Genomic DNA, 121,896 nt, shown 5'->3' with positions numbered 1-121,896 from the left:
TGCCATGGTACCACTCTCCAAGTGCCTCGTTCAGTAAGTCAGACTATAAATCATCCATTTACAGCCTTCTCTTAAACAGTTACAGACATATATGACACACTGTCAGGTCCGCTAAAATAAAAGAAGCATAAATAGTAAAACTTTTAAGAGGTTGCTGATATGAAAAAACACCTCTTTACATTTCAATAGAAAGTTTTAGGATTTAGCCTAATGTGAAAAATATGGGTTAGGGTTATGCAGAGTGCATCTCTGTGCAATCATGCTTTAGAGTCTACATACACGTCCATTAACAGGGTTGTACACCTAATATTTGACTACAGGAGTAAAGTGTTCTGTTGTTCTTATATACATTATCTTCTATTGCAGTAGACGGTAGAGTTGAAACAATAAAGTGGGCCTTTGCTGTGTTTGCCATGGTGGCACTGTCTGATTGCCTCGTTCAGTAAGTCAGCCAAACTATATTTCATTCATTTCATTCTTCTTTTTATTTATTTTTTACTTTTACTATTTGAAATAAAAATAGTAATAGATCGACATGGCCATCTATCATATGCAATATAAGATACGTATAGTATAAAATATTTATATATGCAGTTCTAAGAGGGTGTTGGTATAAAAAAACATCTGTTCACAGCTCAATAAAGTTTTCTAAATGTATCCTAATGGGCAAAATGTAATTTGCTCCCTTTGATGACTCCTAGGATCCCTCTGGAAAAGGGTAAGAGGGCCAGGGTGGTCTTGGAGGAACAGGGTCTATGGGAGGAGTATAGGCAAAAATACCCATACAATGCCATGGCCAAGTTTGATAGGAGCTTTGCTGTGGGCCCTGAATCCATGACCAATGATGCTTGTGTGAGTAACATCATCTAAACGTTGAACATGCATATCAACATACAGAGAACATGACAAACGTCTTGAGAGTATACCTTCATGTCTCCTCTTCTTCTCCAGTTGTCTTACTATGGAGTCATCTCAATTGGAACTCCACCTCAGTCCTTTAAAGTCATCTTTGACCCTGGCTCATCTAACCTGTGGGTTCCCTCCATCTACTGCAACAGTGCAGCCTGCAGTATGTAAATCTATGATTACATAATGCATTTCCACACAAAGTCAGAGAGTGATTCTGAAAACCTTTATAATGACAAAAAAAAAATATAAGGGTCAAGGGTCCAGTTTACAGTTCCCAAGACTGAGTTACCAAGGTCCCACCCTGGAGTCTGGCCCAGGTTAGGGCCGTAGGGGTTCGGTGACGATGACTGGCACTTCCAATAAACTAACTAGTGGTACATGTTATTTCTCTGGTGGGGAAGGAGCCTGATCTGGTGTGCAAGATTGAGACATTTCTAATAGACACACAATGTAGGTGAACTGTTTCAAGTATCTTCTACAAAGAGGAGACTCTGGTTAAGACCCAGGAGCTGCTGGAGAGATTATAATTCTTGGCTGGCTTGGAGTTGAAGAGGTAGCCAGAGTGGGGAGAGTCTGTGCTTCTCTGCTCAAACTGCTGCCCCCGTTATCAGAACTCAGATTATGGATGGATGGTTTTTATATTTAGGATTTGGTAGTTAGGTAATAGAACTGAGGTACAGCATTTTGCCATAAACTGTGTTTTCTTTTTGACCCTGGTAGGAGCAGCACATACAGACAGTATGGCAGACCTCTCAGTATGACGTATGGCACTGGCAGCATGACTGGCTTCTTGGGATATGACACTGTGACGGTGAGAATTTTAAAACAAGCAAAAACAACCCCAAAACATCAGTCTGTTTAACAGTAAATGTAAAGATGAAAAAACGCCATGATAATCCCTACAAAATAAAAACTATGTTAGCCTGAAAGTATTGCTCCAAAATATTTTTATAAACCAGGGAAAAGAACTTTCACTTGTTTAATAGTAATTGTAAAGGTATTACAGTGCTTTCACAGTAAAAACTGCGATTGCCTCAAAAAGTATTTATGAATGTGAAATCTGAACATATAAAACACAAATGAAGGGGTTTTTCACATGTGATTCTTTAAATAACATTTGGAGTGGTTTTGGTTTTAAATGGAGATCAATAGAATGGTATGAAAAAGAACTTTTCAAAAAACCATCACCATTGGTTTCAAACTGTACTGGCTTCATCTTTGGTTGGCAGGTTGCTGGTCTGACTGTGACAAATCAGATCTTTAGTTTGAGCCAAACTGAGGCCCCTTTCATGCAGTACATGCAGGCTGATGGTATCCTTGGTCTGGCCTACCCAAGTCTGCCTCTGGTGCGTCACCTGTGTTTGATAACATGAATGCAGGCTTGACTGACCAGAACCTCTTCTCCCTGTATCTGAGCTCATAAGTATTATGCGGGATTCTACCTGACTCTGGAAATTATCTATAGATGCCTCATATATTAATTTGTACTCAATTCCACCTGGATTCCTCTCTCCAAAGAACTGTACTGTTAGATCACAGTTGACAGGTAAAACCAAAAGTTACAGCCCTATATTTGTTTCAGAATCATGATAGAGCTATATTGCCAAAGAAGTTTCTTTCCTAATGCATACTGTGTTGTCCATTACAGTGTTTCTGGTAATGGTCAGGCTGTGGCTTGTAATGGTGGTTGTGAGGCTATTGTGGACACTGGAACCTCTCTGATTGTTGGACCTTAAAGTGACATTGACAACATCAATGCTTGGCTGGGAGCAAGAAGTCAGAATGGAGAGGTCAGTGCTAAAAAACAAAAAATATGGAGAAATATGTTGAGTGAAGTACCACTTGGTCTGGTGAAACTGATACTCTTCAAAATTTACATATTTTACAGGCAGCTTATTTTAACTTTCCTTTTCCATCAGTACATGGTCAGCTGCAACAACATTGACCAAATGCCTGATGTGACCTTTAACATCAATGGACAGCAGTTCACTCTCCCAGCCTCTGCCTACATCAGTCAGATAAGAATTCCTTTCCTTATTTACAGTGGGGCAAAAAAGTATTTAGTCAGCCACCGATTGTGCAAGTTCCCCCACTTAAAATGATGACAGAGGTCAGTAATTTGCACCAGAGGTACACTTCAACTGTGAGAGACAGAATGTGAAAAAAAAATCCATGAATTCACATGGTAGGATTTGTAAAGAATTTATTCGTAAATCAGAGTGGAAAATAAGTATTTGGTCACCTCAAACAAGGAAAATCTCTGGCTCTCACAGACCTGTAACGTCTTCTGTAAGAAGCTTTTCTGTCCCCCACTCGTTACCTGTATGAATGGCACCTGTTTGAACTCATCATCTGTATAAAAGACACCTGTCCACAGCCTCAAACAGTCAGACTCCAAACTCCGCCATGGCCAAGACCAAAGAGCTTTCGAAGGACACCAGGAAAAGTATTGTAGACCTGCACCAGACTGGGAAGAGTGAATCTACAATAGGCAAGCAGCTTGGTGTGAAAAAATCAACTGTGGGAGCAATCATCAGAAAATGGAAGACATACAAGACCACTGATAATCTCCCTCGATCTGGGGCTCCACGCAAGATCTCATCCCGTGGGGTCAAAATGATCATGAGAACGGTGAGCAAAGATCCCAGAACCACACGGGGGGACCTGGTGAATGACCTGCAGAGAGCTGGGACCAAAGTAACAAAGGTCACCATCAGTAACACACTACAACGGCAGGGAATCAAATCCCACAGTGCCAGACGTGTTCCGCTGCTGAAGCCAGTGCATGTCCAGGCCCGTCTGAATGGGGCCATGTATCGTGAGATTTTGAGCCAAAACCTCCTTCCATCAGTGAGAACTTTGAAGATGAAACGAGGCTGGGTCTTCCAACATGACAATGATCCAAAACACACCGCCCGGGCAACAAAGGAGTGGCTCCGTAAGAAGCATTTGAAAGTCCTGGAGTGGCCTAGCCAGTCTCCAGACCTCAACCCCATAGAAAATCTGTGGCGGGAGTTGAAAGTCCGTGTTGCTCGGCGACAGCCCCAAAAAATCACTGCTCTCGAGAAGATCTGCATGGAGGAATGGGCCAAAATACCAGCTACTGTGTGTGCAAACCTGGTAAAGACCTATAGTAAACGTTTGACCTCTGTTATTGCCAACAAAGGTTATGTTACAAAGTATTGAGTTGTATTTTTGTTATTGACCAAATACTTATTTTCCACCCTGATTTACGAATAAATTCTTTACAAATCCTACCATGTGGATTCATGGATTTTTTTTTCACATTCTGTCTCTCACAGTTGAAGTGTACCTCTGGTGCAAATTACTGACCTCTGTCATCATTTTAGGTGGGGGAACTTGCACAATCGGTGGCTGACTAAATACTTTTTTGCCCCACTGTATGTTTTATAACTTCTCTACATATTCCCTAAATTGTATTTATTTTTTTTCTGTTACATCTCCTCCTTAGTCCCAGAGCTATGGCTGCCTCACTGGCTTCAGTGGTCAAGGTAGCAACCTGTGGATCCTGGGCAATGTCTTCCTCGGACAGTACTATTCCATCTTCAACAGAGGCCAGAAAACGGTGGGTTTGGCCAAGGCTAGATAATCAACCTGAAGTCAAGTCCTTCAACATACATCTTTGTGTTATAGTCAGCTTTGTAACATCAAAAGTCTAATAAATAAATCAAGTTTTTAAAAAGTTAAAACAATTTTGTCTTTGTTTTTTTTGTATTTGTTTGTTTTTTCCTTATTCATGAAGAACAAAGCATTTCAAATCTCCCATTTGTAGGCTGATAACATCTAATTTGATATGATAATTAAATAAAAACACACAGTTCAACAACTCTACAATACAAAACTTACATATCACAGAATAACACTGTCTTAACCAGACTGCCCCATAAACAGTGTGCATAGGCCTCCAGTGTATCTCTCCAACATCAAGCAACACAGCTGAAGTTATGAGACAGCAAATACTTTGTGTCACGTGTGTCAGTGGGATACATGTGAATGTATTAAAAATGATACTCCAGTAGTACAAGTCAAGGAGAGTATTAAAGTTGGCAAACTTTGTCCACTTCAGCAAACAATCTGTTTGTACTGGAGTTAGAATGTGATTTGTTACCTTTAATAACATTTTTTCATTTGTAAAATAATTACATTAATTTTCATCTTTTAAAATGAGAGAAAACATGCAATATAAGACCCTCTTGGCAGTTTTAGTGTTAAATGCTTTGAAGTCTATGGTGTTATTTTTGTGCCTCTATTCTGAGCGCATGTTAAAAAAAAATGCGAGCACAATTTTTGCATTTTGATGAGAAAATTATTTTGAGTGAAGAGAATTTTAATTTGAGCGAACAAAATTCATTCTTATGTGCAAGACATATATTTCAGTGTTTGCTATTATTCATATGCACACATAATTACAGCCCCTCTCGCTCATTTGTTCGCATTTGCTCTTCCTCAGATCTCTGCTCTGTGTGCTGACAGACAGCTGCGGACCTGCTCTCAGTGTATCGTTCGCGCTCACAACATCTCTGCTTCATGCACACTCAACTCTCTGTACACCGTTATAAGTGTGCCACAAAACCAACCAATCACATACTTGGATGCAAAAATTCTGATTGGATGGTTTGGTTTAAACTAGATTAAAACCAACAATAGTCTTAAAAAATGTTATATTTTAAAATAAAATAACTAAACATACTAACCAAAAATAGATTTAGCTGCATTCTGGGCCCTAGCACTATTTATATATTTATAAAGAATTACAAACAATAATTATATGATGCTTAAAGCAGGTTTATTAATTAATATCCAATTTATTTCCAATTTGCATCGAATTTATCAGTGTGAACATGGTGGTGTGAGTCTGACTGAAGGACTAATGTGATGGTAAGGTGTCTGCTGCTCCGCTTTGAATATTAGTAAGAACTTGACATAGAGATTACTAAAAGGATGTTAAGAAAAATTGTGCCCAAGTTCAAGACCATATTCATTGTTGTTTGTTGTTGTTGTTATTTTTTGGGGGGGGCTTTCTAATTGTTTTTCACAAGAATTGTTAGTTCCCATAGAGGTTTTTTTTTTTTTTTTGGGGGGGGGGGGGGGGGGGGGGGAGTGAAAATTAGCAGGTTAATTAATCTTTGGAGTGTAATTTGCTGTTAGTTGCCTTTTCCAACCCCTATTTGTGTGTTTTTCACTTTTATCTGGGGTAAAAGAAACTGTGCTTGAGATTGATTTTTGTGGTCTTTCTCTTTTCCAGCTTGAAGGCTGCTGAAAGACCACAAAGTTTTTCCCCCTGTGCTACTCATGTCAGTGCAGGGGGAACTCGCAGAGAGGCCAGGGATCCTGGAGAACCTCTGAGGGTGTTATGTGCTGGTTTGCATCCAAGGCCAACATCTGTTTAACTAGGCTGACAAATAAATGTTGAACATTTTCAGTAGTTGTTCGAGGTTATCAGTACACTTACGTTTTATATATCGAGTATTCTGGGATTGTAATCTTGTCTCGTATTGAAATTGTTTTTCACTCTTAAATGTCCAGTGCTGTTCGTTGTAGTTGTCTTCTATGAAATAGTCATCAGTGCACAAGCCGGAGTCCAGAACATAATCTGGTGGCTGACCCTGATGTCTATGATAAATTTCAAAACATCATAATCCATATCCCCAGGGCAGAGTGGCACCTCTATAGAAAGCTCCACAGCTACCAGCCCCAGAGACCACATGTCAATTGCTTCATCATATGGAATACCAAGCATAAACTCAGGTGCACCATAACCAGCCATCCCCACACAGTCACCAACTGAGTGGTATAATTACATAAGAATAATTATAATAATTTTCATATACTTATTCTGTAAGTTTTTTATGATGCATTGAAATGCATGAAACCTACAGTTTATATATAGAACTTGAGGTTTTAGTCATTAAAATCATATGGATGTATTAAATTAGATACATACAGTTAAATAAACAATAAACTATGAGCTATGTAGTAAAAGCAAGTTCTTAATTTAGAAAATGGTTATAAATTAAGAAGGTGATAATAGTTAAACCATTAAAAACTTAAATCTAAGTGAATGCTCATATTGTTTGCTGATATCATCTGGCTAGTTTCTTTCTCAGTTACATGTCAGGCCCAGTGGACTAAATCATAAAGGCAAGGATGCAGAAAGTGTGTCCCGGTAGAAACACAAAGAGGTAAGATAAACAGGATTGTTGATAAAAACAAATTCTAATGTAAAATGTCACAAAATAGCTATGAATATCAAACTTAACATAATTAATTAAGGATCTATTATTTTGTGGGGATTTTGGTGCTGGTAATGTTGATTTGATAGGTAGGGATGAAGAAAAAAATGACCAAAAACGGATCAATAACAGAGACAAAAATATCCTGCCCTATATGGACAAGGACTTCATGGTCAGTGCTTCTTTTTCATGCCAGTGAGTGTTTTGTTGTTGTTTGGATTGGGTGTGGCTCAGTCAAATGATGTCAGGTCAGGCTGTTAATTAGTCATAATTAATCTCGTATTACTGCAGGATGTATGATTGTAGGTTTTATTGTTTACTATGTAATGTAATCAATAAAATGTTCAATAAACCATGAGCTGTGTCAATTCAAGACATAAAAAACCCATTATTAATTATAAAAGCTAATAACAGTAGATAAAGTAGATAGATTCTTAACGTTTGCTGCCACCTACTGGTCATTTTTAAATTTCACTCTCAGTTACAAGTCAGGCCCAGTGGGGTAAAGGCAAGCAGACAAACAATGTGGAAAGTGTGTTGTTGTACAAACAGTAGTAGCCAACTTTTTCACACTTGTAGCTTTTGTAGTATTGCAGTAGTTCATTTCATCCAGTACAGTGCAGCACGTGTTTAAGGTATCACATTTATTGCATCTGTTATTAGGCATTTACTGAGTGTTTAGGTTGTACAAACCAAAATCAAAGCCAAAATCTTTGGTAAATAGCAAACTTTAGTCTAACACTGGGCATCTTTTTTTCTTCAGTGGTGTGATGTACAAATTCGCATTATTTATTTATTCAATCAAGTTAGATTTGAATCTGACCAAACAGACCACTGCATTTGGCAACAAGTGTGCTTGTGGCTCAATATGTGCACTGTTATATATGATATACACAGCTACATGCTGTTCTGGGTCAGTTGGCTCTCTGAAATTATTTGTATACCTTCTCTGGTACCAAACTGCCCCACTGAAATCTTAAAATGTCACACACATGAAACCATGGATGAAACCATAAAATTCTCCCTGCTGCTTCTATTCTTGAGAATTGGTTGAATCCAAAACTGCTTTCTTCTTTTATTTACTTAACAGATAATAGTCACGTATAAAATATGTATATAAATAAAATAAATCTTAGCCTACAACACAGTAATCAATATTAAGGTAACACTGCCAAAGTTATGAAACAACAACTGACTAACTAATCAGTGGCAGCCAGCACTGGGACACTGCATAGAAGATGCTTGGCTGAATTAAATTAATCCCAACACTCAGAAGTCCACACAAAAGGGTTGTCAGGGCTTGAAAATCAGTCAAAAGCACAACCACATTCACAAAGTCCTTGCAGAAATAGTATCCAGACATGCCTAGAAACTAGCAGAGTTAACATCATGTGTTGGGCACAGAAAAGTCCAGAATGGCCTGAACCTTGGCCAGCAAGGCACACACATGCCCATGCCCTCATTGTTTCCCTAAATAGGTGACAACACCCTTGCCAAACTCACATTTAACATGCACTTTCACATCTATCAAAAAATTCCTGCAAAATCTGTGTAATCTCACCATGCTGAAGAATAAGTCACAGTGTCACAGTTAAGTACATTGATCAGGCAAACCGTTTTGACGACCTGCTTAATATTTTTCTTTGTCCCTCTTTTGCTACCAAAACAGCCCTGACCTGACCAGTGGTAATATTGTTATGCCTAGGCACTAGACAGTGCAGTATTGATTAGCCTTTGGATAGTGACTCTTAAAGGCTTTACAGTATACTGTAGTAGGTGATCAGGCGTCACAAAGAAAGATATTTCAGATGTATAATGGGAAATGAGGCACCTGCCTGTATCCTTTCAGGAGGTCCAGTTTTGTTTGGCCAACCCTACTACAGGGAGTGCAGAATTATTAGGCAAGTTGTATTTTTGAGGAATAATGTTATTATTGAACAACAACCATGTTCTCAATGAACCCCAAAAAACTCATTAATATCAAAGCTGAATGTTTTTGGAAGTAGTTTTTAGTTTGTTTTTAGTTTGAGCTATTTTAGGGGGATATCTGTGTGTGCAGGTGACTATTACTGTGCATAATTATTAGGCAACTCAACAAAAAACAAATATATACCCATTTCAATTATTGATTTTTACCAGTGAAACCAATATAACATCTCCACATTTACAAATATACATTTCTGACATTCAAAAACAAAACAAAAACAAATCAGCGACCAATATAGCCACCTTTCTTTGCAAGGACACTCAAAAGCCTGCCATCCATGGATTCTGTCAGTGTTTTGATCTGTTCACCATCAACGTTGCGTGCAGCAGCAACCACAGCCTCCCAGACACTGTTCAGAGAGGCGTACTGTTTTCCCTCCTTGTAAATCTCACATTTGATGATGGACCACAGGTTCTCAATGGGGTTCAGATCAGGTGAACAAGGAGGCCATGTCATTAGTTTTTCTTCTTTTATACCCTTTCTTGCCAGCCACGCTGTGGAGTACTTGGACGTGTGTGATGGAGCATTGTCCTGCATGAAAATCATGTTTTTCTTGAAGGATGCAGACTTCTTCCTGTACCACTGCTTGAAGAAGGTGTCTTCCAGAAACTGGCAGTAGGACTGGGAGTTGAGCTTGACTCCATCCTCCACCCGAAAAGGCCCCACAAGCTCATCTTTGATGATACCAGCCCAAACCAGTACTCCACCTCCACCTTGCTGGCGTCTGAGTCGGACTGGAGCTCTCTGCCCTTTACCAATCCAGCCACGGGCCCATCCATCTGGCCCATCAAGACTCACTCTCATTTCATCAGTCCATAAAACCTTAGAAAAACCAGTCTTGAGATATTTCTTGGCCCAGTCTTGACGTTTCAGCTTGTGTGTCTTGTTCAGTGGTGGTCGTCTTTCAGCCTTTCTTACCTTGGCCATGTCTCTGAGTATTGCACACCTTGTGCTTTTGGGCACTCCAGTGATGTTGCAGCTCTGAAATATGGCCAAACTGGTGGCAAGTGGCATCTTGGCAGCTGCACGCTTGACTTTTCTCAGTTCATGGGCAGTTATTTTGCGCTTTGGTTTTTCCACACGCTTCTTGCGACCCTGTTGACTATTTTGAATGAAACGCTTGATTGTTCGATGATCACGCTTCAGAAGCTTTGCAATTTTGAGACTGCTGCATCCCTCTGCAAGATATCTCACTATTTTTGACTTTTCTGAGCCTGTCAAGTCCTTCTTTTGACCCATTTTGCCAAAGGAAAGGACGTTGCCTAATAATTATGCACACCTGATATAGGGTGTTTATGTCATTAGACCACACCCCTTCTCATTACAGAGTTGCACATCACCTAATATGCTTAATTGGTAGTAGGCTTTCGAGCCTATACAGCTTGGAGTAAGACAACATGCATGAAGAGGATGATGTGGACAAAATACTCATTTGCCTAATAATTCTGCACTCCCTGTATATCCAGTTATCCATGTGAGAGTGGAAAGGAGTCAGGTTTAGTGATGGCGCTACAGATGAGACTTCAAATATCTTGATTGGCTGGCTTATCTAAATAAGACAAATGAGCCTTGGGTTCTTCCAGAATTTGGGAATCTTTTAAAGTGTGAAGGGGAAATCAGTGCAACACATTTAAAATTAGGTAACACACCTGAAATTGTGAAACAGGCCAATGTGTCAATGAGATACGTGTGAATGCCAAAAAATACAAAAAGCACAAACTAATGAGAGTCATAAGGTCAGCAAACCTCGTCCACCGTAGGGTAGACTCCTGGTCAAACCACATGTCTTAAGACTGTAGCAGCATTCTCCAGGTATAAATTTCACAACAGCCCACAAGGAGTTAACTCTATTTGTCATGTATTTTGTTTAAATATAAGTCATTAGGCAGTTTAATATGTTCTATGTGTTCCTGGAGCAGCTCCATTTGGTTCTCTGTTAGTGAACTGGGGTAGTTCCAGTTTGACGTGGAAAGCAGGAATAAAGCCACTGACCTCCCAGTGAATTTGGGACATTTCAATCTTCTGGACATTAATTTACAAAAGACAGCATATAATAACATAATATAACATTTTAATATATCTGGGTCCTCGAGGGCCGGAGTCCTGCAGGTTTTAGATGTGTCCTTGATCTAACATAGATGGCTAAATTACCTCCTCAACATGTCTTGAAGTTCTCCAGAGGCCTGGTAATGAACTCATCATTCGATTCAGGTGTGTTGACACAGGGTGATATCTAAAACCTGCAGGACACCGGCCCTCGAGGCCTGGAGTTGCCCACCCCTGGTCTAACACCCAACTGATAAAGACTAGGATCAAGCTTGAAGTGATCCAAAAGCCTACCAGCAAGTATCTGTCCAACTTAGCAAATCTGATTTACTGTCAGAATTTGTTCTGTTGTTACTGTGTCCTGGTTAACTTGCAGACAAGGAGCAAGAACATATAATGACAGCCATAAAAGCACATGGCGCTGTTGAGATATAAGAAGTCATGCTCCTCCAGTGAATCGAAAACATAGAAAAAACACACATCCAGAGTTCATGCCAGAGCCTCAATCCTGTGAATTTTTTTTTTATTTTTTTACATCTACCCATTTTCTGTGCTCTTTTTTATGCGTATTGAAATGTGAGGCAGTGTTTGACCATGAATATTTCAAAAACCATTAAACATAAAAGCCCGGACAAAATGAAAAATATCTGTAAATAGTGTACAATGAATAGAACAAAACTGTGGAATTTCCAAATATACTCTAATTATAACTGAGAAAATAATTTAGTTTAATATGTCATTAATATGTTGTATTTTTAATTTTCAAGACCTACTTGACCTATAAGTTTGAGACCTACTTACCCGAAGAACTCTACCAAAGACTTTTTTAGACTTAACTTACAAAACAGTTAATAAAAAAGAAAAAATTGATCATTTCATGTGAGTTATCTTGCAAGGCTGAGCTGTATCTGTAGCCTAATATACAATGATTAACATTAAGCAAAACAGCTGAAGTTATGAAACAGCAATGGGATGGCATAGGATATTTGTGAATGCTAACAAACATGATCTACAAGCAGCACAAGTTAAGGGCAGTCACAAGGTCACCAAATTGTGTCCACTGTAGGCTTGACTACTGGTCAGACCAGATGATTCAAGACTGTAGCAGAGGACAATCTGTGTGTCCCCAAATCAAGAAGGATGTGAATTATTACTAAGGAGTTCATGTTGTCGTTTGCAAAAGAATAAAATTAATTTCCTATTTTAAAACATCAGATTTACACAATAGGAATGTATTTTTGAGTCAGATATGCACCATAAGTAGAAAACAGCACATATGTGGAGGGTAAGACTAACCATTTTCTGTAACGATGTGCTGTGATGTATGGTTTGGAAACAGTGACGCTAACAAAAAAGACAGCAGGCAAAACTAGAGCTGGCAGAATTATAGATGTTAAGTTTTATTGGCACTGACCGTGAGAGAAAGTATTAGAGGTTAGTATAACAGAGGGACAGCTCGGGTTGAGCAGTTTGGAGGCAAAGTTAGAGAGGCAAAGCTGAGGTGGTTTGATGCAGAGCAGCGGAAGTGGATATATTGGATGTTGGATATGTTGAACATGTAGTTTGCAGGCAGGAGGAACAAAAGGAGACCACAGAGAAGATTCGTGCATGTAGTGAAAGAGGACATGTGGATGGTTAGTGTGACAGAATAGGATGATATGGATAGTGTTTAAACAGAGGCCAATGGCGACCCCTAAAGGGAGCAGCCAAAAGAACAATAAGATTGTTATTTTTTCTTTACTTTTTATTTTCCTTCATGGATGAAATGACCATCATTTTTATTTTATCTCACCTGAAAGGGATTTAATGTTCCAGCCCTTTACCCCTTTGCCCCATTAAACTCAAATGCAGTGGATGGTGTTCACAAGATAGTTTAACATGAGCACACTGTTTAGTATAGCACAGTTTTCCACCAGGCTGTATTTATATATAGCAGTGGATCTCAAACTGTGACAAGTTGCACATCAACATGTATTGCATTTTTAGTCAATGGACTCTTGTATTCAAGGATTGACTCTAGTATTCAATACACTGCAGGGAAGCAATTTTCTAAACTCTGGTTTTCTTTAAACGGTTGTGTAGAAATGTGGGAAGGCTTTAGTCATGGGTCACATTGCTTTCATGGGTCGCATCTTTTGCTGCTTATCTTCAACAGGAAGATTCTCACAAAGTCACGAGCTATGGAGATGAATGTGGAATGTGATGGAAACTTTAACAGATAGGAAGAAATGCAACGGTATTTATGTAACAGAGTAACTGCAAGTGGATGAAATTGTTGTAAAGGAAACAGTCAATTCTTAGACTTCCTGCTTTTATTGATATTACTATTTCAATTTAACACACAGGAGAGTGATGTCATATGTCATGAAGTGACATAATATGTGAGTCTATCAAAAAAAAAGTAGTTCAAAAACACTCTATGGATACATACTTCATACTCAAATCCAAAGCCAGAACTGGATCTCATAACTGGGATACAGAAGGAGAATACAGTGGCTTGCAAAAGTATTTGGCCCCCTTGAACTTTTCCACATTTTGTCACATTACAGCCACAAACATGAATCAACTTTATTGGAATTCCACGTGAAAGACCAACACAAAGTGGTGCACACGTGAGAAGTGGAACGAAAATCATACATGATTCAAACATTTTTTACAAATAAATAACTGCAAAGTGGGGTGTGCGTAATTATTCAGCCCCCTTTGGTCTGAGTGCAGTCAGTTGCCCATAGACATTGCCTGATGAGTGCTAATGACTAAATAGAGTGCACCTGTGTGTAATCTAATGTCAGTACAAATACAGCTGCTCTGTGACGGCCTCAGAGGTTGTTTAAGAGAATATTGGGAGCAACAACATCATGAAGTCCAAAGAACACACCAGACAGGTCAGGGATAAAGCTATTGAGAAATTTAAAGCAGGCTTAGGCTACAAAAAGATTTCCCAAGCCTTGAACATCCCACGGAGCACTGTCCAAGCCATCATTCAGAAATGGAAGGAGTATGGCACAACTGTAAACCTACAAGGCCGTCCACCTAAACTCACAGGCCGAACAAGGAGAGCGCTGATCAGAAATGCAGCCAAGAGGCCCATGGTGACTCTGGATGAGCTGCAGAGATCTACAGCTCAGGTGGGGGAATCTGTCCATAGGACAACTATTAGTCGTGCACTGCACAAAGTTGGCCTTTATGCAAGAGTGGCAAGAAGAAAGCCATTGTTAACAGATAACCAGAAGAAGTCCCGTTTGCAGTTTGCCACAAGCCATGTGGGGGACGCAGCAAACATGTGGAAGATGGTGCTCTGGTCAGATGAGACCAAAATGGAACTTTTTGGCCAAAATGCAAAACACTGTGTGGCGGAAAACTAACACTGCACATCACTCTGAACACACCGTCCCCACTGTCAGATATGGTGGTGGCAGCATCATGCTCTGGGGCTGCTTCTCTTCAGCAGGGACAGGGAAGCTGGTCAGAGTTGATGGGAAGATGGATGGAGCCAAATACAGGGCAGTCTTGGAAGAAAACCTCTTGGAGTCTGCAAAAGACTTGAGACTGGGGCGGAGGTTCACCTTCCAGCAGGACAACGACCCTAAACATAAAGCCAGGGCAACAATGGAATGGTTTAAAACAAAACATATCCATGTGTTAGAATGGCCCAGTCAAAGTCCAGATCTAAATCCAATCGAGAATCTGTGGCAAGATCTGAACACTGCTGTTCACAAACGCTGTCCATCTAATCTGACTGAGCTGGAGCTGTTTTGCAAAGAAGAATGGGCAAAGATTTCAGTCTCTAGATGTGCAAAGCTGGTAGCGACAGACCCTAAAAGACTGGCAGCTGTAATTGCAGCAAAAGGTGGTTCTACAGTATTGACTCAGGGGGCTGAATAATTACGCACACCCCACTTTTTAGTTTAAGTGTAAAAAATGTTTGGAATCATGTGTGATTTCGTTCCACTTCTCACGTGTACACCACTTTGTGTTGGTCTTTCACGTGGAATTCCAATAAAATTGATTCATGTTTGTGGCTGTAATGTGACAAAATGTGGGAAAGTTCAAGGGGGTAGAATACTTTTGCAAACCACTGTACACATTTTCTACTAATGTGAGGACTCAAAGTGCTTTCCTTACTACAAGCCTCACTCACACACATCTATACAAGTAATTTTTTTTTTAAATGTCTAAGCACTTTAAACACAACACTCACACACCCACACTCCAGTGGATCCATCTGGATAAATTCAGGGTTCAGCTTCTTGCCCAAGAACACTTTGACATGCAGGTTACTGTGTATGCAACCACTGACCGCGGTGCTGTTTTCACATGTCTGTAGGAACAAATTTGTTTTTGTTTATTCTTATTGTATTTGTCGAAAGAGAACGAAACTCACAAACATGATCTGTGTGCCTGATTTAGGATCTAGGATGAAGTCATCCGTGGTGTAACTAAGGTGTTTAATGTTTTGGGGGCACATAATTATATAAAAACACTAATTATGGATTTAAGAATGGGCTCATGGTTATATAAAAATCTATTAAGAGTCAAATTCAGTGTAGATCATAATTTATTGTTGACGACCGCTTCAGATTGTTTTGGGCTTCTGCAGAGCGGCATTCAAGAGACCGTTTATGAACCACTGATTTATGGCTTTTTGTCCACTCCAGTCAGAGAGTTAAAAGTGTGTTGAAAGCATTTGTGATCTCATTGTATTTTCTAATGAATAATGATGGCATAAGGAGATTTTACCAGATTCCTCTTTCAGATTGCTTCACAACAAAACTTGAAAGACAGCTGACGTTATCCCCCTCAAAGCATATAAATGAGGTGCTCCTGGGGAGCAATAACTAATCTTCAGTTGGTTGACTGTGTCAGTTCATGTACACTCTCAAATCTAAAGTGATAAAGATTTAAGCTACAAGTGGAGCATTACTTTGGCAGGGTAAGTGCTATTCCCAAACACTTTTGACTTTTATGCCTGAGCTTAATTTGTTCATTTTTGCTTAATGTCACTGAATTTATAAGAGACTAAAAATGTTTTTTATAGATCTATGCAGAAAAAGGCAAAGGGAAAATAAATGCTTCAATGGCGGATTGTCACAAAGGCCATCTTCCTCTGTTTAAACTAGCCATGCTGAGTAAATAATAACAGTGCAGTTGTTTCCAACTGGTATTGTAATTGTGTGAAAAACATGTGTCTCCAAAACAAAATTTTGGGGGTGAATGATATCAACTCATAAATGATGACCTTCTTTAATGAATATGAATGTCATACTATCAGCTCTGGGAGACATATTAGGGAGTAAAATGCTAATAATAGCATGCAAAGGCATTAATTTCACCCTCCGATCACTCAGCAATTACCCATTAGGAGTAAACTTAGACTGGGGCAGCTTGCTTACCAAGCTTACCTTACCATATTGACAGCATCACACATTTGCTGCACGTTTCAGCTACCATGATGTAAATATCTTACTCCACCACAACCCAAAGACCCAAATGCTCTTTCAGCATTCACATTATTGGTATGCAGAGCTTTGCAATAATTTATGTGTGATCAGTGTGATCACAGTTTCTAAGTAAAAGTACACAGAAAAAAAAACAGAAAACAAAGTAAATATTTTTAATCAATTACATGTGGATGTTGCAAATGGTAGTGTTTAGGCTAAGGCTTCGGTGCTACAGGTGGCAACATGTGGACCCTGAGTGATGTCTTCCTCAAACAGTATTATTCAATCTACAAAAGAGGCCAGAATATGTTGGGTCTGGCCAAGGCTAGATAATCAACCTGAAGTCAAGTCCTTGAAAAGCCTATAAATTTTTGTGTTATAGTCGGCTTTGCAACATCAAAAGTCTAATAAAAAAAAGTTAAATAAATATTTTGTTTCTGTTTTGTGGTCATTGTTCATATAGAACAAAGCATTTCAAATCTGTCTTTTATAGGCTGCTAACACCTCATCTAAAATGCTTCCCAAATAGTAACCCCTCTATGCAAAACTTACATTTAACAGAATAACTTTATCTTAACTTGATTACTCCATAAACAGTGTTTATAGGGCTCCGGTGTATCTCTCCTCCAACCTGTTTCCTTTACAATAAATCTGTAGCCTACAACACAATACATTACACAAAACAGTAACTACTTTGCCCATATGTACCAATCTGATAGCTGTGGATGCTAAAAACATGATCTACCGGTAGCACAAGTTAAGGTGAGTCATGTCAACAGTAGGCTAGACTACTCGTAAAACCAGATGGCTTAAGAATGTCGCAGAGAACAATCTGTGTACAGACAAGAGAAAATATGTGATTTATTACGCATGAGTTCACTTTGTAATTTACAAGAGTGGAAATTAATGTTTGAATACATTTTAAGAATGGCCTCCTCCTCAGTGGTTTAACCCTGTTGACAGCTAGTTTCTCTTTTTAAGAACAGAGGTGGCCATCAGTGAGCAACGGTACGGCTTCATGCCTAGAATGAGCACTACAGATGTGATGTTAGCTTTGAGAGTGTTGATGGAGAAGTATAGAGAAGGTCAGGAGGAGTTGCACTAAGTCTTTTGTTATTCAGGGAAAGCATATGATAGGGTGTCAACGGCAAAACTGTGGTATTGCACGAGAAAGTCAGGAGTGGCAGAGAAGCACTATATGTGAGGGTGGCATAAGACTTTCAGTGTTAACAAGACAGTGATCTCGGTCAGAGAGAGATGGATTTAAGGCGGTGTGGGACAACATCAGGGATCTGCTCTGAGCCTTTACAGTAGCAACAGGTTGACTGATGAAATCAGGCAGAAGTCTCTGTAAACTATACTGTTTGCAGACGGCATTATGAAGATCATAATGCTGAGCCTGGAGAGATGGAGGCATGCTCTGGTGAGAAGAGGAATGAAAGTCAATAGAAGCAAGACAGAACATGTGTGTGAATGAGAGGGAGGCAGAAGCTTCAAGGAGTAGCTCTCTGAAGCTAAAGAAAAAACAGTGCTACTTCTCCAAGAAATAGTTTAGGTAAGACTAGGTTTTCTCTCTAATATAGTTTTTCTTAGCAGTGTTCAGCAAATATTTAGACATATATAGATCAAATTAATGGCAATAACAGGCCATTTGCCTGCCTGTCTAGCTAAAATAATTCAGATATTCTCATAAAGATCAATAAACAGCCTGCTGAGACAACAAGTGCCAAGCAGCCCTACTGAAATAATTTGCCTACATGATTTCAAAAAATAGAAAAGGATTATTACATTTAATAATGTGTGAATGCTGTTTCAATATTTTTGTCCTTGCTGTAGTCTAGCTAAACAAAAATCTCTCCGATTTGGACATAACATTGGGCGGCATTTGTCAAACTGACAGGAAAACCAAAGGAGACAGAGTACTGATTTGTATTAAAGATTCTTTTCAGGCTTCCTTCGTCACTTCAGCATGTCTATCAAAAAAATTTAAATATTGTTACTGATGTCTGTCCTGCAGGTAATGATCTCTTTTCTGAACAGTTTGTAATGGTACTCTTGATAAATATGCACCCTGCAAACCTTTTTAGTACAAAAAAGTGTTTCAGCCCTTGGTTTTTTTCTCAATAATTTCCAGAGATCTTATTGCTAGAGACATCGGTTAAACTTATCAACGAACTCATCAAACAAGTGCCTTAGTTTACTTTTTTGAGTGCAGACTGAAATCCACTACTGAAGTCTGCACTAATATCAGAATTAAAAGTGTAGTGAAAGCCTTTGTTTTTTTCCTAGTGAATACTGAGGGTATGAGGAAGCTTCATTGGGGCGTTATATCTTGTTGATCAAACATTCCTTGTTTTGATTGCATCCTTGCAAAACCGGTAAGACAGCTGACGTTTTAACTCTTACAACATAACAATGAAGTCCTTCTGAGGAGCAGTGACAAAGCTAAGCCTCTGATTGTCTGACTGTGTCAGTTTGTGTACACTGTCAAATCTGAAGGAATAACGAAGTAAACTACAGCTGGTGCATGACTTTGGCAGGGTAAGTGTTAATTCTTAAAACTTGTGACCTTTATGTTTGTGCTTAATGTGTTCACTGTTGCCTAGAACCACTGAATTTCTAAGAGACTCTCCCGTAAGTTTAAAAATGTTTTGTGTAGATGTCTGCAAAGAAAGGGAATATAAAGATCGCGAACTACACTGACTGGATGTCACAACTACCATCTGAACTTTGGACAATTCCTCTCTTCAAACTAGCCATACCAGGTAAATGTATACAGTGCAACTGTGTCCAACATCAAACACAGCATGTACAGTGTGTCAAATCGGACCATTTTGTTAACAGAAATACTTTTCTGCAATCTACACTGCAGATTTTTTTGGGGCACCTCCAATAGCATTTAGTGGTAGCATTTATTCAGTCAGAATTCAAACAAACAAAATGAATGAAAAAGGTTGTGGTTTCTGCTGCATTTGTTAATTAATTTGTTAATTATTTGCAAGAAATACAGTAGTTGTACTTGGCTAGTGCGGAGACTGTACCCAAATGGCAGTGTTGTGGAAATGACAGTCTTCACTAGTGGGGATAGTTACAAAGCTTTCTTCGTTATGAATTAGCGTTACATGTTTCTATTGAACATTTGAAGATAAAAAAAAAACAGAAACTCTTGTAGAGGACATAAAGTCAGAGATAGAAACGACAAGGAGCAGGTGCATCTAGTACAGGTAGAGCTGCCGCAAAACCCCACAGAGCTCAGCAGCCAGCGCAACAAATTTTGGATCCTTGGCTTTTAGTTAGCAGCTAGCATTAGCAGCACATGCATCCAATGTGAAAGGACCTTTAATTAACCTTTAACCTTTAAAGTAATAATGGTATTTCTAACCACTGATATACCACAACTTTATCCTTTCAACAGCTACTGAAATTTAGGGGACCTAGTTTCTATCGGATATTTATATAGAGATCTTCCAGCTTCAAACTGTATTACCCTTCAAGGACCTGCAGTTCAAAAAAGCGCCCCTCCACAGCCAAACCCATCTGTTCTCTGATTGGATTGTTAAATTTGTGATTGACATGACAATGACCAATCAGATGAAAGGAAGAAAACTAGGGTCAAAATTTGTACTAGTAACTTGAAACTTGAGTGCAGAGTTTCACTTGTATGTTTTGGCTAAGTCCACACACAAATGTTTTTATGCACACACAAATTCTTTTTACACATACAAATCCTGATTTACAAGTACAAAATATTTATGACCATAATTTGTGCCCATACACATTACATTTAAAAGAGGACTATAGAGCTACATGAGAAAAAAAATCCCATAAATACACCATAAAAAAACAACTCCCAAATCTGTACAGCATTTTAAAACAACATTGGTAAGGCATTTGTGTGTTTCATTCGTAGGAAGCCATGACTCTGTGAGTTATGATTTGGATGCCAGCTCTGCTATTATAGAGCCTGACAATCTAAAACGATTCAGCTGGATTTATTGCTTACGCAGAATAGTACGAACATGGGGAATGACCCAGGTAAGGGGAGTTTCTGACCTGCCGCTATCAAATTTATAGGTGAACGTAACAAACAGAGAATGGAATGTTTGACTGATGTTGGTTTTTATCACAGGAATACAACATCACAATGCAACTGGAAGCAGGAGTTCGCTACTTTGACTTGAGGATCGCTCGCAAACGTAATGACCACCATCCCACTAGGCTTTACTTTTACCATGGGCTGTACACAAGCACTGATGTTGAGGTAATAATAAGCATATTATGTAAAAGTACAAGACTATATATACAAAAGTACAAGACTAAAATATCAAATTTTTTGATATAAAAATAACTGAACTTTTAGCAGATTTTTTTTAACTTAAGAAGACCTTTACTAAGCTTTAGGCAAGACCTGTTTTAAAACTAGTTCAAGTTTTAAAATATGACCAAAGGTAAATAAACACAGGTGTTACTGATTTCCTTTATGAAGTGTCTGTTCTATTTTGGTAATTAGCCTTAGTTAATGTGATTTATAACACATGTGCTCACTTACTGTGTCATGAAGGAACCCTATAAAGAAGATTTCTTTTATCTAATGCCAGCTAATTTTCCCATTGAGTTCAGACTGTTCTCGGGGAAATACATGCCTGGACAGTGGCCCATCCTAAAGAAGTCATCATCCTGGCTTTTTCAAACTTCAATGGTTTTGAGAAAAACATTAAAGATAAACTTCACAACCATCTTATCGGCTTCATTAAGACCATGTTTGGAAGCACACTCATCCCCCCGGTAGTGTACAGTTTTTCTTCTTTTTTAAAAAATGTATTCATTTATTCTTAGATCAGTAGGTCAAATAAGTCTCATTGTTGAAGTACTTACTGTAACCTTTGCTTATAGTTTCAAAATAAGATATTCATTATCTTACAACAGGGCATCCCCACACTGCAGAACTGCTGGGACCAAGGCAAAAATGTCATAGTTTCATATGACTATCCAGCAAACTACCATCCTGAAATGTGGAAAAAAATAACTTATTACTACGCCAATAGCATGGACCGTGCACAAGTTAAATCAAAAATATCTGAAGCCTTGGGAAAGGAAAAGACTTCCAATTGTGAGTTTTCTCAACTATGCCATGTTATAAGTTATAGACAGCAAGACATTCATCTTTGGTGATCAAAAAACAATATTACTTGGGATGTAAATATCCAAAATAACATCTATTCAGAGAGAAAAAAGTTTTAAACAGCCAGGTTATACACAATATAATTTGAGATAATTACTAAGCTTCAACTTGTTCCCCACAGATTTCTTTGTATGTGGTTTGAACATGACTCTTCCAGCAGATCATAGGATACTCATCTACATCCTTCGTCTCTGCGACAGTTTCCCCAACGTTATTAGGAGGGGTCTGCCTAAGCTCCTGAAATGGCTGAAGCAGCAATCAGGTGTGAACATCGTTGCCTCAGACTTGGCAACTCGCAAGGACTTTGTGTCAACAGTTGTTGAGCTCAATTCTGCACTAATGAAACCATAACTGAAAAAGTATTGTGTTTCTTTAGTTTGAATATGACGGTGTGTGTGTGTTTTATTCTTTAAACCATAGATAACTCATCGGTTCATTGAAAAGATATAAATATTGTACAGTTACTAGAGGCTTAAATATTTTGCTTGTACATAAGTATTGTATTGCTTTTTTAAATAAACAATAAATTGTTTTTAAATTTTTATTTAATGTGTCAAATACAAAAACAAACACATTTTGTGTTGTATAAATTCAAGACTAATAACAATTAATAAAATAAAAAATGTGTAGAAAAATAAGCATATGAACAGGGTGTAATATTAAATTATAAGCCACATGCACAAGGAGGTAGGAAAAAAGTGCAGATATATATTTTATCTCACATATCCAATGCAATGCGAAGATGGTTTATAATATATTAGAATTTGTGTTTTATTTCCTTTAGGTAATGTAAAGATTTTATATTTAATTTAAATTAGTTTACGAAAATAACAAACTTGGGAGAAGACGTTACTGCACAGTTTGTCATTTTTATTTTGTATCACCAAAACAAATACATTATCTCCTGTGATCCCCACTCCTGCTTTGTTGTCGCGCCTCCATCTGTCAAGTGAGGGTATTGCAAAAAAAAGTGTTTAACTCATGCCTGGAAGTTTTGACTGCTGTCTCTTCACAAACTAGCTAACGTTAGCTTGCTAAAGTGACGCACTTGGTGGATTAGGATGTTAAGACTAGCATGGCGTCGGTCGGCGTCCAAACATAGCCGCGCGGGACCTACATGCGTGTTAACTGCAGCTTATTCGGGAGCGTATAGTCCACAGCAGAAATCACAGGGTGACTTAAGGTGTTTCAGACAAATTCCCCACCCACCAAGCGACAGGTCACCGCTCCTCCATCCCCGGGCGGCCTGCTACCTCAGGTAACGCTGCCTCAGCTAATGTGTAGCTAATGCTAGCTGTACGTAAACACTGCTTTGACATTTTACAGCAAGCATAGCGGGCTTAGCATAAAAGTCACGACCTGTTGTATTATGATACGGTTGTTGCTTGTGGCACAATAGCACTAACGAGTGTCGAACCACACCATACTCCCATATAAAATCATTCATATTAATATGTCCCTAAGGCTAACTCGTGGCCAGAGACATTCCCCCGTAGGGGCAAACATTTGATTAAAATCATAATGCCACGCATTTCAATTCGGTGTAAGTACAAAGGCTGACAATATGTTTTGGTTTCTATTAACTGGTTAGCTTTTCTTGCTGGTTTCTTGGTAACTCATCGACCACCCTCCGCTAACGATGAAAATTCTAGCATTGTGCTTCTAAGTTACACGTGAAAAATCACGCACATATGTGCAGCTTTTCCACCCGAATTCAACAAAAATGACTCATAAAGTGAAAGCTGTTTGTTGACGTTTTCCGGGGTATGAACTTTTATTTTTTAGCTAAGTCATAATAAATTGGAGAATATTCAAATGGAATTCGCCACGGCTGCCAGTCTGGACTAACAGCTGCTTGACAGCTACTGCAGCTTTAATGAGCTGCTGAACAAGCTTGTACAGCCCCAGAAACGCTCAAGAATTGTAATTAGAAAAAATTAACCTATCAATATTAGTATATTATTTTATATATTCTTTTGTCGATATACTACACAGGGTATTGACAGTGTTTCTGTAAGGAACGGGTATGTATAGAGAAATTTGAACTGAATGTTGTAGCTGTATTTTTATCGTATTACTCAAGGGTAACACAATGACATCCTGGGGCTGGCTTAACATTGTGTAAGGTATTTAGTCACTGTATTTGGGCCCACACCGAGGCAGCAACATCAAGATTGCTCTGTTTTGCTAATAAGAATCAGGATCCACATTCATAAGCATCTTGTGTGTCCAGTCCATCTGTCTTCATGAGTATGGCGTCAGGGAGTGAAGGGCCATCATCCACTTCTCACAAACACTCCAACAGGTTAGCTAAGGAGAGGTCACCATACCTGCTACAACATGCGCACAACCCTGTCGACTGGTGAGTGCTTTTTAAACTTCAGATGGACATACTTTCTGAAAGCACGGCCAAATGCCACGTTTTGTTTTTCTTTTTTCCTTTTTTGGTCAGGTATCCATGGGGGAAGGATGCTTTTGACAAAGCAAAGAATGAAGACAAACCCATCTTTTTATCCGGTAAGAGTTAAAAAAAAATCTCCGAGACATAGATTACAGATATCTGGATCACTACATTAAGAATTTTCTTTTGCTTGACCTCCAGTGGGCTATTCCACATGCCATTGGTGCCATGTTATGGAGAGGGAGTCCTTCGAGGACGAGGAAATTGGCAAAATCCTTAGTGAAAACTTCATCTGCATCAAGCTAGACAGAGAAGAGAGGCCTGATGTGGATAAGGTCTACATGACCTTTGTGCAGGTTTGTATACATTTACATTTTCACATGAAAATCTCTTTCAGCTTCACTCTGCTAGTGCCCCTTTATAATTTTTGCCTGGGAATTATTTCCAGGCAACAAGTGGAGGTGGTGGTTGGCCTATGAGTGTGTGGTTGACTCCTGAACTTCGACCTTTCATTGGAGGCACCTACTTCCCTCCCAGAGACCGTGGAGGTAGACCTGGGTTCAAGACGGTCCTCACCAGAATCATAGATCAGGTAGTAAAACTTCAAGAATTAGGGAACATTATTATATCAGATTTCATGCATTGTTAGTGGGGATGAAAAAAAGTCGTTAAAGAGATTTAAATTATATTTTTGTTTGTTCTCTTTACCCTCCTGTGCTGTCTCTGTGGAAGTGTATGAATGACATAAAGTATGACTTGTGTTCTAAAGTGGCAGAATAATCGTCCTGCTTTGGAGTCCAGTGGGGAGAGGATCATTGAGGCCCTGAAAAAAGGCACAACCATCACTGCAAACGCAGGCCAAAGTCCTCCACTGGCTCCAGACGTGGCTAATCGCTGCTTCCAGCAGCTCGCCCATTCCTATGAGGAAGAGTATGGAGGCTTTAGAGACGCTCCAAAGTTCCCCTCACCAGGTCGACATGAGCCCAAGTGGTCAGCTCTGTAGCTTTAAGGCCTGTAGAAAATTCTTTATTTGACTACCTGACAGCAAGTCTTTTCCTGTTTCTCTCTCTTGCCTATGCATCTGTAGTGAATCTGATGTTCCTCATGTCCTATTGGACTGTGAATCGCTCCACATCGGAAGGGGTCGAGGCTCTCCAGATGGCCTTGCACACGCTTCGCATGATGGCACTGGGAGGCATCCATGACCACATTGCACAGGTATAAACAAACCAAACTAGTGTTGTAATTCAGGGTTTTTCTTTCTTGTTGTTGTTGGTTTTTTTTGTAACAGGATTATGAATGGCAAAGTATTGTAAAAAAATTGATATATGAATAAATATTAAACACAGAAAAACAAAATTCAAACCACCAGGTTGAGTGGTAAAGATTCATGAAAAATAGGGAGTAAATTAACTGTCAGAAAAATTTATAAATTAACCCTAAATTCTGGCTGACAGGGCAGATGCTTTTAGTTCAGCTGATGCTCAGCTGATACAGTTTGTGACACTGGCAGCTGTCATGTAGCTTGTCCCCACCATTTCTGCTGACTCTGCATGCTGCTTTGCAACCCAACTCTACCCTGGCTCAACCTTTTTCTAGCATAATTAATGCCACATCCAATGTCCTTGAGGCCTGCTCTGTTCTGTGAGGTCTGCAGCATAACATACTATATACAAGTATCCATAACATAAAATATTAGAAGCCTCTCATGAAAAACATCCACAGGTCTCTTTCAATCCATTCCATTTTATGATCATTTTAAATTCACTAGTAGAAACTGGCATGTTTAAGTTTAGGTGTGTTTTAATAAAACGCTGTTTTTCCCACATCTGTCAGAACTCATCAAAAAAGCAAAGTCTTAAAAGGGCATTTGTGCTCGAACAGACAAGGATACCAAGACAACCTGGAAGTTTACCTAGAAAACCAAAATATGTTAGTGCTATTTTGTGCATGTGGTCAGTGATGCCCAACCCATCAAATCATACAGAATGCAGTGGCGAGTCATAGAGATGCATGACAGACTGAATCAAAACTGTAGAGGAAAGCTCTTACAAAGGGCATTTTGTACGGTTAGGACATTTTATTCATCAAGTAACAAGAAAATTAAATAAAAAGTTGTCAGAATGTTGTCAGAAGTGGTGCTTCTCTAATGTGCAAGCCTGGTTTGTTCATGTCAGACACAAAAACACACAGATGTACTCTTGGTCTCTTTAATATAATCGTGTTTTTAGTTCAAGTCAGATATACTTATGTTGTAGTACTGATACTTTCAACTAATTTTAGTGAGTAAAATTAAGCAGCCTCCCTCTTTATGTCTCTTTATCTCAGGGTTTTCATCGTTACTCCACAGACTCCTCCTGGCATGTTCCTCACTTTGAGAAGATGTTGTACGACCAGGCTCAGCTGGCTGTTGCCTACATAACAGCTTCCCAGGTGTGTGCAATTGTCTCTGTGTGGCTGTTTGTGTATCTGACAGTGTAATTAGCTCTGATCTTTCTCTCTTGTCTGCATAATTAATGTTACCCCCCAACCTAAAATCTCCAGCATAAGAGATGGCAAACATTTACTTTGTTTCAGAGTCAAATCAAACACTCACAGTGACAACACATGTGCTGTTATTGTGAGGCTTATTGTTTGGGCAATGGCCTACCAGAACATATTCTGTAATTTTACACATTTATTTCTTACAGTTTGAGCCCAAAGAGTTGTGATAACAGATTTCTTTCATCATCATTTATTTATTTATCTAGCACTTTAAAAACACACCTGGTAGACCAAAGTGCTGTACAATACTAATATGCACATAGTAATAAAACCAGACATAGCAAAAAAAAAAAAAAAAAAATTAATTAATGCGGCAAATGCGCCATCTCTCACTTTATGACATCTGGGATAGGGTCAGGCGCCCTGTGACCCAGAATTGAATAAGAAATGGATGAATTTCTTAAACTACGCAGTAATTTTGATGATCACTATCAAGGGCAGCAGTGATTAAACATCTAGTCATCTCAAGTGGTTTCACACATCGCTAATATAGTACAGTAAAAAAAGTATTGTAGATGTAATGCTGGAATTTTTTTTGCTTCCTCAAAGTCTGTATCAACATAGGTCCTAAAAATCCAGGAGTGGTCAGACTGTACTTTGTAACTTTCATTTTATTTATTTAGCCCTCAGTCAAAATGACTGTACTCTACTGTTTTTAGTACATCACTTCAAACACTTGACAGTGTTTTTCACTGCAGTGGGCAGCACTGAGTTATGATGCAGCAAACAACTTAAGAATCTGAATGCCATAGTTTTCAGTTTTCCCGTGAGTGCTTGCTGGGCTGGCCTGCTTTTAAGTCAGAGACTGAAAAACAAACCCTAATTAGGACACAAACATACAAACTCAAACAAATAGAACTCTCATTGCATACTGCACAGACCACTCCACGTGACAGTACCTGTGAGGTCATGTTAAGGTTAAATCATGTTGTTTTGGGAGGTGACTTGTGTGCGTTTCTGTTTTTCCAGGTTTCAGGTGAGCAGTTTTTTGCAGAAGTGGCTAAGGATGTACTGCTTTACGTCTCCAGAGACCTGAGCGACAAGGTGAGTCTGCCATTTCTGTGTGCACAACTGCTGTGTTGTTTTTGTGGTAATGGGAACTTCACCGTCATTGTGATGGTTTTGTAAATCAGCAAATAAAGAAACTATTTCACAAGAAATAGTTTCTTTTGGCTGCTTCTTTGGCATGAAGGGTCATCACAGCAGGTAACTTTAAAGGTTTAGTTTGGCAGAGCTTTTATACCGGATGTCCTTCCTGATATAACCCCAAAGAGGATTTATGTTTCCAGCTGAGCAAATGTGTAAACCCCTACACTGTGGAGCTAAGGGAGATATTTATGACACTAACCATGTTTATCTTTCTACAGTCCCAAAAAACTTTTTGGGGATTTTCTTACCTGCATGATTGAGCATGTGTCAAGACATCTTTCACAGACTTGGAGAATCAATGCACAGGCATATTAAAGCCAACACTGTATTAAGTTCCTTTCTATGGATTCTTTTTGTTCATGCATCCTCAAGGTCACGAGGTGGGACCCCGTTGATGAATAGCCTCTTAAACTCTTGCTTCTCGTCTAAGGGTCAAGCCTTTTTTCCCCCCCTTTTGTTAAATGAGGCGACAGAAGTGAATTGGGCACACAATTAAAACCAGACTTGTTGCAATAATAATATTCCCTAAGATTTATTATGCAATTACAGGCTAATGAATTGGTGCTGCAAAGATCATTTTCTACAGACTTCATGCTGCTTTTTTGTAATACAGTGGGTGGGATCTTCCCACAGTGAGGGAGACTCCGTGATTGTCCTCAGGCTAAATTACTGGAGTACTTTTTTACTTCAGCTGGTTCCCTGTGAGCTGTGTGGGTCCCAGTGATCTTCAGTCTCTGTATTTCCTTTTTAACTACCTGAAGCTTGATTTATCTTGCATCATAGGGGTTGAAATTAATTGAGAGTCATTATGTGTTTTTTACAGTAGATCTATTAAAACCCTGTTAAACTTTGTGGTTGGCAAATCTCTGTGTTTCCCAACCACATTAATAGGCCAGTTATGATCTTAAAAAAGTGCAGTAGCAGTGCAGTGTTTAAGTCTTCATTTTAGGAAAAGGATGCTAAACCGTCCTGCTTTTCCTCCAACCAACTGCCGCGGTTTTAGGTTTTCATGTGTTTTTACTTTCCGAAGCTTTCCGAATTAATGCGTTTGTGAAATTTCAGTGTCTAAAATAATTTTTTCATGTTCTCAGATAGTTGTTTTTCATCATCATGTCACAGCAACAGAAAGAGTGTCGTGAATACTGTTGCATGTTTCTCAACTGATCTACAACAGTGCATTTTGTCTCTCATCCTTAAAAAGCACCTCTCCCTCCTCCTGCCCTCTCTGTGTGTTTGTGCGTTCTCTGAAACAGTCTGGGGGCTTCTACAGTGCAGAGGATGCAGACTCTGTCCCGGCTTCGGGGGGACCAGAAAAGCGAGAGGGGGCTTTCTGCGTGTGGACAGCCTCTGAAGTTCGGGAGCTCTTACCAGACGTGGTGGAGGGCACCGCTGGTAATGCTACGCTGGCTGACATCTTTATGCATCACTATGGGGTCAAAGAGCAAGGCAATGTTGCTCCAGAACAGGTACTTTTGTTCTAGTTGTGTTGGTCTTGCTCAATGAATGAAAGTGAATATGCACAGAATGATAATGGTTTATTATACTTCAGTCACAGAAGACTTTAAGGTGACTTGATAGTGTCAGTAACCATTAACATGAAAAATGCTGCAGTCAGTGTGGATCAGTATGTGTGAACACCCTCTTATTCCCTGTACTGTGTGTTGCCAGGACCCCCACGGGGAGCTGCAGGGCCAGAATGTGCTGATCGTGCGTTATTCAGTCGAGTTAACAGCTGCTCGCTTTGGCATCACTGTCGAGAAAGTCAATGAGCTCCTGGCCTCTGCCAGAGCCAAAATGGCCGTAGTGAGAAAGAGTTGGCCACGCCCTCATCTGGACACCAAGATGTTGGCCTCCTGGAATGGTAAAGTTTACACTACAGCACTGAAATGGTCACTTCCAGTCATTCAAATGGCTCTTAGGCTCAGCATCATTGATTTTTCTGTTTAATAGATGAGTAATCGTAATGAGTGACAGCAGTAATAGGGCTTGATGATATGAACAAAAACATTTGAGGGTGAATGGTGCAGCTTTATATATATTAAGGCCACTGAGTGTTAAAAATTTATGCAAATTTATAGGGAACAAAAGACCACTAAAAACACACGTTCACTTTAGTCAAGGAACTATATCGCTTTACTTTTCAGGTTTAGGTAGGGAAGAAATTCACATTTTCCATTTTCTGGAATCAATAACTCATGAGGAGCGTTTTTAGAACTCCAACAGCACCTTTTTCAATCATTTTATTCAGGACGTCAACAGACCACAAGTTCTTTTTTATTAAAACGAGGCAGACCTGGAGCAATAATACACATTAATAAGTCATATGTAGCTGACTGTGAGAGGAATGTGCTGCGACCGTCTACAGAGTGCAACACTCAGCTGTGTTAGCTTTGCACTCATACAGTGAAGTGTCACTGAAATCACTTTATCCTTTTTGGGCACACTACAAGTCTTTGTTTGTGAAAACCTGTTCCTGTTTTCTTTTTTTTTTAATCAATTCAATTATATTTATATAGAATAGAATAGCCCTTTATTGTTAATGTACACATACAACGAAATTGTGGGTGCTCCACACCAACTGTGCTGGAGCAAAATCTAAACTGTACACAGCAGGAATAAATAGCAAACAGGAGAAATATATACAATCAAGAGGGATTTATACAAAACAAGAGAAAGGCACACAATAGAGAACAAAATAGTTGCAAAGTGCTTGGATGTAGAGCAAAGAAAAGACTGCATGTGAGAATGGCCCAGGGGAAGAAGCTGTTTGTAAGTCTGGAGGTGCGGGAGGGCAGCGGGGCAGGAAATTGGTGGTCGGGGTGCACCTGTGATAGATCTGGTTTTCCTGAGATGGGAGGAGCTGGTGATGGGCTCAAAGGGTGGCAGAGGGCAGCCAGTGATTTTTTTGAGGTGGTGTTAATTACCCTCTGTACAGCCTTCCTGATCTCTTTTGTGGCCCCTGGGTACTAAACAGCCAGGCAGCAGGAGAGCATGCTCTCCACTAAGGAGCAGTATATAGCTGTCAACTCAAAACAGTCCCCTGAAGGATCTTTATATTGTAAAGTAAAGAAGCTACGAATAATAGAGAATAAAGCAAGAATCAGACGACCCTCTGCGAACAAGCACTTTGGCGACAGTGGGAAGGAAAAACTCAATTTTAACCAGAAGAAACCTCTGGCAAAACCAGGGTCAGTGAAGGGCAGCCATCTGCTGTGACTGGCTGGGAGTAGGGGAGGAAGATGGGACAAAAGACAGACTGAAAGTGAGCCACAGATTAGTAATAACTAATGATTAAATGCAGAGCATTATTGGAGCACTATGAGCTCTGTAAGATAAGATGAGAAATAATTAGAAATTCATTTAGTAACTTCCTGTTCTCATAAATTTGCCTAAATATGGTCATTTTTTGGACGATAGAAAATTTACTCCCTTCTCAGCCCCCCTCTTTAGTCCTTTAATCTTTTTTTTTTTTGTACCTTAAATGGACCAAACACTCCTAGAGTGGTGATACCCAATACATATGTCTGCATTTTGTACAAAACCAAATTTGAGATATCAGAAGTAATTTTGCCTGTTTAGCTGGGGATAGATAATTTTATCTGAAGTAAGGCTGGCTGAGGTTGTGATCCACGGTCAGTTTGTTTTCTTCAGTAGATGCCAGTGACAGAAACTCAAACAGACAGCACACAGCACAGAAACTATAGCCATGTACTGCTGAGGACACAGTCAGCGCCAACATGGATTTCAGCCACAAAAAGGGATCAATATCTGTTTAAGTGTACTTTATGTTTAGGACATTTCCAGGCTTTTACCTGAAGAGAAGGCGGTGCACTCAGTCAGACTCCATTGACAAAACCAGTAATTTTACCTCCCAAAACAGCAGTAAACACAGTTGTTTGTGTGCTCCTACCTTGATTGGTCAGTTAGTGTTGTGTGACTGGTGAGTTAGGGGCCTTTCATCTGAATTTCATCTGTCCCACAGAGTAACTGCCAACCTACACTTTCTTTCTTAACACAAATCAACAAATGTCATCTGTTGTTACATACAAAGTTTAGCCATTAATTTAATATAAAGCTTCAAACTTAGAGTTACTATTTATTGTTGGACCTGCACTGTGTCTCCCTCCATGCTGCAGGAGAAAGTTGGACAGCGACCTTTAGGTAACAGTGCTAGAGTGCACCACTGGAAAAGCTGTGACTTTAAACATCAAACTATGTCACTATGAAGGACATGCACAAAAAACAATGTCAGTGACGTAGTAGTTCAAGCGTTTCACGATCGGTCACAGTTCTGAGCTTATTGCCTCAAAATGACAAAAGTGATGTTGACCTTTGGGCACAGTTTGGGTTAAGACCAATAAGTTGATCACTGTGTGTAAGTCTGATTAAATTCTGACCATTAACACAGGAGGAGTCGCGGGTCTTGTAAATTGTGCACGGCTGTGGCATGAGCTCATCGATCCTTTGGCTGGATTAGCTAAGTATCGATAGACAGCTCAGCCTCGTAATCAGAGGCAGTGATCTGTCTGATCAGGGATTCAGGTTGCAGACATGATCAAAAGTGTAACACAGCGTGCCAGAAAGGAGAAGTTTTTCTGTGGGATGTTCCACAATGTGACCATTAATTCCACAACGGAAACAGACACCTTACATTATATTAGTTGATAGATTATGAGCACTTCTTCTTTTCTCAACAAGACAGTTTGATTCTGATTATGTCAAGTTAGCACAAGCAATTTTATCAGACTGTCATATATTTACAGTAAATACCGCTCATATTCACGAGCACGCCGTTTTTCTGCAGTGTCAAAGTGTGCGTAGATTATTACAGACACTTGTCATTTGGGATTAATGTGATGTCTCCTTAGCACTGTTTGTCCTGCACATTGTCTCAGATTCGATTAATTACAAGAGAGCACACATACACAAGTGCACCCACGAATTTGGCTCCCGGGGCTGACGTCTCAGACAGTGTGTGTTAGTGAGGTAATGAAGCTCGGCGATCCTGAGAACTTTCCAATTAGACGCAAGACTCTCTGTCTCCTCTCTAATGAAGAAACCTTGCCATTAATCACCTGTCCTCTGCTGCAAAACTTTGAAGGCGAGGCTGTGCACTCACTAGGCTTTGATTTACTACATAAAAGACGGGTGGAGGGAAAGCGGGAGGAAGGATGGATGCAGATAGGGACAAGAGGAGGAACAGGGGGACTTCAAAGGAGAGAGGGGGGGATAACTAAATTGGAAGTGTGGCAGGGGCTACATGTTGATACCTAAGCAGTGAGTATGTCATTTTATTACTTGGTGACCTCAATACACTCACCCTCAACGACATCACCGTTACTTTCTCCCTGTTAGGCCTGATGCTGTCGGCCTACGCTCGCGTCGGAGCTGTGCTGGGAGACAAGGACTTGGTGGAGAGAGCAGTGAAGGCTGGGGGTTTCCTAAAGGAGCACCTGTGGGACGCTAAGCAGCAGACCATCCTTCGATCTTGTTACCGTGGAGACCAGATGGAGGTGCAACAGATGTAAGCGAGAGAAAGTTTTGATGGCTCAGTTTTTAAAAGCTTTAATTCAGCGATCATAGTCAGAATGAGAATCTGATGACAGCTGGTTGCTTGATGCTTTTGTTCACATACATGTCAGACTAGACCCACACAGTCCTGCAGTTTTTGAATATTTAACTGTGACTGAAAGCTGTCAGAGGATGTTTGTCCTAACCTTGATTTGGATTTTTGAGAGTCTCAGAATTTTATTCCTGATTCGATGCATCTGTAGTACAAAATTCTCTCAGAGACACTGCATGTGTGCTTTTTTCCTGAAGTTTAGCGAGCCTCACGGGTAGGGCATAGAGTCATTGCAGGTGAGGCGGGAAGGTTATGGAGTGAAACCAAAATGAAATGAATATGATTTATGGAAAGTAAAGGTTTGCTGAACCCACTGCACTAAACAAGTTGTGCTAAATTGAGTCCTCCTCGGCCGAGAGAGTTGTTGAATGTTTTAGTTCTTATGAGAAAGCAGAAGACCACAAAGGAAATACTCCTGTATTTGTCTGAGTTTCCTTCGCTTTCTTGAAGTGTTTGCTAGATTTATAAGGTCTGATCCAGTATTTGGGCCCACAAAAATGAAAAGCCTTAGCTGATTTTGGGTTTGGTTGATTTCTCCTTTAACATATTCCTGTTGTTGTGCCTCTAGACTGTTTTGAGCATTTTGCTATTTTTAGGTTTTAGTGGACACTTGTGCCTTCATCTACTGGATCTTCTCCAGCGGTGATCCTTCAACTTGATTTTCATTTTTGGGTGGCAGACAGAGTTCCCAAGGTGGCCGAGTTGTAATCAACGCGTTGCCAGAAAAAGTTTGAGTTTGCTGGAACACATCAGAGTTCTGGTTGTTTCCGCTGGAAGTTCTCTCAGGGGCCTTTAGACGTCACATCATAACGTCAGGTTTCTAATCTCTCACTCTGTGGTCTAGAATCTCAGTCTTTCTACCTTCAGGCTGATGACTGTGTGGTCTTTGAAGACTGTCCTGTTAGAACTGGAGACCCAGGCCTAATTGCAAGGGATGATCCTCCACACCAGGATTTTTCCAGATGTTGATGATTGAGATGATATGAGGTTATAATCTTGAGCTTCTCAATGCCAAATGACAGACAGCTTTGTCCCTTTTGTACTGTGTGACATTGTTAAATAGGATGTGGAAAATGGTTTTTTTTCCACTTTGTAGTAGAGGAGCGGTACGCAGTAGTTCTGTACTGAGATGGCTGTTTATATGCAAACAGGAAACGGTTATATCTGGATAAATCAGGTTACTCTGAGAAATCAGAGAACATGTTCACATGCATTCTAGTAACCTGGTTATAGCAAAGCCACATTTACATGCTGCAGGTCAGTAATTAGTTTTTCTCTTTTAGTTTCTATCATTTTGTCTATCTGAGACAAGACTGGCCCTGTGTTAACTGGGTTAAAGACGCCTGTTGAATGACTCGTGATGAGTTTTTTTCAGCCTACATAGCAACAGTACAAAATCTGTTTTGTCTTAGAATGACTGTTTTCTTTTACGGGGTGCCGTGTTTGATTTTTAACCTTTTACAGTTAAGCCTAACATGAAGTGGAAGATGGCACAGAGTTAAGCTAATACTGTTAAGCTTAAGCTCTGGTTTTTGTGTTGAAATGGCCAAGACGACCAAATACAAACAGAATTTCTCATCAGTGTGACAAACACAGCGGAACAAACAGAGTCTCTTGTTGATTCTACACCATCACTCCAGGTGTCCCCGTTCTGTTGGCTAGCCCTATGTCCTAGTTACTACGAATGAGTGAGTATGCAGTATGGCCGAATCAGCAGAAAAATATGCCAGGAAGCCCACATCACAGCATGAAATGCATGCAATTTTAAACACACATATAAACAGATAGACACCACGAGCCTCTGTCTTCCACAGCCTGTCTCTCATTCATAATGTTCCAATTCAAGATGGGGTCGGCACTGAGAGTGCTTACCAAAGCCCTTTTCTCAGGGCTGGTTTACTTTCTGTACATTGGTAAATCACTCTGTCACACCAGGCCAGGCACATATGGGCCGTGCGCTAATTTACCAGGAGGAATAGTAGGTGCTCGGGCTAACTGGGTTAATAGGCCGTGGTAATGTTGAGGAGCTGATCATGAAGAGTATCACCAAGGTCTTTAGGAACCAAAGGAAGGCATGACAATGGATCCAGTATAGCCATGGCAAGTGGGTCACTGGTGATGTTGACTCATTACTCAGGCTGCTGCTGTAGCCTCTTCAGCACTACACTTAGCAGAGATAACTTCTCAATTAGTTGTTTTTTTAAGATTTCTTTTTTGGCATTGTAGAATTATTAGACTGCAGTCTACTCTGTACTATCCAAAGTAGGACGAAAGGGTGGGGCCAGATGAAATTGTGTGGGGAGAAATGGAGCTCAGACCCTTGTTGGGGCATATGTATTGCCTGGTCAACCAGCTGACCTATAGTGGAGCCCCCTAATTTATTTTATTTTGTTTTAGTTTAATGTTAGCCTTGCATCAGGCTCGCGACCTGTCCAGGGTGTACTCTGCCCGTCGCACTATGGTAGCTGGGATAGGCTCCAAGCCCCACCCCCCCAATGCCCACCAATTTGATTTGATTTTTAATGATGTTAGTTTTAAGGATGGTTTGTTTTCATTCAATGACTGTTGCAGTTTAAATTAAATGTTATTTTCTTGTGCTAAAATGAATCTGGCTTTTTAAGCATGAGCCTGTCATTACTGTGTGGGTCTGTTTGCTTGTTTTTCCAAAGATCACAATAATATGTAGTAATGCAAATTCAAACTTTTTGAGCCAATAATCAAATGTGATTTTGACTGCACTCTAATAGTGTCATAAGCAGTTATTCTTTTTCCACCTCACTGCCGTTCAATTACAGTTTTATACACAATCCCACACACGCTGATGGGCTGGCGCATAAAGAGCAATTAGATGAGGGCATTCAAATTAATTTCAAGGGTCTGCAGAGTATCATAGGCTTCTGTTAGGGTTAGCTACATTGTTTTATTAATGACTCAGAATGCGCACCTGCGGACCACTTATGTGCACCCCTGGTTATTTAGCTCGTCATATTGCAGCCACAGAAATTCTTTTGTCCATGAAACCATAAAGCTGCACTTTCTTTTTGCCTTATAGTCTCATTTGTCATAACTTCTCCGTTTTGTGGTAAGCTTTTCTTTGGCTGTCACTTCTTCACCCCGACCTGTCTTATTTGGCTCAGCAGAACTGAAATATAAATCCTGCTACTTTTACACACGCACTCACATAATTTCAGCGATTCTCTGCGCGATCAACCTCTCACATGTTTAAGCTTGCTGCGGGAGATTTCACTTGTCATGTTTGCATAGTAAGCTAACGATTAATAAGACGATGTCAGAGGAATTGGTGCACAAATTATCATCACTCACAGATCAGTGCTGTCATTGCAAAGTGAAAGCAAAAAAACAAGCGCAAATTCAAACGCGATTTCAATATGTCACATATTGACAGTGGCTCACCGATGCCAATGACATAATTACCCAGCTACATTTCTGAAAGAATGCAAAAGCATTGACATATATTTTTCCTACAATAGCCCGACGGGCAGGGCAGAGAGATTTTTGTAGCCCGACTGGAAAGATCGCTAGCTCTGGGACGTCGGGCTAGCGATTTTGCAAGCCCTGTATCTGATTGAGGAATCACTCATCTTTGGAAAAGAGAGTTTATTACAGAGAAATGTCTCTTTCCAAAATAAAAGCTATACTATCCGCTTCTTCTGGGCTATATTCTCAGCAGCATAAGGAGAATCACGTGCTAACGGCTGTCTAAATGACTCGGCTAAAGTTAGTAGCATGCTTGTTGTTTTTGTCTTTGCACTAGGATGATGTCGGCGTAAATGTGCAGTCATATTCGTTGTGTTCCCACTAGTGCTTTCAGGTTAATCTCGTTGAAATGACCTTAACGCCACAACATGGCAAATCTCCGTTAACGAGCTACCGCCGATCGCCCCGTGCATGGGGCTAGACGGCCAACACGTTAACGAGCTAACTGCGCTAACACACTAGTTAATTAAGCATTGCATGGCACATCCAACATACTGTTTTACTTTAGTCCATGACTCGCTTACCTTCAGGGTCATACGTCACATGAAAACCAAAATAATTCCAAACGCCAGATCTGAATGAGGGTGGGGGAGGTCCATCTTGCAAGGAGAGCTTAACTTCTGTCTTGCTAGCTTGCCCTGCGCTCTTCCTCCTGACTATGCTGTCTGTGTTGAGCGCTCAGTGGATCTGCGCTCGACAGTGCAGCCTAGGCGGAGTAGTCGAACGCAGATTCACTGAGCGCTCCACACAGACAGCATCGTCAGAAGGAAAGTTGATAAAATAAATTACAAATGTTGTATTGTTCGATACATATGCGTACCGAACCGAAAGCACTGTATCGAACGGTTCAATATCGATACGAATATCGTTGCACCCCTACTGTATATATATCTGCTTTATAAGCTCAGTACTGTGCAAAAGTATTAAGCCAGTGTAAAATTTCTTTATATTTTGTAAGGAAAGTGGGAAATGAATGCAGCGATTTACTGAAACGTGCAAGCATAAATGGAAGTACAGAATATGAGGCAAAAAACGAGTTTTCACAGTTCTGTCAAGCAATAACTGGAATGACCAGATTTATTCTTCAGCACAGCTTGAATTCTTATGGTCAAGATTTCTTATAATTTCTTTATCAATCTCAAGGAATATTTGTCTGGGCATCTTAAAGGACTTGTAACAGGGTTCGTACGGGTGCTTGAAATACTTGAAAATGCTTGAATTTTAATGTTGTCTTTTCAAGGTTTGAAAAGTGCTTGAATTTTTAGATGTGGCGCTTAAAATTGCTTGAAAGTGTAACTGTATTTCATTCACCACAAATAACTATCTGATTGAATAGTTTTCTTATCAGATAGAGAAATAATATGAGTCGCAAAATGTAAAAGAAAAATTTCCCCGCCTGGGCTGCCTTGCGTCTGTTTCAACGTGTGACCCCGCCCTTCCCTCGGACAGTCAGGGATGAGTGCGCTAACATACCTGTAGGTTGCTGTTTTAACGAGTGTTTGATGGAAAACGACAATGGCGGAGTTTGCGCTCTCCAGTCGCGTGATAGGTGAGTCCTAGTAAATAATTTTCCAGTACGTGTACCCCATATGGAAAAGATATATAGATACAAACTTTATAAGATTTATGTCTTGTGTGAAACTTGTATGAAAAGTATACAAGAGTGAAAACAGGTATAAGATCCCTTAAAAATTATATAAATGAAACTTGTATGTTTTGGATACTTACTTACATCAAGTTGCTGGAAGGAATTATTTATGTTTCAAACTCAAAAAACAACGGCCTCCTTGTTGACAAAAAAAGAAATCACATTCCTTTAATTATATAGAAAATATAAGAAAAATCATTTATTTGCTATGTGTAAACATAGATCAGGGCCTCCTCCTGGTGGGACATGCCTGGAAAACCTCACCCAGGAGGCGCTCAGGAGGCATCCTTGTCAGATGCCCGAACCACCTCAGCTGGCTCCTTCCAATGTGGAGGAGCAGCAGCTGTACTCTGAGCCCCTCGCGGATGGCTGAACTTCTCACCCTATCTCTAAGGGAGAGGCCAGCCACCCTTCGGAGGAAGCTCATTTCTGCCGCTTGTATCCGCGATCTCGTTCTTTCGGTCACTACCCACAGCTCGTGGCCATAGTTGAGGGTAGGGACGTAGCTTGACCAGCTGCATCACTGCGGCCGCAGCACCAATCCATCTGTCGATCTCCGGCTCCCTTCTCCCATCACTCGCGAACAAGACCCCGAGAACCTTGAACTCTTCCACTTGGGGCAGGAACTCATCCCCGACCCGGAGTGGGCACTCCACCCTTTTCCGGCTGAGAACCATGGCCTCAGATTTTACATAATAATCTATATGATAATTGTAAGTTTACAGGGACTGAAACGAGTGAATAAAGTGGCCAAAGCCACTTCAGAAAGCCTCAGAACTTTTGCTTAAGGCCAATTTAAAAATAACAAGAAATTCTGGCTCCATGGAAACAAAAGAAAAGAGGGGGTGGGTCAGGACATTTGCAGAGTCCTATACTGAGTTGAGTTGGCTAGAACAAGTGCTTTTGCTCTGTGTATGAGTTGGCTCATGAATCAACCTTTTTTCTGGGGAAGAAAAGCTGCTCTCTGACTCCTCACCTCTCCATGACCTTAAAGTCATGCACTTTATCTTCTCCAAGTGCACCTCCTGTTTTTAGCCTCTTGACTGCCAGCCATCAGCCTCTCATGTCACAGCACTGTCTGGCCTCCTGTCACTGTCTGTCCCCATGCACTCACTCAGACGGGGTGCCGTCATAAGAATTGGAGGGGAAAAGTAGCACGGGGTGGAATAACCCTCGAATTTAGAAGCTGATTTGCAGCGACTCAGTAGCAACATTGTGAAGGACAAGTCTTGAACAATAAATCAGAATCAATTTCACTGACAGAGAATGATTTGTAAAATTGGGAGAAATTGGTAGGACAAAAGAACTCGTCTGAATGAAGTGGAGGAGGAAAAAGAGTTACTTCAAACGTCAGACATCTTATGTATGCAGTTGTGTGCCTATGCGAATGTTTTTGCCTTTACTATAGAAACACAGATGAATAATTACACATTGAGAAAAATGCTTCAGGAAGTGATTATACTCAGCTAACTATGTGTATTATAATGTAGTCGTGGATTGTCCCAAGTATCTCCTTCAGGCTCTTTGAAATGCCTTTGTAAGGCAGTCCCTCCACATTTCTTTAGCATCTGGCTGTTTGTCTTCCTCAGGCAGTATAAAAAAGTAAAGCATGGAATGGAGAAAAAAACAAAGCAAAACTAGTTCACTAAAAGTAACTCATGTCAACGCATCGATCAATAAATTCTTAATGAAAATTGTCCTGATTCCCACTCTCCTCTCCTGCTCCTCTGATTTTCACTTTCTCCCTCTGCGCTCTGCAGATCTCCGTCTATCTCTGGCTTCCTGGATGACTATGCCTTCATCATATGTGGTTTGCTGGACCTGTACGAGGCCACGCTACAAACAGAGTGGCTGCAGTGGGCTGAGGAGCTGCAGCTGAGGCAGGACGTGTTGTTCTGGGATGATCAGGGCGGAGGCTACTTCTGCAGTGATCCCACTGACAGCACAGTACTGCTGCAGCTGAAAGAGGGTGAGGGATGGATGCATTAGCTGCTTTTTTTTTTTTTTTTTTACCATAGGAACATTTGAAGATGCTCAATGCACTTAACTTCAATAAGAACTACAATATCTTACCCCCAGCAAAGTCCCTGCTCAGGGGGGTTGGCACATTCTGGAAGTTTAGGGATGTGTGAGTGGTGACTGCTTTTTGTTAGGATAACTTACTTTTTATAAAGATAACATTTAAATCTGGCCCAAGCACAGCTTTTGATTGCTCTGTTTGAGCAAGACAAGAGAGGCTTACACAGCTGGAACGTCTGGTTTGCCATGTTTTTAGAAAGTCTTGTCAGAATAGCTGTTTCTACATCAGTGAACTAATTTGCCTAATCTCTGAGGTTCTTCAGACTGAAGTGGAATCACATATGAACAACAGTGTAAAGGAACCTTTTCTTTCTTTGAGGTTTCAGGGACAGAATAGGTACCTGGAGTGGAAATGTAGGTGCTGATAGATTGGTAGATCATCTCAGTATGGGTGTTGAGGCAAACATGATTTCTTTCTTATAAAATGAAAATAAACTACTTAGATATCTGAAATCTCTGTTATCTTACCTGTGTCTACAATATTAGTAGTGAATTTAAATACATAACTCTGGAAGACATTACCATCATGTCAGAGCATGATGGTAATGTCGCCTGTGGCAATTAGGAATCCGCAAGGAGTGTGATTTTACAGTGTCATAGAGCGGACAATTTGAGTGATTGTACTCTGAGCTATAGTGATTCATACGTCTTTTGTTTCTAAAATATGAAAGCCAACAAAAACATCACAGTTTGTATTTAGCATTTTTTGTGACTCATACTGAATAACTAACTTCTTCTGTTTAAAAACTTGCTAGTGTTTTTGAATGTTGTATTTTAACCCTCTAGAAATCTAACTGCTCTGTAAAGTTTCAACATACACTACATATAAGAGATATAATGTAGCTACCTTAATGATCTCACACACACACACACACACACACACACACACACACACACACACACACACACCGACCGATCTATAACCACTATATGAACCCTATAGTCAGCTCCTCTGACTTTAAGTCCTATAGATAATATACAGTTTATACAAAGAGGCAAATTAGCCATGGAGTCAAAAGTGTGTTAAATGGAAGTCTGTGGTCTTGAATAGCTTTAAGTGGGTCTTCAAGGAACAACAGTTTTGATATTAGACCTGAAGATTTGCCCAGATTAGTAACTGAAAGGAGCACGAGTGCTCGAATGCAGTGATTGTGTTGTTAGATGAGCACAGAGGTGATCAGGAAAAGTCTTTAACGTCCATTCTCCTGGGCTCACAAATGTCTGTAGAAAACTTAGGGTAATTTTGTTAAGCAGTCATGTAATGTTTTTTTTTTAAGCTTCCAGCTGCTCCTGTCAAGCAGTAGAAAAATAAGTCAAGTGATTAACAAACTGAGAAGGGTTCAAGCTTTGGATACACATGGAGTCAAATGTGACATCAGAAAATGATGCCAGTCGACTAAGCAACAGGCCGAAAGTGCTACAGGCATGTACACACATCTGCTGTAATATTGGAAGTTCTGTTGAGCTGTTAGAACATAAATAACAAACTGGTGCTGCTACTGTGGGGCATGTGGCAAGTGTGTTTAAAGATGCAGGTTGGATTGACAAACAGGTGAAAGATTAATAGCACTACTGCAGAATACCGCTGCGGCTCAGGCAAAGTGTGAGGATGTAGCTCAGAGAGATGAATAAATACTAAGTTTGAGATGTGTCTGCAGAATTGGAAATTGGCAGAAGTTGACCACACTGAGTTAAACAGAGGAGGCATGAATGGATGCTGAGTTACTGGATGAGCGTAATCATTAATTGCTCATCTATTCATGTACCGTCCATCTCTTTCTCGCCTATGTATATCTTCCACCTTATTGATCGATTTGGATCTTAACACGATGGAAGCCTCGTCTGTAATATCTCTGTCAGTCTCCCTCTATTGCTACACTTTAAATGTTAGTGAAAAGGCAAGAAGGCACAGATTGGTGGATAGACTGATGAATAGCTGGAGGATAAAAGAGGGGAGCAGAGGAGTATTGACCTCCTCCTATCTACCTTCAGCACTGTAAAAGCCTCACTCATTCAAGCTGAACCTCTTCAACTTGAAAGCACTCAAAGACTGATGCTCTGATTCTTCGGCTACTTTGATCACCAGGCCTGTCAAATATGTCTTCTTTCTGTCTCTCAGTCCATCTGCTCCTGACAGGCTGGAACAGGACGACAATCTGCAGTGGGAGTCTCAAACCCACCTTCTGCTTCTGCCTGCTCTCATCTTGCTTACATCTTCATTCTTTTCCAATTATTACATGTTCTTCCTTGCTGCCCTCGTACTTACCTTTTAGCCTTGTAGGGTTTGTTTCTTTTCCTTCCTCAGTATGGGCCTTTTCATGTTGATTACAAATATAAGCACAATTGGGCCGCAAATAGTTTTCCTTACAAACAGTACTAGAGTGTTGTTTTGTTTCAGGCTATTCGATAAATAAAAATCTGTTTTCTGCTTGAGGAAATGAAACCCAACCCAGAAACAATCCTACTGATTTCCCAGTGACTGAAGTCTTGTCTTTGACCTGGTCCTGTGCCTCAGCTTTACAATGATTTTGAACCTGGTAAATGACAAAACAAGTGGCATTGCATTAGACTAGCATCAGCATGGTGCAGGAAACCTTTGAGGACAATATTTTCAGCAATATCTAACATAATATAAGTGATTGATGGAGCTGTGATGAGATGTGGGACATTTGGGCCAGGCCCCTAGTGGACAAGCTGTGTAAGGCCAGTATTTATGTGTTTGTTCGTTATTTATCACAAATGCACTGAAAATATCTGATCTAATCTAAAATTGGCATATAACTGTAGAGAATAAATTGAATGATTAAAAAGGTTAGAAATAGATTGAACAAGGTACACGAATGGCCACTAAAAATGAAAAATGTTGTCTAACCTTGTTTTCCACTAAGAACTTAAACCTTTCCTGCAGTGGAAAGTTTGGAGTTTTGTAGAAATAATTCCTTTAGATGCCTAAAGTTTTGCTAATTAAAATCTTCTTATGTAAAAGGTAGTGATGAAACAGTGTATTACTATAGAAGTAGAAGAAGTAGCACTGTGCAGACAGACTGACAGCCTGCTGTTTCAGAGATTCAATCCTGAATTGGGTGAATTTCTCCAACTTTTCCAGCTGGATAGTCACGTTCGGGGCACAGTCACTTTGACTGATAGGTGTCCCAAGACAGACAGTTATAGTGTCTACTGACCCCCCTTAGTGTGTGTGCTGTTGGAGAATTTTTAAATGAATTATGTAACTACTATTATGGGTTGCTGGCCATCCCAGAAGTTTGTGCTTAGTTTTGGTGATTAAAATTAGGGCTGAACGATTATGGAAAATAATCTAATTGCGATTTTTTGCCCCAATATTGCGATTGCAATGCGATATGCGATTATTTTTTAAGGTCTTTGTCTTCTGTATTATTAAACAAAGACAAGCAATACATCATATAGTATGGCCAATACTATATTACATTAATTTTAAACTGTTCTTTCCTGGAAGACAGACCTCTGTTATGATGACATGAGGTGATGCATGAATTGATGACTGACATTTTTATTTAACTTCTTCAATCACAACAGTATATTTGAACATACACAATAGTTTATTTTTAGCTTACAAACATCTGAGCATAAAGTGCTGACAAGGAACCCTGGTGTAAACATTAAAATGAAAGTCAGTACAATGTGCAGATTGCAGAAATATACATAAAAAAAATCAGTGGCTTTACCACACTCAGTTTTTCGACATCTGTGAACTACTAGACAGTCATTCAATTAAAAAATAATATTAAATAAATAAAACTAATAAATAAAAAATACACACATCTTACTGATCTCTGCAGTCAGTAACATTACACATAAGGTGCAAACATAATAACAATTGTGTAAACACACACACAAACACGCCTTTAAATTAAAACTGGCTGAACATCTTGATTATCTGCAGTAAGTAACAGCAACACAGCACAAACTAAAGTGCACAATGAGTATGGCTCAGTTAGCCATAATCATCCTAGCTCACAGGTTTTTTGCTAGGAAGACTAGCATATCTACTTTTGCTGGCTTTAAGGATGAGCGAGTGCAGGTCACTATATTCCCTCCAGTGCTGAACAGACGCTCTGAGGGGGCACTTGTGGCTGGCACACACAGATATTTGCGGGCCATCTTGCACAGTCGTGGAAAGTGAATGTTGTGCACCTTCCACCAGGCTAAGGGATCATCCTCTCCGTCAATGACAGGGGTCAACAGGTAACTATTCAACTCTGCCTCCACGACATCTTCAAGTGGCAGAGGCAAAGCTGAAGAGGCCGCACTGGTTTTAAAAAGACTACCAATAGTCTTCTTTGCCTTTCCCCCAGAGGCCTGTGCACTTGGAGAATTTTGAGCAGTTTCAGTGCGAGACCTCTTCTCCTGCCAGATGGGAAGAGAGACATTAGTTTTGCAGTTAGCTTATTTTTAAATATTATGTGTTTGTGGAAATATAATTTTCAAGGATTTACCTGATTATGTGTACGTCTAGCCGATTCCACCATTTCTGTCTTCAGTCGGGCCTTAATGGCAGGAAGGTTGTCTGCGCTGATGTATTGCGTTTTGAACCTAGGGTCCATGAACGACGCAACATCCAAAAGCTCCTGGGTGTTGAGGTCACTATACTTGTCGTTGAGGTATGCCAGGACCTTGGTTTTAATTGATCTAGTCAGATCAGTGTCCGCAGCATCTTCAGCCAAGACTGATGTTGCCAGAAGATGGAGAACTGGCTTGAGGTAGGAGATGCTCACATACTCTTCTCCAGAAAGAGCATCAGTAAATTCGGAGAGAGGATGCAGTGCCTTATGAATGGACTCCAACACTTCAGCATCCTGCCAGGTTGGGATGAGGGAGCGTGCATGTCGGTCACCTGTCAATACCTGCGATATGGCTTTCATCTGTTCCAGCACTCTGGCAATCATTTTCTCTTTGGACCCCCATCTTGTAGGGCACTCAGTAATGAGAGAGTGCTCAGGAAGCTTAAGCTCCTTCTGTGCCTCAGTGAGAGCTGCCTTTTTCTTCCAACTGTGCGAGAAGTGCCCCACCAACTTCTTGCACAGCCCAATTGCTCTTGATACTCTACCATCTTTGATTGCATTTTCTGGAGGGAAAAAAAAATAAAGTAAAAAGTAAAATTAGTGTTAGACATACAATTGCAGTTATGATGCAAGGTTTCACCATTTCTCTCTCTCTCTCTCAAATTCAAAGTTGCTTTATTAGCATGACTATGGGAACAGTGTTGCCAAAGCTACTGTTACATACATCATGACATACAAGAACATAAGACCATAAGACAAAAACAAAAAAGAAAATACATAAGAAGAGGTGGGTACATCAGGGTGGGGTTGACATAACATATCTAGAATTAACAGTAGTAAAGAACAAGATAAATAATAGTGTGGTGTGTTTGTAGGAGAGAGTGATACACAGGCTCGCACATACATGCATGCACACGCACACACTCTCTCTCTCTCTCTCTCTCTCTCACGGCAGTAACTTACCAATAGCAAGATGTAATCTGTGTCCGAAACACTGGAGCCTGGTCCATTCGTTCAGCTGTGCTGCTTTCACCATATTTGACGCGTTGTCCGTCGTTATGCAGACAAGGTTGTCTTCAGGGAGATCCCAACACGCAAGCCCCTCTCTCAGGCCAGCAGCAATGTTTTCCCCTGTGTGGTCTTCGGGGAAGTAGGCCGTTTGTAGGCTGCGAGCTTCGAGGTGGAGGTCTTCGGTAATGTAATGCACCGTCAGACTTTGATAGGGCTCTGCTGTACGGCTTGACCACATGTCTGTTGTCGCCGCAAAAAACTCAACAGCCTTTAACTCCGCTGCGACCCTCCGCCTACATTGCATATGTAGCTCGGGTATTGCAGTCTGACTGAAATACGTGCGGGAGGGCATTCTGTACCTCTTATCCAGTGTAGTTACCAAATTATTGAACCCAGGCTTGGTCACCGTATTGACGGGCATCATGTCTTTCGCGATGCAGTGGGTTACTGCTTTGGTGATTTCCACGTGCCGTTTTGAAGTGCGTTCATATGGCGTAACACCATCAAACAGTTCGGTCAGTGATCCTTGCCGAGTAACGTTACTAGGTTTATTCTGCACACTACTAGATTTTTTAGCCATACATCTACCATACTCTGTTTTGTGCCGAGTCTTAAGGTGCTGGTACAAATTCGTAGTGTTTCCGCGAGATGTAGAAACTCTTACAAGACAGGTTTTACACAGTACCTGACTCTGTGCGACATCATCTGTTTTAAACCCAAAATATTCCCACACGGCTGATGTTCCATTCCTCTTTGGTACTAGCATCCCCGCAGGCTCTGGTTCTGTTGAACCTGAGGCCATTGTGTAGGCTACAGCTTTGCTTGCTAGTTCACTCTCGGTAGACTGTTTCAAAACTTTGCTCCCCGTGTCACGTGACCAGAGTGCAGCCTCTGTGGTTAGACAATCTCGTTTGATCATATCACATGTTTTACTCGCGCATGTCACGTAAACGGAGTATAATCGCAGCATATAATCGCAGCCTTTGCGGTTAGAAAATTGCACTTGATCATGTCGCGATATTATCGCAAATGCGATATATCGTTCAGCCCTAATTAAAATATTAGTGCCTTCTTAGCTGTTACTTAGAGTGCGGGAAAATATTATTTGGTCACTTGCTGAATTTGTAAGTTTGCTCATTTACTAAGAAATGAACAGTCTCTATTTTTTATGATGGTTTCATTTTAATTAAGTGAGACGGAATATTAACCAAAAGTTCAGAAAAAACACATTACATAAAAGTTATAAATAGATTTGCGTCTCATTAAGTGAAAGTGAAGTACTTGATTCCCTACAGCCCAGCCAGAATTCTGGTTCCCACTGATTGGTTGTGTGCCACGTTACAAACAATCAGTCAATTACAGATACTCCTGATCTCAATGTGTTATGTGTGTAAAGCACACCTGTCCACAGAATTAGTTTCTTCCATTCCAGTCTGTCCGCCATGGTCGGCAAGACCAAATCTTAACTTTCCCATTGAACAGCTAAATAATTCAGAGAAGGCTTGGAGTAAGTGCTGCGGTCAGATGAAACTCACTCACATCAACCTAACCTGCCATGTTTGGAAGAACAGATATGTTCTTTGGGTCACACTCAACATATCTGTTCTTCCAAACAAGGCTAGCCAGTCTCCAGACCTCAGTCCTGTAAACGTCTGTGGAAGGAGCTCAAGCTTCAGGTAGCTAAGCAGGTAGCTAATCTGTTAGCCAAGAAAGCTAAAAGATTTAAAGAGTTTCTGTAAAGAGACTCGCTGCGCCGTTAAATATAAACAAATGTCCAAGAAACCCATCCGCATATATACATATTCTGTACAGTGTCTGAAAATATAATGGTCTATACCAGGGGTCTGCAACCTTTAACACCCAAAGAGCCACTTGGACCCGGTTTCCACGCAAAAGAAACACTGGGAGCCGCAAATACTTTTTGACATCTAAAATGAAGATAACACTGCATATATTATTTTGTTTTGTTTTTTACCTTTATGCTTCAACTAAGGTGTGTTGCTTATGAAATCCATGAAGTGCTACAGAGAAAATTACATTTTATTTATGTAATTAACACATTTTGAACTCTTAAAGAAATATAACAAAAGGAAAGACACCCAGCTGAACTAAAATGATCCAGCAAACAAAAACTGTTGTGAGGCCCCCTTATATCGCCTTTGGGCTTTTGGAGCCTTGACCTGACTTTGAAAAAACAATTGGAAAAAAAGCACTATGCTGCTAAAAGATGAAAAATAGATATTTGCAAAATTCTGCCTAAATATGTATTTTACCAGGTTGATGTGTGTGGCGGGGCATCGTCTGCAATGCCGCTGCAGGGGAGGCGGACGCACCTGAGCGGCACGCACAATCTCGCCTCGCCGCCTTAACGTCTGTGCTCTTGGCTGTTGTGTTGGTGTGTGTCGGGCTGTGAGCTGAAAAGCTACAGCCGGCTGTATGCGTACAGCAACCGTGTGTGAAAAGTGGTCAATAAAGAGATGCTGAAAAGCACGTTCATGGAAACATCGTCGGGTCTGCGTGGTATGTTTACAATGGGACTTCCGCTCCTGAACCTCCGCGCACAGCGTCTGAAAATCGGGGCTTTACTTAAGTCACTTTCATCTTTACGCAGGACTGTAAGCTGTCATCTGTGAGGCGTGAGCGGTGTTTGTTTTTAACATAGTTCACGGTGGAGAACAGCTGCTGACATAATGTGGATCTGAAGATCCATAATTGGCCTACCTGGGGTTGAAAGTCTCGATAAATGCACGGCGCTTCGGCGGGTATACCGGCTTCCGCGAGTGTGACGCTTATTTTGAGCGATGAAAAAATAATAAAATATAATTTTATTTTATATTTCAATATCACAATAATCTTCCAATTTAGAACTACAAGTTAAAAAAATAACTAATCACAAATAAAACACACTTCAGCTAAATGCTTCTAATTTATTTTCCCAGACCACGCGGAGCCGCAGTACAAGGACTAAAGAGCCGCATGCGGCTCTGGAGCCGCAGGTTGCCGATCCCTGGTCTATACTTTTTGCTTAGCTCGTAAAAAACAAAAAAACTTTTCCTCAAGAACTTCTTTAATGTTGCAAATCTGTAGAAAAAGGAGATTTTTTTTTGTACCAAAGGACTGGGGATATAAAAATAAATGGTCCTGGCCTGGATGTGCACTCCAGCCTTTCTTCAGTTGCCAATCCACTTCTGTAACTGATGGCTGGTGGCATGTCAGAGAAACTGACACTTTGTCTACGTGCTGACATGCACCTTTGATCTGCCAGGCTGTAGATTCCAATTTGGATGTAGTTGCCTATTTGTTTTTGCTCCCAAGCTGCTCTGTCTGACAGGGACCATCTATTTCAACAGCTTCCTACTCCCACTTGTATTTTTATTCATAACTCTTTTGTCATCTCGACTCAGTTAATTTTTTTTCTCCTTACTAATACAGTCAGTAGGCTCGTCTTTCTCCCTTCCAAATGGATCTCACGTTACATCTTTTCTTTTCCTCCATGACAGGATTCATCATTTTTCAGTTGGAAATGCAGATCTTTTGGTGATTGTTATTTTTATTATGAAATGTGGGACAGATCAGAGATGATGGCAGCCTGAGCTTGTGTGTTTTGGAGCGCTTGTCCCTGCGCGCCGTCACACCTGCATCTGTGTGTGTTTATCGAAGCTGACACGTGAGAGCTCTCTCATCTGAGAGGATTGACGGAGCCATTATGGTGGCGGCGCTGTGTGGGGTTGAAGCCCATTAGTGACGCTACACCCGCTGCAGTGTGGACGCCGGTCCCAGCAGCGTGGCCTGTCACCGCAAGACGGATTACCCCACTATGCCGGCATTCTACATCCCCTCGCCTCAGCCTCCCTTGTGTGTATTTGTTTTTGAAGACTAAGGTTGCAATTATGCACAATATCCGTCTTTGTTTTGTAGTTGAAAATCAGTTGTTTGTGAAAACACTTTTTGTCTCTCGTGGTCACAGTGCATTGTCAGATGTATTCCCATTTAAAAAGACAGAAAAATGAGGATACATCAACTTGAGACTGCTTCAGCTGTTTTTGTAGACTTTAAAAAACTGATAAAAGTCTTAAGTAGTGCTTTACTGCAGTGAGTGTGTGTTTCTGTGCTGACAGCAAGTTTTCTATGTGTGTGTCTGTTTGGAAGCAGTACTGTCACGCCTTCATCTGCCCTCCTTCCATGGGGATCCTTAAGAGATGAGATGTGAAATGTTGAAAGCAAACAGACTCTCAGGTTAAACCTCTGTGTGTGTTTACAGTGTGTGTGTGTGCTGAAACTTCCTTGCTGTGGAGTCCAGAAACATGCAAATCAAAGTATTTCTGCATTTCAGTCACGCATGGATGATGGTAATTCGTGCTCATTATAAAACATATTGAATATGCAGTGTACAGGACAGCTGTGTGGCTGTGTAGGGCCATTTTGCTGTAAATACTTAGAAGTCAGAACTCTACAACTCTACATTTCCAGGTTTTGCTCAAAATGTGCAGTTTAACTTAAAGAGTAAATTGTGTTGGACAATAAAAAGCACACTCACACACATTCAGAAACACAGAACTCAGGCCTGAGAAGCAATCATGTAGCAAGGGCAGAGGTTATGGGAACATCACCTTCCAGGTTCTCATTAGACACTGATATGAATGATAAGGACCAGTCACTGAACAGAGCCATTCATAGGGTTATCTGTTGTGTCCATCACATCACACAGAAAGGCATTGCATCCACATTTGGATTACAAGCATGGCATCATTCTGGATTTAAAAGCGAAACTTTTAATGTTTGTTCATGTTTAGACAAATCACATTAGTTAAAAATAACGTACAACGCATTGCTATGCCATAGAGTTTATAAAACACTGAGCATAATCTGAGTCTGAAAAATTAAGCATGAAATTTCCTAAACCTGCATTCATTTTTTATTATTTTTTTAAAATGATTTTTTTCATTAAAAATAAAATTGAAAAATAAAAAAGAAGCTTTTGTTGATTGATGTTGGCATTTTAAACAAACAAACAAAAAAAAGAGGACAATTTGCTGAACTTAGTGGGCAATACCTGTGTTTCCACAACTGAATGTTCAAACATTCAGTTTCAGTCGGTCACCGACAGCAAAAGACTTCAATGCAGTCACTGGGCAAAAATTGAAGCCAACTTTAGTGAAGAATATCTAAAAGACAAAATAATGCTTAAGTTGATTATTGTTTTTTGTGCACCTTCCCAGGACCTTGTTTCAGATAACAATAAATGAGTTGTGTTGTGAGTGAGTCTGTTTTGTATCAAGTCCTAATCCCCGTCTTATGGCTCAGTCACACTAGAGTAAAAATAGGATGGCAACATCTCTGTAACTAGGAATAATCACTGGTCGCCTGGTAATTGCATTGAAGTTTTTTGCTATCGGTGAACAATTTGCAAGTAGTTGCTGTGAGTATTTTTATTGCACGTTGCCTGGTGAAAAGCAGCCTGTCTCCAAACAACTGAAGTGTATCTTCAGAGGAGTCGTTCAAAGCCAGTGAGTTTGCAAATTCTTTGCACAATTGTGCAATAAATATGCTCATGCTGAAATCTCTGACCACGGTTTTAGTGTGACTATAACTTTATACTCGGTTTCATTTAAATAACTCCTCTGTTTTCTTGATTCAGAGTATATTCAAGGTCTTAGACTGTAACTGTTGAGCATCTTTTGTTTGTCTTTGCGTCTCAGATCAGGATGGAGCTGAGCCCAGTGCTAACTCAGTCTCAGCGTTCAACCTCCTTCGTCTGTCCCACTACACTGGAAGACAGGAGTGGCTCCAGAAGTCCCAGCAGCTACTGACGGCATTCTCTGACCGTCTGACCACTGTTCCCATAGCCTTGCCTGAAATGGTGCGAGCTCTTATGGCCCAGCACTACACACTTAAACAGGTGAGTTTGAAACTAACACACATGATCATGAAGGGGAACAAGTTCAGGCACCAGAAGGATTTATGTTGTCCTGTGAGTTCACCGGTTATTAAAGTCTTTTGAGTTTTGCATGTAGGAATCAGGGCTACTGGTGGGTTTTAGTTACTATGACAACCAGATAATACTTTACAATTGGTATTGGTAGGATAGTCAAAGTAGTCTTGATTTAATATTACGCATTTAAAGTGCCACTGTTGATTGGTGTTAGCCAAAGACAGTTGTCCTAAAAGCCAGGTTGGCTTGGAGAGCAGGTGTTTGCCAGGCTGCCAGCCCAAATTGATTTTTGCATCCACCCACTAAAGGCAAAGGTTTCTGCTTGAATGATGTATTGTGCAAACACAGTTTGTCATGCAATTTGCATTTAGCGGTAAACAAAAACTGAAGAAAATGATGTGGCATAGCAGAAACAAAAGCTGAACAAGAAGCTGGTGAAACAGATTTAACTGATTCTCTTGTATACTCAGTAACCATGCAGTAAAGTGAACGTGAATCAGTATGAAACTATTCCACTACATCTCTCCACAGCACTGCAAATAAAGTTTTATTGATTGATGATGTTTGCATATTTGGGTAATAAAGTTCTCTCTTTAGTTGGTCAAACTACAGATGCCATGAAGCAACCAGAGCCTAAAGTCATGTCTGTTTGTTAACTTTTTTTATAATAACAAATATTGCAAAAAGTGAAAGACAGAGATAACGTATACTATTCCTCACAGCAAGCAGCCCTACTGTACTGTACTTTACTGTATTGTGTTTCAGCCATTCCTAAACTTCCACGGCACAGTTTGAAATGGGACACACAAAACTTTTAGTCACTCTGATCGTCTCACAAATGAAAAATGAAACGTTTCCTGTGCGTGTTTTGTCATTCATTTGTTTTAATCTTAGTTTTTCTTTCCAAATTAAGTTTCCTGGTTACTATGAAATGTGAGATGAGTTCAAGATCAGGAAATGGTCTGAAAACCTGAATAATAATAATAATAATAATAAAAAATAAGTTATTTTGAAACCCCTTAAACCCTCAGAAGTTCTTTAGAATCCCAAAACTTTTAAAATAAAAATGTGTTGATTTTGAAACCAATCCTAAAGGATTTTATCCTGTAGGGTTAAATAATAAGTGCATCTAATTTTATAAAGTTATCAAACAGGATTAAGTTGTATAAAAGTCTAAAAGGTGTGACTTTTAAAACGATGCTTTTCTGTGCACTTGAAATGTAATTTGTTTGTAAGAATCAAATATTTTTTTTTAGGTATTTATTGTAAATTATGCTGCGCGGCCCACCTGGATCAGTTTGTGACCCACATTTACGTTATCACTGTTAAACATCTTTTACTGAACAAAAAAAAAAAAAAAGTTACGATTTTTGTTCCCTGAAATCAAAACGATTTTTCATTTAATGAAAAAAGATAGCAGGGAGCTTTTTAGTTCAGTCAAGTCCATTTTGTTTTTATATCACATTTGTGTCTGCTTTTAAAGTAATAAGTAACATTGTGTTCAGAAGTTGTTTTTGTATTGTAAATCAGTTTTTGATTGATCTCAGCTCCTGGCAACTAATTTCTTAGTCGACTAAATGAGGGGCTGCACAGGAGTGTGCGTGTGGTGTAGGGCTGCAACTATTCCTCAGCATAATCGACGACATCGCCTGCGCAGAAATTTATTGTCGACGCATCAGACGCTAGTACCACGTAAATGTGTTTTTGTAACTGACCGCAAAACAAGGAGGACGGAAGAAAATGGAAATGAGAGATTAAGATAAACATTAAATGTAGATTGTGCAAAGTGGAGCTTTCCTCCCACAACAGCACTACCGCAGTGCGTGATTATTTAAAGCGCCCGCACCCTGGAGCTGTGACGCCAGGTCTGAATGGGTCCGTTTTAGAAAGTTAAAGAAAAAGGCAAATTAGATCACTACATGAATAATCTTTAGTTACAGCCCTGCTGTGGTGGGTGAAACCTTTCTCCCTCCTTTGTCCGATCAGACTATCAAACCAGCTTGACTAGCAGTGACTTAAATAAAGGATCAAGCCTAGATTTACAGATTTATGGGGGTTTCTACAGCGATCTTGGGGCTGCAGCTCCATCTGGTGGCTCATGGATGCATAACCTTTACGACACAATAAATTGCTGGCATCGATTGAAATGTTAACAATTAGATTAAATGAGCAGAATGTCTGGTACCAACCAGCAGCGACAGTTAGTCATCTAGTCAAGTAGTCACGCACATCCTTAAGCTGAGGAAGTGTTCTAAATCAAATGAAGGATGAAAAATCTTTCACTTTATATATAATGAAACTGGAATGTATGAAAGTTTTGCAGTAATTAAAAAAATAAGAATTTTTTTAAACAATGTTGTATTTCTTTAGCTTCATTGGTAAACCTCGATCCCAGTAATAATCATGAGTTAGACTGTGAACAAAGTGGCTGTGTGTGTAATTTACTGACTAATGAAAGTGGAGTTAGAGCCAAGTAGCCTTCAATATCCTCACCATTCACAATATTTATGTCCTGTGCTGTTTCTCCTCCCGCTGCTACTTTTTCATTATTAACTTGGAAGCTCAGCGCCCATCATATAAACCCTGTTTGGATAAACATTTGTTTACAAGAGTCCTCCTTAAGCAAGCAGCTAATTTGTTGATACATATTTTTCACCCCATTTCATGGCCCGTAGGTCATCTGAGGACAGCACCTCTCTAAGCTCCCTGCACATCTAATCCCTGGACACACAGACTCTTAATCATTTTCCCCTGTTTTTAAACAGGACTTGTGCATTTAAGGGATTATTTCAGCTGTTCAGTTATGTAACTGCTTTGAAATATTAACACCCTCAGTTTAGCCTGAAACCACCAAAACTAGCAGGCACAGCAGGAGTTAGCCCAAAGTTTCTGTAACACTCAAAGAAAATTTTAAGTTTGAAAGCGTGTGAGAGAAGGGAATAACAGGAGCCTAAAACAGGATTAGTTAGGGGTTTGTCTGTCATAGATGACAGGGTGACAGGTCAGGGTAACAGCGCGAGGGTAACAAACTGAGAAGTAAAGCAGGGGAAGGCAATCCCAGAGAAAACACCTGCCTCCCTTGTTAGTGCTACAAATACAGTACTGACCTATATCACTTCCTCTCCATCTCCTCGTCCCACGTGTCACCTTTCCCCCCCATTGCTTTGGTCTTATTATACTTCTTTCCTCTTTCTTCCTTCTTCTTTCATCCACATAATCTTTTTTTCCTCACCCTCCCTCTTCTATTTTTTTTTATTTATCTTTTTTAGATTGTGATCTGTGGCCAGAGGGATGCTCCAGATACCACAAGTCTCCTAGCAGCAGTCAAGTCCCTCTTCCTCCCGTATAAGGTAAGCTTTCAACATCATGTTTGATTGAAAGTGATGCATCATTTCGACAAACTGAGAAAAACATATCACCAATCGCTAAAGCAAAGATCAGCTTTCAGCTTTGTAGACGCATGCTGATTTACTCCAGCGTCAGTGTCTTTAAGGAGGCAGCAGATTTGCACTAACCTTCTAAACGTGCACACACACTGACACACAGAAGCAGAGTGAGCCCAACGTAGAACAGCGCCTGTGGCGTTGGCTGATTTAAGTGTGGTTTTTTAAAGGTCAGCCTGAGCTTCTCTCTTTTCCACTCCTCAGTGTAATAACTTCCCAGCTATCTCTTTGGGGGCATTAGTTGACCTTAAAGCCCGTTGCTGACATTGAAAGGCCCAGTAGGTCTAAATCTTAACTCTGCAGTCGGTGAAGGCCTTACTTGTCTTCCTGCTAGCCCTGATGGAGGCTGGTAGTTAAGAACTGGACAGCTGTCAGTCTGAGTCAGTCTTAAATTCACTGTGGCTAGCCAACATTTTTCAGTGCTTTCAGACAAAAAATGTTTCTCTGTGTTTCACACTAAATATAATAAATGTTAAAAAAACAACAACAGCATAAATTGTATATAATGGCAGGTTACCCGTGGTGAAAATCCAGTGTGGGAGTGCCTTTAACCTGCTTTCTTTGTAAACTGAACATGTTAGAGTAAAACCTAAAAGATTGTCAAACAAGCACCAGAGGTTTCCAATTTGTGAGCGTTAAAAAAATGTCTTTTTTAGAAAATTTTGACACAAAAGGAAACAAAGCTAGAAGATGAGCCAGTAACAGAATGTAGATAAAAGAGACCTTTTACTTACTGTAACTTGTTTATCAAAAAATACATAAAAAATCTCAGGTGAAAATACTAGTTTCTAGTATTCTGTGTCATTCTGTGGGGGGGGGGGGGGGGGGGTGTAATGAAATTGAAAATTTCATGTGACTATTTGCCTTTACGTCTGATGTGGTCAGATCTGAGTTGACTTAAAAAGGCCATGCTTTCACACATGCCTGTGATTTGGTGCCAGCCTCTATCTCAGAACATCTTGACAGCATGGAAGAAAAATTTCTGCGTGGCTTTGACTTTGAGAGGGTGAGGTCGGAGACAGTCACTGTCTGTTATGGATGTTAAGGTCCAGAGTGCATCCACAGGAAAGCTCCTTGGTGTTGTAGCTTTCTGCTGCTTTTGTCACTTTGTGGGTTGAATCAGCGGTCTCCAACCTTTTTTGCACCACGGACCGGTTTATGCCCGACAATATTTTCACGGACCGGCCTTTAAGGTGTCGCGGATAAATACAACAAAATAAAACTAGTACCGGTACCGAAAAAAAGAAGATTTATTCATAACACACGTGAAAAGACCAAGGAAAACAGAGTTAACGATAAAAACGATAAAATAACGCTGAAAACCGATAAAAACCCTGAAAACCATACATTTCACACCTGAGCCTCAACTCTCGTGGCCTGGGACCAAACGACCGGTACCGGTCCGAGGCCCGGGGTTTGGGGACCGCTGGGTTAAATTGTAAAAAGAATCTTTACAAGCTTGTTGAGTAAGTGAAACTCAACAAAGAAAGGGCTCCAGCACAGATTCACAGCTCTCACTATAACACTGCTCTTTAAATTCACTTATTTGCCCAGCTTGCAACCAGAATTAGACTACTAAATTAAAGCAGTGATTGTCCACTCCATCTCTCGCCCTGTCTTTTCTCACACACACACACACACACACACACACACACACTCCACACTGCCCTACTGAAATATAGATGAGTTGTGCAGTATCAGGCAGTGGCTGCAGTAACATCAAGCCATTCCAGATCCCCGCAGAGAGACACAGATCAGGACCGAGCTGGATGGAGCCATTATCAGGATGGATGTATTATTAAGGCTGATGTACACTGTGTACTGTCACATGCTCAGCCATGTTATATTCAGGGTAATGACAGTGATTTCTCTGATGGGGTACTGTCTCAGTCAGGAGAAATGGTCACATCAATAATAAAGACAGGTTTATTTTCAAGTTAGGTTCATTTAAATGAGAAAGTTGGTCATGAAAAATTTAGTTTTTATTGCTCATTGATTTTACGCTGCAGCCCCTCAGAATGGTAACCACGTCATGTCAGTGCAGCTGTGATCGGCCCATTCGGTGGTGTCATTTCCTCCTGTGCAATTCCAGCTTCTCTTTCTGTCACCATTTTTTACCCCTTAGCCACGTAAGGCTGATGGGGTATCATGGTCACCCCACCGGGTGGGTGGATAAATGCTGGCAGCAGCAGTGACTATGTAGGCTAAATTGTAGCCTCGTATTGTAATCGCGCATGAGGAGGCCATCTCACAGACGAGCCCTTGTGTAGTGACGTATGAGAAATTTGTCCCTGTTTGTTTGTTTTTCTTGTGTAAAATGACTCAGCTGTCACTCCTGTGCTCTTCAGCACACTTCAAGTTTTTCATTGACAAAAATGCCCGGTGGGGAAAAAGTTAAGGAGATGAGATAATCGAGAAGCTCCGCAAATGCACTGTCAAATTACACTGTGATTCAAAAATCAATCCAACACTCGGAAATGTCCTCCTCTTGTTTTCTTTCATTTCATGATGACTATGATGGATCAGTGTAGCTGCTACATACACACACAAATAAACTTCAGCGTGCACAGAAAACACACAGACTTTATACAGAGAGGTGAACCAGGAGCCTTCTTGTTGTGAGGCAGTAAGTGATCAGCACTACACCACTTAGAGTAAAAGAATAAAATGTTCTTTGGACTGAAACCAGTAATATGGTTAAAAAGAATACAGAAAAGAAGTAACAACAACAACAATCTTTATTTATAGAGCACATTTAAAAGCCTTGGGCATACCAAAGTGCTTTACATAAAACAATAAAAGGTTCAAACATTGATAACGGATAAAAAAAATAAAAAATAAGGAGTTATGTTCATAGATAAAAGCTACCAATAAGAATGACTACAGCACATGGGTAATAGCAAGATAAAAGCTGTACCACCATAATAAAAGACACCAATAGAAAGATAGGAGGGAATTAATACAAGAGGTCAATAGGTCACAGCAACCAAACAAACCAGCAATTAAAAGGTGGAGAAGGCAAGTTTAAAAAGATATGTTTTAAGCTGTGATTTAAAAGAATGAATAGAATCAGATGCCCGGACCAGTAGAAACATTATAGTCGAGGAAATTTTATGTATTTATTTTTTATCTCGAAGACATGGAATAGAAAAAAAGAGGCTTCACTGGTATCTTGTTAGATACTGAATGTAAAGATGGAACAGTTTACAGTATAACTGTGCATTTGTGCTTTTAGAAGCAAAGAAACAAAGACTCCTGGAGTCTGTTTGAGTGACACGTCAGATACAGATTTTGTTCTAATGAGCCTTCAGAGTGAGATGAAGGGGGAGGCTGAGAGGGAGTAAATGAGGCAGAGGACAGAGTGTGTGTGCACATAGTATCTGTGTGTGTCCAGATATAGTGGCAAGAGCCAACTTTAGTGGCAGTAGAAGCTGTCTCAGCCAGGATGAGATTTGATGGTCCTGCACAACAATAAACATGCACATAAACCTATTTTTGGAGATGAGACATCACACTTTGAGAGGAATGGCATCACTGCCTACAGCAGATGTAAAATACACTCACGGACTTTCTGATACAGTTTGTTCACAAGCAACACTTGGAGCACATAAACACATTCTGGGAGATACACAGTTTCACATGCAAATATAAGATAAATAAGTGAGGACAAAAGTTCACATGTACGTGATGTGATTACAAACTAGAGGAAGGGAAAAGGAAGAAATTAAGAAAAAATAAAACTGTGCTCAAGCAGTTCGCCTGTTAATTGATTATCAAGAAATTTAATCAGCAATTTAATCAGCAGCATAAACAGAGAAGCCCACACCTCTCCCTCTCCCCAGCCACCTCCTCCAGCTTGTCCGGGGTAACACCAAGGCGTTCCCAGGCCAACCGAGAGATATAATCTCTCCAGCTTGTCCTGGGTCTGCCCTGGGGCTTCCTCCTGGCTGGGACATGCCCAGAACACCTCACCCAGGAGGCGCCCAGGAGGCCGCCTTATGAGATGACTGAACCACCTCAACTGGCTCCTTCCAATGTGGAGGAGCAGCAGCTCTACTCTGAGTCCCTCCTGGATGGCTGAACTTCTCACCCTATCTCTAAGGCAGAGGCCAGCCACCCTTCGGAGGAAGCTCATTTCCGCCGCTTGTATCCGCGATCTTGTTCATTTGGTCACTACCCACAGGTTGTGACCATAGTTGAGGGTCGGGGTGTAGAACTACTGGTAAATTGAGGGCTTCGCTTTATACTCAGCTCTCTCTTCAACATGATGGACCATCAATCTCCCGCTCCCTTCTCCCGTCACTCATGAACAAGACCCCGAGATACTTAAACTCCTCCACTTGGGGCAGGAACTCGTCCCTGACCCGGACTGGACACTCCACCCATTTTCCGGCTGAGGACCATGCCCCCAGATTTGGAGGTGCTGATTCTCATTCCCACCACTTCACTCTCGGCTGCAAACTGTTCCAGTTTAATGGTTCAGTGTTTAGAATAATGCTTATTTTATAGTGAACCTTTGTGAAGCCCTTCACTGCTGTTAGAAACCAGCTTTTTTTAGCGCCTTTCCACTTACTTTTAACATAGCTTTCCTTCTGATTGGTTACATTTTTTAAACAGAGGGATTGAGCAGCAGATGGGTGTGGATTTAGTGCTGACGTACTAAATAACTCTGAACGTAAAGCCTTAGTTTTGGCTTTACAGGGGTTACTTTATCATATGCTTAAATATGGCTTGAAACTTTAGCCATGTCTAATTTGAGCATCCAATTTAACAATCCAATCCAATTTTATTTTTTTTAAAAAGTTGACAAAAGTAGTGTTGTGTCGGTCACGAACGAAATGGCTCTTAGTAATAAAAGCATGTATAACTTTCCAAAAGTTAATAATAAATAAGAAGTGCTTGACCTTAGAAGCCTTAGTTGGTAAAAACCTAATTGAACAAATGAATTAAGAATTGTTTGTTCAGTCTTTAAGTTACAGCCCATTTTCACACCAAGCTTATTTATAATGGAAACTAAAAACGCTACGTCCAGATCAACAGAATCAACCTTTGGAGACATTGGACACAGGTCCAGTTTTGGATCATCGCTGGAACTAATTGGTTTTTATTATTGTAATTCATACTTCTCATTAAAGTAAAAAAAAAAAAATTAAGGTCATTCAGACTTTAATGTCACTTGACAAAATATGTAATACTTTTAGGAGCAGGTAGATTTGGAAATCATCAGCACAGAATTGATACCTGGCAAAGTAATAGAATAGAACCCTGTGAAACTGGTTAGATCTAAAGCCTTAAAATAATGCTGTCCACAGAGTCATTAGCTAATAAAAGATCATTTAAAAACTCTTAAGAGAAATGATTCTGTTCTGTGAAATGTTTTAAAACCTATGAAATAATAAAAACCTCGACACTTTCTTGGTACACATTCTTTGATCTGTTCCTTTAAAGTAATTCATTTCTGGTAGCAAGAACAAGGAAAAGTAGAAAACATGATCTAAAACAGATAATGTACAAGATGACACGTAAAAACACCAAATGAACTGGAAGGGAATGGGTATAATGCAAGTAAGGGGTAAAGTGCATGATGGAGTCAGCTGGGTGGGTTATATAAGCATCAGGAGTGGGAAGAGATTGAGGGTTGGTAAATGAGATAAAGGGAAGAAGTCGAAGGAAGAGTAAGAGGACTGTGCTCCACGTTACATTAGGTAGCTATGAGCAGAGAACATGTCTAATTTAAATCCAATTACTCCTTGCCTGTTTTCCTGGTTTTAGACCGCCACAAACTAATTGTGGTGAATGAGGTGCTCAGAACTCAACTCATGCTAATCTAGAGCATGCACGCACACACACACGCACATTTTTATTTCTTCACACTTCATTTAAAATACTTACTATTTTAATTCACCGCAAGAGTCTGCACTTCTCAATTCACTCCAGCACTCGGAGCTGCTTCTTCACTTTTTGCTTGTTGGAATCAATTATAGGCCTCCGTTAAACCGAAACATCGCTCTTGATTGTAATTGCTGCAATAAATTGTGGTTAATTTTTCTATTACACAGAAACATAGCTTGATTAGAGTCGGGTTAGGGTTTGTTGATTGTGTAAGTACAGGAATTGTATTATGGGATTTGCAATACAAATAGAGATGCAGTCTTTTTTAGCAATTGGGCCTAAGGATAGGGATAGACACTACAGTGTTACAGTGGTGTTTTGTGACATGAATCTTAGTCTTACATTGGTAGGACTAGAAACAGTTTTTCTAGTGTGCCTCCTCTACTTAGGACATGAGGTCTATCTTGTGGAAAATATGTTAACAGTGTGAAAAACACAGGTATAAATGATAAATTGATGGTGGCTAAATTTTCTTCTTCAAAGCCACGTTGGCACTGAAAACACCAACGTGTGGAATTTCTTTGCTCTAAAAGTGTGCAGTCAGAATGTGTTCTCAAAATAAGGCTAATATTCTAACAACACTTGCAAAGTTGTTGTATCATCTTCATGTTAGTGACCTCTGTGAGTCACTGATTCGAAAGCATTACATCCATATTTGCACTCCAATAATGTTCAACCTGTACTGAGTAATTCGCTTCCTTTTTCTTTTACCATGTCTGCATTTGGGCACATTTGTGAGTCAGAATGGTTTAGCGTCTTTTGCAAATCTCCACATAGTAATGCTTACCGAGACTTTTTGTGGTTTATGACAAAGAGATGACATTATCAAAATGATAACATGTTTTACCCAAGAGGCAACGTGTGTGCAAGTGCCAAAAACTGCCACTTGAGCACCTTCAGGATTAAAAAAACATGTTTCAACCTGGTACCAAAAGGTTGTTTTTGTTGATAGTTTCTCCCTTCATAACAACTCTATGACTACTGAGTTATTTATTTATTTGTTTAATTCATTTTTTAAACAAATCCACCTGGGTGCTGGAGTTAGACACATAGCTGTGTTTATGGCAGATGTCCTAACAGAGGCAGCTGAAACTAGAAGGTCTTCGCTAGGGTCCATTCACTGCTTTGAGTCATTAAACTAAATTTCTTCACTGTGTTTGTGGCTGATTAAACAGGAGTTAACGTTTATTAGGGCTGATGCAGAGATGAGAATTGTCAAAACAAAGTCCAAAAACACCCACGAGATCGTACAGTTCAAACATACTTGGGGAATTTAACAGACCCAGGGACAAAGGAGAAAAGAGGACTATTTATACACTTGGGGCAAACTAGACATAGGTGTAGAGTAGATGATCAAGGCAATGAGACAGGATGGGGGTTCAAGGTCAAAAAGCCATTATCAACCTGATGAATGTCTCTCTTTAAAATTTTAAGGTTTTATTGCTATAGAGAAAAATGTTTGGTAAGTAAGGTAAGTAAATGCAATTTAGTTCTCTAGGAACATTACTTTTGAAAGAGGGTTGGAATTGTTGAAAGAAAGCTTCATTTTGAACTGTGTGCTGGTTAATCTTGGTGGTTAAAAAAGAAAAATCAAGATTTCTCCATTGGTCTGTCTGATCAGCATTTTTAGAATACATTTCTAGAAAATGGAATACATTCAACACTAAACATGAAGATTTACATTCATCAAGCTGTGATCTCAAGGCTGCTTAGTAATGTGAGCAACAAAGCATGTTGGCAGTGGCATTGATAGTGGTTCAAATTATGAATTTCTGTCAGCCCAAGATTTACACATGATCTTTTATGAGTTGAATAATGCTTTACAAGAACTGTAATTCCCATTGTGAGTTCCCACTGAGCCCGACTGTGTCTTGTCAGCTCTGCTTATTCATCAGCCTTCCCCCCAGAAAACTAGCCAAGTAACTTTGTGTAACTCTATTATAAGCAAACTGTCACAGAGAGCAATAGAGTTGCTGTTCCTCTCTCGAGTGTATTTAAGTAAAAACTTCAGCAATATGTGTCCCATAATCTGGAAAGTGTTTGTGGCACGTCTTATGGAGGACTGTAAAATGTGAGCGTTAGAAAATATGCTTAGGACAGAGAGATTTTTTATGGTTTAAGAAATACCATGTAAGAATTATTAAATGGAATTAAATGTAGATGGATATATTTCGCATTCCCTGTGCCTTTCGAAAGACGAGAGTGAGGCAGAGAGAATAGGACAAATCGTAGAGTAGAAGGATGGACCGTGGCCTATTAAGAGGAGAGTCCTTTTGAAAATGTCTGCGAACAACTGGGAATCCCTAACAAGACCTTAGAGACATGGGGGAACAGTTAGCAGGGTGATATGGAGTGTGAGTAGAGAAAGGGAAAGGAGGGGATGGGTGGAGATAAGAGACAGTATCTACTAGCCAACTTGCAATGGTAACACGACTGTAAAAAAGAGGATTAGAGTTAGGCATGCCCAGGGTCCTCAGTGATCTTTAAGCTCCGTTGTTTCACTCTGTGTCCTGTTGTGTCTCTTTGTTTCGCTGAGCCTCGGTCACTCATGAAAGCTCCTTAAAAGATTGCATATGTCCGCTAAGAATTGTTTCTTCTGTTCTGTTAAACAGACTCATACTTGTAGCAACTTTCTGCTCACTTTGACCACTCAAAGTGCTTTCTACCACAAGCCACTTAAAAACACACAATTTCAGTGCTTTTATTTATTCCTAAGCACTTTTTAGCCAACATTTATAGTCTAATGGATGCGTCAGAGGCAACTTGGGCATCTTCAGCGTCTTCGACATGTAAAGCCAGGAATCAATCCACCTCCTGATTGTTCGGCAACTCTCTCTACCACCTGAGCCGCCAATACCTTGATGACCTGTTAAGCCCAGTAACCATCCAGAGTAGAAAACAGTCTGACTGACAGGTCTGGGAAAGGCCCCAGATGGTTCATGTAGAGGAAAAGTGCATTTCATGCTTACTTTAATGCATTCAGGTAGCCACTTATCCTCTTTTTCCTGCTTTGTCTCTGCTATTTTGCAAATGAACATCCTTTAGATATTCAGTTTCACATTACATTCACCTCCTTCCATTCTTCTAATATTTGTTAATCTAAAGCATTACACATTCATCCATTAAGTGAATGTTACTTTTTTTTTTTCTTTTCATCTTCATAAAGCAACAGTGAAGCTGCATGTACACTCATGATTCAGCAGAGTTGACAGCTTTAGTGGCATGTGTGCGATATAATCCTCTGCCCGTGGTATCTTGAGTGCTGTAGCCATGCTTGATGCTTCGTGCTTGTCCATATCTCAGCTCAGTAAATATCCTTATGCTGTGTGTGGATACACATTTACACATACATAAATACAGGCATTTTGCAACTGTATATCCCTTTGGGTCATTCTTTCCCTCTCTATAAGCTGTGAAATTCTTTCTCATGTAATCACAGGTGTAGCAAGATGAAAAAAAAATTTTGTTTGATCGTTCTTATGCTTGTAAAAAGATTTTTCCCACAGTTGTGGACAGAAGTTTGCATATATATATTTAATACTTTCTTTGAACTTTTTTTTTCTTTCCAAAGAATTACCTTTAAAAAAAAAACAAGTATTGTGTTCACAAGTTTGAATTTATTAAGAATTTCCTCTAATGCACACAAGGTCAAAACTATACTTACATGTTCAAATATATACATGCAATTTCACTCATATTTGGTTAAATCTCCCTTAGCAAGTTTTACTTTGACACTTGATACCCATCAGTGTATCTTTCCTGTATTTAAATAAAACTCAAGATTTGCTTTTGTCTTGGAAAACTCGCAGCATAAATTTAACTTCTGAGATTTTTTTTGAGTAAATGATTCCTCTACACAGCATGCTACGACAAAATGTAATAATTTTAGTTAAAGTTTCCAAACCTGGAACTAGGTAGACTGCAATACAGTTGCAGACTAAAGCTGACAAACACATCTTGTTTGGTGTTACTTACACTCTCCTTTTGTAGTCTAGGTTAGTTTAAATCAATCAAAAATAATGTTTTGAAATGTTGTGCTGAAAATGCTACAACTTTGTGTGTCCCATGCCTCCATATTGGTGACCCTACCTTGAACACGCATCGAACCATGGAGTTCGCCCTGGACGGCCAGCTACTGCCGGCCCTCTAGCTCCTGCTGTGGCTATGTTTGCTGTGGCTACGTTTGCCGTGGCGCTCCAGTTGCTGGACTTCTGGCTCCACGACCCCTCGTCATGGTTTGTCCGCGTGGAGGCTCAGTTTGCTCTCCCCGGCATCTCGGCTGACGACACGAAATTTCATCATGTGGTGGCATCGTTCAACCTGCTAGCCACCCGCCGTGCGATGGCCCTCCTCCGGGACCCGCCCGTGCAAGGGAAATATGTCGCCCTTAAGGACCTACTCCCGCGGCGATACACCCTCTCCGGTGCGGAGCAAGCCAAGAAACTTCTTTCCCTCTCCAGGCTGGGCAGAGGCACGGCTCTTGAACTCACGGAAAACATGTTGTCCTTGCTCGGTTCGGACGACGGAGGATTCCTTTTCGTCCATCTCTTTACCAGACAACTGCCTGTCACTGTGAGAACTGGCCTCGCCAGCTCCCCGTTTCTAGCGGCGCAGGAGTACCGCTCCCTGGCTGAAGAGGCAGATCGCATCCTGCTGGTTTCCCACACATTTGGAGTGCATGCCTCGGCCGTGGATCTGCCGGCGACACCCCCAACAGCCTTCTCCAGAGCGGACAAGCTGGCACTAACGGCAGGAACCGCTACACACCGCGGGAAAGATTTTTGTTTCTACCATCAGCGTTTTGGCGCCAGAGCGCGTTGCTGCCTGCCGCAGTCGCTGACGATATGGAAAGGCTGCTCTTCATTGAAGACTCACGCTCCGGGCGCTGTTTTCTGCTGGACTCTGGCTCCCAGAAGAGCCTCATCACGCCCACCGCCGCGGACCGCTTAGCAGCAGGCCACGGACTGCAGCTGATTGCGGCTAACGGTTCTCCTATTGCAACTTATAAAGAAAGACGAGCCTCATGCTGGAAGACACGCCGGTGTGGGATGGCGGTCCGCGTTTGCTTTGCGACGTGTCTATGGGTCGCCCGTGCCCCGTCGTTCCCCTTTCGTGGCACCGTCGTGTTTTCGACTCCATCCATGCTCTCTCTCACCCGGGCTTACAGGCTTCGGTCAAGCTGGTAAGCGACAAGTTTGTTTGGCCGGGCCTGCGGAAAGCGGTAAAGAATTGGGCTGCTGCGTGTGTTCTGTGCTAACGCTCGAAGGTCCACAGGCACACTCAGGTGCCCCTCGGACCATGTGCACGACAATTTGGTCGGACCACTCCCACAGTCACAGGGTTTCACACACCTTTTGACTGTGGTGGATCGCACCACCAGGTGGCCAGGGGTGGTTCCCCTGGCTTTCACGACAGCAGAGGTGGTGGCCAGGGGGTTTCTTTTGGATTTTGGGGGCCGGCAGGAGGTAGTTTCAGTGGACCAACTTAAGCCTGCACACATTCTGCAGGATGCGCCTGTGGTGCCAGTCCTCCGCCGCAGCCGCCCACCTGCTGCCGGAATGTTGGACTCTGACCCTCCCTCTGTGATCTCACCGTGCCCGTCGGCGCTTGTCCGGCAAGCGGAGGGTTCGGCCTGTCCTGCCCGGCCTGGTGAGCCCACAGCCAGTTCTCGGACTCCGCGTTTCAGTCGTTCTGGACATTTGATTAAGCCCCGGGTCCTGGACTAGTGGACTGTTTGTTTGGGTGTTCGGGGGGCTGGGCATGTGTGGCAACCCACTAGAGGGCTCTACTCACACCCAAGCTTGGCGGTGGTGGATTTAAGTAATAATACATTTTTACATTTTTAAAAAAAACTCAAAAGCCAGTTTAAAAAACTTAATATCACATTTTTACAGTGTATTTCTATTGTGATATCATTTTTATTTTAATTATTTAAAAAATACATAATCTGTGGTAGCATGTATAGATATGAAAAAGTAGCATTTCAGCACAACATTTCCAAACATGAAAACTCAATCTTTCATGTAAACTTTTGAAAGGAACAGTAGAAAACTGCTTTAACGAAAGTTTGTGTGCCCATAAATAGTTGGAAGCACTCTAAGCTGAGCCAACATCTCCCTGGCAGTCAAAGGAAGGAAAGCAGTTCTGAGCATTTTGTTCATTGACAGTGCCAAGAATCAATTTGCATTTAGTGGAGAACTGTGTTGAAGAAAATCCTGCATCAACATTACTCCGAACTGCATGCAAATTCTCTACAAGCAGTTCAGTCTTAGTCTGTCTCTTTCAGATAATTTATTTTCAAAGCAACAATTTGGATTTTGTTCCTGTTGGCTGCCTGTGTCTCCTTCCTGTACTGGTGTACTTCTTCATCTGCCTCAGCCAGTATCATGTAATTTTCACTTGGATCTCTTATCTGAAACTGATGAATGGTATCTAGTATCTGGACCTTGTAACATTCTATCGAGGAGGCAAGGCAAGTTTATTTCTTTAGCACATTTTAACAGCAAGGCTATTCAAAGTGCTTTACATAAAATTTCAAAAGACATCAAAGGTAATTTACAAAAGCAGCGTAAGAGGATATAAAAGAGCATTTAGACTAGGGATGTCAAACTCATTTTCCATTGAAGGCCACTTTGATCGCCGAGTGAAACATACATTGTGTAAAGACATTTAACTACACATTTAACTACACATTTAATTCCTGAGACATCTTACTATAAAATAAAGAAGTTCAATTTCAGTTTTTCTACACGATAAATATCTAAAAATACAGAAAAGATTCTGGCAGCTCACTGCCCAGACTGTCCCATATTTATAGAACTTACAGCTTATTGATTGATGAAAGTTTTCTTGTTTTAATTGAAACTTCTATGGTAGAAAGTAAAAAAACAGGAACTTTTCTGTCATTTAATTGTTTATCTGTTACTTAACTACTTTGGTGTAGTAAGAATGGCTATAGAGAAGATTTTTATCAGTTGTATAACTTCTAAAACTTTCTGCCCTCTTCATATTTTCCTTGCTTGCTGTCCTTGTCCTTGCTGGGCTGATTGTGGACCCTGGGCCTTATGTTTGACACACTTGATTAGACATTAAAATAGCTATATAAAATTAAAACAGTCATTTTTTGTGAAGTTGCAAGAAGAATGAAGTAGTTATTAGTACTAAAGTTAGAAATTAGTAGTTATTTTCTTTAACCCTCTAGGGTCGACGGATGCACGAGTGCGTCAAAATCACATGACCAATTTAAGACAACAAGATGCAACGATGCACAGCCTCCATTTCAACTTGTCAAAAGTGTGGACTGCAAACTATATACCAGTTTTTGAATTGTGTTGATAGGCCATGTAAAACGAGAGTTATGATAAAAGAAAAATACACGCTATCTTTGTGTCTGAATAAAATGGTATAAACAGTGTTTTCTAAGGACAGCGCTAGCAACCACTCTCCCCTTTGGAGCAAAAATTTTTTTTTTAAAGAAAAACACCCCTTTCCTATTGGTGTTAAAGTGTACCATGTCAACGAATCACAAAATTATATGTGGCATTTGGTTGTTTAGGAAGAGGGGGTAAGTTTTAGGAATGACACCAGATATGAGGTATGAGGGCTGTGCTGAAGAGAATGATACCAAACAAAGCAAGATGAACAGTTTTTAAAGGTGAAATATAGAAGTAAAATCAAAAGTAGTCAAAAACGGCCAATTATACCCTGGACCCCAGAGGGTTAATAACGCTTGAATAATTCAGTTCTGCTCACATTTTTTACAGCAGTATGAAGCTAAAATCTCAGTATACAAAGATATCCTGTAAACAGAATGGTGTTGTTGGAAAGGCTAAGAAAAATAATTGAAAACTCACTTTGTTCATTTTGTGCTGAAATTAAAAGACATACAAATATGTTCTAGCTGATCAGTCTTTCACACACAGAGCTAGTATCCATACACGTGCTGAAATTCACACAATTTCCCATAGTGAATTAGAAAGAAGCAAAATTTTAGACCTTATTTCCAATTCTGGCCCACTGTACGACTGAGAGCTAATGAAACACCTCAGATGGAGTCCAGCAGTCTTTCATCTCACACATCCAGTTAGTGGCTAGTGGTTTTCAGGGGCACAGATGTACTGTTCATCTGCCTTCCAGTGACCCTGAGTGTAAAGCCACCTGAAACAAGAGCCAAGCTCTCTGTCAAGGATTAAATTAGTTACATCTGACAAGAATCTAGATTTCTTTTGGTTCAAAAAAAAGTTCATCTCTATTATTTTTTCTGCTTTTGCAAAAGCAAAACAGAATGTAAATCTTTTCTTATGAGTCGATATTGAGTATTGACAAAGGCCGATTATGATAATATAATATTTTTATTATAATTATTATTATATAATAATAATTTGCAGACATCTGTAGTATTCTGATTGATAATAATAATAATAATGGATTGGATTTATATAGCGCTTTTCAAGGCACCCAAAGCGCTTTACAATACCACTATTCAACAACCACATATTGTTGATGTAAGTTGATACAGATTTGAGCAGGTAAAATTCACCACAATATGCTTTGTTTAATCTATAAATATAATAATTTACAGTATATTAGAATAACCTTCAGTACACTTTTGATCAGGATATGTTTTTCAGTGCACACATAAACAAATATGTTGGACTGATTATCTCTATGCTGGACTATTGATGTTTGTTATTATCAGGTTTTATCGATCTTATAATTCCCTAAAAAGCCCCCAGCTTTGAGAGGATGAGAGTTCATTTTGCTTGTTTCTGTTTTCTCCCATATTAGTTTCTTGTCATTGGCTCCCAGTTAAATCCAGAATTGAATTCAAAATCCTTCTCGTCACATACAACATCTTGAATAATCAGGTCCTGTCATACATGCACATGATCCTAACAGAGCACTCTGGTTCCCAGAGTTTCTAAAAGTAGAGCCTTCAGCTGTCAGCTCCTCTCCCATGGAACCAGCTCCCAGTGTGACACCCTCTCTATTTTCAAGATTAGGTTTTTTTGATAGAGCTTGTAGTTGGGGCTAGATCAGATGTCCCTGAACCATCTTCTAGCTATGCTGCTTCATGCTCAGAATGCTGAAGGACTTAATAGGATACACTGTGCACTTCTTCTCCGCTCACCTTTTTTACTCTTCACATATTTTTACGCCACTGCAGCATTAATTGTAGTCTCCTCTCTCCCTCACCCTGCTTTGTCCCGTCTCCCTATGTTGTGGTTTCATTTGTCTTCTCTTTTTCGTATCGTTTTCCTCTTACCCCCCTGCTTTTCCTTCAGTGGACTTGTAGCCTCTCTCATTCACCACCACCCACATTGCTCCACCTCAGTCTGCAGCCCTCCTCGGCTCTGCTCCTCAGGCCTGAAATCAGTTCAGCTGATCTGCTGTGTATTTCACTTTTTTTTGCTCTGATTACTACTTTGGACTCTCTGCTCTGACAGTAGAAATCTGCCCAATTCTCTACACTTCCAGCCCCGGGTCAGCACCGTAGTAACCATTCATCTTTTATCTAACTACAGTGCCCTGTGTATTCATCTATCAATCACATCTAGCTGTTTCTTGCTCATGTGTCAACAATGCAGGTGTGCTGTAAATGTAAAGTGCAGCATTTTTACAGTGATTTCTGTTGGGGGTCAAATTCTCTTGGCGGCTTTAAGTAGAGGTGTTTGTAATAATTTGTCATTTTAGCCAGCACTAAAACACTGGATAAGTAATGAAGTATGAGATGATGAGTTTTATACACAGCTACATAAATGACCCTCTTGGTGGTTCTAATATTAACCAAACTAAAGCTAACCGTTGCCGTTTCAAACGTGTAGCACCAGGATGATTCTCCACCCGTGTTGTGGAGCCGTGCTTAACATTCTTCTTTAAATGTGAAGTAGGACACTTATGCATTTTGTGATGTCTTTGATATAATGTTCCCCGTTACATTAGTAAGGGAGGACCTTTGATTGGGCCTTTCCATACAACCAGATCTGCTCCACTGTTCCTCCAGAAAGATCACCCAATCGCTGAAATGTTACTGGAGTAATGAACGACATTCTTCCAAAAAGGTAAAGGTGATTCCTCAGAACATCTTTGTATGGATTTACAGTCATCCTTCCTTCTAAGGAGACAGACCCCCACCCCAGCATAACAGAGCCAGCAGATCCTCTCCATACAGGGGTCAAGGGTTCAAGTCTTTTTCCTTCATTAGTCACCCGCCTGTATATCTGGGATATTTCAGACTACTGGCCTCGTCCTTGTATCACTCATATGTCAGATTTTATCGCTTTAGCATTTCTAACTTGGCGTGACTTTTACGACATTAAAAAATGAGAATCTTCTTTCATCTTAAACACAACAGAAGCTGATGAAGTGTGCCGTAGGTGTCAGGGCCTGATTGAAGAGAGAGGCTGTTAATTCTGCTCAGATCCCAAGGCATTCTCACATCTTGCTGCAGACACAGTTTGATTTAGTGAAGAGGGTCCTGTAGAGACTGTCAGCAGCTGAAAACTGATGCCCAGCTTGACAAAAGACAGAACACACTGCCAGAACAGGCTCGCCCACTCATTCTAACTCGGGTCAGACGGCAAGTGTGTGTGTGTGTGTGTGTGTGTGTGTGTGCGTGCGCGTGCGCGCAGGCTTATTTTGTAGTTTTTTTCCTTATGTCTGTATTCGTAGCTCTTGTGTCAAGTAATGTGCATAATTTTGGACATTAGCTTGATTCTACATTTTCGTGTCAGTCTTTTTAATTCTCTGGATTTAAAAAAAACAAACTGGGAGAACATTTTAATCCATAGGAAAGCCTCAGATCCTCGTCAGAGCCCTTGTGTGTCATAACTGTTTTTGGAAGGATAAGGAAAGCTTCCAGATTCTTGCTTTTAATGTGGTGTAGGTGATCATATTTGGAGTCTGAGTTTAAACTGAATATTAAGCCTTGCATTAAAATGTGCACTTAGTTGAAGTGTGTTAACTGTTCTGGATATTATATAGTTAAGTGTAGAAAAAGGCAGATTTTGATCTCTGTGAAGAGTTTTAGCTCAATCCTGCTTAATGCTCCCAAATCAGCCGAATCCGTTCCCGTTTCTCTGACCTTCTCCTTCCTCTCAAATGTCTCCTGTCCAGTTTTCTTTCTGGCACACTCACCTCCTCTCATCCTTCTCTCTTGTTGAAAAGATAAATAAATGAACCCAAGGGTAAAGTTAAAGTCACTGGATGACTGGTGATATGAGCAGCACACTGTCACAGAATGTACGTAAAAGCGTGAATTTGTCTGTTTCTGTCCTGGGGCAGAAGTCCAGATGTCAGGTTGCAGTGATGACTGAGCAGCACACAGTGAGCATGCATGCATGTGTGTGTGTGCGTGTGTGCGTGCAAGTTGGACAAAACAAAAGTGAGAGGGATGGGGGAAGTAATTCTCTTCACGCTTGACTGCGTGTAGAACTGTGATTGCTCTTCCTCAGGTGTGACAGCGGCTCCTGAAAGCACGCATTCGATGCGATCATTGTGTGAGTTTAGCCCCCAAGTTGTGCGGATGCTAAGTATGATAAAATGATTTCCGAAGCTGCGTGTGTGTTTGCGAGTTGCTGTCAGCACAGGTACGGCATGTTCTTTTTAAATGTCTGAGCTCTTCTGCTTTGGCAGAATGAGAGATGTAGAGTGGGAGGGAGCTGTCAGTGTAGGGACATTTAACGGGTGGGAGGTGTGTGTGTGTGTGTATTTGTTTCAGGGTTGCCCAGTATGAGGGGATTAACCCTGTGGGAGTTTGCACTCTCATGTGTAGCCAACTGTGCTGTCTGCTACAGCTTCACACACACACACACACACACACACACACACACACACAGACTTTGCGTTCAGTCCGTCACATCCACAAGCCTTCGTGTGTACATTCACACGTAATCTGGATCTGTCTGTCTCTGTTTCTTTGTTTCAGCTTCACACACACACACACACACACACACACACACGCACAGGTCGTTTCCAGCACCGAGGGGTCTGTGCAGATCGTGTTGTTGTGACACAGACAGACTACTGAGCGACCTTTAAGTTGAGGCCACGTGGCTGGATGTGGTCTGAACCCAGGGAGGGACGGCATGAAGCCAAAAGAAGAATCAAGTCAGGGTGGAAAAGGTTCAGTTTGGCAGGGAAATCCTCCTCTGGTCGCTATGACAACGGTCACACCAATATGAACACACTCCATCATGCTTCTTCCCAGTCTTCCCCTGATTTAATGCCCAAAAATGTTTGTAGACAGCTCTCTCCGGTGCTCGGTGTGATGTTTCCACAGTTTTCTGTTTTTTAGTGCCAAAATTATTTATCATCTGAGCTTCTTCAAACACGTAAGCCTGCATGAATTTTGAGAAGATAAGATGTGGGCAGCATCCTTTCATGCTCCCCTTAAGGAAGAATTTTCTTTACCACACAGCATATTTAGTAATAGACACAGAAGTAGTTCAACACAGCAGCACGGTGGCACGGTGGTTAGCACTGTTGCCGCACAGCAAGAAGGTCCTGAGTTCAATTCCAACATCAGGCCGGGGTGTTTCTGTGTGGAGTTTGCATGTTCTCCCCGTGTTTGCGTGGGTTCCCTCCGGGTACTCCGGCTTCCTCCCACCGTCCAAAGACATGCAGCTTGTGGGGATAGGTTAATTGGATAATCCAAATTGTCACTAGGTGTGAATGTGTGAATGAATGTGAGTGTGAATGGTTGTTTGTCCCTGTGTGTTAGCCCTGCGACAGACTGGCGACCTGTCCAGGGTGTACCCCGCCTCTCGCCCTATGACAGCTGGGATGGGCTCCAGCGCCCCCCGCGACCCTGAAAAGGATAAGCGGAAGCGAATGGATGGATGGATGGATTTGAGCGGCGTAATCTATTGATAGTTTTTTGGCTTTTGAAGTGCAGATGGCTCTCGGCACAAATGAGCATCTAAATGGCTGAGTGGAGCACTTGGGGAGCTCTGAGACAGCCAGTGAATGAGAAGGCTCATTGAGACGGGGTGAAGAGGATGCAAACAGTTCCGCATGGTGGCCCGGGTGAGTGCTGGCTGGCACGCTTACAGAAGAGGAGAGTCTCCTCCAGCAGACAATTTTGTCTAATGACTAAAGAACAATTAGCGATGAAAGCAGGATCGGGAGTACCTGTGTGCTCTAGTTTATTACAGCCACCTGTACATGTGGACATGTAACAGGGTGCAGCGTTATTGTACGGAGTGGATCACAGTACACGGATAAGCTCACATTAACATGTCCTACACACCCCCACGTGCACTCGCATACTACAGGTTGAATTAATCGGAATAATAACAATACATTATTGATGACTGTGTCAAAACAGCTGTAGATAGAAGACCAAAAACATACATCTGAAAGGCAAAGAGCAGGATTTCTGTTTATATCTATACTGTATATTGCAGTGCAGTGTCAGTGTGTGTGTATTAGCATTATTAATCAGTGTTAATAATGTGTGAAGTTGATTAATGTGCTTCACATTGCTGTATGCACTTCAGAGTTACTGCCTATTTCAATTTAAATATGGATGTTTCTAGCCACTGGGTAACCCATAGGAAGATGAAGGACCGTGATATTTTACTGTATCATTATTTATGTTTAATCCATACTTCATACTGATCATTATGTACTCTGTGAAGGGATGACATTTCTAATATTCCCAGATCACAGTTCTGATATATTAATGTTGTTTTATCACTGATACCAAAACAGTGTTTCGATCTTTTTATTAAATGCTTTGCTAGCAGCTCTAAGAGTTAGTACTGCAGCACAGCAGCATTTAAGGAATCACAGGGACAGCTGGGTAATGCTGATGATTAGCAGGTTTGTGTTTAACAGGTTTGCCATTAGAGTTGAGCATGTTAGCAAATTTGGACTAAATGCAAAGTACAGCTGACTTTGATGGGAATGATATTCATTGTCAACCATATAGTTGTGCAAAAGGGAAGTGTCGGAGGGTAACTGGACTCATTAAGATGCATCATCTAGGAATTATACATCTCTGTGAATTGTATCAGTATCTGAAAGTGACGACCTTAACAATTAGGAAAAAATCTATTAAAGACCTGACACAATATCAGAGAGATGCATCAGTTGTTTACTGAGCATTCAGCACAATGGTCTCTGTCAAATGGTGGCTGTCAAGAAGACATTCTGAAGGAAGGGAAACTGGGAGAAAAGGCTGAGGTATCCCACATTACACAAGATCTGGACTAACAGGACTAAACCAATGTCGGCAGGAAGTCAGCAACGATGTACAATAGTGAGTGTCTACAGCCATCTGTAAGACACGGTGGAGGCTCTGTCATGGTTTGGAGCTGTTGTTGGAGAACTTGTCAAAATTGATGCAATTTATCAATCTAGGAAAGTACTTTCAGATTTTGACCCACCATTCAATACCAACTGGGAAGGATGTGAATCGCAATGGCTGCATTTTTCAGCATGACAGTGTAAACACACGGTCAGTGCAGGAACAGCGAATCTGGATAGAAAAGCACACTATCGAACACTGTCAGTCATGGATTGGCCTCCCCGCCTGGACCTCAGCACTATTGAAGCAGTGCGGCATCTCGACAAAGAACACAACGAAAGGCAGTCGACCTCCAAAGAAGAGAAAGGGGACGTCTGGAGAACTATTCCTGAAGACCCATAAGACTACTTTGGGGGATTTCCTTACCTGGATGATTTTGCATACATCAAGATGTTCCTGAAGACTGCCTGAACAAACAACAGGAAAGCTTTCCTAAGATAGTTCAGGCTGTGCTAAAGGATAAGGTGGTCATTTGTCTTACTAGCAAATGTACAATTTATTATTGGAAAAACAAACAAGACCTGATTAAGTTCATCTGCTGTGTGGATAAAACAGTGCAGAGGTTTAACCTACCTGGCTCAAGCTTGTCTTAGATGTTTATATACTGCAGATACTCTGTCGATCATTCAAACCTGTAACCACTGTTTGTTTCCTATACTGCCTCTGGTTGTCAGCTTATTATACCGACGGTCATGTCAGTCTACTCAAGAAGTTTCACCTCTACCCTCCTGCAGTCGTCCGATCTCGTCTCCTTTCTCCTTCCTTTTCTCATTTTTCCCTCCGCTCCTTGTTTGTATTGTCATTTCTCGCTCCGTTGTGAACCAGAGGTGGTGCAGGGCCAGGAGGAAATGACACGTGTCTGACAGGAAACCGCCCAGGGACCAGACAGGGCAGCTCTCTTTAACTTCGCTCTGCTGCCTGTCCAACACTGCAGTGACACACAGACATGCACAAAGACAGGCAGCCGGTTTTTCTCTCTCTGGTGACCTGAAGCCCAAATTCACATTCTTGTGAATACATACTTAAATTATTTGTTTGGGTTTTTGTCTTTTTTTAAAGCGTCATTGCTGCAGGCAGGACTGGTGAACCACGCATGTATCCCCCACACAGACACACACATAATAATTTCTTGACTTGGTGTGGGCATGACAGCATAGCAGCCACTGACCCACGTTTGAATGTGGTGTTTTTGGGAGGGTTATTTTGGGTGAGTGTATGGGAGTAGTACAGCTGTATTAAAGGAATAAAGAGAGCAATCATGATCAGCACGAGGCCGCGCTGTGTGCCGAGATGATGCGTTGACACAGAAATGGTTTAAAGATGTAATTACACTGAACATCTTTCTCCCAGACAGTAACACTCTTCTTTAGTGACTGGACTGCTGCCACACAGATGGAAGTAACATAAAAATGACAATCCAATTACTCAAACCATTTTCACGCTTGGCCAAATGGCGACAACTGACTTTCTTTTTTTTTTTTTTTTTTTTTTTTTGTATTAAAACAAATGGTTTCTATTTACTGTTCCAGCACTTCTCAGCTGTAATTCCTGTGTCCCACACACAGAATTCCAGTTTTCCATGATGCTAAAACAAAATGTGTGTATGCATTAGGAATTAGCATACAGGAGGGGCTAGCTTCACTGAAATCACTGCCTTTGAGCAGATGCACAATACTTCAACTCAGTTCACTTTTATTAATTTACAAGCATAACAGCATGTCTTCTGTTTGATGTCAGTGAGAGCAGCATACTAATATGGTCATATCAGGCACATGTCAGCATAGAAGCCACACCCCAGAGTAGAAGCCACACCCACCTGCTGTTCAAACCTTTTGTCTTTGAGGGACAGCCAATCAAAAGAAGCCTGATTTAAAGCGAAGACCATAGGAGTTAAAGTGGCTTGTTTGAGACAGAGGATGGTCTACCAAGTACTAGCTGGAGATGAGATGTTAACTATTTTAACTGGAGCTTGGATTGAGTTTAATTAACCTCTCTTAATCCCGATTTGTTAATTAGAGATTCAGCACGTACGCTTCTATATGCAAACATTATCCTAATCTTGAAGCATAAATGTTATCATAATGGCGAACTGATTTATGGTCAAAGAAATGTTTACTGCACCTTGTTGATCAGTTCTGTCCTTGTAATCTGATGCCACATACTTTTTGCTTGGCTCTTTCAGGTCTTGATGCTCACTGATGGGGACACGGAGAGTTTCCTGTGCCAGCGCCTGCCCGTCCTCTCCTCCATGTCGCAGCTGCGCGGTGTAGCCACAGCCTACGTCTGTCAGGACTTCACGTGCTCTCTGCCCGTCACCGACCCACAGGAGCTCCGCCGGTTACTCCTGGACGGAACTACAAACACGCAGATAGAATGACAGCTGAATAAACTGACCGAGCATGTTATCCTCAAAAACTGCTCTTCTAAGACCTGCAGCTCAAGCCTAGTTCTTTTTTTGTTGGATGTGGCTAGTGAGTCCGGCTTTGCCATCACTGGATGGCGGTGCTTTAGCAGCTGATGTTGGTAGGGGTAGGGCTAAGGAATCTTGAGGGTGTCGTCCTGCTAGCCATCCCACATCTGTTACTCCAGCCTGTTCTTTATCAGCAATACCAGGTATTACCTCAAATATCAGCTCCAGGTTTTAATTCAAATCAATGTGTAGAAATGCTCAGATGAGCTAAGCAACAGTGGCAATCTGAAAAACCTGTAGCAACTTTGCAAAAAGTTGTAGCTTTACCGTTACCCCAGAAGATCCCTAATAGAGGATAAGCTGAGAGCCCTTTAAATGAACTGGGCCGATAACATTTTGCAGAGGGACCTCTCCGGCATGCGTTCCAGCTCCTGTGTTCACGACACACGGATTTGACAGAGGAGACCTGCCTGGCGGCGGTTGATTTGTGTGTAACCGTGTACATACATTTTAAAAACCATTGCATATGATGCTTTTATCTGTGAGGAGCGAGTCTACTGAAACTGTTGCACAAAAGATCCGCCTTGTGAATGTTGTCTTTACCTTTAGACATCATAAAAAAACAGAGCATGTATATTCACAACCCCCGAATAATAAATCTATTTCTCCTACAAGCAGTGGGTGTTTGATTTTTGGATTGATGCTTCTGTTTTGTTTGAATGTGCTGCGTTATGTAATGCAGCTATAAAGGTGCCCAGAATAAGTGTCATTTTTGTGGTGTTCGTTTTTGTCTGTGACGTCCAAGATGGGGAAATTCCATGAAGGAGTGAGTGAGTCTGTCCCAGCAGCGTTTTTCTTCTCTGTACTATAAATACTCGTACAGAGAGAAGCCGTCAGTTGTGTATTCTCTTGCTGTCTGTTTCCCGCTGTAGGCTGGGCCAATGTAATGTAAACATTGTGTGAAACACTTGGGAGTGTGTGTATTACTGCGTGTGTTTTAGGGAGACACAGATGGACCGCCGATGTCGAGGCAGGCAAGTCTCTGAGGGTCGTCCTCTGGGCTGTGGAAGCAAAGCGAGAAGAAAAAGACGAGAGGAGAAATGCAAAGTTTCCGCAATGGTGGCGGCAGATTCGTGTCCTTCACCTCGCATCCACCGCTGTCCTTTAACAACACGCAGACCATCTGCACTTGTTTACTTTTGTCTCTGTACTTTTGTCAGCCAAGTCTCCGCCCTCCCCTCCTTTTTTTCGTGTCACCTTAAGATTGAGGAGGGATCATATTGGCAGACGGCTGCTTCTGTGGAAGAAGAAGTAGCCAAGAGGAAAACAAGGCTGTGGGGAGGAAGAACATGAGGCAGAGGGAGAGAGATTTGAATGAAATGTCCCAGCATCACTTTTCTTAACTTATCAGATTGTGAGCGGTTGTTCTTTCTGTCTGTTGAAACATTTGGATGCTCCTTTTCTTGTATTTCCACACCGCTCTCTCTCGCTTGCTTCCTTCTCCTCCCTTTCCTCTCATCTTCTCCCAGGATTGGACCCCTCTGTCTTGGTGGCATATACACACTGGCCATTCCACTGCTGTGCCATTGGCATTGAAAGCATGTTGGAGCCTCTGTCTCATTTATTGAATCCTAGTCTACAAGCACACACAGTCCCCCTCCTTCCATCACTCCTCTCATTATTGTTCTCCACTAATTGTTTTGATGAGCTGCACAAGCTAAATTTTAATTAGCACTGAGATTAGTGTTTGACCCCAGCTAACCTGACGGCCCGCTAATTATGAAGTTGTAATCTGCATGCCTCAGATCTTAGTCATGATATGAATGATAAACTTGTACATTTTGAGCAGCACCTTTGTAGAAAGAGGCTAAATGGAGTGCATACGCAAAAGGCATGACACAGTAATACAGCTGTGCACATAAAGGAAGAGATGTTTTAATAAGGTTTTTGTTAATCGTTTTTTTGAAAGATATTTTACTCATTTTTAAATAAAAATACTTAATCTGCACTTTTTAATTAAATTTTAATTTAATTTCTATAATATATCACAATTTATGAGATTTAGTTTCAAATCCACAAAAAAAGAAGACTGGTTTCTAAGTCTGCACATACAGAGGGAGGAAACAATTATGTGATCACCTGCTGAATTTGTTAACTTGCTCAGTCACAAAGAAATGAACAGTCTCTAATTTTTATGACAGTTTCATTTTAATAGAGAGAAAGAGAAAGAATATTGACCAAAAATCCAGAAGGAAAAACACATTACATAAAGGTTATGACACAAAGAGCTCCATTCCCACAGTCAAGCACGGAGCTGGAATAACATCTAAAGTCGGGGCTGTTTTTCCACCAAGGGTACGACAACTTCACCGCATTAAGGGGCCAATGGACCAGCATGTGGCGTAAAATCTAAAGATGGGTCTTCTAACATGACTAAAGAAGAAGCCCATTAAAGTTATAGAGTAGGCTAGCCAGTGTCCACACCTCAATCCTATAGAAAATCTTTGGAGGGAGCTTCAAGTTGCTAAGTGATAGCCATGAAAGGATTTAAAGTTTCTGTAAAGAGGAGTTAGCCAAAATCTCACCTGAAATGAATGCACACCTGGTGGTCAACCTCAAGAAATGTCTTCCTGCTCTGCATGCCAACAATGGTTTTTCCAACAAAAATGTTCACGCGATGTCATGCACATTGCTCAAAAGTTGCATGCTGTTTTGGCCATGATACAGCCACCAGTTGCTAGCTTAAAATGCATATTCCTCGACTGTTTGGCAGTGGTTCTTGTAGGCTTCCTAGAGAGTCTCTCACTGCAGCAAAAACCTCCTAGTCCTTATCTAGCCAAGTCATCTTTATTTATATAGCACATTTAAAAGACATCAAGTGTCGGCCAAAGTGCTGAACAGAGGGATAATATAATTAAAAAGAGTTAAAATAGATAAGATGAAAACATTATAAGACATCCATGTATGTTTGTAAAAAACATGTGTACATGCAAATATGCACATACATGTACAAAAATGTACACATTCACACATAAGCACACATACGTGAACATAAAATACATGTATACGTATATACACATTTCCACAGTTGCCTGTAGATGTTCATGTTTATCTGTAAATAATTACTAACAACTAGCCTAGCAACAGTAAAAATCTGAGCTAGCAAAGGGCTACAAAAAGGTTTGTAGGACTGGGGCTCACATTGTTGCCATGATTGTCGCACATCCAAAATGACAGATAAGTTAACGTCATGTGGTTAGCGGTTGCATGTCTGCAACCACTTAATAAAAGGGTCGAGCTGCATTGTGGAACAATTTAAAATTGAGTGTTTTATTGGTATGTTTTTTAACCAAATGCTATATAAAGAGAGTTGTGAACCTGTAAATATTTTTAACCAGTCTAGCCTCCTAAAAGGTTTATTAGAGCAGGTGACATGCCTCTCCGCTGATAAAAGTTTGGATATGAACATGAAGATGGTAAGACCAAGCAGAGCTGAAACCATCTCAAAGATCCTGTTGGAAAATATGATGATGTACATTGCTGCCATAGTTGCGTTTCCTGTTTTGAATGCGATTTGCATTTTCCAAATGTTTAGAGAGAATTGATGTATATCCTACATTTTGTGTGGGTTGGATGTAAACAATGAAGTGAAGCTAAAATTATAGAGCTGTATTTGTCTTGTTATATAATTCCTTATTATTTAGCGTGCATGTGTTTCGTGACTCCGTTCTGGTTTTTGAACGGACATTAAGTGTGTGGAACGATCTGTGTTTTAGATGAAAGCAAGTGTCTGTAAAACAAGGCTCTCTCAGGTTATGTGTGTCTGTGTGTGTGTGCGTGTGCTGTTGTCCTTGCTATCAGACATGGCTGCTGTGTTTCAGTCTGTGTTATAATGAGGCCACAGGGGGCCGGGAACAGCAACACACCAACTTGGAGGAAAGGAGGAACATTCAGCAGAGGGGGAGGTGTTGGTACTTTCTGTCACCCAGCTCACGAGTCTTAAGGTTTTCTCTCCACTCCTGATGTGTTCTTACAGGACATTTCATTTCTCAAACTGTTTAAGATGCTTTGTTTAAAAGGAAAAGAAAAATCTTTGAGAAAAAACTTTCTTTTTAATAAAAATAAAAATGTTGTTGTCACTTGTAAATAATTAGATACGTGCATTGTGTGTTTATGTGAATCTGTGAAAACACTTCAGATATCTGAAATATGGAATCAACACTGTAAATGTGTGTGTGTGTGTGTGTGTGTGTGTGTGTGTGTGTGTGTGAGAGAGAGAGAGAGAGACAGTCAAAACAGGTATCACAACACTGGAACTTGTCTGATAAGACCTAAACCTCCTGGAGAAAATCAGTACCGCTTATCAGCCCAGGCTGGTACTTTGTTGATTACACAAAGCAAAAATAGAGTTAAACTGGGAGAGCGGGGTCCCAAGGATTCAAACGAGCTGATGCACCATTATTTCACACTACAAGGGAAGTTGCTGAGGTGCTAAGGTTGAGCAGGTAGGGGGGCTATAGCTCAGGCAGCAGGCGGAGCAGGTCATTTACTAACCTGGAAGGTTGGTGTTTTGATTCCGAGCTGCTCCAGTCTGTTTGCCAGAGTATCCTGATGCAAAAGGTGTCTTTGTACAAAATACTGAGCCCTGAGTTGCTTAATGTGTTCTCATTGGAGTATGAATGTAGAAAAGCACTATATAAGAACCAGATCATGTGCCAAGTGAGGTGGACTTGAAAGTTAGTGTTTTTTAACTAATAAAGCTAATACAAAAGATTTTAACGCATTAAAATGAAGTTCATTTATTTAAGTACAATCAAAGACTGCAGCAATCCATCTAATGCTTTGGATGTGTTGCCAGGAGAAAGTTTTTTTTTTCTCTTTAAATTCGGTTCAGTACTTCTTTGCTATTCCAGTTTCCATATTTGCTTCTAATTTTTCGTCTTTCAGTGCTGTCTGGATTTCCATGACTTCCTTTTGTTTGCAATTTCAGTTTCCTGGTTCACTTTTACATTTTCTGTCTTTGCTTCTTGGATTTCTTTTTTGGCCTCCTTGAGCTTTCTCTGGAATTCCATCAGTTCTTTTTTTGCGATTTCAGTTTGCATCTTTGCCTGTTTTTATTTCCTTGTCCTCTACTTCCAATTCAGTCTGCATTTCCATCAGTCCCATCTTTGCTTCTTCGGGTTTCAGTTCTGCTACCTCAGCTTGCAGTTGTGCAATTTCAGTTGCATGTTTTGCTGCTTCACTTGCTTTCACTTGCTTCTGGATCTCTTTTTTCTTCTCTCCCAGCACTCTCTAAACTTCTATCATTTGTTTCTTTGTCATTTCTGTTGCCTTCCCTACTGTTTCATTTTCCTCCTTTGCCTTCTGTATTTCCTCTTCCAGAGCTCACTGGACTTTTCAGTCCCTCATTTTCAGTTTTGCCTATTCAGTTGTCTTCTTTGCTGTTTCCTTTTCCCTCTTTGCTTACTGCATGTTTCCCCTTTCTAGTGCTCTCTGCCTTTCCCTCATTGCCATTTTTGCCTTTTCAGTTTCTTTGTTTGCCTTCTTCATTTTCTTTTTCTTCTCATCAAGAGCTCCCTGGAACGCCATCAATTGATTCAATGTATTTTCTGGCTCTTTCTTTGCTTCTTTGTTTTCCTTCATTTCTAAAGTTTTAGTGTGTGGAGCAGTGCTCACTAATCCTTTTGTAGAACTTTGGTTGTCCATTTCAGGATTTCAGAGAGGCTGTATGCAATAAAAAATAATCATACGATAATAACTTTATTTGTATAAAGTTTTTTAAACATAGTTACAAAGATCCTCAGATATAAAATATAAGCGTAGATGTCCCAAAAACAAACACGTCTTCCATATGTTCACACACACACTTTCATACATTACATACTTGGAGAAATTTAAAGCTGCTGATGAACCTTTCTCTCAGCAGTCCAGCCAAACTTTGGATAACCCAGCTTCCTGTATTTCAGGTTAATTAGTTATTCTAAATTAGCCATAGGTTGAATGGGTGTCTGTATGGGAACTGTGTTTGTCCTGTAACAGACTGGTGACCTCTCCAGGCTGTAAATTTGATAAGTGGAAATGGTTGGATGGATGTTCTGCAATGATGAGTTAGTCTAGTCTAGTGATGAAGAAAGAGTTCTCTGTTCAAAATTCATCATCACTTGATCCAAAGTTCAAGAGGCAGGAGGATGAAAAACATTACATTCAAACACTGAGTTGTTGCCACAGTGTCACCTCCTTTACCTTTCTGTATCTGCTCCTCCTTGCTTTCTCAGTTTGACATTTTAGCTAACTTATGTGCATGACAGAATTGTGCAGGCAGGAGTGTTGGCTCATGGCTCAGACTATATCAGAGGCAACAGCATGTCAAAAGCAGTCATGGGCAGCAGAGTGCATCCAGCCAGACACTGTCAGGCCAACTGATGGCTGGGTTGGAGGTGGAGGGATAATAGAGTCATGGACACAGCCTAGATGGGAAACAACATACTTGATTTTGACATTTCAGCACAAACAGCATGCATCCATGTATTTTTGGTTATTTATGGTGTCACACAGTTTGTTTGTTTTTTCCCAGAATGTATGAATTTCCTTTAAACGTGAGAACACAGAACACAACATCTGTTGCAGCACCTAGCTTCTCTTAATAGCAGTGTCACTACTGATGTTGATATGTCAGTGCTGATATTATAGCAATGAAAACTTTGTTACACATTGGTAAGACAAAAGCCAGCCATCATTGTCATTCCCGTATTCATTTGTGTACAACCAAAACAACTTGGACCGCCCATAAAGGGAACAACTGTTAGGATCTGCTGAAAGGTAGATTATCCAAGTCGATGTGATAAATCATTTCCACCAAAAATTACTCGTGCAGTTAGTTCTGCTTTGGTGTCTTTCAAGATCAAACCTGCTATTCAACAGGTTTACGAGCAGAAGTTCAGGTAATTTCCATTATAACTGAATTATGGTGGGCAGAATCCATGGGCTCCATCTTCCAATAATGAGCAAATTTCTTACCTAGACACTAGCATTAATGGTCCCAGCTTTGGGCCCACCATTTCTGTGGTGCCATGCTGGTACCACCAGTTATTTTATATATGGAAATACATGGAACTGACACCACATCTGTAGAAACAGTCTACAAGTATGATGGAGTCACTGCATATCAGGCTAGTCCCACTTTGTAGTCAGCGTTTCAGGTTTTGTGCCCCCTCAGACCACTGTCTCCAAGAATTTAGCATGGTTAGTCCGAGCACCCCACAAGCCTCGGAGAGGTAGAAGTGTGCCAGATCCACCAAGTGTCATTCTCTATCTCTGGGGCTGCGTTAAGTCAACGCAAACTCATGGTAACACCACAGAAGTGCTTTACAAAAACTGGAAATAGTAAATAAATTATTAAGGTGCAATGGAGGACGAAGCCATGTTAAGATTTGCAGCTTAGCTCAGCAAACCATAGTGTGTCTGTGTGTGTTTTGGGGTAACGGACTGGTTCTCATAAAGCCGTGTAAGTTCTCAGTTAGTCAGGTCATTGCGGTCTAAATCTTCTTATATGGTGCATTTCCACTCCAAGTACTTAAAGTGCTTAATGCAACATGGCTCATTCACCCATTCATACAAGCACTTTTTTCTTAGTGCTTATATGAACATTCACACTGTGATGAATCCAGTGGAGAGGAACTTGGAGTTAGTATCTTGCCAAAGAATATTTAGGATGCAGACTGAAAAACCAGGGATCAAACCACAAACCTTCTGATTAATAGATGGCTTGCTCTGCCTCCCTACCCAACAGTTAAGTCTGTAGGCTACTGCTAGACCGTCATGTTGGATGAAGGGTGGAGAGAACAAACTACACGAGAGAACAAACTACACCTACCTGGTCACAGGTAGAGAGAAAGCGAGTGTACCATGAGGTCTTGCACTGCAAAGTTTTTATCAAGAAGTTTGGCTGGCAGCTCAGCTGAAAGACCAGAGGTTAACGGCTACCAGCCTGACGGTGTTGTTTGTGTTGTTCCTACATCACTACAAAAATCCAGGCTCAACAATGCCCATTTTTGCAATGTCAAGCTTTAGAATGTGGAGGAAAAAGAAAAGAAATGCTTTTATTTATATAATCTCTCTTCTGGAACAAATGGTAATCATCCCAGGTGTTTTCTTTATTCATTATCCATTTATACAATGTATAAATAATAATATTATCAACTTAGGTTTGTGGTTAGCCAAATTTAGGTTACTCACATTGGTTTGGTAGTGGTAGCTTTCAATAGCATTAGCTAACTTCTTTGCTAACGCTAACTGATTGCTCAGAAAATGTGGGTGGTCAGTTGAAATGCTAATTCTGGACCAACACTGTTGTGATGATGTCGGAACAACACAGACAGAAGAATATCAGACTGCATGCACAGGATACGCAGAAAGATACTACAGGAAGTAGAAAACTGAGATAAACGTGCCGGCAAAAGTTGAATGAAGAAACACCAGCAAAGTGTACCAAACCAAGAGCGTTGCAGGAGAAGCGCCTACCTGTATAGTTAAAATGCACTTATGCAAACAGTGTAAACTATATATAGACACATGGTGCCTATGCTCTTTTACTCTTTTAACGTTCTGACATTCCCTCAGGACTCTCCAAAAACCAGCAGGTTCCTGTTTCCAGCTGGAACCTTGGCAACTGCAGTGGGAACGCTCACAGTTATTGGTACAGTTTCAACGTCCTCTTTAAATGCTGACATTATTGTTCTATTACAAATAATTGCACAGACCTGGCATGTACAGCTTTTATGGTTTCAAGATTCCCTAACTCCATCATTTTTAATTGGCTGGATCAGCACTGGTGGGTCTACAATCCATTTAAAAAGGAATTAAAATATTTCAGTTTTTGTACATTTTGACTTTGACCACATATAGATGTTTTATTGTTGTACCTTAGATTATTATGGTTGGAGTGCTGGGCAGAACACTGACTGTCGTCTTTGTGAGGTGTGAAATTCAGTAACTTGTTTTATTGTTCCCATTCAGTCACTTTGTGTGAATGTTATCACTGCCCTTCTGTTGTTGTGTTGCCTTTTCCAGCTGCTACAGTGCACTATAAAGCTGCCCAGTGGACATAAAGCACGGCTCCAGGCGAGATATCATTAAAGAATGTGAGCAAAGATTCCCTTTCCCTCATGACAGCAAGAAAAACAAATCTTTTTGAGTTTCTACACCAGTCTATAATTTATCTCATGAAACCCCATGTTTCTCAGACAGGGTTCTCCAATGGAAACCTGTTAATGCCTGGAAAAAAGACAATTAATATAAAATATTATTAATAACTTTAATTTATTTGTCTACTTTTACTCATGAAAAAGTTGCCATATGTCAGTGTCATATAACCACCCTAGCTGATATAACCAACATCTGATTAACTTCTTCTGCAGACTGAAAAAGTCTTTCATCGGTCTTCTTGATTAATATGCTTTCATTGAATGTAGGAGCAGCAGAACACATAATCAACCAGTCATCATTCAGACAGAACATGCAAGAGCTGTGAGCAATGAAACTCCTAAATCCATTCTGTTATTATGGGAACGCCTTTGTTTTTCTTCTCAATTACAGACCTACCCTAATTCTTCAGAGCACAGATTCAACAAAGCGCTAATCTCAGAGATTTTGGTCCATGTTGACATGATGGCATCACAAAGTTCCAGCAGATCCATGATGCGACTCTCCCATTCCACCTGATCCCAAAAACTGGATTGACAAGCGGTGACTTTGCAGGCCACATGACAATGATTTCAAGAAAAAGGTCTGAGGTGATTTGAGTTCTGTGACGTTGCATACTGCTGGAGGCAGCCATCAGAACATGGGTACAATGTGATTATAAAGGGACGGACATATTCAACAATACTCAGGTCGGCTGTGGTGTTTAAACACTGCTCAGCTGATAAGTCCAAAGTGTGCCAAAAAATATCCCTTTCTTGAATAATCAAGCTCCATCTTATCTTAAGACATCACAGTGCTGTATCACCCCAATAGAGCACTTTGCTCTTAGACTGCTGGCTTAGTTGCAGTTCTATGGATACTTAAAAGTAGAATGGGAGGCTGAGCCCTCAGTTTTCAGGCCCCACTTCTGTGGAGGCGGCTCCCAGTTTGGGTTCAGGAGACAGACAACCTCCTCTACTTTTAAAATGAGGCTAAAAACTTTTCTTTTTGATAAAGCATGTAGTCAGGGCTGAAGAAGGTGACCCTGAACCCCCCCTTAGTTATGCTGCAATAATCCTAGGGATCTTCCATGATGCACATATTTTTTCTTCTTCACTCACCTCCTTTCATTCACTGTGTGTTTATACACCATCTGCATTTAATCATTAGTTATTATTCATTTCAGGCTCTCTTTCACGGTGTGTCTGTTGTCCTGTGTTCATCACCTCACCTCCAACCACACACAGCAGATTGCTGCCAGGGGTTACTTCCTATTATTTTGTCAACTGCTTATTAATAGGAGGTCATCTGATTGTTGGAGTTTCTCTGTATTATTGTAGCATCTTTACCTTACAATGTAAAGCATTTAAGATGACTTTTGTTATTATTTGGCCCTATGTTGAACCCATGAACCAAATGTTATTGAATTTTATTGTTTGATTTACTGTTGCCTTCCTATCAGCTTGAAGCAGTCTGGTCATTCTCCTCTGACCCCTGGCATCAACAACGCATTTCAGCCCAGAAAACTGTTACTCACTGCACATTTTCTCTTTTTCAGTCCATCCTCTTTAAAGCTACTGATGTTTGTGTGGGTAAATCCCAGCAGATCACGGGTTTCTGAAATACTGAGATCAGCATGTCTGACACCAACAACCTCGCCACAGTCACTTAAATCACCTTTCTTCCTCATTCTGATGCTCATTTTGAATTTCAGTCTTGACCATGTTTGCATTGCTAAATGTACTAAGTAAGCAGCCTTGTGATTGGGTGATTGGGTAATTAGATATGTGCGCTAACAAGCAGTTGAGCAGTTGTGTTAATTTATTAATTTTTAAGTGCTGACTGTTTCTTAAACACCACATAGGAGCAGTTCCACAGTAGATAGTGTGACAGTGGGCCCCAGTGGGCCCAACCACCACAGTAGATATGGTGGGTGGGCCTGAGATGGCTAAATTCTCCTCAGCTCATTTGTCTGGACAAAGCCTGTTGCTTGTTTGCATGCCCATTGATGCAAGGCCTGCTGTGCAATCACAGTCAGACAAGTTCAGTTAGAGCTGCTGCTGATTAGAGTTTGCTCTTTTTGAAAACCCATTTTATTAAAGAGACTTTAAATTACTGAAAGTTGACCGCATTTAACTTGAATGCACTAAATGATCCTTTTTTACTCATCACGTGGCTAAGCACACTAAACTCCAGCCATATATAGGGTTAACCCAGGTTTTAATTCACTTTTTGTTGTAAAAGGACAATAAAAACAGTGCATATGCCAGCTTGTGGCTGCTGGTGGGCTGGTAGACAAAGAGTGCAAGAGAAACCAGAGAGAACAAATCGACATTTATTCATTACAACAGAGCAAACTCGTGCTCTCCATCTCCCTCTCACCTGCTCCGCTGTAAATTTATCATGAGGTACCAGGCCTGGTTTGTGCGGCGTGTAGGGAGGTAACTAGAGCGATGGAGGCTAAGCGGGAACAGGACGACTAGTTCATCATGTTAGCCCAGTTAGATGAAAGTGGAAAGAAAGAGGTGCTCATTAAAGCCTCCGTGGTTTCCCATTGTCCTCTACAGTTCTGTCCTCTTTCCTCTTACTCAGTGTCAGGGTCTTGCGTCATACTTGGTAAGGGGGGGAAAAAAAATCAATCTGTTGCACAAGACAGTCTGGTAATTTTCTACTGCCTGCTGCTCATTTCGTCCTCCTAATTGGAATCACTGTCAGTGTACGGTAGGACCTGTCACTTTTGATGATGGTGTGTGATCATTATCGGCTTAAACCTGCCACAGACGAGGGGTCGGCTGAGCTGCTGTAAGCTGAGGTGAGGGGTCGTAAGGGGCTCATGATTTCTTTGTGTTGTCTATATCATATATACTGTCATGTTGCCATTTTTTTTGTTGCCTTCCCAAAAAGATCTCCCTTCCACATTCATGTAGTGCGTACACACACAAACTCAACTATCCCTGCTTGCCTTCTTTGTCTGCGGCCTTGACATTTGCACGACATTTGTTGACATTTGTGGACACATGTCACCAGGCTCTGGCCATCTGTTATCATGGGACCAGAACTGAAGGGAAATGCGATGTGGGACAGTGTGACGCTGGACACTTATGCTGCATTGTGGCTTTAAGGGGCAGTTTGTGACTTTGTAGCCCTGAGAAAGTCTAAGATTTTTTTCCAGATCTATTCCAGTGTTATGGAGTGGATGTGTCCAGGCTTGTAAAATTAAGAAGGGTCAAAAAATTCCAATTCCTCCAATGACCACTTGAGGATGACTCCAAAAGTTATTCAGTGGCAGGATATGCTGGATATTGCTCCCTGTGAGTTGGAGAGGAAGACTGCCCCAAATCAGGGAATTCATGTTGCTCGACATTTTATTTATGAGTGATAGGAAGATGGAGCTTTAGATAGACTGGCAGATTTGTGTGCCAGTAATCCAGGTGTTGAACAATGTCTCCAATATTTGACTTGGACGTCAGACACTGCAGGGAGCTCAAAGTAGAGCTGCTGTTCCTTTGTGTTAAAAGGAGCCAGTTGAGGTGCTTCGGGCATGGATGCAAGACTTTGGAGGTTTTCTGGGAAGAGAGCCAGAATGCTGAACAAAGAACGCTTATCAGGCGTAACATTATTAGGTGAAGTCAGTAGCACTGTTTATCTCTTTATCATGGTACCTGTTGGTGAGTGGCATATTAGAGAGCAAGTGAACTTTGTATCCTCAAAGTAGATGTGTTAGAAGCAGAAAAATGGGCAAGCGTAAAGATGCGAGCAATTTTGACAAGGGCCTATTGTGATGGCTAGATGACTGGGTCAGAGCATCTCCAAAAATGCAGTTCTTGTGCAGTTTTCTTGGCCTGCAGTTGTCAGTATCTATCAAAATTATACCAAGGAAGAAGGAGAGGTGAACCAATGGCATGGCCATGGATGGCCAAGGCTCACAGGTTGGTCCGTGTATACACAGTGTATCACAATTTGTTGTGTTTTGGGGCTACATAGCCACAGACCAGTCAGGGTACCATTGCTGACCCTTGTCCACCACTGAAAATACCATCAGTGGGCACATGAGCTTTAGAAATAGACCACGGAGCAATGGAAGAAGGTGGTCTGGTCTGTTGACTTATGTTTTCTGTGGCCAGCTGCCAGGAAAACCTGGCACCAGAATGCACTATGGGAAGAAGACAAGCTGGCGAAGGTAGTGTGAACCTTTGCACAGTGTTCTGCTAGGAAACCTTGGGCCCTGCCATCCACGCGGGTGTTACTTTCACAAGTACCACCTACTTAAGTATTTTTGCAGACCATGTGCAACCTTTCATGGAAACAGTATTCTGTGATGGCAGTGGCCTCTTGTAGCAGGATAATGCGCCCTGCCACAAAGGACAAATGGTTCAGGAATGGTTAGAGGAGCACAGCACAGCAAATTACTCAATCCAAATCTCTATCTAATCTCAATCCAGTCTCAATACAAAATGAGCATCTGTGGAATGTGCTGGACAAAGAAGTCTGATCCATGGAGGCTCCAACTTACATGATCTGTTGCTGAGTCCATGCTTTGATGTGTCGAGGTTATTTTGGCTATACAGGTACACAAACAAGGTTTAGCTGGTTCAGTTTATTTAACAAAGAAATAGTTAACTGTGTAATGTGTGTGTGTGTGTGTGTGTGTGTGTGTGTGTGTGTGTGTGTGTGTGTGTGTGGTTCTTAGTACATCTGGTTCTTTGACCCAGTGTTTTGTGTTTGTGGGCCGTTGAATGTTGGTTAATCTTTATTGTAGCATACCTATAGTGTCTTAAGTTTCCTAGTTTAGTGTTATTACATCTGTGAGTTTTCTGATTATTGTGTTTATCTCTTGTGGTTCTGGTTTAGCTCTCTTAGTGTTTCCCTTTCCTTTTGTTTTGTCCTCAGTGTCTCCTGTGTATGCCAGTCTTGTTGATATGTCCTGTCCCACCATAGTATTCATCTCTGTGTTCTGTCCTCAGCGTGCTCCTTAGTCTCCCCAGCAGGTCTTGTCTCTTGCTCCCTCTCCCTCTGTGTCCCTCACTCTCCCTCTCTCTCCATGTCCCTCTTCCTCTTGCTCTGTGTCTTAGTCGTGTCCCTGTGTTTCGTCTCCCTTACCTGTTCCCATGTTCCTCTTTTAGTATTTCAGCCTTTGTCTCCCCAGTCTGTCATGTACTTCCATGTATGTTTATCCCCTGTCCTAATGTCAAGCTCATGTGTCCTTGTCTGGATTTCAGTTTGTGTGTCACTTCCTGTTTGTTTGTTTGTTTGTTTATGCTACCTCTTCTCATGTGTCTTATGTTCAGTTTTGCTTCCCCTGTTTCGTTAGTCAGATTTGTTCCAGCTGTGTTTCCACCTGTTGCCGATCTTCTCGTTGTCCTGTGTATTTAAGTCCTCAGTCTTCCTCTGTCCCTGTCATGTCATCATTGTTTTCCTGGCTGTGTGTGAGCTCCTTGTGTCTGCCTCACCACTACATATTTCAAATACAACGAAGGCTTTTACAGACAAAAACATGGCTGTGCCATGGGCTCCCCCGTGTCACCTATTGTAGCCAACCTTTACATGGAGGAAGTGGAAAGGAAGGCTCTTGGCTCTTTCAAAGGAAGAGTACCCAGCCACTGGTACAGATATGTGGACGACACCTGGGTCAAAATCAAGACACAAGAAGTGGAATCCTTCACTGCGCACATTAACGCTGTGGATAAAAACATCAGGTTCACCAGGGAAGACACAAAGGATGACTGCGCCGTGCACATTGAAGAGAACGGCAAACTCAACATCGAAGTTTACCGGAAGCCCACACACACGGACCAGTACCTCCTCTTTGACTCCCATCACCCTTTGGAACACAAACTTGGAGTAATTAGGACCCTACACCACCGGGCAGAACATGTTCCCTCTAAGCCTGAAGGAAAAAAGAAGGAACACACACATGTAAAGGAAGCACTCAAAACCTGCGGCTATCCTAAATGGGCGTTCTTAAAGTCAGCAAAGAGGCACAGAAAAGAAGACCAGACACCAGCGAGGGAGGATAAGAAGGACAGACGCAACAACATTGTCATCCCCTATGTAGCCGGTGTATCAGAGAAACTCAGGAGAGTTTTCTCCAAGCATGACATCCCGGTGCATTTCAGACTCAGCAACACACTCAGACAGAAACTGGTTCACCCGAAAGACAAAACGCCAAAACACAAACTTAACAATGTGGTGTATGCTGTACAGTGCAGCGAGGAATGCTCAGACCTCTACATTGGAGAGACCAAACAGACACTTCACAAGCCCATGGCACAACACAGAAGAGCCACCTCCACAGGACAAGACTCAGCAGTCCATCTGCATCTTAAGGATAAAGGTCACTCTTTCGAGGATGCCAATGTTCACATTTTGGACAGAGAGGACAGATGGTTTGAAAGAGGAGTGAAAGAAGCCATCTATGTCCACTGTGAGCGACCATCTTTGAACAGAGGCGGTGGTTTACGACACCAACTCTCTGCCATCTATAATCCAGTTTTGAGATCCCTCCCCAGACGCCTTAACGCCCACTCACATCCTGGGCCATCTGACCTCAGGAATTCACATGATAAGGTGGGGCCAGGTTTCACAATGAACACACCCGAAACTCTGGCTGATTGGGACCCACACCCGGTTTCACACCTTGGCTCAGGCGATTAGAGGATCATCAGGGGGTCCTTTTGTCCCTCTGTGGGGGGTCACTCCCACTAGGTTATATCTGGGACTCTCCACCATTTGACCTTAGAACTGAAGAAGCTTCTCGGATGAGAGGTGAAACGTCTTCAAGCAACTTAAAGAAGTCCAGACGCTTTTCTTTGCAAGCTCCTTTGACTACTGTCATGGTCCTGGGCCATGTTGGCCCAGTATTCTTAGTTTTCTTGTATGTTTGTATTTTGTTCCCTATTTAGGCCATGTTTCCTGAGTTGCCCTGTTGTGTTGTTCCCTAAGTGTTTTCCCTTCGTGGCTTTTACCCCCTGTGTGCCCCTCTGTGTATCTGTGAGCCCTCGTCTCTCCTTATGTTTTATTCCATGTTTCCCCTGCCTGTTATGTCTAAGTTCTCCCCGTGCTCTCTCTCCCCCCTGTGTGCCCTCTGTGTATTTATGAGCCCTCGTCTCCCTTTGTGGTTGTTCCATGTTTCCCCAGCCCGTTATGTCTGTGTTTTCCCCGTGCTCTCTCTCCTCCTGTCTGAACCTCTGTACTTCCTGTTTGACTCTGCCCGTCTCCCGTCAGTGTTATGTTCACCCCGCCCTGTCTCGTTATGGTTATCTGTGTCAGCTGTGTTCCCCGTGTGTTCCCACTTTCCTGTGTGGATTCCCTGTGTCTCCCTACGAGTGTTAGTTTATTGATTCCCAGTTTAGTTGAGTTCTGTATTTCCTATGTTCTGCCTGTCAGCAATAAAGCTGCTTTTGAGTTCATCCCCGTGTTTGTGAATCTTGCGATTGGGTCCTCCTCCCGCCTGCCACGCAGCGATCCATGACAACTACGATGACCTGGATGACTGAGAACCTTCACAGACATCTTGTGTCTTAATGTTCCCTAGTATTTCCAGGTTACCTTGTTTCTTAATTCCTGTTCATGCCAAGGTTATGTTTTCCTGATTTCAGGAGTTTTAACAATAAAGCTGCTGTTTAAATTTAGTTTCTGTGTCCAAGTCCTGCATTTGGGTCCTACCATTGCCTGCCACACAGCAAACCCTCACAGTGTGAGACATTGCAGGAGCTAGCTTTATATACTCCTGTTATTCCCACTACCACAGGGCTGCAGGAAGGGGAAGACAAAGGTGCCAAAAGCAGTGCTACCAGGCCATCACAGTATTGATAACGTTATGCCTTATTGGAATATATATTTTATTCAGCCTTGGAACACTATGGGATTTCCCAGGAGGAGCTTGAAAGTGCTTCTGGGAGAAAGATGCCAGTAATAATAATCACCCTGCTTCTACTGTGACCTTACCTCAGATGAGCAGAGGATGGATGGATGGATAGATGGATGGATGGACTAGACATGTTACCTGTCTTCATGGTGTTGGTGTCCCTTTGAGAATTTTTGATTGTATTATCTAACAAATAATGTGTTCTGCTGTCTGGTTAATTGTACTAACAGCAACACCCATGAAGGCATTTATTAATAGGTAAATGCACATTGACAACAAAGCCAGCTTTTGCTTGATGTTAACTGAGACTGTTCTCATTCCCAATGTGTCACATACCGACGATTTGTGACGTACCGAGGCGTCCCATAGGAATGCGAAAGCTAACCTCCCCTGTCCCTATGATATACGCCAGATTGTGGGTGGAATCCAATAGAATGATGCTCGCGGCAGTAACAGATGTTCCAGCCGTGTATTCCAGCCTTAACCCTAATCTTAATGCTAACCATAACCTTATGCCTAACCTTAACCACAACCTTAATCATATTAGTGTTTTCCAAAGCGATTCATGATCAGAATCAGAATCAGAATCAGAATACTTTATTGATCCCTGGGGGAAATTATTTTTTGTTACAGTGCTCCATTTTAAACCAACATTAAGACAAGACAGACAATACGCTAACTAAGAATAGTACAATATATACATATATATACATACATACATACATAAGTCACTTATAAATAAATATTTGGAAAAGAAACATGTGTAGTTGTAGCAGCAAACAGTGTGTTAAGTGGATGCGTTGTACAGGGAGATGGCCACAGGCAGGAATGATTTCCTGTGTCGTTCAGTGGTGCTTTTCGGTAATCTCAGTCTCTCACTGAACGAGCTCCTGTGACTGACCAGCATGTCATGGAGTGGGTGGGAGGTGTTATCCAACATTGTCTTTATCTTGGACAGCATCCGCCTCTCCGACACCACCTTGAGGGAGTCCAGCTCCATCCCCACAACATTGCTGGCCTTACGGACCAGTTTATTAAGTCTGTTGGCATCTGTGACCCTCAGCCTGCTCCCCCAGCATGCAACAGCATAGAGGATCGCACTGGCCACAACAGACTCGTAGAAAATCCTCAGCATTTTCTGGCAGATGTTGAAGGACCTCAGTCGCCTCAAAAAATAGAGACGACTCTGGCCCTTCCTGTAAAGTGCTGTGGTGTTTTTAGCCCAGTCCAGTTTATTGTCAATGTGTACTCCAAGGTATTTATAGTCCTCCACAATGTCAACACTGACCCCCTGGATTGAAACAGGGGTCAAGTGTTTCCTGGTCTTCCTGAAGTCCACGATCAGTTCCTTGGTCTTTGCCACGTTGAGCTGCAGATGATTCTGCTCACACCACGTGACAAAGGAGTCGACCACAGCCCGGTACTCTGTCTCATCATCCCTGCTGATGCATCCAACCACCGCAGAGTCATCAGAAAACTTCTGAAGATGGCATGTCTCTGTGCAGTGGCTGAAGTCTGTGGTGTAGAGGGTGAAGAGGAAGGGGGAGAGGACAGTCCCCTGTGGTGCCCCTGTGTTGCTAATCACCTTGTCAGACACACACTGTGGGAGACGTACATATTGTGGTCTTCCTGTCAGGTAATCAACAATCCAGGACACCAGAGAAGCATCCACCTGCATCGCTGCTAACTTATCACCCAGGAGGGTCGGCCTGATGGTGTTGAAAGCACTGGAAAAGTCAAAAAACATGACCCTCACAGTGCTCGCCGGCTGGTCCAGATGGGTGTAGACACGATTGAGCAGGTAGATGATGGCGTCCTCTGTTCCGAGACGAGGCTGATAAGCGAACTGAAGGGGATCCAGATGTGGTCTTACTATGGGTCGCAGCTGGTCCAGGATGAGCCTTTCCAGGGTCTTCATGATGTGGGAGGTCAGTGCCACGGGCCTGTAATCCTGGGATGAGATAGGAAAATAAATGTACATGTGTAGATTCATTCCAAACAGTTCTCATTTTCCAAACGAGTAACATACAGGTGGGTTGGGCCAAAAGCGTAACATACTGACGCTATGTGACAAATTGTTGGTATCGTCGTTTTGGGATGAGAACGTGTTGTGAAAACTCTGCTCATGCATCCAACTATGGCCAAAATGCTGAAGTCCACAAGGCAGTGTGTGACCTCACAATGAGTGCATCCATCTTTTATATTCAATCTGTTGTTTTGGCTGTTTTTGCTTGTTGCAAAACTTTGTTTTAAGTTAAATCAGATCATTTCACTGACAGAGTCCAAGAGCTCAGACTGTTTAACCAAAAAGGAGTTCTAAAGAAAAGTACAGCAAAGTAAAGCAAACACATACTGTTTGAGAAAGGAGGAAGGCCAGAAGGATTCCAGTATCAAGTGAATAAACATTGAACAGCAAACTCAAAAGGTTATTCTGCAACATTAAGAGATGCCATATCATTACCATACATGTGTGCACACATTTGGCCTGGCATCCTTTTAAACTTTTGATTGTGAAAGTCATTTCAATTGTACAGAAGTTAATGTACCATAGCATTGCATGCAAGCTCCATATAAGATTCCTTATCAGCAGCAAATCACCTCAGAGCACCATTCCTTTTCAAAAGTTGCTCCTACACTGTCAGTGAAATTGCAACTAGCTAAGCTTCTCTGATGGGAACGATATGAACAGATTTTGTATGACAGATGCCAAGACGGATGATTATTGTTAGCATATGGCACTTTCTGTTTGATTCTTGCTTTGGCTGTGTGAAAGACCAGTATAGACAATCTGCACAGCCATATCCCACAAACAGCCGCTAACAAAAGAGGAAGGATTGAAGCTTAGATATACTGCGCTGGGAAGAGAACAACCATCAGATAAGAGACATATTGTTTTTTTCTTTTCAGTAATGCAATTCGTTTGTATGATGGTCATGATCTTCACCACTTTGGTCCCACCTTTAATCACTCAGAAACATTTGGGATTGCTTTAAGGTTTGGCACGGAGATTTATGATTGCTAGAGGATGAATCGTAATGACTAAGATAACCCTTTTACTTGATTCTATTTATGAGGCTGACGAGTTTCAGCATCTGTTGAAGGACCTTACATTTTGATACAGGCGTTTTTCTACATAAGCCCTTAAAGTAGACATGAAACACTACATGTATAAAGCTCTGCTGTCAAGGACCGACATGGAATCATCCCTGTCTGTGAAGCCGGATTTGAGAAATATGTGCTTAAAATTAAAGTTTTTAGAACATTGCATCTTCTGGCAGTACAGACGTCACTGGGATGGTTTGTTGGTTATGGTCAATAGACTTACATTAGTTCATGTTAGCGAACTAATGCATCACATATTACTCTTTTAATTTTTAGAAAAGTATGGCATTACTTATTTTCTCCCTGCAGAAAGTAATTTGTTACACTCCTCGATACGTTGCTGTGGAAGCATGACTTTAAACAACAGCAAGATGTTTTACTCTTAAATTGTCCTTGTATCTGCCAGCTAACAGTCTAACCCTAAAATGTCATGTATGGGACAGAAATGCCTGTCTATACAGAAGATCTTTGTTATAGCAGGCTATTTACATATTACCAGATTTACCAGATTACCTGTTCCTATGTTCTACTATGGGAATCAAGGGTAAAAAAAAAAAGTATAATACTACAATTCTAATATAACGTTGCCATGGTATCTGTTTCTTTTTTTTTTTTTAATTCAGTGTTATTTTGAATGCTTGTTCAGCGCTATTTGTTAGATTTTCCTGAAGTCGGTAAAACGAAAGATTAGTTTAATAACTGACAATCTCCCTCCATGCTCACACTAATTCTGGTCCATTAGGAACTACTGAAAAATCACAACAATCATCCTATAAAGTTGTTATGGCAAAGACTTATAAGTTCAAGTTATTACCACAGATGTAATGTGATCTTTGTTTGAGCTGTGTTTGTTTAGGCTTTGATTGTTGTGATGTGGTTTCCAGTGTTTGGCGGGCTGAGAACAGTGCTGCAACATAGATAGCAGAGGGCCACTGTGACCTAGACTCCTGTAGAGATTAATGGCTTCCGGCTGGTTTTATGTGCAGTGTTGCTGTTAAAATGTTGAAACTATGTGCAGTGTGTGCGGCAATGCAACAAATCACACTGCCTTCATCTCACATGAAATATTATTACTGTGTAAAAATGCTCTGAAAATTACAAACAGGTTTTCATAATGACTTTTTGTGATGTTAAATTATGTGCATTTAACCTCAAAATTGGGTAAAGCTGACTTTGTTGATATAAAGTTCAGTCACATTTCTCCTTTATATTAGTTGTGCTGCTTGTGTTTTTAATTAGACTACTAAATATTACTGGGCAAATACATGCTAATTATAAAATAAAACTCCATCTGATGTTATGAATTTAAGGCAGTATTGTACAAAAAATCTGGAAACATCCCTCATTTGTTTAATTTTTGCCAGGAAATGGAGGCAATTTATGGAAATGTGCAAACATACATGGAAAACCAGAGTTTGTACAATTCTAATGAAAGTCACTATTTGGTATGACCAGCATTATTTTTCAGCACAGCCTGAACTCTCTTACATAAGCTTTCCTGCAATTTCTTTAAGTACTCCTCAGTAATGGCTCCACTCTTACTGCATTGGCAGTGTGTTTAGGATTGCTGTCATGCTACAAACACAAAGCTGTTGCCAGTCAGACACTTTCCAGATAGTACTGCATCAAAATCTCACAGTACTTTTCTGTGTTGCAATTCCATCAAATTGACTAACCTCCTGTGCACGTATTGATGATAATTTAACCAAAAATTTCCAATTTGGATTCATCGTTTTATAGACCTGTTGTAACTGACATACCATGTTTTTGCCCCATTTCATTTCCTCATGAATGAGTTCTTGACAGCCACACTTTCACTGAGACCATTTCTGATGAGGCTTTGGTGAAAAGTCAGGTAAATCTCTCAGGTCCTGTGTCAGGTCTTTGCTGTATTTCTTCCTCTTTCAGAGGACATCATTTTCACATACAGTTCTTCTTTTGTACTCTACCTCACTAGTTTTCTTAGACACACTGCACATCATGCAGCTATACCACATTTTCAGCTCTCTGGGAATCATCTTATTGTGTTATCTTTGGAATTTAGATATATACAATTAAAAAAACTGCTTCTTTGTTAAGTGGTTGCCTATGAGCATTATTCTAGCTCATTCCTTAAGTTAGGTGTCTTTTTTTATGCTGTAATGATATATAGGCCAGTCCTAGGTGACTTAACAAATAAACCCAAAAATTTATTCTTCTGGAAATGTTAAAAACAGCCAATGTCCAGTGGAAAACCTTAAAAGTCTTCCAGAAATCCAAGAGAACTATTACTGAATACCATTTTTTAAAATCACAAGATAGTCTGGCTCCTTGGATTCAAAACATAAAGCAATGAAGGGTGGCTCAAGACTTTTGCACAGCACTGTATCTACATTAATATCTACTTCTGAACTCTAATGCAAATGTCCCATTTTTTCATGAAGAAAACAACATTTGGAGAGAAGATTTAGGCAGAACTAAGATTTAGATTAGAATGAACCAGAAGCATCCTTTAAAATCATGTGGCTGAGTGGGTGTTTCCATTATTCCACCAAGTTACACGAACCCTTAATTTCACCCATAACTCATTACATAATATATATATATTTAATGACAGAAGCATGATTTAAACCTCAGCAGGCATGTCACATCTGCAAGCTGCTTCACAGGCTCCCGGCCACTTGAAAAAAGATTGATAAAGTGGAAGTGGAATTCCTTTTTGATGAGACATCTAAACTCCAAACAGTGCTGTGACCACAAAGAACATGGATAAAAGCTGCAGATCATTTTTCTTCTGGACATGTTGCAGCAGAGAGCGAAAACTTGCGTGGCTTCTCGCTATTGTGGCCGTAACTCTGTCCAGACCATTAAAGAACGCCGAAGGCCAGCCAAATTGTCAATACACACAGACGCGCACACGCATGCTCGTGCATACACACACACACACACACACACACACACACACACACACACTCCTGTCTACCTCTCTCGCAGGTTAATGAAGTGCGACCATTCTGACAGGAGAGACCCGCTGAGGACCAGGTTACACCCTTCATATTTCCAAAGAAAACACACACACATGAATCCAGGGTTACCTCGAATCAGACTTTATATCTGATGGAGTCAGTTCTCTGCGTGTGTGTGTGTCGACAGCCCTGAGGTTTTCAGTGGCTTATGGAAATGTTCTCCCACCTACGATAACACATCTGTTCCCCTGGTACCACTCCCCTCCTTCTCTCTGATCTCTGTCCAGATGACATTCCTGCCTAGCCAGCCTCTTCACAGTCCCATGATGAATGAGATGGCCTCATTTACATAATAATCTGCTGGAGATGGGGGCGCGGGAACAAAAGAAAAACCACTTGAACTCTGGATGCCCGTTTGAACTATATGAGAAATCTTTTGTTTCTCATTGGGGTGAAAAAGCCACATTTGCTCTCCAGTTCATTTTTATTTCATGATACATTTGTTTTTATTGCAGAAAGGGATCAAGCACGGGCTGTTTGCGATGCTGAAAGTTAGCTCGAGGTTTAAATGCCATAATGTACTCGTAACATTCGATTTGCTTCACGGTGGTTGTGCCACAATATTTGTCTGTTTAGTCCCATGGTGGCACGCTGCTGCTGCGGTTAGCAGTTTCACAGCAACAAAGTTTTGGGTTGGATATGTTGATTCTTTCTGGAGTTTCCCAAAGAAACTCCAGAAAGAATCAAGTCCAGCTACTCCGGTTGTCTTTCGCAGTCCAAAAATATGCAGATTAGGCTAATAAGTGGCTGTAATTACACAGAATGCACTGAAAATTGTTGTCTTCCTCTTTGTGTGAGCCCTGAGGTTGAGGATTTATCCAAGGTCAGACAGGACAGCCTCCAGTATCCTGCAAATCAGGAAGGATGAGCATACATATCTGATGGGGAGCTAGTCTCCAGAGAATGATACTTTACAGGGGTGAGGGTAACCAGCAACACCAGCATTTATTTATTTATTTATTTACATCTAGGCTACATCTAGATCTTTAAAGTATAACATAATGATTCAATTATTTGACAGCTTTAGGGGACTGCTGTGAAATGCAGCACAGGATCAAAGGTAGCATCATTCCACTGGAAAAAACATCCTAATGACACACACACAAAAAGATCTCAGAAATACACTACTGGTGAAATGTTTTAGAACACCCCAATTTTTCCATTTTCTTTGAAAATTATGCAGTTTAATGTCTCATTGCACTCTGAGATGAAAGCATAGTAGAAATAAGCAATTGGAGTTAAGAAAAAAAAATCATGGAATCAACTTATAGACCAAAATGTATTCTAAACTTTTGACTCATCAAAGTAGCCACCTTTGGCAGATATAACAGCTGAACACACCCGTGGCATTCTTTCTACAATAGAAATCAAATATTCTTCAGAAAGTTCTTACCATATCTGTTGCAGAAGTTCCCATAAATGTGTGGCAGTAGGTTGCTTTGCCTCTTCCAGTTCATGCCAAAACAGCTCAATGGGGTTTAGGTCTGGAGTCTGTGCTGGCCACTCCATGTTTTCAAGCTTACCGTCTTGTTCTTTTTTCCTGAGGTAGCTCTGGCATAGCTTAGATTTATGTTTTGGGTCATTATCTTGCTGTAGGATGAACCCCTGACCAACTAGACGCATGCCAGAGGGTACTGCATGGCACTGCAGAATGCTGTGGTAGCTGTTTTGGTTCAGGGTGCCCCTCACTCTGTAGAAGTCACAGACCCTGGATCCAGCAAAACAGCACCAGACCATCACACTTCCTCCTCCATGTTTGATAGTTAATGCCACACACTGGGGTACCATCCTTTCACCTACTCCACGCCGTACAAAGATCCTGCGTGATCCTGCAAAGTCTTCTCTTCACAGTTCAGACTGAGACTTGCTTACTACGACCATTATTAAGCTGTGCTTGAAGCTGTTGTCCTCTGAGCCGCCTATCACGCAAGCTGTTAACTTGTCCTCTGATTCAGGTGTGGCTTTGGGTGTGCCGGACCTCTTCCTGTCAGAGTTTGCCCCAGTTTCTGAGTGCATTTTGATGGTGAAGGAAACTGTACTCAGTTGTAGGGAAGACCCACATTTTTAAGTGTTATGATGGTCTGTCTCTCTTCCATTGTTTACTATGTAGCAGGTTTTGTAGCAACACACTACTTTCATGCTTATAGTGACCATGTACAGTGAACCTGTGGACTTTTTGCCTTTGAAATGGTTGCTTCAAAATCAATAAAACAACAATAAGACAAAGTTACAGTTTGCTATCAGTTTACACTTGAACATAATATGATAACACAATGACTAACTGTGATAAATCATTAAAAATCAAAAAACTGTCGCAAATCTGTTACTTTCTATGTGCACAGAAATTTACATTAACTACTGATATTCCGACCCTCATAGATTTGACTCAGATTCAGAAACCTCCACAAATAATCATGTAGTTGTTGCAGGAGAGCAATATAACTTCAAATCACAAAGGTGCGCAGCAACTTTGCTTTTAAATAGAAATAAAACTGAGTGTGAAGCGGTGGGAATGAGAATCAGCACCTCCAAAACTGGGGGCATGGTCCTCAGCCGGAAAATGTGTGGAGTGCCCTCTCCGGGTCAAGACCCTGCCCCAAGTCGAGGAGTTTAAGTGGCTCGGGGTCTTGTTCATGAGTGATGGGAGCGAGAGATCGACAGACGGATTGGTGCAGCAGCTGCAGTGATGCGGACGCTATACCGGTCTGTTGTGGCGAAGAGAGAGCTGAGCGTCAAAGCGAAGCTCTCAATTTACCGGTCGATCTACGTCCCTACCCTCACCTATGGTCACGAGCTGTGGGTAGTGACCAAAAGAACGAGATCGCGAATACAAGCAGCGGAAATGGGCTTCCTCTGAAGGGTGGCTGGTCTCTCCCTTAGAGATAGGGTGAGAAGTTTGGCCATTCAGGAGGGGCTCAGAGTAGAGCCGCTGCTCCTCCACATCGAACTGAGCCAGTTGAGGTGGTTCGGGCATCTGACAAGGATGCCTCCTGGGCGCCTCCTGGGCGAGGTGTTCCGGGCATGTCCCACCGGGAGGAGGCCCCGGGGCAGACCCAGGACACGCTGGAGAGATTATATCTCTCGGCTGGCCTGGGAACGCCTTGGTGTTCCCCCGGATAAGCTGGAGGAGGTGGCTGGGGAGAGGGAGGTCTGGGCTTCTCTACTTGGGCTGCTGCCCCCACGACCCGGCCCCAGATAAGCAGAAGAAAATGGATGGATGGATGGATAGAATATAAAACCGGAATACAACCAGCTGAGTTGAGTCCCCTATTCCAAAGAAATTTCTTTGCAGATGAATCGTGCTCATTGGTGCAGACTGACTCAGTCCAACTGCTAGCACACCGAAATCAGTCTGTGTTCATATAGACTTCAAGCTGTCTGACAGTGACTTCAGTCAGTCGGAGCCAGAATGCGATTGTTGCTTCCCGCCAGGTGACCTGTGCGATCACTTTGCCCAAAAGTGGGCACTCAGGGGTTGAGGGGGTTGCACACTCAATCTCTGGCTCATCCCTTAGTCACTTGCAAAAAAATATCAATGCAATCTCCAGACAACCACCAACTATTCGTCATCGCAAGGAGTTGTTGTTTAATTTTTACCCTAATCTGACTGAGCTTGGTAGCTTGCTAGCTGATAACTTAGCACTCTTTCCATGTGTCCAGTATGGTCACTGTGGGCTTCAAAAACCAACATGGTAACGGACACGGCACTAAACTTGAGACTTGGCTGGATTCCAACATGTGGCTGCAGACTGTTGGAAGTGTTTTCATTTTATTTGTTCAGTGTAAAGGTGTTTTAAGTCTCACAAGGAGTTTTATAAGGACATTGTAAGACTGTAAGAATTACGATAAGGCAAAAAGAATAGTTTGTTTGTGAACCATAATGGAGACATGAAAATTAAATTATCTAGGAATGTAGCATATATGTCCAAAGCCAGCGAAGAAGCTCTGTAAAACAAGAAACTGTTCTTTAAATGTTGCTGTCCCCTCTCTCACAAACACATGCCTTACCCCCTGCACATTTCCATCATCAAATAATTCAAAACACCCACCCGAGCCATCACACAAATGGAAATATCGATCTCTCTTTCACTCGCTGTTTTTGGTTGTGGAAATGGTTGGAGACAAATGGCGAGGGGCCCCGGTCTTTTATTTAATCTTCACAGGGAGGCATAAAAAGCTGCCTGCTTTTTACGATATGCGGGATGGAAAACCAAAATATGCGGTTAAATTAGGAACTGCGGGGAAGGCCGCTGAGAAGCTTTTCAATCACGTGCGGGAGGTAAACACCTCCATCTGTTTTTATTCATCTCATGATGAAGAGAGATCGTTTCTGAGGCTGAGGAAGACGGGACGGTCTAGTCATGAGGATTTGGTTCTCAATGGCTGTGTGAAAGTGAGGATTCTGTGCAGTCTTCTCTTTTTCTGTTGTCTGTGTCTGTGTGTTGAACCATGTGCTTCTTTGTGTGGTTGCCGTGGATGATCACCTGTGATAGGCAGGTGAACGGACACCTTGTCAGATACAGTTGGTCGGTAGCAGCTGTGGATCATTTGTGGGGAGAGAGGTTCAGATGACCCACACAGACCTGCACACGCAAAGTTAGGCTACCTAATTAGTGCTACCTAGTAGTAAACGAACTGAAAAAGGATTCATTTTAAACAAAATTATAAATGAGGGCGGTGGGAAGTAGTGCATGGATTGCAGACACTGTTAAAACTGTGAGATTTATAGTCTTTATTAAAGCCCGACTTTGAAAGAAAGAATTTCAAAGACAGACTTTAATAAAGATAATAATGTCTCTGAGAGAGTATGTGTGTGTATGAAAAATGTTAGTCTGTCAATACATTACCCCCTGTGGTAGTGATCGATTGGTCCAATCGCTTTTCCTTTCCCTGAATGAACAGGCACAGCCAGCTTTTAACCCACATAGCCAGACTGTGATCGTCACTGAATGGGTGAGACTTGCACTGAGATTTCTCTCACTGCCAATCTGACACCAACGGGGCAAGAATGGTCTCTGCTGCCACGTGTAAGAGTGTAGACATGCGATAATTGCAATAAAATATGTGTCAGGTTGTTAATATTACATTTTGACTTGGTGTCCAAGGTATTAGCTTGGATTAGCTGTGAGAAATGAAACATACTGTTTGCCCAATCACAAGTACAGGCTGAACTAGTTGGTCACCTGAGGATCCTTCTAGTGCAACCGTAAGACCAGTCATCCTCGAGTTATATAATGAGGCTGATATTTGTTTTGTAAGTGAAAAATCCCCACAGAACTTACATGGAGTAACAGAACATGTCAGAAGCTGCTGGAGGCACTCAGATACAAGGTGTTGTTGGGGTTTGACACAACAAGCTACAGTTCTATTTAGAGCAACAACAAAGTCCCCATAAGATGGGAACAGGGGTGGTTTTGGTGAATGTAAAGAGTTTGTTTGTATGGCTTGTGACATTGTTGTGAAAGCTTGTTCATGAAACCTTGTACCAGTAGACTTCTCCATTTCCCTCACTTTCCAAGACTGTTAGGAACAATCCAACATCTGGTCAAAAGGTCCACCACCCTCTCTCCTAGGCATCTACGTATCTCCACAGGTATGTCATCAGGACCAACCACTTCTTCCTCCTCTTCATAGGTGTCCTCACTTCCTCCTTACTAATCCCCTGCACCTCCTGATTGGATTAACTGTCCTTCTTGCTCTCATTTTCTGCATTCATCAGCTTCTCAAAACACTTCTTCCATCTTCTCAGCACACTCTCTTCACTCATTAGTACATTTCCCTCTTCACCCTTAACCACCCTAATCTGCTGTGCATCCTTTCCGGTTTGATCTTGCTGCCTTTCAGTCGATGTAAGCCCTCTCCTCCTTCTTAGTGTCCGGTTTCACAGCCAAATCACTCTAAGCCTTCATCTTTATCCTATATTCTTTGCCACCTCTTTCTTTGAATACACTCCTGTATAAATTTTCATCAGATAAAAAAATACTGAATGCTTTACAATACTTTCTCAAACTAACAGCAGCATAGCATTAGCTGTACTTTGTGGTATTGCTAAGCAAACATTGTAAATTCAGTATCCAATAAAACTTGAACCTAGCACCATCAAATATAAAGTCATCATGAAAGTGTTTACTGAGACCACTAATTGAGGATGCTGAGCCTTATTTCCATCTGAACCTCTTTTTGCTTCGTTCCCTGGAGGCTATTAAAGAAAACTACAGATTTAAGAGACTTTCATATGTCCATGTCCATCTATCAGTTCAGAAAACGTGAGCATTGAAGCTTTTTGTTTTCGAGACCAGTACTGTGCTGTTCTTATCTGAATTTGCTCACACACTGTATGTGAGAATTGATGGTAATGGAATAATTTTGTGAATGTAAAATATTGTAGTTGGTTTCCTGAGGCACAGGTTTCTTTCTTGCCTACACTACACAGCTTTTTATTCACGTATCCTGCAATATAGGATTAGACACAACATAAACTAACCCAGAAACTATTGGAGTGCATTTAAACACTCATAACAATATATCTATAACATGCATGAACAGGCATAATAAACTGACATGATGCAATAGACACCCAACAGATTAGCAAATATATAAATTCTTTTTTATCTTCTGGTAGCTTTAGTGTAGTTTTGCCACTTTGGCAGCATTGGACTATCTCTGTATTCCCATGAGACAGTTTGTGCCCTTAGCTATCAGTAGCGCAGGCTCCAGAGCAGGGGCCCCTTCACAGTCTTGCCTCACCCCAGGGACAGCTGCTCGTCCTGGGTTGACTCTCTAAGACCCCCAGCGGGAGAGTGGAGCTCTGCGGGAGCCGACACTGACAGAGCTGGAGGATGCTCAAAGAGGAACAAGATGAAAGACGGAGGCAGGGAGGGAAGCGCTGAGGGCCCCTTCTGTTTCTCCCTCTAGTTCGTCTCAACTTTTTCTTCGGTTCTGACATGTTGCAAATGTGACTTTGTGTTGGTGGCTTATATTTAGGGGGAAAATAAGATGCAGTCTTAATTAGGCAGATAGAGGGGAAGGGTGAGAGAATCAAAGAGAAAAAAGCAGAATGAGGAATTCCTGTCTCAGCACCTATCTATTAGTCATCACAGCCTTGCCACAGCATTTCTCATTCGACTACTCTTCTTAAACCTCTTGTCCCTCCGTCTACTTCTCTCTTCACCATCTACATCTTCCCCCTCTTTTGCAGTCTCTTTCTCCTCTCATCTGATGCCTTTACTTATCATTTCCCATTATTCTTATTCTAATCGTTCTCGTACTTCGCGCACCTCCTCGTACTCCATTTCCTCCTTAAACCCCGTCGTTCCCTCCTCATGCACCATCTCATCCTTCAAATACTCATATTTCCTATTCTTCTCTTTTTTTTCTGCCTCCCATCTTCTCGTTTATCTCTTGCTATTTTTCATCTCTCTCTTGCCCCTCCAGTTTCCTCTCCTTCCTTCTTTTTGCCTCCATGTCATTACAGGCATATAATTTCTGAAGTGTTGCGAATGTTCCTCTCTGCTGTACTGCTCTGTAACCAAGGTTACCAACATGTGAATCAGTATCAGTGAAATCACGTGTAATTTTTTTTTGGTGGGCAAGCAGGGATGGAAAAGCTTCAGACCTTTTCAGGTTTTGTATAGTCTGGGCTCTCTTGTTTAATACTTCTCAATTAGAACAGATTTTTGTTTCTAAATGACTGATATTGTTGTCGACCGTTTTTGGGCTCCCATAACACGCCCACACACACGCATGGACACACCACATGAGTCACACAGAGTGCATTGTATTACTTTATTGTTTGGATTGCATGTGGGCTAAAATAAACTGACATGCTCATTTTCTTCTATTTATCATTCAGCAAATAAATAGAAAAGTGAGACCAGAGGCAATCCCCTCTTGCCCTCCGTTGCCAGCCTGTTCCTTTCCTGGCCTCCCCAGCAGATGAGCGTGTGTTTGGTCACTGTGTGTGGTAGTCGAGCCACTGTCCAGGAGTACATGAATGACATCATAAGAATGTAACTTACTGCGCCTAAAGGAGAAGCGTAGCTTATTGGGAAATGAGCTAATTTGCTTTCTTGTTGAGCATTAAATGATAAGTTGAACCTTCCTCATCAGGTCTGTATGTTAATATAATAACACTAAATGAAGCGGTTAGCTTAGTGTAGCATAAGCTAATCTGACTAGCACAACTTTGCCCTTAGCACAGAAAGTGCTTCGTACACAGACATACCCCTCCTTTTTCTCAATGATATGCTAACCAACTATTAAGCCCATGCACATATTTATCTTATACAGAGTTCATTCAAAAATAATGAACAGATTCAAAACAGCTTTACACCCTTGTTAGCAAAGAGGTCAAATTTCAACAGCACCTGAGGCATAGATACCTTTAAAGGAGGATACAGCTTCACAGTCTGAAATGTGAAGCCAAAAAACAAAAGCCTTAGTCCTGATTTCGTAATTCTTGTGATTGCAAAAGGACTTCCAGTTATAGGCGGGTGGGTCGATCAAAAATATTTACAGTATCGAATCCAACGCTAGCATTGGTATCAGATCAATACTAGTGCTGTAGGATGATTGATACTGTTTCTATCTTCTTAGTTTAGTATGTATGCCACAAATTTTTTTAATTACTTGTTTTTGGGAAATTAAAACATATACCTCAAACATGCACTATAAAAAACATCTTTTTAGCACATTTAAACACACATTTGACCCAAAGTCCTGGTTCATTCATGGTCTCCAAAAAAAAAAAAAATAAATAAAAATACATGAAAAGCTAAAAGATGTGTTTTGTTGTTTTAACTAATTATTGCAAAAAGTGAAAAATCAGAGTGATATAATGGTCATTAAAAATGTATTCAGAATTTGGAAATTAATAATGCTTCAGCTCTATCATGACACACTGCTCTCAACATAAGCTGCCTTTATACGTTTAAAGAATCGGTAAGAGTAGTAGATCAGTAACAAAATCTGCAGTACTGCACGGCTCTAATTCTAGTCCTGTAGAAGTCTATATGAAAGTATCCTTTCAGCTGACTTGAACACTTTGCTAATGAGTTTATGGGTCACTCATTTCAGATTAAAACAAAAAATTAACTTTGTTAATTTTGGTTATTCAATAAGGAGGATTACCTGGGGTACAATTTGTTAATCACATTGTTAGTCAATGAACGTGCACGTTCACAGTCAGATCTATCCTTGTCACATCCTGTTTCAAAACACCAAGAAAACAGTACTTCACAATGTATTGTGTATTCAGCATGATTTAGCCCATTGGTTTTGGACTCCAGTTTTTAAATCCCATGTCATGTTGGTTTTTTGTAACCATATTTGTAAGAGTGCCAAGTTATCAGCTAACCTTTGCAAGTTTAGTTAGCAAGCTTCTTCCATAAACTGTATGGGTGCAAAGTACAGTCATAGATATGTAGTAAGTCCTGCCAAGTAATAGACTGATTAAATACTAAAAATTTTCTTGCCAAAACTAAAGCACAAACTCTTTGGACAGGCTGTACCACACAGCAAGCTATAATAGTTCTCAGATAATTAAACATGGATGAGTTATGTAATAGTCATCCTCTTTAGAGGTGTTGTGAATGAGACAGAGTATCAATACAGGGCAAAACTGTTTTCATACCATGCATCCTTCTTCATGAGGTAAAGTATGGGATTTTAACATGGGATTCTGAGAGGACTGACGATAGGGGAAACTTCCCCCATGTTGAAGTGGTAACCATTGAAGTTCTTCTAGGTGCCATCTGGCTGGCTCCATAGGCAAACCAGTCCCTATGTTAAAATGACCAACTTTACAGTCCTAAAAAAATAGGTAAGTGTGCTTTTTAAGTTCAAAATTTCACTGATGATTTTATACTTGCTGTATTTATGTCCAAATAACTGTCAAGAAGCACTGCCGTAAAAGTGACCCAGAGGAAGTCTTTAAGAAAGACTTTGCTTTGATTTAAACTTCATTAATTTATTTATCTTGACAAATGACCCAGAATGACCCAAATGACCTAGAACTTCATTCTAGGTCATTTGGGTAATAAGTGATTTATGCATCAAAACATAAAAAGTTATCCACTCCCTAACAAGCCTCAGAATCAGGCAAATACAACCTCAAATGAAGTCTAAAACATGACATATTACACTGTCATTATTTATTTAGCAAAAATTAAGACAAAATGCAGAAGCAATAGGTGAAAAACTCAAGCGCATGTCATTATTCACTAACTTGTAGAACAAAGTTTAGCAGCAATAGCTTGAAGTAACTGTGTTCTGTATGACTTTATCAGTCTCTCACATCCTTGTGGAGGAATTTTGGCCCACTCTTCTTTACAATGGTGCTTCAGTTCATTGAGGTTTGCAGGCATTTGTTTGTGTGCAGCTCTCTTAAGGTCCCACCGCAGCTTTTCAATCAGATTGAGGTCTGGACTTGACTCGGCCATTGCAACATCTTAATTCTTTTCCTTTTCAGCCATTCTGTTAGAGATTTGCTGCTGTGCTCGAGATAATTGTCTTGTTGACCTTGGTTGGATTTGCTGGGATGTTCACTTCTTGAAAGCTTGTAGCATTGTGTTAACCTGAATGCTCCAGCCTGAGAAACTGCAGAAACCTCAGATTTTATAGAAGCAGTCCCACTCGCTGATGATCAATTAATCAAGTAAATTTAATCAGCCGCACCTGGCCGATACTCATCTTCTGAAGTCCTATGGAAGTAGCACTTAGTTTGTAGAGGACTCTGTGTCTTTCTTTGCAACTGCAGGTAAACACAGGTGTTAGTAATCACATTAATTAAGCTTTTGGTGTATTTAAATACAGAACCTTATTAATGCTATTTGAAACACCTGTGTTTAGCTACCACTGAACGTCAGAATGGCTGTAGTGAAATAGTCCTGCCAGATGAAACAGCCCCACATATTCCTGCTAAGGTTGCTTGGTGTTTATAAGTAATATAGATTTTTACCTCCCTGAACGTATTTGCCCATGAGAATAATCTTTAGCGAAAATAGCTATGATTTAAAAGTACCTTTGCAGGGCCTTTAATGGCCTGCACTGAAATATTATCAATTGCCAACTCTAAATGGTTACAGGTTTGTTGGCATGAAATACAGCAATGGGCTGCTTGTCTTGCAAAAAAAGGAAAAAAAAGAAAAACAAAAGAAGGAAAGAAATGAATACCACAAAGTTAAACAGCATAATGTGAATAACAACTTCCTGGATTTCACAGCAACCACAAACATCACAGTCAACTTCAGCTTGATTTTAGTGATTAAAAGAAACCAGTTTGACATGTTTCAACATGCTGTTAGTTAAACTGAACTGTTATTGTTTTTATTTTGATTTTGGTCTCTCTGCTAGGTTTTGCATGGGAAAAAAGGACAGCAAAAAGGTTTCATAACAGTTTTCTTTTCCATAATGCTTTTTGTTATTAGGTTTGTTCTTATCAGGAGGCGGTCGAGAAGCTCTGTCGATTAACATGACATGCAGACATTCATTGGATATTCAGTTATTGCATTTTTGACAGGTGGCATGAATAATATTGAATATCGTATTACAATGCGTTGTTCTGCTTTGGTGTTCATAGTCAAAACACATATTGACCATGTCCATATCCAGGTCATCGTAGTCTAAGGAGCTTGGAAAGAAAAGGGTCTGGACTTCTTTAACTTTCTTTGAAAACGTTTCACCTCTCATCCAAGAAGCTTCTTCAGTTCTAAGTGCAATGGGTGGAGAGTCCCCAAGAGGGTCATGAACCCCCTGCTGATCCTCTGCCTAATGAAGTTTGCTGATGACACAGTGGTGTTGGGCGCCAGCTCCAACAACGATGAGGCGGCCTACATGGATGAAGTGAAGAATTTGGCATCGTGGTGCCAGGACAACCACCTCCAGTTGAACGTCAGCAAGACCAAGGAGCTGGTAGTGGACTTCAGAAGGAGTGAGCACAGCCCATCGTCATCAATGGAGATCCAGTGGAGAGGGTGCAGTCCTTCAAGTATCTCGGTGTCTACATCTCCTCAGACCTGACATGGTCTGCCCACATTCAGGTCCAGTCCAAAAAGGCTAGGCAGCGCCTGTACCACCTACGACAACTGAGGAAGTTCAGGGTCTCTCCAGAGATCCTCAGGACTTTCTATACAGGCGCTGTGGAGAGCATCCTCACACAGAATATCACATCCTGGTATTGGAACAGCTGTGTCAAAGATACAGCTTGACACACCCCATCATCATCCATAAGTGACTGAGACAGGACTCAGGATTGTAATCACATTCTCATATCATGCCTGATGCTTCTGGCTTCACTACGGCACAAGACACTTTAACACCCAACTCACACAATGTACATTCTCAGATTTTGAACTGTAAATTTCCAGATTGTTTTATTTAATTAAATTAACTTAATGTATATAATTCACTCACTTACTGCACATAATGTCCTCTTCGTATATATTCACTTACTGTACATAATGTTGTCTCTTTTTTTGCACAGTGGAGGAGTGTATCAGGTCACATTTAACTGTGTGTTGTACTCGTATAACTATGCACGTGACAAATAAAGAATCTTAAATCTTGAATCACACGAGCCAAAGTGTGAAAACGGGTGTGGATCACGATCAGCCAAGGTTTTGGGTTAACCCATTATGAAAGGTATCCCCACCCTGTCATGATTTACTGAGGTCAAATGGCCCAGGATGTAAGTGGGGGTTAAAGCGTCTGGGAAGGGATCTCAAAACTGGATTATAGATGGCAGACAGTTGGTGCTCTTAGAACTGAAGAAGCTTCTCGAATGAGAGGTGAAACTTAAAGAAGTCCAGACCCTTTTCTTTCCAAGCTCCTTAGACATACTGACCATCTTAATATTAATGCAAACCTAGATCTCCCCAACAGCAGTATCTTTCCATTATCTAAATTCACCTACAGCATCAATTACAGCCTTGAGTCTTTTCGAGTATCATGCTACAAGCTTGGTACACCTGCTTTTGGGAGGTTTTTCCCATTCGTCTCCACAGAACCTCTCAAGCTCCACCATGTTGGATTGGAGAGTGTTAGTGCACAGCCATTTTCAGATTTCTCCAGAGTCAGGGTTCAAGTCTGAGCCCTGACTAAGGGCCTTCTACATCAGTTGCTTAACTGGCGGGGCTGTCAGCTGTAGAGAGAGTCCTAGTGGTTCCAATCTTCTTCCATTTACAGATGATGGAGGACGCTGTGCTCATTGCAACCTTCAGTGCTGCAGAAATTTTTCTGTACCCTTTCCAGAGCTGTGCCTCGGTACAATCCGGTTTCAGAGGTCTACAGACAATTCCTTAGACTTCATTCTTGGTTTGTGTTCTGCACTGTCAACTATGGGATCTTAAATAGACAGGTGTGTCCATGTCAGATTCCATACACATGTCCAATCAACTGAAATTACCACAGGTGGACTCGAGTCAAGTTGTAGAAACATCTGACAGATGAGTAGAAGTAGAACGCACAGGAGTTCAGTTTTCAGTTTCATTACAAAGGTTGTAAATTCATATATTTGTCATATTCTTGATTTTTAATAAATTTCAAGCAAACCTTTTTCACTTTGTCTATATGGGCAATTGTGTGTAAAAAGGATTTAATCCATTTTGGAATAAGGCTGTAACATAACAAAATGTGGAACATATGAAGCGCTGCAACTACGTTCTGGAGGCACTGTATATGATTAAAGTCTATTTGAAGGCATGAAGGAAAACTGTCAAAAATCTTAATAATATGTGGATTTATTGTTGCAACTCTTCAGTGTTTGTCCTAGGCAAAAATGATAGATTCTCACAAGCTGGTGACTCATTGAAGACATTTAAGTTAGGCGTTTTTATTATTGTTGGCTATCAGTGTACAACCACTAAATGTCTAGCTGTGCCATTGGGAATGTAAACAAATGATTATTATGAAACTGATCTAGCAATTCCATTTCCCGGTGCAGGCCTATTGTTACTGGATTCATTTATTTTTAAGTGCCTGTGTGGCAGAAGGAAAACAAGCAAACTCCTTATTTTGAATGCTGGGCTCCACTAAGCGCCTGTTGCTTGTTTGGAACAAAGGTCTGTTGTCATATTGAGTGACTGGACAGTCTCCTCTCCTATAAAGCAAAGGGTTAACAATAAGAACAACACAAGAATAAGGGAATAATAAGCTTAAGGATCAATATAGTAATTACCTCCTCTAGATATTTCTTAGACCTAGAGACTCCAGGGGGGATACTAACGAGGGTTCAATACCACAGAGTGCAATCACGCGCGCACACACACACACACACACACACACACACACACACACACACACACACACACACACACACACTATAGCACAGTGCATGATAATCAGTGATTATCAGGTATTAGATTATTGAATAAGGAATTGTTTTGCTGTGTGTACAGGGAGGCGAGCTCAGCTTCTATGGCAGAAAGGACTCAGTATCTGTGTCTGACACACTGTCTTAAGATAATGTGACCAAAACAAAATCTATGATGTTTATGAAATTCTTATAAAAGCAATATATATATTTTTTAAATATCAGAATGATGATAGTTAACCTTTGATGTCCTTACTTTGAGAAGCTTTGTGTGAAATACATCAGCTGACCTGTTGTCAGTACTTGGAGTCCCTTAAACAGAAAAAGTTCACCCTAGGATATGTCATGTAAGTTGCACTTGTAGTGTACACACTTTGGCTGATGGTGAGATTAGTATTCATGTTGTGAGGACCGGGAGCGGTTGACCTTTTTGAGATGCTGAGCCGTTAGTTTTCCAGCTGGATTTTAAAGGGCCAGAATCTTGGTCAAGGAGAAATTTTGACCTGCAAACTGGGAGTAAAAAAGGTCAAAATTATTATGGGTCATTTTCAAGGATCAGTCAATGATCACATATTATGGCAGACATCAGGAAGGACTGCTTTTAACCAGAGAGAGATCTATCAGAGAGATCAATACATTCATTTACTGATCTGGTAATACTTTCACTTTTATCAGTCGTACATATGAACATAACAGCTTACTGACCTTTTCTTCTGCTTTCCGTCATTTGTCTCCATGTTAGTGATTTCTATTGTGTTTAATTTTGAATTTATTTTTTATGGTATGTTGTCTGTTTTAATGTATGTATTGGCTCTTTGTGATATTTGCAAAGTTTCTTTTTATTCTATATTTAGGTTGCCATTTTAAGACTGCCTAAGGAAACAGATGAACATTAGCCTGTGTGCTAAGGCTGGGTCATTTACTCAAATACAAAAATAAATGAAACTAATAAAGTGGAACAATTTCAATAAACAAACTAAAAACTGGCATTAAATCTCCACTGTGTTTAGAGTGTGCTGTTATTGCCGCATGTAAACCCAGGGGCTGGGTCTGTTACCCAGCGTTTTGAATTTATTCTGTATTTTTGATTTTCTTATGTTAAGTTTGTGATTTTATTTAGGGTCTAGTTCAGTTTTAGTTCAGCCAATATTGTCCCCTGGTTCATGTGTCATGTTTCCTGTTCAGTCTGTCATGTGTTTCATGTCTGTGTTGTGTCCACGTTGTGAAGCTCATGTGTCATGTTTACATCTCTCCATGTTTCCTGTTTTATTTTGAAGGGTCTAGTGTTTCCATGTTCAGTGTGTTTTGTATTACTTCCCCCTCAGGTGTTATGTTAATTTGTCTCAGCTGTGTCTCCCCAGGTTTTTCCACTTCCTTCATTACCCTTCTGTGTATTTAAGTCCATTAGTTGGGTGGCCTGTTTATCTCCATGTCAAATCTTATCAGGTCACAGCGTTTTTGCTACTATTCAGGTTCATGTTTAGACTTTTTCATATTTATGTTTGCATGTTCCTGTTCGGTTCCATGTTCATGTCTCATATCTTAGTTTTCATAGTTTAATTTTCCCAGTTTAGGTTTTGGTTTAGTTCTCACCCCGAATCTCCTTGCCTTCTTTTTTCAGCCAAATAAACGGCTCACTTTTTGTTAAACCTTAGTCTTTTTTCTCCCGTGTCTCCTTTTGGGTACGTTCTATAAATATACCGGTGGGTGCCGCTGTGACAATGCCTTTACTGTTTCCATTGGAATTAAGAGAGTAAGTAGCAGCCAGGCGCTTATAATCAAATGGACTTGAATAATAGATCATCAGCAACTGTGAGCACCTCTATAAAAGCAAAAGGTTTGGCAGTTTGCTGGTCTGGAGCATTCAGGTGTGTGTTAGCACAATGGCCATCAATCTCACAATGGTTATAAAGCCATTTCCAAACAATTTGAATTTCATCATTCAACAGAGCGAAAGATTATTCACAACGGGAACACATTCAAGACTGTTGCAAATTTTCCCAGGAGTGGACATCCCAGCAAATTCACCTCAAGGTCACTCCATTCAGTTCTCAGAGAAATTGCAAAATACCCAAGAGCTACATCACAGACTCTACAGGCCTCAGTTAACATTTTAAATCAAGTGCATGACAGTACAATCAAAAAAAGACTGAACAAGTCTGGCTTGTGTGGAAGGCCTGCCAGCATTTGAACAAACTACAAGACTTCTGGAATAATGTCCTTTGGACAGAGAAGACCAAGCTGGAAATATTTACTATGATGCACAACACCATATTTAGTAAAAAAAAACAAGCTCGGCATATGAACACAATCACCTCATACCACCTCTGGAGCAAGGCGGTGGAGGGGTGATGATTTGGGCTTGTTTTACAGCTACACAAACAGCATACCTTGCAACCACGAACTCTCTGTATACCAAAGTATTCTACAGGGTGGGCCATTTATGGATACACCATAATAAAATGGGAATAGTTGGTGATATTAAAGTCCTGTTTGTGGCACATTAGTATATGTGAGGGGGCAAACTCCTCAAGATGGGTGGTGACCATGGTGGCCATTTAGAAGTCGGCCATCTTGGATACAACTTTTGTTTTTTCAATAGGAAGAGCGCCATGTGACACATCAAACTTATTGGTAATGTCACAAGAAAAACAATGGTGTGCTTGGTTTCAACGTAACTTTATTCTTTCATGAGTTATTTACAAGTTTCTGACCACTTATTAAATGTGTTCAGTGTGCTGCCCATTGTGTTGGATTGTCAATGCAACCCTCTTCTCCCACTCTTCACATACTGATAGCAACACCGCAGGAGAAATGCCAGCTCAGGCATCCAGTATCCGTAGTTTCAGGTGCTGCACATCTCGTATCTTCACACCATAGACAATTGCCTTCAGATGACCCCAAAGATAAAAGTCTAAGGGGGTCAGATCGGGAGACTTTGGGGGCCATTCAACTGGTCCACGACGACCAATCCACTTTCCAGGAAACTGTTCATCTAGGAATGCTCGGACCTGGCACCCATAATGTGGTGGTGCATCATCTTGCTGGAAAAACTCAGGGAACGTGCCAGCTTCAGTGCATAAAGAGGGAAACACATCATCATGTAGCAATTTCAAATATCCAGTGGCCTTGAGGTTTCCATTGATGAAGAATGGACCCACTATCGTTGTACCCCATATACCACACCAAACCATCACTTTTGTTGTGCCAACAGTCTTGGAGGGATCCATCCAATGTGGGTTAGTGTCAGACCAATAGCGGTGGTTTTGTTTGTTAACTTCACCATTCACATAAAAGTTTGCCTCATCACTGAACAAAATCTTCTGCGCGAACTGAGGGTCCTGTTCCAATTTTTGTTTTGCCCATTGTGCAAATTCTGTGCGCCGATCTGGGTCATCCTTGTTGAGATGCTGCAGTAGCTGGAGTTTGTAAGGGTGCCATTTGTGAGTAGCTAATATCCGCCGAAGGGATGTTCGACATATGTCACTCTCCAGTGACATGCGGCGAGTGCTACGCTGTGGGCTCTTGCTGAATGAAGCTAGCACAGCCACTGATGTTTCTTCATTAGTGACAGTTTTCTTGCGTCCACATTTTGGCAAATCCAACACTGAACCAGTTTCACGAAACTTAGCAAGCAGTTTGCTAACTGTAGCATGGGAGGTGGGTGGTCTCGTAGGGTGTCTTGCATTGAAATCTGCTGCAATGACCCGGTTACTGTGTTCACCAGATATCAACACAATTTCGATCCGCTCCTCACGTGTTAACCTCTTCGACATGTCAATAGCTGTGAACAAAGAGTAACTTGTAAATAACTCATGAAAGAATAAAGTTACGTTGAAACCAAGCACACCATTGTTTTTCTTGTGACATTACCAATAAGTTTGATGTGTCACATGGCCCTCTTCCTATTGAAAAAACAAAAGTTGTATCCAAGATGGCCGACTTCTAAATGGTCACCATGGTCACCACCCATCTTGAGAAGTTTGCCCCCTCATATATACTAATGTGCCACAAATAGGACTTTAATATCACCAACCATTCCCATTTTATTATGGTGTATCGATATAATTGGCCCACCCTGTAGATTAAAAAGCAAGGCCAGCTATTCAAGAGATAAAGCAAAATCGGGTAACATACCCGGCAACTGTGACAAATCGTTGGTATGATACGCTTTGGGAGGCATGAGAGTGGTTTGGAATGAATCTATAAATGTGTTTTACGTGTGACATGAAAATCAACCTAACAAAGCATTATGTACGTTAAATCTGTTCACTTTCAGATCCTGAATCACTTTGGAAAACACTATGTGATAGTGTTAAGGCTAGGGTTAAGGTTTACGGTTAGGGCTGGAATAGACGGCTGGAGCCTCTGCTCCAATTGTATGTTTTTATTGGATTCAATTGACAACCGAGAGAGTTTCACGACAATGCGGAAGGGTATCTTTCGCGTTACTAGGGGCGTGAAAAATTGTCAGTATGTTACGCGTTGGGAACGATAACGCTCTGGGCAGGAACTTAAGAGAGCTGCACGTAAACAAGTTTTTTGGAGGTGAGCTTCCCTCCCTCCAAGACATCTACAGGAAGCGGTGCCTGAGGAAAGCGGGGAGGATCATCAAGGACTCCAGTCACCCCAGGCCTCTTCCTTAGACGTGTGTAAGCGCAACATGATTGGCTTTAATATAATTTCCATTTGGAACTTTATTGGATCTTTGAGGGCAATTCCGACCAAACACAAAGTTCACCAGAAACTTTAGTTTCTGTAATTAAAGATGTTAGGATTCATCCTCTGAGGACCATGAGTGTAGGTCCAAATTCTTTCATAGCCACGTAAATCATTTTTTTTCAATTGAAAACCAAAGATTTTCATCTCATAGCATGTCTACAGATAAATCCATCAAAGTCAGCAGGATTAATCCACTGCAGGACACCATGACATTTCTTCATAGCATTTCAAAAATGAGTTTAATGCATCTTATCATTTACATTATTTGTATGCTGCTTTGGACAAAAGCAACTACTAGTTAATGTAAAGGCCAGCGATCAAGTCTCACTTTTGGGACTTTGAGCCTTTGCCAAGGTGGGGGACTTGCTGATGGACAAGACAATAGACGCGACAAAAGATCCTAAAAGGCACTTCACCAGCGTGGCTAATAAAAAGCTGATAGAATTACATTATAGATTGACTCTGTCAAGTGGCTTAACCTGATTTTATTACCTGCCTCCAATAAAGTGTAACCCTTTCTTTACACATTTTTCACTGTCAAACGATTTCTATGTTCCAACTTCCCTGCTGACACAATCTATCTCTGAGTATAACCTTCCTCCTGACTCTTTTTTCTGTAATCCTCCAGTCTGCTAAAGGTGACGAGTGAGCTGTGTGGCTGTTCAAATAGTGCTGCTGGTCAGGAGGCCTGTGGAGGAGCCACGAGAGAAAGTTTTCTCCGGAGAACAGAGATCACTCACTCTGATAAATTGGGGTCGTACCTCGAAGTGGCCGGCGCTAACAAACATCATTCATCAAGCACTCATAAAAGCTCGCCTTGGGAATTGTTCACGGTGCACTCAGTGCTGTATTGCCAGTGGTTTCTTCCATTTTATGAATAATAAATGCATAACTGTATTGCTTATTATTAATGCATGTTGTGTTTAAACTTTTAGGTGCGCTTTACCAAGAACCTGGTCGTAATTGTGCCTTTAAAGATGTGTGCCCAGGCCAAACGTCATTACCGCCTAATGAGTACAAGCAGTGCTGGATCAATACCAATGGGTACACAATTAAGCAAGCACACAGTTAAGTTATCAATCCAAACAAGGTCTGCTGACAGATGCTGGAAGTTGCTGCGCTCCCAATTGTTCTCTCTTTGTTATCCCCCTCCGCCCCGTGCACACATGAAGGTGTTTTTTAGGTCGTGTGTGTGCATGTGATACTTAGTCTTCATGCCTTCCCAATGAGCTGTGCGTAAATAGCCCAGGGGATTAATATCTGCCGCTGCCGCATGCAAGCGCTAGCTGCAAGAGATTCTATGAAAAAGAAATTGGTCCTCCTCATTGATTTGCGCTTTCTGTCAGATCGATGATTATGCACTGTAATGAAAATAAAGTATGCTGCTGGAAGTAGTGAATAACGTTTTGAA

At 41.0% G+C, this 121,896-nt stretch overlaps 3 protein-coding genes and 1 pseudogene across 5 annotated transcripts; 3 read left to right on the top strand and 1 right to left on the bottom strand.

The window, feature by feature from the left end:
* Positions 1–403: 403 nt before the first annotated feature.
* On the top strand, positions 404–4,519 carry LOC309713189 (pepsin A-like; annotated as a pseudogene). Its single transcript has 8 exons — positions 404–442; positions 702–852; positions 952–1,069; positions 1,590–1,720; positions 2,139–2,455; positions 2,558–2,699; positions 2,829–2,957; positions 4,382–4,519. The product of its transcript is annotated as a pepsin A-like (transcript).
* Positions 4,520–17,967: 13,448 nt separating this feature from the next.
* Positions 17,968–22,309, top strand: LOC309713446 (PI-PLC X domain-containing protein 1-like). Of its 2 annotated transcripts, none has more exons than XM_082545086.1 (8): positions 17,968–18,192; positions 18,927–19,178; positions 19,297–19,402; positions 20,548–20,672; positions 20,767–20,898; positions 21,258–21,422; positions 21,564–21,747; positions 21,941–22,309. In XM_082545086.1, the coding sequence occupies exons 3-8, from the start codon at positions 19,297–19,299 to the stop codon at positions 22,168–22,170; spliced, it is 942 nt and encodes a 313-aa protein (XP_082401212.1). In that variant the 5' UTR covers positions 17,968–18,192; positions 18,927–19,178; the 3' UTR covers positions 22,171–22,309. The 2 variants fall into 2 exon arrangements, with proteins under 2 accessions (XP_082401212.1, XP_082401211.1); XM_082545085.1 differs by lacking the exon at positions 17,968–18,192 and adding an exon at positions 18,523–18,654.
* A 429-nt stretch (positions 22,310–22,738) lies between these two features.
* Positions 22,739–78,975, top strand: spata20 (spermatogenesis associated 20). Its single transcript, XM_082543665.1, has 16 exons — positions 22,739–23,077; positions 24,053–24,181; positions 24,272–24,336; positions 24,422–24,576; positions 24,669–24,812; positions 24,990–25,191; positions 25,308–25,438; positions 26,549–26,653; positions 27,734–27,808; positions 29,167–29,379; positions 29,582–29,774; positions 33,269–33,437; positions 40,443–40,651; positions 52,013–52,212; positions 55,515–55,595; positions 78,074–78,975. The coding sequence occupies exons 1-16, from the start codon at positions 22,881–22,883 to the stop codon at positions 78,266–78,268; spliced, it is 2,463 nt and encodes an 820-aa protein (XP_082399791.1). The 5' UTR covers positions 22,739–22,880; the 3' UTR covers positions 78,269–78,975.
* On the bottom strand, positions 44,053–46,929 carry LOC309712673 (E3 SUMO-protein ligase ZBED1-like). Its single transcript, XM_082543670.1, has 3 exons — positions 46,266–46,929; positions 45,237–45,865; positions 44,053–45,147 (listed from the first exon to the last, which is right to left on the bottom strand). Exons 1-3 carry the CDS (start codon positions 46,891–46,893, stop codon positions 44,755–44,757), a joined length of 1,650 nt encoding a protein of 549 aa, XP_082399796.1. The 5' UTR covers positions 46,894–46,929; the 3' UTR covers positions 44,053–44,754.
* Positions 78,976–121,896: the final 42,921 nt, after the last annotated feature.

This window comes from Aulonocara stuartgranti, assembly GCF_965226115.1.
Source record: "Aulonocara stuartgranti genome assembly, chromosome: 8".
Lineage (NCBI taxonomy): Eukaryota > Metazoa > Chordata > Actinopteri > Cichliformes > Cichlidae > Aulonocara > Aulonocara stuartgranti.
This window is presented reverse-complemented; position numbering and strand designations above follow the sequence as displayed.

Excerpts from the sequence above, each read along its gene's own strand:
- LOC309712673 (XM_082543670.1), bottom strand. The coding sequence starts at position 46,893 with ATGGCTAAAAAATCTAGTAGTGTGCAGAATAAACCTAGTAACGTTACT. Across the intron at positions 45,866-46,265 it reads CAGATTACATCTTGCTATTG|AAAATGCAATCAAAGATGGT; the intron begins GTAAGTTACTGC and ends TTTTCCCTCCAG. Across the intron at positions 45,148-45,236 it reads CTAGACGTACACATAATCAG|GAGAAGAGGTCTCGCACTGA; the intron begins GTAAATCCTTGA and ends CCCATCTGGCAG.
- spata20 (XM_082543665.1), top strand. The coding sequence starts at position 22,881 with ATGTTAAGACTAGCATGGCGTCGGTCGGCGTCCAAACATAGCCGCGCG. Across the intron at positions 29,775-33,268 it reads GATGTTGGCCTCCTGGAATG|GCCTGATGCTGTCGGCCTAC; the intron begins GTAAAGTTTACA and ends TCTCCCTGTTAG. Across the intron at positions 40,652-52,012 it reads ACTGCTGCAGCTGAAAGAGG|ATCAGGATGGAGCTGAGCCC; the intron begins GTGAGGGATGGA and ends TTTGCGTCTCAG.
- LOC309713446 (XM_082545086.1), top strand. The coding sequence starts at position 19,297 with ATGTCTGCAAAGAAAGGGAATATAAAGATCGCGAACTACACTGACTGG. Across the intron at positions 20,673-20,766 it reads GAACATGGGGAATGACCCAG|GAATACAACATCACAATGCA; the intron begins GTAAGGGGAGTT and ends TTTTTATCACAG. Across the intron at positions 20,899-21,257 it reads ACACAAGCACTGATGTTGAG|ACTGTTCTCGGGGAAATACA; the intron begins GTAATAATAAGC and ends CATTGAGTTCAG.